Genomic DNA, 144,179 nt, shown 5'->3' with positions numbered 1-144,179 from the left:
AAGGAGCAAAGATTACTTTCCTGGGAGATAACAAGGAAAGAACCTCAAGACATTTTGGGGGACCTCGTGAACTTAAAGGGTTTACCCAAACTTATAGGTATTGCACGCAAAGCCTGATGGCAACTATGTGGCTTGACCTCTCTGCCCCGTGGGGCTAAAATTCAGACTGGAAATCCCTTGTGAGATTCCAGCAAAGTAGATTTAAGAGAGCCTATATGATCGATTGCTATTCTTGGGTTTATGCAAATAATCAGGCCAGATTGAAACTGAACTTAATGCAGTAAATGAATTGGTCTTGATTTGGCTCTTTAATATAAATGAGAATAATTTTAGATAAAAAAATATATTTCAATAAAATCTATAATACACAGTTATGAGTAACAGACTCCAGTTAATTGTCAGATTTTATTTTTCACCTATGAACTACATTGAATCCTGAATTTTTTCAGTTTTCTTAAATATTTTGGCTACAACACTGTACCTTCCATCGAAATGGAAGAAAAATTGACAGTGGGGAATTGTAACCCACCCCACCATTCTTTTGACATTGTTTTGGTAAATGCTGACTCTGACTAACATACAGCTTATAGATAAACAGCATGGTTGTATAAGAATCCTAGGAGCTAACTTCGAAAAATACAGTCTCCGACTTTCAGGCACTCCAGCTCCAGGAGATTTGTTGACCTTTAACTGTAAAACCAGGATGACGTACACCAGACCATCACTTGACCAGTTTCAACGTTTTTACCAGAATAGACTGTGCTGAGCTGCATGTAGAGAACTTTGCAACACCCTCCCTTGATTTCTCTGTTCTGTTTTCCCTCTCCTTCCTTACAAAAACCTCTGCCTGCCCTGAGATGTTAAGATGGGCTTTGGGATGAAAGTCCCCCATCTTCTCAGGTGGCTGTCCCTTGAATAAACCTCCTTCTCTCTCCTAGCACCTGTCTCATGAATTTGGCTCTTGTTGTGGCAGGCAGCTGGACCTGCATGTGGTAACGATCCCACCATTCAAAGAAATCCAGTTGTCATTTTGATATCTTTTCAGACATTTTTCTCCATTTTCCCTTATATCTTTATTTTTTAGATATAAATATAATTTTATTATTACATAAACAGCATTCTGTAGGTAAAACTAAAAAGTATAATTAAAACAGATTTTAAAATAAAATATAAAGCATAACATGACAGTGTAATAAACATGATAATCTATCAATATCTACAGACTCTAAAATTTTAAGCAAACTTAGAATGGCCTGTATACTTTGGTATCTTTGGTCTCAAAAATTTATATTCTAGTGGTGGTGGGGGTTGGAGGTGACAAACAGATAATCAATAAAATATATATGTTTTTCTAAACAAAACCGGGGTCCTTTTGCACATGCCATCTTATAGCTCTTTTCACACCACATAATAGCTTTCCCATATCCTTATTGACTCCTGAAATATGTTACTTAAAGCATTTCCTAAGACATGCCTGTGTTTTGCCACTGTGTGTTGGTGCCTGGAGGGGGATAACGGTGGGATACAATGTGTTTTTTCCTGCTCCGGGGCAATTGGCTGCTCCGTAGTATCCTGACTACCGCACGCTGAATCCGGTCTGCTGAATAGGCACTGAATTCAGTGTGGGTGTGGTCTCTCTGCCAGAGCCGAGTTTCGCAAAGTACCTTCTTCAGGACAGCGCTCCTCGATATGCCTCATCATACCAGGATTCCCCGGCGGACGGAAGAGGTCTGGAAAAGGTACCCCGTACCTTTTCCTCTTAGAGGTTCTCTGAACTTTGCTAAAGGCATGTTGAAGGCTCTGAGAAGTCCTGCAGTTAAGAAATTGGTTGAATCTTGTTTAATCCCGCTTTCTGATTTTTACATGACTGTTGAACACATAACATACCAAAATGTCATGATCAATCAACAGCATGGGTGTCAGTTTGTATGCAAAACAATGCTGGGGAACATGACTAAGGGGTAGAGCTAAAATGGGAAAAGGCTGCTTTTCTGTCTGGTGGGGTATATTTAGGAGGATGCCACTGGAAATGTTGAAAGCTATATGGTGTTTTTTGAAAATACAGGGGGAAAGCTTTAATAGTAGGGGAAGGGGTATCAAGGAGACATTACTTTTAGAAACCGGGGAGGAGAGAAAACACAAATAGTAAACACACCAACAGCAAACATTGTCTCAATGATTATCTTAACTATAATAAAAGATGATGCAAATTAAAGGAGACCTGCACTGTCAGACATTACTAAAAAAGGGGGGCGGGGAATTAGGAGGGAAATGCAAAACGGTAATCCCAGTGCTGGCGAAGTTGTGGTGTAACTGCTGTTCAGAGTTAACCAATGATACGGTGGGTTTATACAACCTATTAGAAGGCCATATGCAGCAAGAACCACAAAGATAAGTATCTCTGGCTAATAATCCCACTCCTGGCCATCTATCCTAAGGAAATACAAATAGAAAGCCTTATACTGAAGTACTAACAACAATAGCAAAACACCAGCTGTATCCTATGTGAAAGTGTCAAATGAAAGGTGCGCCTTGATGATTAAGTACCTATGGAATGGACACAAAGTCAGTATCAGTGTGTTTGCATTGCCTGAAGAATTTAAAAAACAGATTTCAAGGCTTTACCTCATCTGCGCAAAGTCTGACTCTGGCCCAGAACGCTCCACCTCAGCCACTGTCCTTGAGTCCTCCCCTCTCATCCCCCACCTGCCATTCCTCGTGTCAGATTCTTTCTGCTTCTGGTGTAGAGTCCAGAGAGAGCAAATCTGGTTGGAAAACATTCTTTTGGGCCAGGTCATAGGCCAGCCTAGGAAATTGGCTGCTCTGTAGTCAGTGCCCAGCCCTGATCCAACCAGCTGTAGGCAACTGAACAGACAAGTACAAACCCCGGCCCCCCTCTGCCTGCCTGCCTGCCTCTCTCTTCTCGGCAGGGTGTGCGCATGGGACTCTTTGCCTGGGTTGCAAAGGCAGTCATGAAAACATCCTGTGGATTATTTGAGGGAAAAGCAGCTTCCATGATTCCAAATCTCCAGTTGACAAGAGATCAGGCTGAATCTTTGGACTGGGTCACAGCAGAAAAAAACTCAGCAAATGAGCCTCCTTTCTGGGCCAAGTGCTCTGACAGAGAGAAAGAAATATTCCATAGCCATTTAATAAACAGCATGGAGACAACTAGCAAACCTTGCTGCCAATAGCATGGGTTTTGGCCTCCCACAAATTTCAGAAATGCTGCTTTCACTCATGTTGGAGTTTTTAAGTACCACTTTCCCAAATGATTTGAGCAAATGAGCAGTTCGGAATATCACGCTCAGCTTCAGCTGTCCTTGCCAACGTCATCCTGCTCAGAGAAAGCCATAATCACTCTTCTCAAAGCAGAGAGGGTAATGTTGCTTCTCACTGAAGTCCAGTCAGTGCAGGAGGGTTAACTGAGGAGAGGCCTCGGCAGCGGAGCTGCCAGAGACAGAGGAACAAGAAGGAGCTGAATTTCCAGGGAAGCGAGAGAAAGAGGAGACCAGGAGGACCTGGAGCGGCCCTCCCTCCCGCACCATCTCATGGACAACGAAATTCCCGCTGTGCCATCTAACGTGAGATCCACTGATCATGTGTGGCTATTCAAATTTAAGTTACTTTCGATCGAACAAACATGAAATGAACAAAACTAAAACGGAATGAAAAAAAATTCAGTTTCTCGGGGCACTAGCCACATTCGAGTGCTCAATAGCCATATGTGTCTAGTGGCTGCAGTATTTGTACAGACATGGACCACTTCCATTATTCTAGAAAGTTCTGTCGGATAGATCTGCAGAGTAAGCTGTGTTCCCTTTCCACTACCCCCTGCCAAATGTTGGTCACACTGTGCCCACGCAGTGGAGACAAATGTCACCAAGCCAGTAGACACCCAAAGCCATGTAATAAAGGTCCTCTGAGGAGGGTAAGTCACCATTTGGAGGCTCCCTGGATAGAGGACTCCCAGGGTTTCCTCTCACTTTGCAGAGAGGGGTGGTTCGTTGGTTCCTCTTTTTCCTTTTCTTCTGGAAACGCAGCCACAATGGTCATGTGTCCCTATAAAGGAGAGAGTCATGATGGGGGAAATAAACAAACAAACAAACAAACAAACAAACAAACAAAAAAGAGCAAAATCAGTCCAGGGTTCAAATGCCATGAAGGTTTGGGGAAAACATGAAAGGTCGTAGCTTAAAATAAACCAAACCAAACTTCCCTCTCCCACCAGGCTGACTGCCAGTACCAGGTTGCTCTGGGAAGCTCTGGGGTGGGGGTGGGGGGTCACCTTAACACCCTAACCGGGCCTGGCCATGCCCATCGGGGAAATCTTCAGGGGAGTTTCACCCTCAAGGACACTGTTTGGAAGATTGCAGGGACCTGCTGTGTGGCGCCTGAGCCCCACTTCCAGCTGCATCTTCCTGTAATCTAATGCCCAGCTTCTCCACTGCATAGGGCTTCAGGTGTTGCTCTGGGGATGGTGCAGGCCCCTACTGCTGGACAGTCCCCAGAAGAAGGGCTCCCTCTTCTGCCTTCCCAGCCCCTCCTCCCAGCTAGCCGGAACCTCAGACCTGCTGAGCAGCCACGCCGGGTTTGTCTGGAGCGATCCCACCGGCCCCATTGCAAAACACACTGACGGTATCCACCCAGGTTTCCCACCTGAAAGGTTTGACTTCTTTCCAACAGAAGCCTTAATAGATTAATTAAATCTTTGCCTCTCGAGGGTTTGGCAAATAAACAATGTTGCATTTATACCAACAATAGGTTTAAAGAACTAGTAGTGCTTTATCATCAACATTAGTCAACCTGGGTTTAACATGAGAGGCAATAGGGAGTTAAAGTGTGTGCAGGGGGTGGGTGGCAGCTATGAAGGCAAATCTATTGCATCTCTGACCCCCAGGCCCTTCCAATAAAATCTGGCAGAGTACAAATCTAAAGGCTCGTTACACTTTGCCTCAATGCCGGCCCACATGGCTTGCTCTTTTGGAAGCATAATGCTACCCTAGATGACTGAGAACACCCTTTTTCCTAAATGTCAGCCCTCTTTAGCATTTGATGATTGAAAATATTTATAAAATATATTTGTTTTTGATATCCTGAGGTCCCAGGAATGTTTTTTTCAATTTATTTTTTTAACAGTGATTTTCAAAGATCTGTTTTCTAGAACTAAGTGGGATATCAGACTTACCAGATAAACTTTCTTGTGATTGAAAAATAAAATTTCCTGTGTCTAAATCAAGTTTTGTTTCTGATGATGAAAAAATGAAGATAAATAGATGCTAGGTAGATTGATAAACATATTTAAAACTCAACCAGCAAGCGGCCCAACCAATACATGGGTCAAACATTCCTTGCCGTGTAGTAATGGATACGAACAAATGTGTAAAGTTTACAGGAAATGAGTTTTCTAATGAGACAGAAATCGTATCATAGGGTATTCAATGCATTTTTCCCAGTGATCCCTGAAGCGACATCGGCATGGGATGCTTCAAGGCCACCGCAATACAGCCCGAAGACCGTGCCAGCCTCCTGGTGCGCCCCCCGCCCCGCCCCCGCCTCTCTGTGTCCTCTTCCGCACACCACTTCCCTTGACACCCTCCCCCTGCCCTGCCTCCAGCCCGTTGCTCAGACTGCCTCCTCAGCCTGCTGTGCTCGCGTTCACCCAGCCCTATTTTCTGCCGGCTTAGCATACTCCTACATACTATTTAAAATGCAAACAACAAGTGGGTTCTTTCAAAGCACAAAGCAGACACACGCAACAAATCGCAGATCTATAGCAGAGCAAACCAGTTCTGCGGGTTCCAATTGATCTGAGAAGCCCAGCTTCTCTGAGGTCTGAACTGCCAAGTCCTAGATCAGGCAGCTCCCCTCCCCCCTCCCCGCTCCCTGGCCCTTGAGGAAGCCCTTCCGGTTGAACTTGAGCCCCTGTATCTCTGCAGACAGCTCCTAGAGATCCCAAAGTGGCTGCTTTACCCTCCCTGCCTCTCGAACCCAGGAACATCGGTCTGGCCAGGTCGCAGGACTGCACGGGGAAGACCCGGGTTTCGGAAAGTCCCCCGCACCACGAGGCTGCCCCGCCCTGGAGCCACTTCAGAGGAGGCCTGCGGCCTTCCTGGTTGGCCCGAGAGCCAAGCATTTATTTATTTATTTTTGGCCACGGTTAACGGAGGGATCTGGACTCAGCTCTCAAGCCTGGATCTGCGCCTCAGAGAAAAGGCCTGAGGGCCCATATGTCAACACAGCAGGAGGCTGCCCCCTGGGTCAGAAAAAGGGAGGAGGTGGTTCTACCTAGAAGAGGATTCTTCTCTCCAGCTGCAGGTTCTGGGTGACATTGATGAGCCCGGAAGGAAAAGAGAAGAATTCCTTCTAAGCACCCACTATGTACTCATGTGATTTTTTGCATTTAATCCTCACAGCAAACTGAAGGATAGTGTTAGTCTCCCCAGGCCTGCCTCTAACCTTGGCAGGGCCAGGAAGAGCATCGGAGGCTCACAGACCACATACTCCATGCATTAATGTTTCAAAGTTAAACATCAAGCTAAGAAGCTATTAAATAAAGTATGTGCTAACCTCCTAAATTGACGACTATCTTCATAATGATTTGGGAGGCCAAGTTCAAATACAGAATTCTTCGGCTTATCAGAGCTGAAACGTGGCAATGCAGTGAGAACAGCTGCTGCTTTTTTCAACCTTGACTCTGCCCTAGGCCGTCAAGAGAGTACGCCTGTGTGGAAACCAAATATTTCTGCTCCGTCCACCTCTGTCCCCATCATTCCCTCCCCGGCAGCTTCCCCTGGCCTCCCTCAGACCTCAGACAGGCCGTGTAGCACATCTTCAAGAGGATGGGTTTGGGAGCAGCCCCCTCTCTCCCCAGAAGTGGGTTCAGGCCCCTTTGGACAAAGAATTTCGGGTCCTGCTAGTGTAAAGTGGCCGACATAGGGAGCACGGGCTCTCAGGGGGCAGGTCCCTTTCCCCCCAGAAACCCCTCGTCCAGCAGCGAGAAATAGGAGCAAAGAAAATGTAGAACAGGACCTTGTAGATTAGGGGGACCAGAGCAGGGAACCTCTTGTCCAAGCCTACAGATTCTACTGATTTTATTTATCTCCTGCGCAAATGAGCAAGTCAAATATAGCTGGCTAGTCCCTGGGAAGATGAACCCAGGTGGAAGAGGCTAAGTCCTTAACCCAAGGGGAACAAGAGAATCCATGGACCATGAAGGGCTGACACAGTGGCACCCCATCCTGGGATCACCTGCTAAGCTCGTAGATGACAAACAGAACCCTGAGAGGTGAAAAAGCTTACACCTGTCACACGGCTAGCTAGTCCCCGATGGAGCGAGGCTGCGGACTCGCATCTGTCTGATCCCAAGGTCTTTTTGGTCCTTGAAAGACCAAAGAGGGGGGTGACTGAGATTGAAGAGAGAAGAGAATGCAGAAAACAGAGGGCTGAATTTTGAGGCTCTGGGGTTCGATGAATCTTGGCCTTCCTCCGTGCAAGGCAAACTGCAGTCCAGTTCGAGGGGTTGCTGAATGTCGGTGTGCCACCCAGGTAGGCCCCGACCCTGCGCCACTCTCTGGCCTCTGGAAGCTAAACGACTGGCCCTAAGACGCTCAATTCTTTGGTTGGGTGCTTATCTGACATTTCCCTAGGTTCTCAACCTGCCATCTTTATGTTTTTGCTTTAATAAACTGTGACCTTCCCTCTCATTCTTCCAAGCCACTTATCTGCCCACTCCATGAAAAAAAAAAAAAAAGGTGGCCTTGGGTGTACTGGTTAATGAAATTGTCCTCAGACGGGGGAAGCTCATGGAGCACAGTGACACGCGGTATTTTTTTCCTCATTAAATTTAATTATTACGATTATAACTTGTTTATAGATCTCTAATTGGCTTTGCCAGTAAAAGCCAGAATGCATTATTAAGCAAGATTTAGAGAAATAAAACACCTAAGAGCAGACTGGAAATATGACTAGTACGTTTATACGGTCATCAATCCATTAAAGCCTTGTCCTTCTTTCACAATCCTTTTAAGGCTAGTGGTTTTCAATCTTGGCTACACTTTGGAATTGCCTGGGGACCTTAAGGAACCACTGGAGAACGATCCCATCCCCAGAGTTTGTGATGTCCTTGTTCTGGAGCTGGGATTTTTTTTTAAACTCCGCAGGTGATTTTATGTAGTTAAGGCTGAGAAGCACAGTTGTTAAGGGAAGGACCTACCTTAGCCCTACCTGCTGTGCTTTTAGCCTATGAAAGTACATGCAGGTCCTTGAGCCCGCTCAGAGCCACCTTTCCCAAAGCTTACCCTTTCCACCAGCTGTGCAGACCCCACTGCCTTCCTAGGTCCTGGGATCTGGTGTAAACATGCTGGCATATGTTTAAAACTCTTCCTGTATTCACAGTTTTAAGAAAAGAGGATCTCAGTTTATCGCCTGCAACAATGAGCGAGTCAAGCTCATTTTTGAGCGAGGGGAGCCAGGTGGGGCCAATCCCTGGGAAGACAGAGCCTAGGGAAGAAGAGCTAAAGTCCTCGGTCCAAGGACAATAGGTGATGCCACCTTAATCCTGGGGGGAGAAGGGTTGATACTGCAGTACTCCATGTTCTCAGGTCAGCGGCACTTGCCCTGCCCCTCGTGGCTGCGTGCACTCCGGGCAGCCTCTCCTGCGTCACATTCTTGTGCTGTAAGAACCATGTAAGAAAGTTAGGAGGAGCCACAGAGGAGGCTCTCAAGGCTTCAGAGCGCAGGTCTCTGGCCCCACCTCCTTCCTCTGAGTCCGGCCAGGAGCCCTGGTCACATGGCTTGCCGCTGGCTCAGTTGCTGGTGACTTGAGGACAGTCACCCACCACAGTCTCTCAAGTTCAGCCACTGCAGCTGCACAGAAGTTGTACGACGAGTTCCATGGGAGACCTGGCCTGTGGCGCTGGGACTGCGCGTCCCTGGGACTGGGCTGGGGCCCTCTCACATCGCCTTTATTCTGAGACTCAGTGTGGCCTTTGCGGTCAGCCAGTGGTCAGCCACAGACCTAAAGTCTCCTGACCACACTTGTCGTCCGCCAAAATAACCACCTGAGCTCTGATCCTGACCCAAGCTGGGAAGAAAATGCCCACATTGTTTTATTATGAGATCAGGCATAGCTTGCCCAGTGGTGAAGGGAAGCCCTCAAATGCCTTTAATATTTTTGCCCGTCTTGGCAGGTTATTTTCCACCCTTTAACAGGGCAAAGAAAACCATTGTTCCCGAAAAACCCTCAAGCTCCCTCTAGTGTATACAACGTATTGGGCATTTACTTGAGCATCAAAATTTTGAAGGACCTAAGGAAAAAAATTGGAAAATTTGGACTGAGATTTACAAATTATGAGAGTCACAGCAATGACATTTATGGCAGCCAACAATAACCTACATTGGGAAGTAGAAAAATAATCATGATATATCATGGGGTAAAACGTAGAAATGTTATGTTTGTGAAAGACTCTGTAATGATGTGGGGAAATGCTCATGATACAATGTGTTACTGCAATTATACGTGTATACATTGAGAGAGAAGCAGTGTGAAAAACATGGAAGGCAGGGAGGGATGAAAAGGCAGGGAACAGAGGATGTTTAGGGCAGTGGAAATACTCTGTAAACAGCATAATGATGGATACATGCCTTTATACATTTGTCTAAACCCAGAGAATATAAAACAGGAAGAGTGAACCCTCATGGAACTAGGGACTTTGGGCGGTCATGATGTGTGTCAATGTAGGTTCATCATTTGTAACAGATGTGCCACTCTGGTGGGGGATGCTGATAGTGGGGGAGGCCATGTGTGTGTGGGCAAGGGGTTAAGTCTTTTTTTTTTAAGTTCTGGCAATAGATAGTTGTGATGGTTACACATTTGACTGTATTGAATGCCACTGAATTATATACTTAAAAGTGGTTAAAATGGTAAACTTTATGTTATTTATATTTTAACACACACACACACAAATCCCTTATGGAAAACATATGCAATGCGTGCTCTGAAAATGTTGGGAAGAAATGCCTCAAAATGTGAGTTATCTTTAGGGGTGAGATTATAGGTGATTTTTATGTTTTTCTTTAGTCTTATCTGAAAGGTCCACACTGAGCATATATAAAAATGTAATTAAAATATAGACTCTATAATCTGGAAAAAGTTGCTCTATCAGTCAGGGTCTCAACAGGAAACAGATGTGGCACATTCGGTTTAGAACTGTTTCAGGAAGGTGTATTGAAAAAAGGATTATTTACAGAGGTGCAGGGGTGTAGAGAGCTCTAGGACCTGGAGTATAGCAACTGCAGACCTGTTCAACCATCGCTGGGCTGAGAGAACAGGCAAGGGAAGAGTTAACAGGCCTGCTAGGAGCAAAAGCTGTGCAGAGCAGGCCCCACTGAGAGGAGCAGGGACCTTCAGCTGGGACAGCAGCCCCCAAAGGTGACCCCTCTGCGTCACTCCGGCCCCTTCTCTAACCTCCTGCTGGGGATCCCTGCTGGGCAGACCCCAGAGCGCAGGAAGCCAGAGCGCAGAGAGACAGCGCCCTGCACTGTGAGGCTCAGAGCAGAGAGCAGAGGGTCGAGTGTGATTTGGAGAAACCATATAGAAGTAGAGGTTTTCAAAGAATTTGTAAAAGCTTGAAGACTGTATTGATTCAAAGTTGAGACAATTCTTAGGGGGTTTCTAGTCCAACCATACCTCTCCCATTTTGAAGTGCCTCTTTATCAAGTCCTGGGAAGATAGCCATCTGACCTTTGCGGGAACATCCTACGGCATGGACAGCTCCTCTCTCCCGGGGAAGCCCCCCTCTCTGTGGACAGAAATGACTAACAGAGCGTTGTCTGCAAAGAAGCGGAATGATGCTGCGCAAAGAGAAGAGACAGAACACCTGGATTCAAATCCTTGCCTCTCAGTCAGTCTGTTGATGTATCTTGTTCTGTTTCTCACCTGTAAAATAGGAGCAATAAAATCTATCTGACATATTGGTGGTGAGGATTAAGAAAGGATGTATGGGAAGGAATTTAATAGCTGGCACATGGGAAGTACTCAGTGGATGCTGAAATCTGGACCTTAAATTCATTTCTGGGAAACCTGTAACCATTGGTCCCATAGTGACCTACAGCACCTCCTCCTAATTACTGCTCTTTAGACGTTTAAAGATCAGAGGAATATCCCGCCACCCCCAGCATTTTCTCTGCTTTGGGCTAAGCTTTTCTATTTCCTTTGACCATTTTTGTTTTTCAGACACTTTCTCCTCCTCCAAAGGAGGACTTGCCTTGTCCTTAGATGACCCATCTCCATGGCCAAGAGTGGATTGGTACAGAGAAGGTCCTGGACCCAGGCTGGCCTATTAAATTCCTGCCCTGGGATTTTCAAACTGGAACTGAAGCGAGTCAGATCCTCTCTCCTCATAGGAGCTGAGGGATGTGAGGTATGAGACAAGCTGGCAGTAGCCTTTTTCCTGCTGGGTGGTGGGAAGGCTGGGTGGTAGGAAGCCTTTTTCCTGCTCGGTGGTGTGTAAGAAAGAGACTGAAGGGGAGCGGAGGCATGGGGGGTCAGGGACCTCTGGCAGCATTCAGACATGTAGGTGCAGCTGCCCTGGAAGCCCAGTGCTCTCCCTGTCCCTCCAGAGGCTCCGTCTCTTAATCCTTCTTGAATTCTGTGAACAAATAAAGTCCCTTTGTCTAAACCAGTTTGCAATTCACAATGGGTTTCTGAGGGTTTTGAATAAAAGGATCACATGGGCCACATCTGAAAGCCCAGAGCATGGGCGTGAGAGTTCAAGAGGCCTGGGTTTGAATTCTGTGTCAACCATTTACTAGCTTTGTGGCCTGTAGCAAGTTTCACAATCACTCTGAACCCCTCTTTTTTTTTCCAACTGTAAAATCAGCATAGCATGAGGTACCTTGGAACTTTACGCTAAGGAATAAGACAGAAACATGTATCTAAAGTCCCGTTCTGACCCTGACACACGGTAAGAGTCACTCCGTTGACAATAGCAAAGCGAATTTTATCTTGATTATTACTGAGTTTGCAGTTAATGCAGACCTTCAGATAAGCTGTCACGAATTTTCTCTTGCCATTCCAAACCTGCACTGACTTTTTGAGCCTAATTGTGGGATTTTAAGAATTTCCTTACTCACTTTCCCCTTTGTCAATTCCAGAGAAATTGTTTAGCAGGAATGTCGAAATTTTTGAAAGGACAGACGCTCCTCTGTCCCCCTGGGAAGCTTCTGACTTGTGTTGTTTTCAGAGCTTCATGACCAGGGCAACAGAAGCAGGCAATGTTGAAAGAAGCCTTTCTCCTCTGCAGAGTGTAAATTCTTGGGCCCTTGCCCAGAAATGACTTTCCAGAATAATTGTCCTAGAAAGCTCCACACAGACTGCCTGTCTGCTGAATTGCCACACATTAGAGTCAATTCACAGTTCCTATCATCTCTCTACAATGATGCCCACTATCCACATAAAGCTCTTGGCTTAGAGTTAGAAGATCCTAGGCTCAATTTCCAGCTCTAGAAGTTTCTAGTAAGTATGTACTTGAGGTGTTGAAACATCAGGTGGAATGATTCATTCCCTTGTAATTCATTCAACAGGCATTTAATGAGCACATTTCATGTGCCAGGCCCTGTAGGGGCTGATGCTGGAGTTACAAGACAAACACCTGGAACTGATCTCAGATGGATCATATTCTAATGAAAGAGATCAGTAACATATTGCTATAATTTATGGATATAATACTATAATTAATGGTAGTGTCTGCAATAAACCCTCCAAATCTCAGTGGGTCATCAAGAAAAAAACTGTTTTTCTGCTTATGCAAAATCCAGTGCAAGTTAGGAAGCCCTCTTCCTCCTTATAGCCACACCCTGTGGGACACATTGATGTCACAGTGAGGAAAAGAGGAATGGAGGAGGTACCTTGGCTCCTAACTGCCTTGGCCCAGAAGTAACACATGTCACTTCCTCTCGTAGTCCATTGCCGAGGACTGGTCACCTGGCCACCCCATGGCTAACCTCCGTGGGAGCTGAGAAATGCAGGAATCTCATAGATGCTTGCTGTGCGTTCACTGTCTGTGTCCCCATAGTCGTGCTATGACACCAGTGAGCAAGGGGTGGCGCACTAGTGATGACTCTCTGCATGCAAGTAACAGAAACCAGCTGGAGGTAGCATGGACCAAAAAGGAAGTTTACTGTAAGAATGGAAAGGATTTGGGGGTCTTTTTGAGAACCAGTTGGCAGAAATGCAACCGGGCAGTGGGCAGGGATTACACTCAGGAAATACAAAGGTGCTGGGATGTGTCTCTGGATTGAGGAGCACTTGGTGGAAAGGAAAGGAAGCTTTGGAAGCTGTTGCCTTCGTAGACTATCCAGCAGGTGTGCTTTGCGGGGAGGCAAGGCATTCCTGCCGCGGGATATGTAATCCACCTGGGAGAGAGGGAGGGGAGGTGGAAATACATTCCCATGGAGTTGATGTCTGCCCTGTGATTAATCTATTTTTAAAATGTATATATTTTTTACTGTGGCAAAATTGCCCTGCAGTTTAAAGGTTCGGAAGGAGTCTGTTAGGCGAAGACAAATTACAAGGGCATTCCAGGCTTGTGTTCTTGGCTAAGCAGAAAACCATCTGGACTTGGAATGAAGGGTTCGGGGAGGCAGAGGGAAGACTGGGTATGTATGGAATGAGGCCACGTGGGTTGGCCTTGACCTGTTTCAAGGGAAGTGGAACTCCCAATGTTAGCCCCTGGGAAGAAAGCAGCTGGGGACCCAGGGTCAACTGCAAGAGAGAGAAGGGTGCTGGCAAGCAGCCAGGAGTCACTGGGACAGATTTAGAGGCCTAGTGTTCTCTGCAGCACAGGTGTGCCCCCAGGAGGCCTCCGCTGGCCCAGCGGCCCATGCGCCCCAACCACAGCAGCGCTGTTGAGTGTTTCCTTCCATCTCCCAGGCCCATGAAACAGCCTCTGGGGCTTAAAGGTCCAGACAGCTCAGTTTCCCCCTGCAGTTTGCTCTGAGGGAGGCACGACACAGCCTCACCTCTGGGGACGCGCACAGCTGTTTTGGCACTGCTTTGACCCTCCTGCAACATGTAGGACACAGGGTAAGAGGCATTATCTGCCCTTCTGATGCTATCCAATATGGTGGCCACTAGCCTCACGTGGCTTCTTGAATTTAATTACACTTACATAAAAAAGGCTGGCCCTCCATCACACTAGTCACGTTTCAAGTGCTCAGTAGTCCCGTGTGTCTGGTGGCTGCCACATTAGACAGTGGAGATAGGGAGTATTTCCATCATCGTAGGAAGTCCTATTGGACAGAGCTGCCTTAGAACGTGAAGTTCAAGTGTGTGTCTGTCTTGTTCTTTGCGGTAGCTCCAGGCCCTGCAACAGTGCCAAGCACATATAGCATGTGTTTAATAATGAAATGTGGAAGGAATGAATTGTTGGACGGATCTCCACTGACAGAGGAGGACAGGGAGATGGGGAGAGAGGCAACATCCACAGTCCAGCAAACATGTGGCAGAGCTGGGACTCCAACCCAGTCCCTCCTCCTCCCAGCACCGGCCTTGGTCAGCCCTTCCCTGCAGCTGCCTTGGCTTGCAACCAACCTCTGACAGCAGGGAGTGGTCCCCTGCTGTCACCTTAGTGACCACCTGCTAGCTGATTGGAAAGCCACTTGAAAAAAATGGCATATGAGTTCTTCTTGGCCTTTGCGCTATGATCAAGTGTAAAAAATGGCTTATAATTTCTTCCCTCCCACCCCAAGGTAAAGAGAATAGAAAATGTGGAAAATAAAGGAAAGTAAAAAGTTACTCATTTTTCTAACACTAAAACCAGCTCAGTTAGCATCTGGGGAGGTTTCCTCCCAATCTCTTTTCAACACAGAGGTGTTTGAGATGTTCCACAGGGCTGTGTCACTGGCTTTTGAAAATCTAAGCCATTACTTAGGCCAGAAGCTTTCTGCTTCCTTCTCCCAGACACATCTTGAAACTTCTGGGCCCATGTCTCTCTTTAGATATTAGCATCATCCTGAATTCATAGGCATTTCCCCCTCCATAAAGTGTGCTACACCTGCAATACAGTAAAGCTGAAGGCAAGGGCTGATAGGATATTAAAACTGGGTGATTGGAGCCCTGGCTGGTGGCTCAGTTGGCTGGAACATTGTCCCGTACATCAAAAGGTTATGGGTTTGAGTCCCAGTTAGGGCACATACCTAGGTTGCAGGATTGATCCCCAGTCAGGGTGCATACAGGAGGCTACCAATCGGTGTTTCTCTTTCTCCCTTCCTCTTTCTTTGAAATCAATAAACATATCCTTGGGTGAGAATTAAAAACAACAACACAAAACTGGGTGGTTGGGGTTGGAAATTTTCTACCTGCCCGTGAGGGGAGGCCAGCCATAGGCTCTGTGTTGTTGCTGTTTTTTTCCAGGGACACAGAATTGAGTTGCCTGCCTAAGATAAGCAGGGCGCCATAAAGGCTGCCTCACTGGGACACTCGCCTCCTGACTCTGGACCATGTGCCCACATGGGGTCTGAGCCCGTACCACTCGATGGATGGGTATTCCTGGTGATGAAATTAATGTTAAAATTTGCCCAGATCCGGTCAATCTCGGGTCACCTGAGGGCCCATGATACCACAGGATGGGGACACTTCCACAGCCAGGGTTCCTGGTGTCCACAGAAGCCTGATGAAGATGGGCTTGCAAAACATGTATAAACCGCGTGAGCAAAGAAACCCATGCAGTCGGCAACTGCAGCAAATAAAAGACTTTGCAGCCCAAGACCTAGAGGTTAATAAAACAATTTGAAAGAAACCTTAAAACAAGCAGGTTTACAATTTTTGAAGTGATAAACAAAGGAACCTATGCTTTCAGCCTTAAAGCCAGAGCAGAACAGTGTGAGAAAAGAACAGGTAAGTTTGAAAATTCTATGTAGAAAGAATGGGAGTGGTCTTTTAAAAAGTGTTTCTGTTAATAAAAATTGTTAACCTTCCGTAGTAACCAGGCACTGTTTCAGGGATTTCAAATATACTCACTCGTTTCAGATATAGAGGAGTAGGTGATACTGTCCACACTGGGGAGCAAGGACATCCTGATGAACCTGTGGACTGGCCATCATAATAATAAAATGTTATGCATTGGTATGTATAAAATAAAGCAGTTTACATTTACATCCAGGATTATCTTATCGAACCCTCATTTAATAATCTCATCGATCCTCAGAACAACACCTCAAGGCAAGTGTGATCATCACTTGCATTTTGTGACTGGGGGACTGAACATACAGCCACCAAGAAATTCCCTGATGTTCGGTCCCCAAGCACCGTGGTTGGGATTTAAATGGAGGTACAGTCCAAGCTCTGAACAACGCTAAGCAACCAGCGGTTGTTCATTTTGACTTTCATTTTATGTGTTATTTACTACGGAAGAGGCAATGCAGTCACTGATTCAAAAGGTACCAAAAGGTCTAGAGTGAAACACCTGTCTCCCACTTCTGTCCCTCCAACCAGTGTTCCAAGTCCCCGAGTAACGTCCCAGAGCAATTTTGTGCCTATAGCAGCAAGTGTCTATAGATAGAGTTACATACAAGTCTATCTATATAGATGGATATTCTTTTCTCCCTTTTTATCCAGTTGGAAGTTTTCTCTACACTTTGTTCTTATTTTGCGGTCTTCATGTAACACTCTATCTTGGAGAGCCTTCTAGATTAGGATAGAATAATAAAGAAAATTTACTGTTACTAACAATATATAGAATAATAATAAAATAATAAAGGTCTTCCTCATTCTTGTTTATGACAGCAGAATATTCCATTATAGGTCTGTGTTAAAATTTATTTAACTAGACCTCTATGCTGGGCATTTAAGTTGTTTCTAGTCTCCTGTCATTACAACACTATAATGAATAACTGGAGACATATGAGGAATCTGTTCCTGAAAGTGTGAATTGTTGGGTCAAAATCACATGCATTTGTGATGTTAGGTTGTACAATAAAGCAGTTGCTTCCTTAAGAACAGCAAGAATAGTATTTATTTTATGCATGAGGCAGTTTATATAACTGTAATTCATAAACTGAGAGATACTCACAGTTAACTTCTTGGTATAATCTTCGGAGCCCTTTTTTGTACCTGAACATACACACATACACACCTTGGAGAGCACACTGTTTCCTAGGTTTTTATTGAGTTTTTTACATTGACTATTACAACATAATCATTTTTTAATTGTATTTAAATATTCTTTACAAATGGCATTTTCATGACTGTATATTATTCCATATAACCATATCATAATTGACTTAAGCCATATCCTCAATATTGGACACTTAAGTTGTTTCCAATTTTTTCATATTTTACAAACCTCTACAGTGAATATTGCTGCATGTAACTCATCGTTCTCATTTCTGTTTGATTTCCTGGTCAGTTTTTATTCTAGTCATTAGACTCATTAGAAGTTTCTCCTAGCCATGTTTTATTCCAGTCATTGGAATCAATGACTAGACGTAGAAGTTAGGTTAAAGAATATCAACATTTTAAAAGCTCTCAATATGTACTGTTAATCTGCCCTTCACATGTACTACCCTCCTGGAAGGTTGTACCAACTATGCTCCAACACTCTCGTCTACCCACTCCTTTCCCAGCATGGAGCCTAATCTCAGAAAACAGGAGATTCAGCAAAGGTGGCTTCTGTTGCTTTGTTCTTATGATTATACATGCAATGCTTATTTATTATTAACAAAGAGCAAAACTTAAAACAACAACAACAACCCATAATCCCCCAAGTTTGGTCTAATCACTATTAAAATAATGTTGACTTTCTTCCCTGGCTTTTCTCTATTTAAATATTTCCCATAAAATTGTCATTAAATATTCTCCAAAAACATGACTTTTCACTTTGCCAAGTTTAAGCTAAAAATGTCATCTCAGTTTAGAATTTGTCATATTTGTTGCAAATATTTTTCTCAGTTTCTTGATTGCCTTCTTATTGTTTATGGTGGTCTGAATTTTTATGTGATCAGATCTAGAAATCTTTCTCTTTTATCTCCCCAGCCTCATTAAAAACTCTTGCCATGGGGATAAGGGTGTTTCGTAACATAAAAAGGAAGAGTTTCAGGGAGAACAGAGTACTAGCCGAGACTGTCGACATAAACAGTATTGGCCTGTATTCATCTAACGGCACTTATTGACATCTCCTTATCACTGTGTATGTGTGTATCTGTGGGGACGCAGAGATGAACCATGTATGATTCTCTCTCCAGAAGAGAGATAAGGTAGGCATAACCAGTGATTCTACCACAAGAGAGGCAAGGTATTCCAAGCCATCAGAGAGGGCCAGAGGAGGAAACGTTATTTCAGGTCAGGAAGGAGAAGGCAAGGGCGGCTTCTTGGAAGGGAGGGCATTTGGGCTGGACGCGGCAGCTCGGATGGCATGGGGCACGTGGCTATGAGGAAAGGAGAAGATACAGCTGTGGGGGTTGTTGAAGGTAGAAGCTGTTGTATTCCTGCCAGGAAGGGAGCGAGAAAACCCTGTGGGGGCACTGGGCAAACAAACAAAAACAGAAGAAAACCCCTCATCGTTAGAGTGACTGGCAAATACAGGCGACTGTCCCCAGCTCACAAAGAAAGCGTTGTATTAAAGCAGGTCATCATCATGGAAGGTTTGGAATTCCAAATTGACTTATCCATTTAATCCATACCACATTTGCAACCTTAACTAGTAGAATGCCTTTTGATGGTGATTTAAATCAAAGTGGAAACAGACTGAAAGGTTTTCTCTTTTTTAAAGACCGGTCCTTGAGATAATACACTTAAAAAATCTTTCTTTATTGTATTTTTTCTATTACCATTTAGCCTCCTTATACCCTACTCCACCCAGCAATCACCACACTGTTGTCCATGTCCATGAGCCCTTTTTCTTTTTCACTTGATCCCTCCATTCCCTAACCTCCTCCACCACAGCTGTCAGCCTGCTCTCTATCTACGAGTCTGTCTCTATTTTGCTTGTTAGTTCAGTTTGTTTGTTAGATTCCACATATGAGTGAAATCAGAGTTGGATGAATCATGCTACCTAATATCAAACCATACTATAAGGCCATAGTAATCAAAAGAGCATGGTACTGGCATGAGAACAGACACATAGATCAATGGAACAGAATAGAGACCCAGAAATAAACCCACACCTTTATAGTCAATTAATATTCAACAATTAATATTCAATGGGCTAAACATAGTTTATTCAATACATGGTGTTGGGAAAATTGCACAGACATGGGCAGAAAAATCAAACTAGACCACCTTCTTACACCACACACCATAATAAATTCAAAAAAGGATTAAAGACTTAAATATTAGACCCGAAACCAAAAAATCCTAGAATAAAACATAGGCAGTAAATTCTTGGACATTGCTCATGGCAATATTTTATCCACTATATCTTCCCAGGCAAGGGAAACAAAAGAAAAATAAACAAATGGGACTATATCAAACTAAAAAGTTTTTGTACAGCAAAGGAAACCATCAACAAAATAAAAAGACAAGCCACAGAATGGGAGAACATATTCGCCAATACATATGATAAGGGGTTAATATCCAAAATTTATAAACTCAACACCAATAAAACAAACAATCCAATTAAAAATGAGCAAAGGAGACAATACAGACCTAATTTAAGTAAGATGAGGCACAAACCGGGAGTCTTTTGCGACTCTGAGGGAGTCTTCTGGACACTCCCCAGGCATTTATGCAATGAGGCCAGCATGCCAAGTGCTTTGGCCAATAATAGGTTCATTATAGGGTGCAGCAAAATGTCAAGGCCCTTTAGGGTGTACTCAGAACAACTCTTCCTTTCTCTGGGAGCTGCTTCTGCCTCCCACTCTTTAGTCCATGGGTCAAATCCAAGGTGGGCCTGTGACTCATTGATCAACCCCTAGGACACAGTGATTGGTCCAAGCAGTGAGTATTTAAACCTGAGCTGGGCCAATCAGAATGCTCCCCTGAGCAGTGGAGAATGGGAATGGAGCGAGCCCTCTTTCTCCTTTCTGGCTTTGGAGCTGCGAGAGAGCAATCTATCTACCAAGTCCATGTGAAGACACCCAATATAATAAAGGACAAGAGAAGCTGAAACAAAAGGAGCCAAAGATCCAATCCCTCCATTGGGCTGTCTTACTTCTTGAGGTCATCCTTCCATTCTGGCAGCACCCCAGGGTCCTGCACAGGAGTCCCCTTTATGGGTCTAATCTAATCTGAGTTGGTTTCCTGTCACTTGCCATCAAAAGAATCCTGACCGACAACAGGAGAAGTAGGAGGCTCTGATTCTTACACCTAATTTCATTGCCAAGATTAATGTTTTTCACTCTTTCAATATGTGTGCATTAGTAGTAATATTCCAGCCTTTAAAAAGTATACAAGTAACATATGTTCAAGACAGCAACTTAGACTATACCAATAAGCAAAAAGAAAAGATATCCGCTGGCAACTTCATCCCTAGAGGCAGACACTCTTAACACACTGGCATTCCCCACCACCTTCCTGACTTTTTGCCATTATCTATGTATCTAACTTTGATCTCTTCTCTCTCTCTGCCTCTCTGTCTATCTACCTACCTACATATCTATCTGTCTGTCTGTCTGTCTGTCTGTCTCTCTCTCTATCTATCATGGTACAAACCAGCATAGCAATTATGCACCATGAATGGTCTAATTTTCCACATAATAACTCAGTCTTCAAAACAGCCCCGTGAGGTAGATAATATTATCCCCAGGTTATAGGTGAGAACACCGAAGCTCAGAAAGCACAGAAAGATTAGAGAACATAGGCTCAGAGAGGTTAGGTATCTTACCCAAGGACTTATAACTGGTATATGGTGAGGAGCTAAGGATTTCAATCTAGGCTGTGTGGCTCTATGATCTACATTCTTAGCCACCACAGTATACCGACTTTATCTCACATTAGAGTCACATAGGAGTACTGTTTTGTAACCTGAGTTTTTTACTCACAGAAACATCACGGATTCTGTGTATGGATGTCTACAGCCCCCAAATCAACGTTCAGAGCCACACAGTAACCTGGAACACAAATGCACCAAACTTCATTGAAACAGACTCAGACTGATGAGCATGGACATTGTTCCCTAGTGTTCACCATTACAGAAATACCTAGCTGTACAAGCATATGAAAACCCTGTCTTCATATCAAAACACAAAACCCTTCAATTATTTTTTCAGGTCAGATTCCCAGAAGTGGAGTAATTGGGTGGGTGGGTTTTCAGATGTTATGGCTTTGATGCCTGCAACCACCTTCCCCTCAGAACAACTGAAACTCTCCCTCCTAGGGACTGATGACCCTCTTACTTACTTCAGTTTGTTTGCCATTTAAAAAATTGAGATGAAATTCACATACCATAGAATTCACCAAATCAAAGTGTGCAGTTCAGTGGTGTTTAGTATAGTGACAACATTGTACAGCCATCACCGCTCTCTAAGTCCAGAACATTTTCAGCACCTCCAAAAGAAACCCCACGCTCCTTAGCAGTCAGTCCCCATCCCCCTCCCTCCAAGCCCCTGGCGACTTCTGAGCTACTTCCTGTCTCTATGGATTTGCCTTTTCTGGATGACTTATATGTATGGAATTATAAAATAGGTGACATTTTGTGTCTGGCTTTGTTCAGTTAGCATTCTTTCAAGGTTCATCCATGTTGTAACATGTATGAGTATTTCATTCCTTTTAATGGCCAAATAATATTCCATGGTATGGATGGACCACATTGCGTTTATGCGTTGATCAGCTGATGAACATTAGGTGGTTTCCACTTTGGGGCCATTATAAAGAATCTTGCTCTGACTACCTTTTTTAGTTCTTGATGGTAAGAATTCCTAGTAGCTTTTTTTTTGTTATGAAGGACAATCTGGATTTGATACAAGAAACGAGGGACTGCTGAAGGACTGTAACTTTCACATTTATTTTCTAATGTATTGTTCTAGGCATTTCTCACTTGTTTCTGTTTCGAGTTTCTGAGTTTTTGTGGTTAGTTTATAAATAGCATGCCTTTTGTTTGAAAACTTGACTTACTGGCTTTGATTACTATCAAGCCTGTTCTCATTTACAAACTTCCTGCCTTGCCAGGTAGGTCTCTCACAACCAAAACCCTGCATCTGGTCTCAGTGAAATCTAAGAGCTAAGTTCCTCACGGAAGCCTCAAAGGCCTAGGTCAGAACGGCCTCACACTCCGGACAGAGGCTGACCTCACTCCCCTTATGGGCAATGCCAGATACTCCTGTCGTGTCTTTTCTTGCCGTGTTCATGTATACTTAAAATAGTTGATCTAATTTTCGTTTCCTTTTTTTCCCCTTTACTGTTTTTTGAGTATGGTCACAGTTGTCACATATACTTTATTCCATAGACTTCAGGAAAAGGAGATAGGATCATGACTGAATTAAAAAAAAAAGAATTGATATCCAGGATTTGCTATGAGCTGTAACTGACAGGAGTTCTGGTTGACCCCTTTTGGGCAGGGTGAGCAGATTTCAGTTGTATAAGGGATGGTTGTTCTATGTCAGATGGCAGCACCTTTGTGGTTTAGAAGTGTGGGGAGGATATCAGCTAGCAAAGGGAATGGACCGCTGGGGACATTGGTTTTGGTCACTCAGTTTTTAAATGTGGACATGCTTCTACTGCATGAAGCAGAGATCACCTCCTACATTTCCTGTTGCAGACACTGAAAATGTCATGTGTTCGCTTTTCCAGTCTCCCTTGCAGCTTGGTGTGGGCACATGGGCTAGGCTCTACTAACGAGAAGCACCCGTCCCAGAGGTCAGAGCTGCCAGGCAGCAGGGACCGTGTAGATGTACTTTGACGAGGGTAGCCGCTGCAGGGCAAGCTCGATCCAGCGTGCGGGGCAGGATGGGCCGCAATGGTGCCAGCTGTTCACGTGCCATGCACCGTGCTTAGGGGCAATGGCAGTGGAGTCCACAGGGACCAGCTCTTAGACGTGATCTTGACATTGTTATCGATTGCACATGTCAGAGGCAACGCCATTCCTGCCTGAAGCGCTCCCATTGTTTTTGTGGCGCAGGGAATGATATTTCCTCCCTCTATTCACAATTGTCTGCTTGGCATTAGAGGGATGCAAGCTAAAGGCTCCAAGGCATGAAACTTATTTTCGGTGAATGTTGATTCAATCAGAACCTTGGGCTTTGCCACTGGGTGGCAAATGAGCAGTTCTGGAAGACAATAGAAACTATGAACCTGTTTCTCAAAGAACAGGTGAGAATTGGATGGAGTTTCAGATGGGGCCGAGGTTTTTATTCTAGGCCAGAAACCCATCAACCACTGATGAATTTTCTATGGGTCTGCTGGGCAGCGCAAAAGATAGCAATGATTTCCGTGGCCTGTGTGAGGAGGCATGGTCAGTACTACCACCGTGTGCAGGGAACACTGGGGATGTGTTTATGCCACAGATGACATAGATGTCATCTATGGAGGAACAGAGATGCTAAAAATGTGAGGCTGCCCATAAGCCACCGGGCTGAGGGATAGGATGCATAACTCAGGGACTGGGTTGGGGTGGGTGCTGTTGGTGGGGGCTAAAGGAGGGCATGTCCCCCACACTCCCAGGTAGGGAGGAGGAGCGCGGTCCCTCCATGCTGGAGGGGGCCAGCGTGAAGCTGAACCCTACTAAAGAAAATCACACAGTGCCTGTGCCAACACCAGCATCAGCAGAGGCCGACATTGGGACCAGAGCTGGGGACCTCTCCTCAGCCCCAGCATGCTGTCCTCTTGCCCGTGGGACTGTTGGGGACAGCTTAGCCCCTGAGAGCTCAGGCAGAGGAGGGTGGGGAAGGAAGTCCAGAGAGAACCAGCCCTCTCAACACAATGGTGATAAAATACGAATTTGCTGCCATGGATTGAAGCATACCGAAGCTCTAACCCCCCTGAGATGGTATTTCGAGGTGGAGCCTTGGTGAAGTACTTAAGTTAAATGAGGTCACAAGGTCGCAAGGGTAGGGCCGCCGTGATGGCTGTAGTGGCCTCAGAAGAGGAGGAAGAGACATTAGGAGTCACTTTCTCCACCACGTGAGGACACAGCAAGAAGGCAGCTGTCTACAAGCCAGGAAGAGAACTCTCATCAGGAAAGGAACCTGCCAGCACCTGATCTTGGACTTCCCAGCTTCTAGAACTGTGAGGAATAAAGGTCTGCTGTTTTTAAGCTCCAGACTATGGCATTTTGTTATTGCAGCATGAGCAGACTAAGACAATTTCATATTCACCCCAGTCAGGCTATTTTAATAACTAGGTTTGATTACAGAGATCATTTGAAATGGATTAAAATGAAAACAAGAATGGCACAAAAGGCATTGACTGTAGCCAGTCAGGGTGCTCAGGACCCAGAAATGTCTACTCCATTTCCAAGAATAAACTTACATGCTCAGACATAGCTGTGTGAGGCTCCTGAGGCTGGTTGCACGTGTGTTCCTAGACTTCAGACCCAAAGAACAATCACATCATCTTCCCCACATCTAGTTTTCCTAGTTTCCAACACCCGCCCCGTTGCCCAACCTAGAAACTGGCCCCACCCTGAGCGCCTCCCTCTGCACGTCCATCGGTTATCATCACTTCCTCCTCTTGAATATCTAGGCTGGGACAGTGCACTTGGTCCTCATTGCCACCATCGTCCCTCAGACCTCCACCGCCGCATCCCATCAGGTCTTCTTACCTGGCTCTGTGTTCGCCAATGAGGTTGGAAGCCCTGGGGAGGCCTCGGGAGAATTCCTGGAGCCTTTCTTGACCGGAGAGGAATCCAGAGGTTTAGGCACTAACCAGCCAAGGACACATAGGTGGCCATAGATGAAGGCTGGCCTGTAGAACTTGGGGTTGGGGAGTGGGTAGGCATCTGGGGTTTCTAGAAAAGGGAAAGCTTGTATTATCAGCCTACTCTTCTTCAAGTGGGTCGTGTAGGTAATGGACAGGTGCTCATCCTGTCAGGGCTGTTGGTGTTAGACTTTGAGATGGTGGTCCAGCCTTGTTTAAGTGGCACAATTGCATTTAATCCTGTGTTCTGGGTCTTGAGATGGGTACCTCCTCACAAATCAGCCCTTCAGCAGCCCTTTAGCAGATGAAGTCAAAGAATCTGAAGGGGAGGCTGCTGATTGTGCCCCAGTAATTATTTACCCTTGTACAATAACAAAACTCCTAAATGTTGGCTAGGTAGAGTGCCATCCAGAATAAAGACTGTATTTCCTAAACTCCCTTCCAGATAGGTGTACCCATATGAGTAAGTCCTGGCTAATTGTGTGCAAATCTATGCAACATTTAGGGATTATTCTTAAAGGGAAGGGGCATTCTTTCTCTCTCCCCTTTCCTCTTTCCAGCTGGAGTATGGATGTGATGGGTGGAGCTGGAGCAGTCATTTTAGACTACGTGGTTAGAAGGTATATATTGAGGACGGTGAAGACACCAGAGTGGAAAAACATGGATCCCAATGACCATGCAGCTACTGTGCCAGCTCTGGATTTCTGTGTTTATCTGAGAGAGAAATAAACTTTTTTTTTTTTTTTTGCTCCAGCCACCTTTACTTTGGTTTTTGGATTCAGAATTTGATACCTAAAAGTGGGACACTGCAATTAACATCATCTAAAATGTAGCACTGGCTTAGTGGAATTGGCAGGCCAGCAGATAGCAGGAATAGAATTGCCTTTTACATAATGTCTAAACATTTGATGAAATTGTCATCCGCAGTAACTTGGAGGACAGACTGCAGGCTGACTGAAGCCATGACAATAGAGAAAATGGTGGGAGGGTGCGAACCATCTGACTATCGCTCCTTTCGCATCCTCTAAAAGTGAGACAGGCAGGAGCTGGAGCCGACCAGGCTGCAGAGATGGGGTGGGGGCGGGGAGCCCTGCTTTGATAAGGGAAGCACTGTTTGCAGCCTGAACTCAAAATTAAGGTTTTGAAGTGTGAAATGCTTCTGTTCAACTGCTTTTGTTCTCCAAATGGCAGCTGTTGGGAGCAGTGGCCTTGAAGTGGCAGCCTTAGTAGGGATAAGGCCAGGGCAACAAGCCATTTCGATTTCTCTGCCAGAAAATGCAAACCAGGTAGCTCCAGAGATCAGATGAAGGGTGTTGCCTCACAGAGGAAAAACACCCAGAAGTGAAGGAGCACAGAGAGGAGCGGGGCTTTAGAGCAAACATCATTGACACAATGTTGGCCACTGAAAGTGGGTGGTTGCATAAGGGCTCATTATCCTAGTCTCTCTGATTTGGTGTATGTTTGAAATATTTCATAATACAAAATGTAAAAATAAAAGACACATATAAACAAACAGCTGTTGCCTTCCCACCGTTAATTCCTTCTCAGGTGCCTTTAAGGAAGAGGCATAAGCAGAGCATGGAATGCCAGTCTAGACCAATCTTCAGCTGTGGGTACTTGAGGGAAGTCTACTGGCATAGAAACCACAACCCTGGGGACCCCCAAAATTGTCCCAGGAGTAAGCAGGCTACTGAAGCTGTGATGTCCCCAAGAGATCTTCCCTTTGTAGGTCCTATTCGGATTGGCCGTGGAGGTCAATGAGCAAGGAGCTCCCCCCCAGAGCTGGGTGGCTGTCTGGTGGTCTCTCAGGGACTCGTGGGCCTGCCAGAGTTGTCTTCACTCTTCCTGTGCAGTGGCCTTTGGCAGCCACTTGGAGCGCTGTTCCCTGTTCTCTCCTCTTAGGAATTTTCAGTGCTGTGTGCCTGTTCCTACTTCACTACTGTTTAAGGGTTATGTTGGGAGAAGATAACTTCTTGAGTCTATAGGTCACTAGACCACAAGAAGCCACCCAGAGCTGATGGAGACTGCAATCGCCCAAAGGTGATTTTACCTTTAGCTCCATGCCCTACCTAGATGGGGTGTGGGTTTTTTCACTTTGGGGAGAGGAGTGGCTTCTGTAAGAGGCAAGAAAGCTGAACAAAGGGTTGAACTAGGGCAGGACCACTACTTGCCCCTCAAACACAGTCTTTCCTCCTTTCTCAGAAACAGAGCTCCTGCGTTTCCATTAGGCACATGGGTTTGTGGAATAAAAACTACCTTTCCCAGACTCCCCTGCAGTAGGTATGGCCCTGTGACTAAGATCTGACCAATGGCATGCACAACATCCAGCCGAAGGCGTCCTGCGTTTCTTCTCCCACTGCCCTCCGTCCTGCTGGCCGTAACGAGAACATGGCTGCCGCCACCACCGTGGGCCTCACTGCAGAAACGGCACGTGGCGGGTGGCAGGGCCACAAGTCGGAAGGAACCTGGGACCTGGGGATCATGGAGCCACCCAGGCAGCCCTGCATGAGAGAGGGTAAAGCACCTTCTACTTTGTGTAAGCTAGTGCTGTCTTGAGAGCTGAACCTAATTCTGATCTAGAACTGCCACAAAAGAGCGAGAGAGAGACAGGCGCTGTGCATGGTCATGCTCCTGACCCGGTGGAGGGGGAGGTGGGCGGAGAGCGCTGTTCTCCAAGACTCAGTTATGACTTAAAAGAAACCAAACACAGTAAGAAAACACAGAAATCGAGACAATTATTAGAATAAAGATGTCAACACACAATGCTAGTGTTGCATAGCTTAAATGTTTTTATATAATGATCAAATTGTTTTCAGTAGTCACTGGCAGAACAGATCTGAATGAAAAACATTCCAAATTTACAGAAAAAAAAATATTGCTGATCAGTTAGGACACCTTTCAAAACTACGTAACACAAATCCTTTGTTGCTCCAAGCAAAACGTGAGTTCTAAAGACGGCAGGCAGTCCGGCCATCGGAAGCCCACGCATTCGGGTCCTCAGGCTGAGGTCAGAGTTTTTGCCATCTCTCCCGAGTCTGTCCTCGGTTGAGGATGGCAAGGATGGCAAGAAGCAGAGGTGGCAATCCTCGTCTTTGCAGTCAACCATGCCAAGGTTCGAGGGACAATCTCTTGGGGACAAGTCACAGAAATGTGATACATCTCTCTCCAGAAGTTTTAATTTAGAATTAATTTCAAATCTCTGGAATACAGACTCCTAGGACGGTAAATGTTGAAAGAACCAAGAACTCATCTAGTCCAGCCCAACCTTGCCCTTTTGCATGAAGAAACGGAGGCTGAGGGCAACGCATCTTGCCTAAGCCTGGGTCTAAACCGAAGACCTTGCCTCTTACGACCTTTCCCCATTGATGCTGCCTCTTGGCCGCTTCTGGGGGATGAAGAGGCCTGCTGCTTGCACTCAAATGGTAACTTCTGAGCAACAAAAACAAAGTCCAGTAGCAACATAGCAGCAATACCATCTACACTAATCTACAAGCATAGACAGCTATAAACTACTGTGGCAGGAATTAAAGACCAGCACAAGTTTGTAATCCATGCTCCCCTACCACCCACATCACCCCTAACCGAATGGAGTTAAATATTTTTTTTCTGGAAGGTCAAAACACCAAGCGCAGGTTCTAACAGGAGATGCCAGAAGGGATCGCCCATCTCGATTAAGCCAGCACATAGATGCATCTAAATTAGATCTTCTGGAGAGCGCCAGAGTGCAGGATGCAAATGTCTTCTCCGTTCATTCCCAGCCAGATTTCCTAGGCAAAATATTTATCCTGATTTTGATGTTCTTCACTTAGAACTATAAAAAGGCTTCTTAAGTATAATTGCTTAAGTGTGTAAGGTGGTAAAGCAGAAATCTTGAGTTACAGAATTTAATCGGTGGTATCTGTAGTATTTACTTGCATATGTTTGCTCTTTGAGATAATTCTCTTGTCTTGTTCGTCCTCAATATTTCATGAATTTTATTCCTGGTAACATCTGCTGGGTCTGAACTACTGCCTTGAGCAGAGGCAGAAAAAGGCTAGTTGTAACCTTCGGTGAGCTTCTTGGAAATTTATGTCATAATAACAGCAACATCTCTGCAATCGTATTAAACAATTTTTAAAAAAACAATAAGTACAAATCTGCAAACACATTTAGACTTCTCAAGAACTTTGCAGACAGGGCAATGATGTGCTTTTACCAAATGGCAATGATTTGCTAAGTATCCTGGTGGCATATGAATTTACACCAGCTTTTCCGCCGTCCCCTCTCTTTTGGTGTTTCAAGGAGAAAATTTTTCTGAGTCCTGGTTGAACAAAGGTACTGGTATGATATTCCTTTGTGTTTCTGTTCTCTCCAGAAGAAAAGCAACTTTCTCTTATAAAAACCCATATGATTCTACTTCTGTTTCATGGGTTTCATGGGCTAATCACAGGTAAGCGAACTTTTCCAAGCGATTCATCCACAGCAGTGTCAGACTCCATCTGATGCAAAGTCACATCAATAGCACTGTAGTCAGTCCTCACATTCAACTTTAAGTCTTCGGTATTATTTCTCCTGTTGTGCAGATGAGGAAACAGAGAGAGTGCTCCTAAGTGACTAGGCTGAGGGCGCATTACTGACGAGTGGAACCAGGAACCAAACTTGCTGCTGCTTCTCTCTCCTCTCCTGCTTCCTTCTGCTGGCCTGGCACAAAGGCCAACAAGGATGGGGCTCAGGTGGCCACCGTCGCACAGTACAGGGGTATAGCACTACAGAACCCCTCCCTCCCACCCCTGACACTTAGCAGTTCGCCATTGGTGGGGAAAAGATGGGCAGTATGCAAGTAAATGGACTAGGCCTGGAGATAAAGGTCTTTACTCCTGTTGCAACCAGAAAACTACTCAATTGCTCTAGAGTTCGCTTAAACATCAAAATGGCTTCACTTCTGTGTGCTGTAATATGAAAGCATCCCTTTTCTACAAATCCTGTTAAGAAATTGCCTTAGCTTCCTCTTCTGGATATGTAAAAACTTTTATTTAAATATGCCACAATAAAGGGTTTTTTTGGTAATTTATTTTCCTTATATAATTTGCTACAATCCTGTCACAAATTTTTTAAAAATTTAACACAGTATTAACAAAGGCAGAATTCTTTAGGACAGTCAGAATCATGGTGTACTTAGAATAAATTAACATCAAATTGCGTTTATATTCAGATAGTCTGATCCTCTCCTTTGAAATGAAATGAAGACCACATAACCGAGGGCGAATACGCACATTTGTTCTTTCTATACACTCCACTGTTATTTAAATCAAGTTAGGAATCCTGAGAAACACTCACCCATGGGCACACACACATTGACCCACACCCACAGACAGCCCTCCAGAAGCTGGGTTTTCCATGGTTCAGTGGCTAGAAGACCTTTTCTCAGAAGGGCCAAAGATTCTGAATATTTAGATGATATCTCATCTCCCCCTCAGGAAAATCATAATGTTTCAAGTGTAAGAGCTTGAAGTAGCAGCAATCCATGTAGTAGATTCAGTAGTTGATGATTCCAGTCTTGGGTGCTGAGCGCACAGCGAGAGGCAGCGAGCGGTGGCCAGAGGCGGGCAGAGCTGAGCAGCACCTGCTCCTACAACTAGAGCACGCAAGTCAGGACAACAGCCGACGTCCTTGTTCTCAGGGTCTCGGCTCAAAACACACCTGACCCTTACCTGACCCTACCTTACTAACCTGGTTCAGGTGCTGCGTGTGAACCTGAAGAGGGCCACTAATGCAGCGGAAAGTGGGGTATTTGGGACACGACCCTCAGAAACGTGAATGTCGGGGGCGGAGATGGGACAAAGGAAGGGAGGACAGGAGAGGTGCTGCTCATCCTTCAGCCGGAAAGCCCGCCCCCCCTGCGTTGGGTACATTCATCAGGTTTCCTCAGCATCGGGGCAGGCGACTGCCACTGTTCCTGCTCGGTCTAGAAGCACACAGAAAGCTTGGCTCGTAGAGTCCTGTACACATGATACATACAAAGCATCCACGCAACTCGAAACTGCCATGCCGTCTTGCTTCTGGGAGGTCAACAGTGCTGCTGGTGCCCCCTCTCAATTGCCCAGGGATGGTTTACAAGATCACGGTGAAGTCTAGAGAGGAAGGCATTAGGACAGGCCCCACACTGGGATCCCCTTTTGCGTATTTCTCTCTGCAAGAGGAACAATGAGCCTAAACGATGCTCTCTTGCATGCGTATCTACACAGTTCCTATGTACACGATACCTTTTTAAAGAAGTTTAAAGTGCCTGGGTTCAAATGTGCCCCGTCCTTTCCCACACCACAGCCTACAGATTCCTCTTGCTGCTTCCAGAGAGAAGGTCTGTCCATAAGGAGGATGCCCTTGGAAAGAGGAATGAACGTTTTCACAGTTGTCCTAACTTGGATCCAGCATTTGGACTAAGCCTTCTTCATAAACACGAAGAATCGCTTCGCACACAAACTTGTACTGGCTCTGGAAAAGAAAAGCAAGCCGCTCTGTAACTATTACATCACACCACAGGCATAGCTGTTTGATAAGTACCCTCTGAACTCCAGCTCTGGGCCAGGCCAGGCCTTGTGCGACACACCGCGGAAATGGAGTGGAGGAGACACACCTGCGAGCCTGTTGGTGCTGTAAGGTGAGGGGCGGGAGCTGTTCCCAGAGAGGGACGGGTGAAGGTGCACGGAATCGTGGCAGAGGGAGGGACGGGATGTCTGCGGGAGTCAGGGACGGGGTGGTGGTTGTGTGGGGCGGCCACTCCCGTGGAGGCTCCAAAGGAGATGGCCCGTCCTGAGCAGCGTGGTCAGGGCGCACAGTCCTCGCCCAGAACGCCTGGGCGTGGGACGAGAGACTGCCCGGGGGGACCAGGGCTGGGTCACGTGGGGCCTCGCATTGGGGAAAGAATTCAGATTTGGTCTTAGAGAAGGGCCGCTGAGCCCGGACTGGCTAGCTCAGTTGGTGAGAGCGTCATCCTGATGTGCCAAGGTTGCCGAACAACAAATCAGTGTTTCTCTCTTCTCCTTCCTCTATCTCTCTCTCAACTCAATAAACAAATTTCTTTTTTTTAAAAAAAGAAGAGCCACTGAAAGGTGCTCTGCAGAATATGATTCTTTATGTTAACAAATACCTAAGAAATCACATTTTAGTGATGTGTACAGGCTGAAAAAAAGCACTGAGACTGAACTTCACTAGCTAGGAAAATCTACCAAGATGATGCAATTAAAAACTTTTAAGAGAGCAATGAGGTCTTTCATACCTCAAAACAGAGGAGAAAACAGCCTTAATAACTTTTTCTGGGTGCAAATGAATATGAAGCTACAAGAGCTCACAATTATTAGAGAAAGCTTACAAACTGTGCTCATGAGCCTGCGAGGATACGACACGGGATTCTACCCCTGCCTGTGCTCACGCCTCCTGCGGGTTCAGCACAGCGGCCGCTCCCCCAGGAAGCCCTCCCGGGCTTTCCAAAGGCGGCTTCTCATTCCCGCCCACTGAGTTCTCCGAGTCCCCTTGGCCTCCCCCGTTGCTGCTGAGATTTTTAATGGATTAATCCAGCTCTCCTACCACACATAGGAGCTCGGGTCTCTCCGTTTGTGCAATTATCCCATGAATTGAATAAATATGGAACGGTCCCCCTTTGCAGATGGGGAAACCGAGGCTGGGAGAGACGTTAAGGGATTATTCAAAGGTTGCCCAGTAGGTGGGGGACCCTGGGTCATGGTCCCTCCACCCCACCACCTTTCTTGTAGCTCTGGGGGAAAACCACAAGAGCCCCTCTACAGGACACGCGCAGTGCCAGGTATCCAGGTGTGACATGCAGGAAGGGGTGAGTAGGGCCTGCCAAACAGGTGGCTAGGGGGGAAGCCCTCGGGCGACCTTGCTTACTTTTCACAGACAAATGACAGGCCCGTGGTGGACAATGCAGAATGCGACCAGGGCTGCTCCCCAGCCGGGCGGCTGGCAGGAAACAAATCGTGGGGGCAGCAGAAGTGGAGGCAGCAGAAGGCAGAGGCCAGGAGCAGTGAGCTTTGGAGTAGCTCAGTCCGCCAAGCTCTGACTGTGGGCAAGTGACTCAGCCCCCTCAAGCCTCGGTCGCCTGACCTGCGAAGCCCTTTGCGCAGGCCTGGCCCAGGGCAAGCGCTCGGGAAGTGCTGGCCACTGCAATTATTTTTATTATTGGATTTCCACTCACTGATGTCTGCACCATCATGGCGCGCTGGTCTCGCATCTTTCGGACAATATCCAGCGGGTAAACGGGCAGGTTTCTCTCAATCAGGCACATGGCTGTTTCCATGGTGACCAAGACACCGGTTCGACCTATTCCAGCGCTGGGGGGAAGAGGAGCAGAGACTTGGGATTTGCTTGGCCAGCATTTCTGCACAGCCCAAAGCAAGTCCTCACCAGGTCCCACATTCATGCCGACAGAGCCTTCCTCCCCTGACCTTTAAGAGCAGGACACACACACGTAGGGTGCGCTCTAAAACGGGCTGAGGAATCCTCTCCTCAGACGGTCTGAGGCTGGGGCCTTAAAACTCTGAGAGAAACCCACCTTTAGTGCAAACTCCACCCCCTGTTTTATTTACATCGTTCGTGAAGGTCCGTTTCCTCAGAATGCCTCAGAAGAGGTGGAAGATGAGGGAGGGACTTTCCTCCTCAACTTGAGACTGCACTCAGAAGTTCACGCTTTCATAAAGCTCTAAACCTTTTGTCACAGGTAAAGAAATTGAGCTTTGCGAAAGCATTGTCTCTTCCTGTGGGATCCAGGCAGGTGTGACGTCTGCCAACTTTCTCCAGGCCTTTCCCAAGGAATGGGGATAAAACAAAGAAACACACGAACAACCCAACCCAGCAAGCCACAGTACCTGCAGTGCACCAAGACGGGCTCTGTGTCCACTCTCAGGGACCTCACGTAGTTTACAAATTCCAGAAAGTCTGAGGAGTCATCGGGCACGCCGTGGTCAGGCCACGCGACATACTGGAGGTGGGTCACAGTGTGCTCTTCTCCGGTCTGTGGGAGACGCAGACCGGACTCAGGCAATCCAGAGGGTGGGCAGGAAAACCCGGCCCCGCTCCAGCCTCCAGCCAGGATGCTTCTGTCGTCACTTGACCCTCTTCAGCCCACCGTGCACAGCCCTGCCGGGGCCCCTGCCAACCCCCACCCGCCCTCCGCGCTCCTCTCCCACACCTACTCTCTAAGCTCAGCGCAGGCCGCCTCCCGATGGGCTGCTTCTCCACTTCTGCCCACAGGGAGCTCCTTCCGTTTGCTGCTACAGTATTTGCCATTAGGGCCACACACTGTAACTCTTTTTCCTTTCTTTCCTTTTTTTTTTTTTTTTCTTTTTTTTTTGGTAATGGGCAAAATTTACATTACATGAAGTTTACCATAATTAAGTGTACATTTCAGTGGTTTTAAGCACGTTCACAATGTACATCCATCACCACTATTTACCTATTAAACATGAATTCCTCATTCTCTCCTCTCCAAGGCCCGGGCAACCACCATTCTTTTTGTCTCTATGAATTTGACTACTCCAGGTACTTCATGTAAGTGGAATCATACAGTATTTGTTTTTGTCCTTTAGTGTCTGGCTTATTTCACTTAGTATAATGTCCTCAAGGTACGCCCATGTTGTAGCAAGTGTCAGAATTTTCCTCCCTTTTAAGGCCAAATGTCATTCCATCGTAGGACTATATCCCATTTAGTTTATCCGTTCGTCCGTCCACAGACACGGGCCGTTTCCACCATGGCTACTGTGAATAGTGCTGTTGTGAACACGAGTTCTGCTTTTACTGAAATGCTCACCAAGTGAAAACATGGAGCAGACTGGGAACAACAGCTGCAGGGAACACAGAGGATGCTGACCGAGCGCCTCCCTCTAAACGGCACCCTTCCCAGACCACTCACCGCCAGGGCACCGCTTACCTCGGTGTTGGTGACCAGCATTTCGCGGAACACGTAGGCAATGGTGCAGTCCTCCGACTGACAGCGGATGTGAAAGCTGCCGTGTTCTGCGACATCAGGGGGATCGGGCCAGTACTGGTGACACTTGGTCTGCAAGGGAACCACCGGGCGTGAGTTAACCTTCGCTGTGGGTTGGGGCACACGAGCAGTTAACTGGACAGATGGGCCGGGCATTCGACCGGAGCCCTCTCGCTCACACCAGGTCCTCCTGCTGGGAGAAAAGACTCTCACGCAAGGCCGACTTGCTCTGTGTCTGTTCCGAGGGGACAGAGGAACACACCTTCCTCTTACAGAGAGTGGGCTGGGGGTCGGTCTCCCAGGAGCCGGGCCACGGCTCACAAACCAGTCTGGGGCCGGAAGCTAGAGGATCAGTACCAAGACTTACCTTCTTTATCGCCAGGGACTCAGACGTGAGGCCTTGACCTAGAAGGGACTGCTCCACCTCACACCCTCCACGCCCAGTCAAGCCACTCCAGTCCCTCAGGCCCCTTCCTCTGCTCTCAACACCCCCTTTCTGCCTCAACCCTCCTTCCCCACCCTCCCCCAGAGGTAAAGGCCTCAAGGCACAGTGGTTCAGAGCGCACGTTTGCGAGTCAGACAGAACTCTGTAGGAGTTAGCCGCATGACTTTGAACCTGCTACCTAACTGCTCTGAATTCCATATTCACCCAAAAGATGGGGACAGCGCCTGCCTCACAGACAGTGACAGAGGCCAGAGGTATCAGTGTGCAGGGCCAGGCTCACTATGGGGGAAGGGTGAAGTCAATGGTGCCCACTATTACCACTGGTATTATGGGCCCCACGTCAACCTGAGTAAGGATGGTGAGAGATTTCACACAAATCCAGATGACAGAAATTCCTAAGCTGAGACGAACATCCTTTTGCATTTGAGCAGCAGCTCCTAGGCCTGCAAATGCTTTCACAGAGGACTCTTGTGAAGCTGATACTCCCAGACAACAGACGAGAAAACCCCAGGCTCAGCAGGACTGCGGTCTCGGGCTTCTGTGGCTAACCCGCAGGCTGGCAGGTCCCACCGCCCTCCCCACTTTCTATTCCCCCCTCCAAACCCTGAAGCTTGTCCCACAGAGAGCATACTCTCACTTCCGGCTTTGAAGCTAAATTCAGGGCCAACCTGTCCATCTCCTCACAGTCCTGTCAAATTTTGATTCACTCAAAAAAAAAAAATTCTTTCTCTCCAAGCCTACAGTTGCATCAAATGTAAACATTACATTTGCATACAGCTGGAAAAGGGTATGTACCAATGACTGCACATAATTGGTCTGGAAACAGCTTTTCTATTCTCATTTTTAAATGTCACAGTTTGAATTTAATAATTTGAAATTAAAGCACGCTGCTGGAAAGTCAGAGCAAAGAGTTTACCTGTAAACCTGGGTACGAAGCCTGGGTATTTGGTCAGCAGCCATCTCCTGGCTTTGCTTAGACACGAAGGGGCTTCTGTGTGCAGAGCCCAAGGGCGAGCCAACACCCATCACCTACATACGCCTCCTCTTTGGCAAGGTGGGTGTAGGGCTCTGCTGCAGGCTCCCAAGGGTCCTGCCCACAGGAGAGCTGATGGGAAGCTGTCTTTTGAACTGATCGGCCCACGCAAGGCAGAGCCACAAACGTGTCTGTTTCTAGAGACTCCCAGTGAATCTGACCAGAACTGGCCTTTCCTTTTACCACTTGCATCAAAATTAGATCTTAGGTCTATTTGCATCTGAAAGCACTGGGGGTGTAATAGGAAGAGGGAGAAGTCTGTGGAAATCCTGGGCTTCAATCCTGGTTGACAAGTTCCAGTAACTAACTGTGGGATTATGACCGAGTTAACTTCACTTCTTTGCCTTGCAGTTTCCACATTAATGCAGTTGCTGTGGGGAGGGATGATGCTTAAGCCTACTATGTTTTGGGCAGTATACGTAACCACTAAACAGTGCTTTTTAAGGACATTTTTAAAAAGATTTTATTTAGTTGTTTTTAGAGAGAGGGGAAGGGAGGGAGAAAGAGAGGAAGAGAAACGCAGATGTGTGCCAGAAACACCGGCTGCCTCTCGCATGCCCCAACCAGGGAGCTGGCCCACAGCCCAGGCCTGTGCCCTGACCAGGAATCAAACCAGGACCTTTCGGTTCGCAGGCTGGCGCTCAACCCATGAGCCACACCAGCCAGAGCTCAAAACAACCCTATTACTGGCTCTATTTTGCATATGAGTACACTGAAGCTCAGAGATGGAATCAATTGGTATCAGATGATACATATAGATGTAAAAAAATCATTTTCCCCCTGTAAGAAATATCCTTGATGGAAGGTGAGGGAAAAATGACTTTTTCAGTTGAAAAACTATACTCTACAGTTCTACTTCCTTTATGAGGAAATCATGAACCTGAAGGAAGAACATGATAAAAAAAACATTTGGGGTAGAAAAGAAAAAAGGGAGAAGTCACAACAAGCCTGCAGTGGGAGCATCTCCCAGACCATGGTGGGAAGCCCGGCTTTGGAGGGGCCCTCCATACGGGCGGACGCGATGGGGGCCCCGGCCAGCCGCATGCCTGCGGGGGAGCTCCACGCTGCTAACTGCATAATGTGGAGAAAAATGGGACTTGCCGAAAATGTCACCTGTCCTGCAGCGACCGACTCCTGACACCAGGAAGAACCAACCGCTGGGTGCTGGCGAGGACCCGATGAGGGACCTCAGGGAGAAGGGCTCCGATCATCTGAGAGCTTGTAATGGGAGACGGAGGAAACACGCATCCTCGTTTTACAGGAACAGGTTTCTAACAATCGATAAACACGACCGGTACGGTCCCAGGGCCGGAGACTGGGAAGGGAATGTTATGACCCATGGGAGAAGCGGCCGGAATGGCTTCAGTTAGAAAGGGCTGGGAAACAAAGAAACCTGCTGGCTCACTAGGAGACCAGAGGAGCTCAGGTTCAGAATGGCCACTGACAAAAAGGGGGGGGGGGGCAGGGATGTAATCAGGACAGAGCAGGAGGGACAGGACCTGCGAGAGCTGCGGGAGGAAGTGAGGCCTCCTGGATGGAAGAAAGGGCCTTTTCTGCTGAGCTGGAACAGGCAGAACAGGGGAGAGGAGGAGGGAGTGTGATCCGGGGCAGATGTCTGCGGCTGGCCATGCCTGCCGGAGCTCCCGCTTTCTCTGCGGAGGATGGCCTTACAGCCAGGAAGGGAAGGCCAACTTCAAAAGGGAAAGAGAAGGCCGCCACAGCTGAGATGGCGCCCAGCGCTCTGCAGGGGCTCGGGTGTTGGCTCTGTGAAACTGCATCATGAACTGAAAGGCCTCATGAGATAGGAGAGTGGCACCTCCATGGACAGCTGCCGAGAAAACCTGGAGCATCTAGCCACCCAGAAGTAACGCAACAGGCAGGCAAATACAGCAGAGCGTTTCAGTGGGGAGACTGATAGACCTGGGAAAGGACAAGGCAATAAACTTGACGTCTGTCATCTATGAAATACCAGAGTGGCCCCGGATCAGGGCCTGCAAAGAACGGGATGCCTGGTGGTCCATCAGGAGGGGACCCGATCTGCGCTCAACACCCCAGAGCCACATGGCGGGATGACTTTTTTCACGTGTGCCATGGAGAGTCTCAGCTCAGGTCCGGGGGTGGCTTTAACATTACCTCCTTAAAACTTGACCTCTTTTTTAAAGAAGGAGGGAGGGAGAGATGCGTGTGCATGAGGGAGCAAACAAGCTGCCTCAGGTGCAGAGCCCGCAAGGCAAGAGTATCTACTTAGGACTTAATAGCACTGTTGCGTGATCTTTGTATTTTTAGACATACCTTTTACTTATGGCTAGTGATACTGACGTATCTTTTTTGCGAAGGGAAATATAGTCAATACTATTGTGGTAAGTTTACATGGTGACAGATAATTACTAGAATGAGTGGGGTGATCATGTTATAAAGGTTTAAAAATGTCAAATTACTATATTGTATACCTGAAACTAGTAATAACCCATATGAGACTGTAGACCAACTAGACTTAAATAAAAAAATTAAAAAACAATCTATCTTCCAAAGGAAAGTTATTAAAGCAAAAAAAAAAAAAAAAAAAAGTGAGTCAATTTAAAGAAAACTAATACTACAATAAAATATATGTAGTCTAGTCCCAGCAGTAACTGTTAAGGTGGTACTCCAAATACTACCGATGCTAACATTTCTGTGATATTTATTGTATACCAAGCACTCTCTCAAGAAGGCTAGCTGTATTAACTCATTCAGCTCCCCCACAATTCCACAAGCTGGGTGGAATCACTGTTCCATGTTACATGGAGGTTTTGCAGCTTTCCTCACTCACACAGGGAGGAGGAAGTGGAGCTGAGGTTTGAATTCAGGACGCATGGCCCTGAGTCTGCCTTCCTACCCCACACGCCATAGAACACGATGGCTGCACGTGCTCCAGACAAAAATATGTCCCTGGAACTTCACGTCCTAATCAAAACAAGATCGGAAAAAAATCACATAAAACAAAACATAAGCAAACATTAAAAAGAGACAAAAACGAGACTTCCAGACAAGCTCGGGGGGTGCCGTGGACCCATCGCCTTGTGATCTCTGCCAACTCTCCGGCAGTTACGGGCCGTGGGGAGGATGGAGCAATGGCGCCTCGAAGAGCGCCCTCCGCGCCGCTGACTCACAGCTCTCTACAGCCTCTTGAGGGCTTCCACAGCTTTTAACAGGGATTTACGTGAAGAGAAGGGACTCTAATCAAGACTGTGACAAGAAGCTAAGAGTGAGAGCCAACACAAAGAATGACAGAAGGAGAGCCCCAAAGAGCACTCTGAAGGCCAGATCGGATGGCTCCATCCTACCAGGGATGATGATAATGACAACGACGGTCGCACACACATGCACACACCGCCAATACTTTTGCTGGGCATTTGTGACATGCAGTTCTCTCAGCTTCTTATATATTGTCTCAGTCTTCACGAACCTTCCACAGTGAGCACTATTATCATCTCTGTTTCCCGCTCAGGGAGGCTGACGGTCAGAGAGGTTAGGCAGCTTGCTCAAGGGGAGGCACGTTTAGAACTCGGATGGTCCGTTGCTGAGCCTCGCCAGAGTGCTGCATGGAGGTTTCCAGGGTCCAGGGCATGAGCACCAAATGGGGAAACTGGCTCCATAGCAACACTGAGACAAAGACCAGCAAACGTCCACTGATGCAAGGCTAATGGACGCTGACCCTGTAACCTTTCACTGGTCTAAGATTATTTTCTTATTCCTGAAAGAGCACTGCACAGGAGGAGGGAGGGCGCGTTCTGGGTCCTCCAGGTGAGCAGAGCAGGTGGGGTAAGGTTCAAAGCAACATGGATTTCAGCTCGTTGTGAGGAGGAATTTTTAAAATATTGGAGCTGAACACCCACTTGAGTGTTTTACCAGGGGCAGGGCGCTCTGCCTGAGCCACCACATGCTAAGGCCCTTGGGAGCCTATGGGGCTCTATACTTTAGCAGGAGTTATTCTGCTCTTTCGGGTAAGAGGGCAGACTGGTCTCCTCAAATACACTCTCCATCCCAATCCTGTGTATTGACTTTCAGCGTGGATCAGTTTGGCATTCTGAGCTGGATACTGAGGAAAGGCCTAGGAGGAAGTGGCGTGAGGATCGTTCAAAGCAGGTGGCTCAAAATTAATTTATATTTGATTTTGGAATGTGTTACTGAATAAATGTTTCATAATGACGCTATCCAGATGCAGGCTTGAGGCAGAGTACTCATGATACAGGTATCCCTGGCATGCTGACTTCTGTTATATAATCAGTCGTCTGTTCCTGTGGAAAATGCATGGCATGCCCTGCTAAGCACAGTATGGTGCCCACCGCTCTCCTAACTAAGCCCCTCTTGCCCACTTTTGCAATGGGTTTTGCTGCAACACAAGCAGAGGTAGATAGAGGCTCTCATTTCTCCTACATTTTGGCACACTATGGACCTGGCACCCACACTATGGACCTGGCACCCACACTGTGGACCTGGCACCCACACTGCTCTCCTCAGGACCAGCACTTGCGCTGGGTGGGTGAGGCCACGGCCATGCAGGGGTTCTGGGCACGTCAGGTGAGGTGAGGGAGGGGGGCTGCTAACAATGGATAGGAACCAGGAGCGGGAGGGGCTGTCCAGTCACTCTCTGGCTTGGGGAAGGCCAGGGTGTTGGTAGACCGAGTGCTGAGCTCTCCATCATCAGAGAAGTCCCTCAGGAGCTCCTTACAGAAAGCTTACGGGTCCTGCAGAGGCCAGACTGGGCGATGTTTAAGACCCTTTTTCAGCTCCGAGATTCATGTTCCACAGAACACAGTGTGACACACACATATTTGAATTGGTAATCAAGCCACTTACCCGCCCTCGCTCCGTGAGAGTCGTCAACATGACGATGAGTGATAACTTCTGATCCCAGACAACTTGCCAGAACTGTGCACAGGTATGTGGCAGGGGTCCCTGAGTGGCAATGTACTTGTTCACAAGGTTAGCAGCAGGAATTTCCATCTGGCAAGAGATTGTTAAGCATTAGAATCTGTCACTGACACAAGGTGGACAGGGAGCTGGATCTTAAACCCTTCTAGCTGGTAGCTGACATCACACCAGGATAATGTCTCTATCAATTCACGGCCAGTAAGAAGAATTCTTAAAAAAGCTATTTTTAAAAATCCTTGAAAGATATTTGACAAAAGTGCTAGCATTAGATATTTAAGATAAAACTGTACTACCTGGTAGGCAATAATTAGAAATGTACCTACAAAGTATCAGAAGGATTTAAATAACCTTCACTGCTCTATCTAAAATACACTCGATGCTGGGTGTCTGTATTTTCAGACTGACGGCCACCAGATGGGAACGGGGGGTGGAGGACTGGGTGAAAGATGGGAAGGGGGATACAGACTGGGGTCACAGAGGGGTCACGAGGATGTAAAGCACAGCACAGGGGATACAGTCAATAATATTGCAGTAACTATGTATGGTGGCGGGCAGGTACTGCTGGAAATATCAGGGGAACACTTTACAAAGTCTATGATTGTCTTAACTACTATGTTGTATGCCTGAAACTAATATTGAATGTGAAAAAAAATAAACTAAAGCTCCCCAAAGTCCTAAACTACACAGGCTGATCCCACCACCCACTGTTGCACTTCGTTCTCTGAATGGCTGCCAATGCTTGTGTCATGATGTGATCAATTTCCCCTCACTCCTGCCCCTTGCTTTACAAATACAAGTGTATATATTTAAGATGAGTAACATGATGGTTTCGTACACATATACATTGTGAAATGATTACCACAATCAAGTTAATGAACGCATCCATCAGCTCCTAGTTACCACCTGAGCTGATGAATGTTAAAATCTTTCAGCTATTCCGTGTCTTTTTCCCATCCTGCTCTGCGTTCCTCTTCTATGAGAGAACACTCAGAACCCGCCGAGCGCAATTCAGTCATTCTTAAGTGGGAAGGGAAACGGAGGCACCTAATTCATGCTTCGGTTTGCTTCCCCAGCCCTGGGCTCAGGGCTCACCACCCCCACCCCCATCACTCAAAGAGATCGGGGCTGTGTGGTCTTACTGCCCCCACCATTTTTTTTCTTTTTAATTTTTTATTTGAATTTATTGGGGTGATGCTGGCTAATACAATTGTATAGGTTTCAGGCATGCAATTCTATAATACATCATCCATACATTGTGTGTTCACCACCCCTAGTCAAGTTGTCCCCACCCTTTCTGATGACCCTAAGCCATCAGGAATCTCAAAGTGAAGGTCAGTGAGTCCATGGAGCCCACAGACATTATGGAGTCAGTGGGCTCACTGATCAGACCCTTTTTTATTAGGGAAGTTCTTGATATTTTTCTATAAATTGAGAACTTAATTTGAGAAATCTGTTCATTTAGATCACAAGTTGGCAACCTATGGCCTGAGGACCAAATCTGTTACACACTTAGAGTGGTATTTTACATTTTTACATAGTTGCAGATTAAATGGTTGTGTAAGTACTTAAGTAATGTCCTCAATTTTGCCTCTTGGCTTACAAAGACCAAAATATTTACTATCTGTCCCTTGATAAAAAAACGTGTGCTTTGGAATAGATGAAGAAACTGAGGTTCAGAGAGGTCCACTAAGCTGCCCAAGATGTATTTTCAGAGTGAAACGAATGCTTTTCCCACTTATGAAATGTTTTACCTTTTCTTTCTGGGTTATATGCACAGAGGTGTTTTTATTTTTCTTATTTTAGATGGGAGATACAGTTAATAACACATGGGGAAACAAAGTTACAAACATGGCACTGGCAAAAATACCAAATCCAAACCAAAACACCTGAATGCCAGCAGGGGAGGATAGGAGCCATGTGGACGATGGAGTCAGAGACATAGAATCTGAGTTTTGGTCTCACCTTCCTTTGGCTTTGTGACTTTTCAAACTATTTACTCTCTCTGAACCTCAGTTTTGTCCTCTGTAAAATGAGACTATTCTTGCCTTCCCTCAATGGCTGCTGCGCTGAAATAAGGGAGCAAACAGGAAAGCACTCTGTCGACTGCAAAGCACCACACATGCCCACGACATGCTTGTTACAATGATTAATGTGCTCTTTCCTATTACCCAGAGTCCACACTTACGTTCACGTAACTTGCATTAATATAATCTTCATTTCCCTGCAATAATACCCGGGTGGTGTCATCTGTCGGGGAGAAGAAAAATTTTCCGATTATTCCGAGCGTTATTTTTATCATACCAAGTAAACAAGCGTTCAGTTCCCGGCCCCATCTGCAGCTCTCGCCTCATGAGCATAAACACTATTCCCCAACTGTTCTGAGTCTGCGGTGGCTGCAATAAAGACGGTGGTGTTTACAGACACACTGAAAGTCGTTCCAGAATACCAGACAATCTGTTTTAAAAAGGGAAACATTATCTCAGTGTGTGAGGGGGGAGGAGGCATTCATGCCGGATACTCACAAGGCAACACATCTTTATAGCGGTTTTTGTCCAAATTCTGAGGCAGCTTTGCAAACGTGATGGCCAAACCGGGCTTCTTTCTGTAGAGTTGCTATATGACAAATGGAGAAGTAAAAGGTCTTTGCAGAAAGATCAGCTATGAAGGGAGTGTGAAAACATACTTTAACAGGAAAAGTTTATCATTCATGGCACCAAAATATTAACATTTCAAAGTGATTTTGTGTTATATATTAAAAGGAAAATCTTCCCAATAAGAAATTCTACAATCCCATGCGAAGCTAAGTTTTTCAGTTATTTTTTTTTAGCATGCGGATCTTCGAGGGGAAAAAAGTCTTTTTTGTCTGAATCACACATAATGGATCACAGTAAGTAAAACCTCATCTTTATGACAATTATTTGACAAATGCTAAAAGCAAGTAAAGAAAAAAAATTATGACTCAAAAGTAAATGGAAATCATTTACATTAGTCTAAAATCATTTCCCTCCAATTCAGTGAAGTGAACCATGTATTTTTTTTTTTGCTTAAAACGAGCATTTCATTCATTATTTCACAAGTATATTTCCATAGTAAAAACATTTATTCCCATACAGTAAACTTCATATAAAGAGGTATTCCCCTGTGCATGCAATTGCCAGCAAAAAATTCAACTGAAACAGTCTCTGCCTGTCTACAAGCACATATTAGCACACTTGCACAGCACCTGATGTGATTTTGACAATAGCTCTGTGAGAGATATTAATAGTATCCTTATTTTGCAAGTGAAGAGGCAGAGATTAAATGCTTAGATCACAAACCAGAGGCTGAACTCAGATCCAACTTCAGTGCTTGAGCTTTTTTTTCTTCAGACCGCTTTATTGATATGATGGACATAAAAAGTGGCCCATACTGACTGTACAAAACTCAACGAGCTTGGGGATGAGCAAGCAGCGCCGCCAGGGAAACCGCCACCACCAAGGCCACAGACACGTCCCTCCCTCCCCGTTTCCTCCCCTCCCTTCCAGTTTTCTTTTCTACGCAACTGTTTCTCTCACTTTGAACTCAAAAATGAAACGCTACTCACTGGTGGTTTTTATTAACTTTATGGGAATTTAAAAAACAACACGAATCTTTTCAATGTTGGAAGCAGTGGGGTTTTTTCCCTCAGAAAATTGGGGAAATTCAGACTAGTGTAAAAAGGAAATTACCAGTAATTTCATAACCCCACGATGGCCCTTTTCATATATTTTCTCCAGTTTGTATTTTTCTGCATATATGCAGACATGTAATACATAGGTTTTTAAAAACAAAAACTGTAGACTGAACTATGTATTATCCATAGTACAGTGTGTGCCATACTATAGTATATTCCATACTATGTTCTAAGGAACCCAAGTATTCCAAAAGAAGCTAATAGGGACTCCTTAAAAAAAGTTTCAAGGTTAAAGAAGTTTGGGAAATATTATACCCATCTTATGTACTACCATCCTCCAAGACAAGTCCTGCAGTGCCTAAGCTTATTCAGTTAGGATTAGCTAAGCATTTCTCAAGCTAATGTGGCCATGGAGAATCTCTCATCTCATAAGAAGTGTTCTGGGAAATACTAGTATAATTTTGAAGCCTGCCATTATATAGTGTCTAGTTCCCTGTGTTGTTAAATAGTCTAAGTATTCTCTATATCCATGATGTTTACTCTATCAATAATGTACAGTTTCTCATAATTTATTTGAACTTTTATCCTATTTTTTTGATTAGGCTGTTTTCCATATTTTTTACTCTTATAAATTCCCCAAAACAGAATTATTGCATCAAAGCATATTTTGAAGGACTTTGATAAATACAACGAAGCTGCCCTAAAGGGGCATATGAGAATGGTTAGTTTACCAGATTGTGGCCAATATCATCAACTAAAAATGTGTTTGCAATTTGAACAGGGAAGCTGAACATTATTTTGCCCTTTATGTTTCTTCAAATTTTATTTTTTTTGTAAACTGGGCTCTGTTGGTTTTTGTCTTATTAGTTTTTAAAAAATTATTATTAAACAAACAAGTTGCAAAGAAAACACCAGGAGAGAATTAGCATAGAGATTTTGGGTAATGATAATTGTGTCATGTCTTATACGTTTACCAAATGTTTCGTATCCCATCTCTCCCACGAGCTCAGTTACTGATCTTTATCATTTCAGTTCATAATAATCAAGTAGCCACTGGACAACTTCTTAACTATCTGCAAATCTAATGGACTCTCTGGGCTCATTCTAGAAACGAAATCAGGATTTATTGGAAATTTTGGTTTGATTCTGAAAGGAGGAGATTATAGGAATCAAATTCCCCTAAATAACACTACTGTTCTGACTAGCTGCACAGAAGTGAAATCTAATTAAGCAAATATAATCAGTAAAGCTAAACTGGAGGTAAAAAGAATTTTTTTTCAAATAACAAATATGTAAATGTAATCAACTTGAGATGGTCTAGCAGAAAAGGCTTTAATCTAGCAAAAGGCTTTAATTACAGTAAGTATATAAATAAATATCTCAGGAGTATAATGATCTGTTGATAAGATTGTAGAATACTAAAAATAAAAAATTACTATAGCAGTGTTAAAAAACTTTTTACATGTGCACACCCTGGGCTTCATCTGATGGAAATGCATAAAGATATATATCAAAGAAATTTATCTGTAGCAAACTTTTTATTAGCAGAACAATGTGAATAGTCCCCAATAGAGAGGAGCATTGACTTACACTATGGTACAGTCATACCACAAAATTATATGCAAGTAATAAAAAAAGACTGAAAGCATACATTTGGAAGGATCTCCATGCATCCATTTTTAAGTAAAAAATTCAAATTACAGAATAATACATACATTAGTGACCCCATACTGGTATATAAATAGTGTGTATAATATAAATGTGTGCTCAGTTATATAAATATACATGTATAAAATATGTTTGCATGGGCATTGGAACAAGTATGGAAGGATACCTATCGAATTATTTGTAAATTGTAACAGAGAAAGAAGCTAATAGAAATAGGGGGAGAAGACTATTAATTTTACTTTGGCTATTTCTGAATTAGTTGAATTATTACAAGGCGAATTATTTTTTACATTTGAATGATTAAACTGAGAGAAAGAGCTACAGAAAAATCTATATATAAAATTGAAAAATAGCCCTGGCTGGTGTGGCTCAGTGGATTTTGAGTGCCCGCCTGTGAACCAAAAGGTCATCGGTTTGATTCCCCACCAGGGCATGTGCCTGGGTTGCAGGCCAGGTCCTCAGGTGGGGGCACATGAGAGGCAATTGATCGACGCATCTCTTGCACGTGGATGTTCCTCTTCCTCTCTCCCTACCTTCCCCCGCTCTAAAAATAAAATCTTTAAAAAAATTGAAAAATAAAACAATTTTACGAAAAGCTAGGTGAATAAAACTGGGCGAAGATTTTGGGGGGCCTTTAGATGTTCTGCAAATACACTCACAGTGATGTCTGCCTTAAAGCTAGCACTGAATCTCATTTCCACTGAACTGCTTCAGTCCTATCTGCACACTTCTGTCCTGAAGGAGTTAAGAGCTAGTTTTCAAGCGCCTTTACTTTGTCGATGCTTCTGTAGACCCCCGCTGGCCAGGCTGTATATGAAAACGATGCCCTGGGGCAGGGGTCCCGAGTGCAAAGCGACGTGTCAGAAACACAGATATGTCTTTCTGGAAGGGTCAGGGATGGAGGGAAATGAGTCAAAGGCTATTACAGTAGTCAGAACCCGAGGCAAGGCAGAACTACTCATTGGAAAAACACAGTTTTCTTCGCTTAATCCCAGGATGAATGTGAGGCAGGCAGAGTAGGTGCCCCGTACACTCTGCCCGAGGACGAGAGCCATCGGAAGGCTGGAGACGGAGGCACAGCCACAGGGGCTGGAAGACCACTTAGTTTCATTAAGAACTATTAATTTTTATGTCTGAAAAGGTTTTGTTCTCATCAGAGTGCAGTTCAGAGCGGTGACACTAAGGTACATTATTTAAAAGCTGTGATGGGTGTCTGTGTCACCATCTCTGGCCTCCGAAGACAGGAAACTGCCGGGAGCTGGAGTGGCGCATGCGGCCCAGGCGGGATGGGCAGGACGGCACAGCTGTTTTGGGGGTTGTTTTTTTTTTCCTAAACGTCGTGTAATATGAGAGAGGGGGCATCAGGAGATGATTCTGATCTCCTCAGACTCCTGGCCCAAGCAAAGATGTGAAATCTAGCCCCGTCCCTTGGATGAGGGCTCGGCACACCCAACCGGCCCCCATCCGGGGCCCGCAGAGCGGAAGCCAGCACTACGTCAGCCGTACGCTGAGATGACGGTGACTTCCCACTGGGATTCTTGGAGGCTGAGAACCCGAGGAGGAGGCAGAAAGAGGGAAAAGAAAGAAATAAAGAGGGGGAGGGACTCGAAGGGACAATGGGGATGGAGAGAGAGCAAACAGTAGAAATGGATTCCCTTTCCTGCCCTCAGCAATGACCCAGAGCCTACCGTAGGGCAAAGACTTTTAAAACACCCATTTATAGTCTGCTTCTCGGATCAAGGGCTATAGTCTCCACGAGGGCAGGCATCTTGTTTTGATCACCACCATAAACCCAAGGCCAGCACTGTGCCCGGCACATAGTAGGTGCTAATGAAAATTCATAGCATTAAGGAATAATGATACTTGGCTGCTTTAAACAAAGGGTGGAAACCACTTAACTTGATTAAAACATGACAAGACATGGCATGGAGTCATGTAATTAAGCAAAGGACAACTCATTTTTCATGAAGGCCCCAAGTGCCATTTGCAGACACTGTAATTCACTACCCACAAGCAGCTCTCCACACTGGGGACTTCCCCTCCCCTAGAGGGGACAGCCTGGGTAGAGGGGACTTGGAGCCTCTCCCTACCTTCCCATAAAGGTTTGCTGAAATGAACTGACATTGCCGCTAGTAATTTTGGGACCTTCAATAGTACCGCTTTAAGTGCACGGTCCTAGACGTGGCTGCCATTGCTGGCACACAAAGGTCGTCTTGCAGGGTCCCTTTCACAGATAAACAATGACAACCTGGGGCGGCACCTGCAATGTAAAGCCCTCACAGTTTGCTCCCTGTAATCCACACACATTATATAACACTTTAGTTTCTTTAAAAAAGAAAAAGAAAAAAGAAAAAACATTTTGGAATATTTTTTAAATGGCTTTTTTTATAGGTATGAGTTCTAATTGCAAAGGTACAATTGCCTTAACTAATGTCTACATGTGTCGATTTAAACCCCTCATTAAGGCTTCAACTACCTCTGTCCTTCCAAACCAACTTTCATAATGATCAGAGGAGCCAGTGAGTCACCTGCTTTGACACAGACGGATGTTTCCTATAATGGGTGATGTAGGAGTGAGTTAAGGAAAAAGGTGAGAAGGAGACGGCTCGGGTCTGGGTGAGAGGGGAAGACGCGGAGGGGGAAGGCAGGGCCGTCTGGGCCTGGCCTGACCTCTGGTGGGTGGAGTCGTGCCGCCCCTGCTCTAACTCCTCAGCCGGGAAGGGAGCAGAGATGTCCCTCATTTTCTATCAGCCACATCCCACAAGTCTCCAAAGAGGCCTTAATTGGGCAGGGAAGCTGCAAGTCACCTGGTCCTCAGATGAGGATGGGCACAGGGTCCTTGCCGGGAAGCTGGTGCCTAGATGACAAGTCAGCACCATCACTTAGCTTTTACCCAGGGAGGCGTGTGCTGAGCAAGAGCCTCCTTCTGGCTTAAATAGAATGTGCAACGCAGAGAAAGGATGGATGGAGCCACAAGTCATTCTCAGGAAGGAATGAAGTTGGGACTGAAAGGATGAGTTCCTTAAAGGGAGAGAGTGTCCTGGAGGTGATAATGAACTTGCAGCTGTGCGAACCCCGGATCTTTTCCTTCACCTGAGACCAGAGGAACGCCCTGCCGTGGCGGAACAGAGCATCCAAGCAGTCTGAGGCCAGTCACAAATGCTGCCGCACCGCTCACACCGAGCAGGTAAACACAGTGGCTGTCGGAGCGGAGGCCTCTGCTGGAGGTCAGGTGAGAGCTGGTCCTGCCCGGCAACAGTGAGTTCTGACAATGGATTAGATTTCTACTCCCAGATTCTAAACCGCGCTCCCCCCACTCCAGTGTGGCCCGGGCGGGCCCCTTCGCCTCTGAGCCTCATTTTCCCCATCTGTGAAGGAGTGACCCTGATAAGCCTGGCCGTTATTCTCGTTTCCACAGAACTGTTGTGACAATCAACCGAGACAACAGATGTGAAACACGCTTGGCAGATTCCAAGTGCTACAGAAATGCTAATTATTAAGTGTGATTTTGTTACAGCTGGGGCCAAATGCTTTCTAGAACACATTCGTAATTGTTTATTGAAAGCCACGGGAGGAACAGGGAAATCCCCTGAATGAAAATGAGCTTCAAAGCGAGCTGTGCTGCAAACCAGCTTGTCACCGCGGGAGGAGGTCCACCGTGACCCAACTACCCCAGGGCAGGCCCTCCGTGTGGTGCAGTGGGTGGGGTGCGGGGTGCGGGCCCTGCTCGGAACCAGCCACCTCTTCCTGCCCCTGCGCAGGGCACAGCCCCATCGGCCAAGTCGCCCACCTGCCGACAGCACTGGAGGAGCGTGGAGAACCGAAACCTCGGCGAGCCCCTGGGTTCCAACCCCAACGCAACGTGCCCACTTTCTGCTGGCGACTGGGCCTGTTCTTTAGACTCTTGGAGCCTCTGTTTATAAATAATGATAGTTGTTGCCCTTTATTGTGCTCTTCCCACGTGCCAGACAATGTGTTAAGTATTTATCTCATCTCACCTGTACAACCAACCCATGAGACGCCCAGCTGACCGATGAGGAAGAGGCCGCAGAGGTTCAGGGACAAGCCTGAGGCCATGTAGGAAGCGAGTGGTAGAGCCGGGATTTAAAGTCTGTTTGGCGCCATATGGCTACATAGTCTCTCAGATCTTTTCTAGCTCTCATGTTGTCCTAGTCTAATGGCAATTCTCACATATACACACATTTTATTGTTTGCCAATGTTAGAGACTTGTTAAGGGAGCAAGCTCTGGAGTTGGCCTGCCTGGGTCCCAAGGAGGCCGTGCCATTTACTGTACGGTCACCTCCCTGGCTCTGGCCCTGCATCTGTACAATGGGCTTCTGTGAGGTGATGCACACAAAGCCTTTGGCACAAAGGAAGTGCTCATTAAAGGTTTCCCTTTGTCTTGGTTTCTGCTTTGATCTGGCTTCCTTTGGAATTCTCCTCTAGCAGTTGTGTAGGACATTCTTCTCCTGTCTGTAAGTGGTTGTTAAAATTGTTTCATAGTCTAGGGTTCCTTGGGACAGTGTGGGGAAACCGAGGCAGGGCTCCATGTACCCTACCTGCTCCATCACGGAGCAGCTCTGCTGTTATCTGCTCTGCATTCTGCAACTCTGCAACTGTTACTTATAAAGAGGGTTGCCCTACTTAATTTCTAGGAAATACATTGACTAAATGAAAAAAAAGTAAATGTGTACCCAAGTGAAATTTAACCCTAAAATCTCTATGTTGTCCATTTCTTATGCTATAGTCCAACTATAAGCTCTAAATAATTATAGGACTTGGGATAAGCAGCAGTGGAATGATTCCAGTCTGATCTTTACCCCGCCCCCCCCCGCCCCCGCCCCCCTTATCCTCTGGGTCAGCTGGGGCATCAAAACCTGCCGGTGACCTGGTGAAGAGCATGAACACCTAGGCCCCTCCTAGCGTGGCTGATTCCAGAGCTGCGGTCTGGGCCCAGTGTAACAAGCTCTTCCGGTAATATCCATACGGTTGAGTGTCACCCTTTGAGAAATACTACTCAAAAACATGGGGGACAGGTGAGTACTTCTCTTTAAAGTATTTTTAAACTTCTTAAAGAAATCCAGTGAGTGTTGTTCAAGGAAACCTTATGTGGGATTCCCATATGGAAATCCTGAGTGCAGGGGATTTTCTGGGGCACAGGTTAAGGCCAAGCTCGATCTTATTCCTCACTGAGGGCTCACAGCGCCTCCTTGTGGACAGTGTGTTCAAAGACAGCCAGTTCCCTCTGGGCTGGAGGACTTCCATCACCTGGAGACAGCTCCCAGGACCCCTTGCTGTACTCCTCACCACAGGTAGCCCCGTTTCCCTTTGCTACCTGACGCCTTATGAGCATAGTCTGCATTTAGGTCATGACCTTCCTAGAATACCCTCTGCCCCCTCCACACTTAGTCCCATCCATCCTCTAGTAATGGAACATCTCACCCCAGACTGCCTCCTGGGACCCTCCCACCTCCAGCTTCTACAGAACAGACATTCCGTGTAATGGAAACTTGCCCTATCTTGGTCTTCAGCTTTTTCTGGGATTCATGATACATCCTCTCAAATATCCCAAAATTAGACTGTCAATTTCTTGGAGCCAAAAGTCCACCTTCTCCCTCCTTCACTGTGTTCCAGATTCAGGGTGTGGCACCCGATGAACACCTATTACACAGCCCCTGAATAAAGGAACGACTGCACAGTGCCTTCCCCCTTCGACATTCCTTCTAACACCAAAAACAGAAGAAAATGAATATACTCTGTACCTGTTTCGATTGTCTTGGAGAGTGTTTAAAACTATGCCGTTTTAGTGTTTAAAATGCATATTTCAGTTCTGAACTTTTCGCAACGCAAGGCCAGAAAACACAACGGCTATATTTTCTTCTTTTAAAATCCTAAGCCTACATAGCCTCCTGCAGGTTACTAGAAAGAAGGGCTTTCTCTTTTTATAGGAATTTAGTATATGTCTATCCAATTCTACCTAAGTAATTATATTATTCCCACTCTTTAATCCTGATTTCATTTCCACAAGATATGAACCTACTTTTTCTATTATCTGCCATGGCTGTGAAGTTTAAAATTTCCTATTGATTTTCTGGGGAGTGAAACCAATTATCTTCACCTTTCACTTGTGAGTTTTAACTTTCCACTGTTGTTCAACACACATTGCTCTAATAATGTAGTCTGTTTACATCCTATTCCTTACACCATTATAAAATAAACCCTTTTTCACTCAAGGCTCTATGCTTTGCATTCCTTCCTGTTTAATATTCATACTTCTCATACTTTTCTGAATGACTATGCAGTCACGTACACTTGATAGACTGCCTAGTTTTCCTTCTGTGACTTTTTCCTTTATATAAACAAACAGTGGATTGCTGATTTACGCTCTTGAACTTGATCTGAAACCATCCTTCCTAATTTATGAATCTAAACTGTGTATGTTGGTGTTAATTGTGATCTGTTTTCTTTTATCAACCTGTTCCATGCTTCTTTGTGCTCCTTTATCTCTTATTGCAAGAACTGCTCTGCTTTCTCCTACCTTGAAAAAAATTTGGAGATTAAACACATTCTATTTTCATTCTGTTAGTGATCAGATCAGTAAAACTGACTGAAAAACTGAGCCTTCTTTGGTTCCGCTTTGTCTTGTCAAGTCTGTGTGTGCTTTTTGTCAACAGTTGCCATCCTGTGATTGGGGTCCCTCCCGGGGAAGGAAGACAGTGTCTGCTTTGGTTATTATTTGTGTTCACATGGTTCTGGGGGGGACTTGAGAAGGGAAGTCACTATACCCTCATGGGATGACACTAACTGCTGCAAATGACACAGCATGCCTGGTGGGGTCAGGGACAGGGCTCCTTCATCATCCTGTGGGTGCTCACCCACGCTGCCTCTCCACTACTCGACTGCTGAGCGTCTGGAGCTTTTGTGTTGGCAGCTACAGCGCTCCAGGGTCCCTCCTCCCTGATTTCTGATGCGTTTCTCCATGACTACCGAACGTTACCAGAGTAAGAGGGTGAGGCAGAGTGCAGGGATGGGCCAGGGTCGGCGTCCCCTGCCTTCCGGCCCGCCCCCCCGCGCCGATGCTCAGAGCGCATCCAGAGCTCCTCAGGGCTCCTGAGGGCCCCGCGAGGAGCGCAGGCCCCCACGCCAGGGCTGATCTGGCGCACCTGAGCAGCCCACCGAGGCCCCGGGGCCCAGGAGACGGGTGGGCCCTGGGGCTCTCTTACCTCGAACTGGATCAGCACCGTCCCACTTTCAAGGCCCTTCCTGAGCTGTTCCATGGAGCCCTCCAATGTGTCCGCACCCTCTGGACACACGGGGAAAATGGCCTCTGGGAAAAGCTGGTTCAGTTCATCTTCAGATTTGATATCAGCAAAGGCGTGGACGGCTGTAGTGAGCAAGAAAGGGTGCGTCTGGCTGTGTGGCAAAGCTCTGGTGATCGGTTTCCTCCCCCCAAATTACACTTGTGACACCTGAATGCGGGTGGTTTAAAACATCTTATTAAGTGATTAAGCACACAGTAATCATGTTCACCAAAGATACTACTTCTCGTTGAATGATACAATGTGTGTTGATTACACAAAATGACATACAATTCTGGTTAGTTGGTGATGGTGTTTAGCACTCAGAGGCTTTTGCCGAAGGTAAAAAGTAAGGGAAAGGACGTTCTGAAAGAAAACGTATCTTCGCTCTTTGCTCTCTCTGACCTGGTTCCTGCACCCCATGCCCTCACCCCTTTCTCGGATCCCTCTCACCTGCTCCCTCAGAGTGGGCCTTTCCTGGTCCCTGGAGTGAGGTCCGGCATGCTGCCCATGCCGGCCCCCCAGCACTCGGTCGAGCTCTCACTCAGGGCCGTCTCTTAGGTGGGGGGCTCCCAAGTAAACATCTGTAGTCCTAACGTTTCTTCGGTGCTTCAGCCCTTCCTCTCAGTACAAACCCCTATTCACGTCAGACTTCATGTGAATAAAAATAACCTCGGAGCCCCGCTTCCCCGCCACCGCACAGCACTTCTCCCCAGCCTCCCGTGCCCCTTTCTATCCACTGTTACTTTCTTCTCCAATCTCCCAAACTGGAAACACTAGGGTCCCCCAGAGGGGGGCGCCGCCCCCCCACTCAGAAGCCTTCACTGGCTCCTACTGTCTTCACGAGAACAGGAAAGGAGAGGAAAGCAACAACGTGGACATTTCTCCAGAGGTGGACTGAATCCTCACAATGCTGAACGAGAGTCATTATTCTCATTACACAGATGCAGAGACTGACTCTCAGGGCAAAGAAGTTGTGCAAAGTTGTCAGGGTGTGGGACACGGGAATTTGGTCCACGCCGGCCTGACTCTGAAGGCCACATTCTCCCCTCTGATCAGAGAAGTTCAGCTCTTTTGCTATTTTTGTGATTCCTGTCATATCAGCTACTCCCTATGCTGTTTACTTATTTTTCTTTCAATCAGCTCCTATTTTTTAGTTAAATGTTTATTTAAAAAGTAAACTTATTATCCTTACAGTTACAGAAGGGCAGTGGCACTGACCCTGTGGCTTCAATAGTCTACGGACATCCCTTTTGCCACCTCAGACAGGCCGAGTGCTCTCCCGTGGGCTCCCGGGGGGCTGCGCACCACAGGCGCGTGGTGCGGCCCGGGACCGGCTCCCAGTCGCTGGACTCCTCCATTCCCTATAGTCCTGCGGCCTTACCAGCCACACAGCAGCTGCAGGGCAGCTTACTGAACCCGTCTGTGACTTCGTTTCCCCACCTCCTCACTTGAGGATAATAACACTAATATTACAAGAGTGTTATGAGAACCGAAGAGGATAATTATTAAAGTAATTAGCACAGTGCAAGGGCACTTGACTGGCGTTCCACAGACATCAGCCTTTACCACAACTGAATACCTACTGAGTGCTGAGCAGGGTGCTGGGATTTGGTGGGGGCGGGGCAGGGGAAGGGGGGATCCCGGCAGGGGACTGGAGGATCAGTAAAGCCTCACGAGGAGTGGGGAGGATTGTTGACACCGGATAGTTGTAGACTGTAGGTTTTAGTGTGAACAGAAAGAGGCAGGTGTGCGTGTGTGAAGGGGGGCTGGGGGCGGGGTGGAAAGCTGTGCATTCACCTGTGAAGGCCAGATAGAGTGGTAAGGTCAGGGCTTGCAGTCACACACTGACTGCATTTTCCTTCAGTGTTTTAAAGCTGGGCAGAGGCATTCAAGGACCCGGCTTATTGTTTTACAACAACAATAGTGACGGTGTTCAACAGAAGCCATCCTTCAAACGCCTACCATGTCCCAGGCAGTATTCTAGGTGCTTTCCAGTATAAGGATCATTTCATCTTCATCAGGACCCCGTGAGGTGGGGACTGTTGTTATCCTCGCCGTACATTAGAGGAAACCAAAATACAAACTGAGCCAGAGACTTGCTCAAGGTCCACCGGCAGGAGGCGGAGTGAAACCCCCTGGGAGGCAGCCAGGCCCCCTGCCCCCTCCTCTCACTGCCTCTCCAACAAAGCCAAAAGCGCATGAATAAAATATAACCTGATCCTTCCAGAAAGGGTTGGAAATGCAAACGCCTGCAGGGCCAGGCAGCTAAGAGAGATAGGGGCTTGCAGTGGGCGAGCTGGGTCTGGGGGGACTTGGGGGTCACGCCCTGTACCTTCAGAGAGTGATGGGTGCTGCCTACCTCCCGAGGATTGGCTGTGAGGGGCTGTGCGCTCGGTGGGCAGAACTTCAAATTTTTCAAGTGAGAAGCCAGGTTGTTATGTGGACGTTCTTGGTTTTTCAAACGCGGGCCCCGCCTGGCTGTCGCGGCGCCCCTGTGTCTCCTCCCGCGGGGCCTTACCTTTCCTCCGGATCACCAGGGCCAGCTCCCTGGTGTGGGACTCCCGGCTGGCTTTGATGAACATCACCACTTGGTCATGGGTGTGTTCTGAGATGTCCCGGCCGTTGATTAACACGATTTGATCCCCTTCGTTCAGCTTAGGAATGCAGGTGTCCGCCTGCACGGAGGGAGAAGCGGTTTCGTCGGTTACCATAGCGCAGCCCTCCAGGGGAGAGCGCTGGTGCTCTCTGAGCCCAGGCACCTGAGACCGTGATCGAGTTCTCCTGGTCTCCCTCCGGTATGATCGCCATTGTTTTTCCATTCTCTGCTATAATGACATGGCGGCTGGTTGTAGGATTCTAACAAAGTGCTGCTCAGAAGGTGAGTTATGAAACATTGCCGAATAAGGCTAAGGAAATCACAGGAGCCATTTCTCTACGACAGCCAATCTTCCCTTATTAATGTCACCCAATGACTAGGAAGCTTCTGATCTTTTGTTTTCTGGATGGGCTGTTAGAAAGTGGAGCCCCACAATGAGAGGGTGTCAGCTAAAGGAGAGTATTTATCCACCTTGCAAGGGAGGAAGGCTTTGCAAGCACAACAAAGGCAGAAACCATTATGGAGAGAAACAGCGCACAGAAACAGAACAGGGTGAAATGAAAGCCCCCTTATTGGAAAGGGGCCACAAGCAGAAAGAAAAAGTCAACTGCCAGCTTAAGGGCCACTTAAAGAGCAAAGCCCTAAACTGGTACCTCCTTAGGAGGCACAGTGACCCTTTGGTGCTCATTGCTTTCAAAAAGCACAGTGGAGGAGGCTTCGACAGAGGGCTGCAGGCGGGGCGGTAGGAGGGGACACAGGGTCCACGTGCCTACTCAGCGCGAGGAGAGCAGCAAACTGTTCTGCCTCAGTTTCCTTCTCTTGAGTAGCACTATTTTTTTTTAAGACTTTATTTATTTATTTTTAGAGAACGGGGAAGGGAGGGAGAAAGAGAGGGAGGGAAACATCAATGTGCGGTTGCCTCTCGCGCATCCCCCACTGGGGACCTGGCCCGCAACCCAGGCCTGTGCCCTGACTGGGAATCGAACTGGTGACCCTTTGGTTCGCAGGCTGGTGCTCAATCCACTGAGCCACACCAGCCAGGGCTTAAGCAGCACTTCTAAATTTTAATGTGCACACCAATCACCTGGGGAGCTTGTTAAAAATGCAGATTCTGGTTCAGGAGGTCTGGGGTGGGGCCCGAGATTCTGCATTTCTAATGAGCTCCCCGGTGCCGCGGGAGCTGCAGCTGGGGGCACAACACTGAGCAGCGAGGTTCCGGAAAACATGGACTCTGTTCTCCCCCCCGCCTCCCCGAATCCATGTGCACGCATGTACACACACTCTGTGCTACTGGATGGACAGAAACAGGACACAGAAATAGAAATCTGTTCAGTTTCGGGGGAAGCAAACGTGGTTACTTACAGGCGACTCTGGGTTTATCCTCGATACCACGAGAGGCATCTTTTGATCTACTCCTCCCTGTGAATATGTGAGATTAAAAAAAAATAAATCACCACTTGAGTAGCTCACAGCAATGAAGACATGCAGCTGTCTCTGGCACAGGGAGGGGTACGACTTCACTTCATCTGTTCTAACCCCAGGAAGGCACCCCTCGGAGTTACAAGGCTCCTGGGCCCTCTGGGTCTAGTGGGCTCATCAGAGGGCTGCTCCAAGCTCCTACTGCCATCCCCACATGCCATGAGTTTAAGCTGCACTCAGCAGAAGCAAGCTCATTTTAAAAAAATGCCATCCGCTCCAGGAAAAGGACCCCCAAGGCACAGCCTCTAAGTGCTGCTGGACAGTGGAGGAGACAAAAGCCACAGGCAAGGTCATGTGCTGTGAGGGCTTTGACCCTGGAGAGCAGGTAGGTCATCAGCTGGGCTCCTGGGGCACAGGGAAAAAAGTGCACAGCAGCAGCTCTGGGCGTGCAGCAAAGACCACCTGCCCTCACTCAGCTCTAGCACAGGGACTGAGAAACCTTTCCTGTGAAGGACTAGAGGGTGCGTATTTTTGGCTTTTTGGGACAGAGGGCTCTACTCTGTTGCAAATGTTCCACTCTGCCACCTTAGTGCCCAAGGAGTCATAAACCGTTTGTCAATGAATGGGTGTAGCTATGTTCCAATAAAACTTTATTTGCAAAAATAGCTGGGTCGGCCCCTAGGCCGTAATTTGCACACCCTGCCTGGAGGCTGAGAAAGGAGGGCGAAGGCCCTGCAATGCAAACTGCTGCTCTCTCTCATTGGCTTAGCAATGCTGAGAGGCTCTCTCCGAAACTCTTCTTCGAAAGGCGTATCTGCTTGCCAACTGTGGGCCCTCATCGCTCTGAGCTTAGTATGCACCTATAAAATGGGGTTAAAAATGCTAATTTCACTGCTTAGAACTCAGTAAGGTGATGCAAATAAGCAAGCGCAGAGCAAACACCAAGCACAAAACAGGCTCTTGGTACGAAGCAGCTGGTATGGCCACATGAAAACACTCCCAGTTCCGGGGGCTGAGCCAGTTTCGCTACGAAGCTCAGGTGTGTGGCATGCGTCCAGTGGAAACGGGAAAGTCATCCACAGACAGCTTCAGAGCAGAAAACTCCTTATAAATACATACAACATACCTTTAGATTAAATCCAAACTTCCCATCTTCATCTGGCGTGATACGGATCAAGACTAAGTAGCCATCCCCATTATCGTTCTGGAAAATGTTGGAGAGTGGTCAGTTATGTAACTTCCCTCTCCAGGGGCTGATGAGAATACATTTTCTTTTAGTCCTAACTACTTAAACGAGGTGCCTCTGCACCAGGAAGCCTGGGTAGGTCGCCTGGCTACCTAAGCACCCCGCCAGGCTCTGAGCTCCCTCACCTTGTCACAGTAGTACTGGCTGGAGTCCTCGGTGGAGCCCCCTTTGGTCACCCTGTTGAAGTCCTCTAAGAACTGCTGATCCACGCCATCGGGCGAGCAGGAGCCTGGAGCGTTGGAGGACGGAGACACAGAACTGGATGACGTCCGGGTCAGGCAGCTTTGTGCTGGATTGTTCTCGGACACACTCCTTCATCGTGGGGAAGGAAGAGATATTTTAATAACTGGATTAATAGTTTATCAGAGCAAACATTACTGACTGTTGAGGCCTGGTGTCCCATGGGTGTCACAAGCCCTTGGAACTTCAGGAGAACTCCAAAGGTCAACCTCGGGGCTCTGGTACACCCAAGTCCACGGGCCACCCTGTCCCCATCTGGCCTAAATGCCACCGCCATTAGTTCTGGGGGGGAAGGGGCAGAAGGAAGGGCAGACCCAGGAGCTGCTGAGCGCTTGGTTCCCTTCCCAGCCTCATTAGAAGGTGTCTGGTCACTGAAGCTCACTCAGGGGCACGTCTCCATCCCTTCTGCAAGCTTTTTCCTTCCATCTAAATCCTGGCAACAGCTCTGCTTCACAGAACTCTTCGCTATCCAAAGGAAATGGAACTAATGCTGCACATTCAGGGCGATTTATATTAACCCTAGTTTGCATCATTTGCCTGTGACATCCATTCACTGCCCATGCTGAGGACGTACGCCTTATTTTTCTCTAATATGGGTTCTTCAGGATCTTAGAGCTGCACTGTCCAATGTAGTGAGCCACCAGTCCATTTGTTTAAATCTAAAGATTAGAAAGTTCTTGAGTGGTACCAGTCCATTTCAGAAATGACCAACAGCCACGTGTGGCTAGTGGCGCCTGTGTGGGATGGTTATAAAACACTTCCTTCATTGCAGGAAGTTCTGTTGGACGGCACTGTCTTAGAGAATTACAGGCTGTGAAAACTGAACTATGGTCATCTGGTCCAACGCCCCTTTCACAGATGAAGAAACTCGTCGACGGACGCTGGGTGACTTGCCCAAGGCCCCACAGCTTGCCCCGCACTTAACCGACAGGAGTCCCCCAAGCGTCTCTTTCCTCTCCAGGCCACACCGAGTCTGCCCCTAAGATAGTCCCCACATCCTCCCCTCCTTGCCTCTCTAACCGCGCAGGGAGGGACCCTCTCAGCCGGCACTGCAGGGGACACCCAACTTCTCTACGTCACACACACCCACGCCGGACCCCCTCCAGAAGCCCACAGGCCTGGCAAAAGGTGCCTTGAAAAGCCTACAGAATATGGGACTTTTCTCATGTTCTACGTACAAGGTTAAGTGATGGGAGAGGTGAGTAAGATGAAGACATTCAGGGAAAGAGACAAAAGACGGCTGCTGCTGCCTCTTACTAAAGCTTTATTTCAAGCCCTTGTTCATGAATTTTTCATTAAGTTAGGGCTTCTCTGTTTCCTAGAAAGTTGAAATGAGCTTACTTTAAATGTAAAGTCTGCATCATATTCACACAGAATGAGTCAGAATTCCCATTTATTTGAATATAAAGATTCAGTTCAGACCAGTGTAGGAATACAGATATATGCAAGAGAAGTTTGGCCTTATGGTTTGCAAGTTGAGGGAAGGGTGTTATGGATGGGAAGGCATTTCAGAGACAGGATATTTTGGAATTGAAGCTGTCTGCTAGTGGTAAGTTTTCAGACTAAAAATTAATGAGACTGTAATTCAAAATTTTAAAAGCTAAAAAAAAAAAATTCCCCCAAGTAGGGCAACTTTGCTAAATTTTAATGTTTACAAGAGCACCACCTAGTGGCAGAATCAAGCCAAACAGGGTTTAGAAAATGCTGTGTCCAGTTTTGGGGCGGACCTGAACATTTAATACGAAGAAGTTACAAGTATCAGCAGCCTACACGCTTCAAAAGTTTGGAAGCCTCCGGAAGGTGACAGCGATGGAAATGGTGAAAAGCATGCGAACAAAGGAGCAGAAGAGCAAGGCGGCAAAGCAGAGGAAAACAAATTTCAGTAAAATCCTAATGTGTTTTATAGTCATTATTTTTCTAAATTTTTAATGTGTGAATTACATAATTCAAGGTTTTAACGTATTTTTATTTTCAGTATAGAACACAACAATCTATCTAAAACAGCCCACAGAACTAGTGAGAATATATTCAAAGTCACTATGTGCCCAGTACTCTTTTCTAAGTAGGGTCAGGGAAGTTACTTGTTGACAGTAATTTATTAAACATATGACCGTATCTTTTTGGCTGATCCACTGTGCACAGACGTTCCCTGTAGGCTGCAGGAACATTCTCCTCTGTGTGGAGAATGGACAGACAGATGGTGAGGAGGACATCGAATGATGAGATGCAGTGAGAAGGTGGCAGCTGGACACAGCATGATGCCAGGAATGAAGCTGCCAAACCAAGTGGGCTTTCTCTCTCCTTAGGGCAGGACGAGGTGCTAATGAGAGAGAGCCGGGTGGGTGGGGAGGGAGGGATGAGGGGCACTGGGGGTGGAGCTGGGGTCCCTGGAGGAAGGAGTGGGGTGAGGGAAGAAGGAAGACAGCACCGTGGCTGGGGAGGAGGGGGCAGAAGCAAGGGGTTTGTCCCTGAGGCAGGGAGGGGCCTAGGAGGAAGAGGCACAAGGAAGGCGGACTGTCACTGCCGACTGGACGGAAGGGGACCTGTCACTGCAGTCCTGGGATGCAGAGAGCAGCCAGGGAGGAAGCGACCACCCCCTCCCCCGGCTCCCTGGGAAAAGGTGCAGAGAAGGGCTGACAGGCAGACAAATAGGTGTTTGCTCTCAGGAAACATGCTTCAGAACTGTAAATGTGACAGGTTTCAGAAACAAAAGCCGTGACAGAATTGTTTCCTCTGAAGGAAAGCAATGTGAAAGAAAGTAATGGCAGGACTGCCCCTGAAAAAAGAGATTCCTGTGTGATGCTTCCATTACCCCTGATGGAACAATTACAAGGACCTCTGTCGAACCTGTTAAAGGCAGGGAAGCTGTGTGCCCCCTGGCGGAGGCGGGTCCACGGCTCTAACAGGGCCATGTGACAGAACAGAGGCCATTTCCAGTCCCATTTCTCTCTGGAGCCTCTGCACTTCCCAAGGTCGGAGAGCCCCCAGTCCTCTCTCTGTTCCTCTCCTAGGACACTTAATGCTCAGCCAGGCACACAGTGAGCACTCAGTAAAGATGCTGAGCGAATGAAGAAAACACACCTTCCCGCGTCCCTGGGATGTGTGGAGTTCCTCTAAAAGAGCATGGCATTCACTGGGTTACCTGGACGCACAGGTGAGAAGAGAAGGTGCTTCAACTGTTCTCAGCAGATGCTGAGACCAGATGTTAGGACCAGAGCGCCTGAGAATAGGACGAGGACCTCGCTGGAACGCAGGCTCTGACTCGCCGGCCAGCAGAGGGCCCGGGAGTCTGCATTCCCGACCAGCTCTCAGGGGAGACTGGCATCCCTGGGCCGCTGCCGCAACTGCGGCGGTCAGGGGCCGGAAGGCGGGGTGCCGGCTCCCTCAGAATGCTACATTTCTTCGGAATAAACTTCCTGGAGAAACGTTTCACACGGATCCTCACATAAGGCTCACTGAGTAACAGAAAGAAGTGTCTTAAGTATGGGTTCTTAGGATACGGAGACATTCTTCACATGATGCTCTTATCTTTGCAGTAAATGCCAAGGGCCAAGACCAAAACTTAACTCAAGCAGTTGCTGAAGTGGCTGCAGGAATATGTGGTTCGGGTATGTTGCTTTCTGAGCTCTGTATTTCTTCACTAATGGAATCATGGCTTACGCATTTATCCTCTCGTTACCCCTCTCTGACCCCTCAGATATTAAGACACCTCAATGGCAAGAAAGCACTGGTTAAATTGCAGTCTCTTCTTGCTTCAGTTCTGTGGTGAGAATTTCTCAGCAACATACGACCTGCAGCAGCACCTACCCACATGGCCGTGCTCACAGATGACAGGCAACCAAAACTCAGCAAAGTAATCTGTTTGATTCCTTGGGGTACGCACAGATACCATGTGATGCTGCTCATGTGATATGGGTACCTGACGTGGAAGAGGCAGGGGGCATCCCACTGTGAAACCCTGGGAGCTTATTTGTACTTTATCCGAGGGCCCCATCTGTCTTCACGTAACTGTCTGTCTGTCCCTCCAACCAATGAGTCACTGAATATCTGTTATGTGCTGGAAGGAGAGGTGAATAGGACACTGGCCCTCCAACAGCTCACTGTCTAGTTTAAGAGAAGATACACAAACAATAACGATGCCTTGCTCTAACGGAGATGCTCAGATGCCAGGGGTTCCGTGGGGGGCAAGGAGGGGCTTCACAGAGGAGGTGGAAAGATGACTTGGTAGGGAGTTTGAACAGGTAGTAAAGAGGGAAGAAGGTATTTTAGGCAAAATACAAATATAAAAATAACAAAAAAAATTTAAAAAGCCAAAGCAGCAATATATGCAGAGGCAGGAAACTTTGAAAAAGCACAGAAAAAGTATTTGAGCAGGGAAGTGACACACTTGGGTGTGGATTTCAGAAAGAGAAGCCTGTTAGCCTTGATGAGGATGGTTTGGAAGGAGGAGAGTCTACGAACGGGAGGACAGGGAGACACTATCGCAACAGTCCCGGCCGAGAGGATGGTGGATAAACAGCGCTGTGCAGCGGGGATGTGGGAGGGTCTAATTCAAGAGGTGTCAGGGAGTAAGAATCAACAAGGTGAGGAAGGGAAGAAAAGGAGTCAAGGGTGACGGAAGGTTCCAGTAGGTGCAGCTGGGGAGACCTGCAATGCAGCCCCACGCACCAAGATGTAGCAGGAGCTGCGGTGGGACGTGACGAGGGGGCGTGGAGCCGGGGCCTGCTGGGTGCAAGCTATCCGTCGCACATCTCCACCCAAGCGGCCCAAACCAAGTGAAAGGCAGGCAGGGTGCAGGGGAAAGGAGCGCAGAACACTTAATGAAACGCTGTTGCTGGCTGGTCTCTGCGGGAGACACGTAGACGGCATACAGACCCTGCCACCGCGTTGAAATCCGGGTGCCACCCTCTAGTAAAACCAATATGCACGTGGAGAATGGTGACTAGGAGGGGGAAGAGTGGCCGTAGAGAGCGGCCGGTTGTTTAATTTAAAGGACAGCGGGTGGGCTGTCAGGCAGAACTGGGAACAGACCCCCTCTGTGGTGTCCTAGGAGCTCGAGACAAGGACCCGGGGACGGCAGGGCTCATGCCCAGTCACGGCCAAGGAGGAGGCTTCCCACACAGTTTGGACAACTAAGCTGCGCGACCGCGGAACAGGCCGCCACACTGAAGCAGAGCTCCCGCCACCTGGGGGCGGGGTGACCAGGTGACGGGGCCTAAAAATTCCTGCATGGCCGAGGGGCGGAAGAGGGTATTCCCAAAGTCCCTTCCAATGCACAGAAACTGTTTAAATTTTTTTTTTCTGCCTGCCATTATAAAAGCAAATTAAAAAAAAATTTTAACAGTGGTAAAATTCACACATAAAATCTATCATTGTAACCATTTCTAAGGGTAGTAGCATGAAGGGCATTCTCATTGTGTGCAGAGAAGTTCTGGAATAAAAAGTGCCAGTTGCCCCATGTCCAATGGAACAGGGCAGCTCTAAAGGAACTGACAGGCAAAGGGCACAGGCATGATGACAACACGAAGCCCGCCTCCCTCTGAGTGAGCGGTGTCTCCTCTGGTGACCCGTCAAAACAACTGTGACAAAACAACAACAAAGTTCTTCACATACAACCCTAATCTGCCTGTCCGTTCTGCCAAGTCATTTTTCCTTTAGGCTACTTCCCCTCCCATTTTTCTGGGGTGTGCTGGTTGGTTTAGGTTTTTCTGTCATGAAGGAATCTTCCTTTTCTGCAGATTTTGGCCTGCGCTCTGAAACGAGGAAAGGGAGACGGAAAGGGAACCTTCTGAGTAGCGAGTAGAGCCCACCTGGGCAAAGCAAACTGTCAAGGATTCAGAGCTACAGGGTCCGGCACAAATAACGCCCCCTTTTATTACACAATCATAAGCATGTAATTCTGTAACATAACAATATTACACTCAAGCACACCATATGACACTTTTAGGTGAAACGTTCTAATTGCTGTCCATCTTGTGCAAGACATTCATGCATCCTACCAACAACACTCAAGCAGGCCTTACCTCTGCCAGACCCTGCATAATCCCAAACTTTGCTGTGCCGCTATGAACATGGGACAAACCGGTGGGTGACTCATGACTCGTCCACCCAGATATGGTTCACAGACCCTGAGCTGAGCCGCTTTGGGGTAAGAGCTAGTGTCTAACTGCTCTTTTTTCCCTTTTTCCTCTTCTGGCTGAAATGGGTACAGAACATTATATTTGATTCTTCCTTCTAAAAGGAACCCCCGTTGCTGTCTGTGATATAATTCATCAGATTTCACTGACAGAATCCGCTTTCCTCTTACTGCAAATCTGCTGTATAAAACATGTCAAACATTTCTTAAACATTTTGCAAATACTCACTGAAGTAACCACACAGTTTTTTTTCACCAAGTACAGATCAGCCTTTCCTTCTTGCCTCGGGCAATGGAGAGCTCCCATCCCCGATTCTCAGGGAGGCCAGCTGCCTCTGATGACCCAGAAGAGGGTGGCTTTGCGTCAGCAAGAAGGGATCCCCTATCTGAGGTGGAGGCACTGCAGTTTTTCAAAGGTTCACCCCGCTTGCAAAGCACAGCCACTAACATGACTTGTGAGACATCTATTGTCAGTGCACCTGGCAAGGCCCTGACAAGGAAGGCTCTCTTTGAGTCACCATTTTGTGCTACTTTTAACATTGAGCTGTAAAATAAAAAGTGCCCCAGGGTGACACATCTTACAAGATCTCATGGAGGAGTTTCAGAAAGAACTGAAGCGCCACGCATAGGGGTGAGCAGGGCCAGGAATGCATGATATCCAACAGAGCATGAGGAAGCAAGTTTGAACCTTAATTTGAATGAACTTCAGTTCAAACCGCCCTATGTGGCTAGTGGTTCCTCCTGAGCAGCTGACGGTCTAGACGCTCTCCACCCCGTGGTGTGATGGCAGACCACAGCAGGAAAATCTGATGTAGGGCATGGAACTGGGCTCCTCAGAACTTCCAGACAATGGCCCACACTCTCCTCTTTTACCAAAGTGCCTAGTGCAACATGGAGGTTGATCACGTGCCATCTGCCTAGCTGGCCCAGAGCCCCTGAAGCAAAGACTTGTCTAACTCCTCTCGACGTTCCTTCACTGAGCTGCAAAGGCTGCACAGAGTCTGCTGCAGGACTTAAGACATCCGCTCGGCACTGCACAGAATCCCGCTCTCCTCCACCTGACCCCGATGGGCGCTGTCAACAGCACCTTCTGTGATGAAGGAAATATACTGCAGCTCTGCTGTCCAATGTGGTAGCCACTGCCTACACACGCACCCTGAGCACTTGACATGAGGCTTGTGTGACTGAGGAACTGAGTTTAAATTTCATTTCACTATAAATAATTTAAATCTGAACAGCCGCATGCGACTAGTGGCTACTGTACCAGCCAGTGAAGGTTCAGATATTCTCCGGTTCCATGAGGAGCCTGCAAACCACAACAGGAAGGTCTGACATGGGGCTGTGACTGGGCTTCCCAGAGCCCCTGGTCGGTTCCCGAAACCCTCCTCCCCCTTTCAGCAAAGCGACAGAACCCCACTGCGGACTCAAACTGGTTCCAGATACACACGCCTGCCCTCGGCCCTTGTTCCTTCTAGCCTTGCAAAGCCAGGGTCACGCAAAGGCACACACACCCTTCCACTCTGCCTTCATCAGGGCTACAGCTGGAACAAGAGACAGCGATCATTTCAACAAAAGCATCATCCAAGCTCAGGTCACAAGGAAATAAGGACAAGAAGGATTATTTAACTAGACGTGTTAGGAACTCAGATAAGCTGGAAACCTTGTCTGCTGAGAGGCAGCAACCACACATATGTGGGAAACAAGATATGCAATTCACCTGTGAGGCCTAAAGTACAATCAGGTTGCATTTACTGTTGTAAGCCAGTAGCTAGAATGGTAAAAATTTACAGATTAACTCAAGTGCCTCGTTATTAATCCTACACTGTTGGGGGAGGCATTATGTTTATATTTTTGGTTTAGTATGGAACTTCACAGAATGGATACCAATGACTATGGCTGACTACAGTTGCTCCTATCTCACTTAAGCTTAAATGTCATTCTATTTACTTATAATCTATTATCTTTTCAACTTCAAAAAATGATTTGATAAGCTTACTCTAAAATGTACAGATATGGTAGAACTGTGAACTCATTAAAATGAAGAAAATTAAGACCCATTAATAAGGTAAGGAACAGTAGGGACTCTATCAGAAATCTGGGCTACGGGAAGTCAATTCAACTGAGTATAACATGTAGCTCTGAGCTCCCTGGTAATCAAGTCAAAAAGGGAACAAGTGTATTAGATACATCTTATTGTATAATAATAGGACTCAAACCAGTATTTTAGGAAAGATCTTTTTTCCTGGCCTTGAGAAGAGTTGGTAAATTTTTAAAAAGACAGTGGGGGCATGAAACAATTTAACACAAACCGTTCTTGACAAAAATCTAACCAAAAAAATCAGAGATGTTGTATGCATGTTTTTTTTAAAATAATTTTTTAAAAGATATATTTATTTTTAGAGAGGGGAAGGCAGGGAGAAAGGGACAGAAACATCAATGTGCGGTTGCCTCTTGTGTGCCCCCTACTGGGCACCTGGCCCACAACCCAGGCATGTGCCCTGACTGGGAATCGAACTGGCAACCCTTTGGTTTGCAGGCCAGCATTCCATCCACTGAGCCACACCAGCCAGGGCTGCATGTTTTTTCTTTATACTAACTACTTACTAAAGACAAAATGAAAACAAAAACCCTGAGGGCATACTGTGGTTCTGAGAAGGCTTTCTGTGGAGAGCTAGAAATAGGCATATTTCTTTTTTTAATATTTACTCATTTAGAGAGAGAGGAAGGGAGGGAGAAAGAAAGGGAAAGAAACATAGATGTGAGAGAGAAACATTGATTGGCTGCCTCCTTCCAGTATGCATTGCGACTGGGGACTTGGCCCGCATCCCAGGTATATGTCCTGACTGGGAATCGAACCAGCAACCTTTTACTTTGTGGAATGATGCCCAACCCACTGAGCCACGGTGGTGAGAGCAGCATATTTTCAGTGATCTGGAACCCAAGAGTGGTAAAACTTTGACAATCCAGAGAAATACTACTGTGGTTGACATTTGTCTATATCTCTGGAATACAGAATGACTTAAACTGGGCTTTGTTCATGGTGAGGAGACTATTCAAGACAGATAACACATACTGGGAAGGCAGGAGGTCTTGGAAGTCAAGCCTTAGACCCCAGGCATCCGTCTTGTCTTCCCGTCGGGGAAGGGAGAGTCTGATCCTGTCCTCAGCCCAGCGGAAGCACCCTAGGGAGCTGGCTGCAGGCTCCAGCCCTCCATCCACTCCTCTTAACCAGTCACCTGGGCCTGAGCAAATGCCTCAACAGCCAGAACAAGCAGGTAAAAAGAGAGAATAACACAATTTCTTACTCTTGGTGTGGGCTTTGGTTCTGAGAAACCTCGGAATCGCTGTCTTTTGGGGAGAGGGAGCCCTTGTAGGTATAAAACACATCCTCGGTTTCGGTAATGTATGTCATTTCGTTGGCGAGGTTGTCCGCGGAAGAGTGCCGTGGCTTTCGGATTTCATGCCGGAGCCGAGGACTTCGCCTGGGTGGGGAAGAGGGGCGAGAAGCGCTGAAAGCAAATTCCACTTAAAATTTTTAATCAAACACCAGTGATCAAACTTTGTGCCCTGACTGGATGCCTGGGCTGATGCTGTTGGAAATTAAGAGCCAGTTAATCCATTACTACCCCAGAATCAACCACAGGCCGCATGGATCCCCGAACTCTCAGCCCAGTGGTGCAGCCCCTAGACAAGCAGGCTCAGCTTTATCCATAGGAGGAGGAGACTGGCCGATGCCATTTGGGAAGGCACTGAATATTGACTTTGGGTGAGTCATTCTCCAAGGAGAAGTCAAGCTCTCAATGCATAAATAACAGGCCCTATCGGGGCCTGATCAGATCATTTTTCTGACTCACTTCAACAGAATAAATAAAGGGTTTTAAAAGTCAAGGTACAGTTTTGGCAAAACTCAAACCTTATTTCAATTACATCCCTTCATGCGAATTTCACTTAATCCAAGAAGAAATGCTTGCTTTGTAAAAAAAAATACATCCCTCATGTGATATTAGACAGACAGAACAGTACCATCCTTTTCCTCCAAGAGCAGCAGTAGCTGTGTGACCTTAGGTAAGTCACATCACCTCTCCGGGCCTTAGCTGTAACTCCCTACCTGCTCCTGAGAAGGAGTCAGGGGAGGCAGTGTTCTCAGGACACCCGGTGCAGCACCTGGGCATTGGCTCTTGCAGTGGGCGATTGCAGGCTGCTGAGCTACGTTCTATTTTCCCTCAGTGTTTCCCCTTTCCCCTTCTTTGTTAGCCATTTCTCCTTAGGACTGTCAGGGCCCCCACTACTTGCAATCCCCTGGGCCTGGATAATCGATATCACTGTGTCCAAAATAGGGAAGAAAGGCTCATAAATCCCCAGGAGAGGACCTATAAATAGCAGTAAGAGCTCCCGGCCAAGGGTGTGGCAACGTCAAACCCCACGGTTCTGGATGCTGTCCTGGGCTCTGGCTGTCCCTGGCATTGCTGCCTAAGAGGCTTTCAGACAAATGAAGCTGCTACTTTACAGCATAAATTTTCCACTTAAGGATGTGGTGCCTATATCTTGGAAACCAAGAAACAAATCTTCTCAGTTGTGATATGATTGCTAACATTAAATACCATCGTCATCCCTGCCCAGAGCATGTGGCCCCTACCCAGTGGAGGGTCCCTACCCAGAGGCCTGTGAGAATTTCCCTTAGCCCTAGCAGATCCCAGCTCGGGAGTTCACAGGTTCACCTGTCCTTCATGAAATGGACAGGGAGCCATACTTGCAGTCCAGCGTGGAGCCGGGGCAACGTTTCCAGATTGGTTTCCCCTTCTGCTGCTGATGCCGGGTTGTTTGGGAGGCATCCGCAAGAATCTCCTGGTGTCTTTGGGGGAACATTATAATAAAATAACAACAATAATAATAATTCTACCTCATCCTATTTTTATAGCTTACAAAGCACTTGTACATGATTTCATTTGTGGTGATTTTTTTTTAGAATTCTTTCGCAGTTGGGGCGACTGAGACCAGAGAGGTAAAGAAACTTGTTAATTAACAGAAAAGCCAAAATCTGAGTTCGGATTTTTCAGCTACAAACCCAGTGCCCTTCCCATTTGCCAAACTGCCACTTCTTTCCTTTCAGCCAAGTCCATCACCTTAAAAGCTGACAGGCTACCCTGCCACAGGCATTTGCTACTTGTTGCTGAGGATCACACATCGTTACATCAGTTACAACATGCACCTTTATCAAGTTTCCACAAAACTTATTCTGTGTGATGTTAATGGGAAACATGAGATTAAATAAAACTAAACATGCTCTTTATTACAGGACTTGTTAGAGCATTAATATGCTCATGCGCACTATCATTGCAAGAGGGGTGTTTCACTAGGCTGCAGTTCTCAAATGTATTTAGACGAAGTAACTTTTTTATGAAAGAACAAACATCCCAGCATTGAACATAAGGGAAAATGCTTGGCTAGACTTGAGCATTGCAGGAAAACAGTTCAAGAGCCAAACCTGCCCATGTAAACTCTGATGGTAGGCCATCTCTATTTTAGGAATTTACTGAGTTTTTTATTTTTGAAAGAGATAAAGAGTTTACTGGGGGGTAATTTAAAAAAAAAAAAGGAGGACATACCAGTTGGGAGTAATAGGAGGGGACCGAGAAGGCAGGCTCTTGGTTTCTAAATGCTCCACGGATATGGATCTCCGCATGGCTGGGTTCCAGACCATCCCTCCAATCACCTTTTTGCAATACTGGTTATTTACAGACCTGAAAAACCAGACGTAGGTTCACCTTCTACACTGCCATTTTTGATAAGAAAGAAATAACAACATAAATGGAATAGTCTACAAACAGTCCCTCCCGGACCTTAAGGACACCAGCAAAAGTTAGGAGGAGAAGAGGTGCATGGGACAAAAGCGATTCTTTTCTGTCCTGGTTTTTCCTGATGTTATTTCTTCTCTTCTGGTGATGATATTTTCTTGTCCTTACTACTGCAAGCAACCAAGTTGCTCCCAGAAGATAACCAGGCCTTACCAGAGGAGAAGGAATTTCAGGGTGACACAGAAAAACAGTTCAAGTAATTTCAAGGAGTTCTCACTCGACTCATGCAGGTGTGAGTACAAACGTGAACCGTCTCTCTAGCTGCTTCTGGTCATCTTATTGGCAGAGGCCCTCTCTGTCCCCTACTGGTGACTCTTTTGAGAGAAGACCTGAGATCATGCTTAGACAGTAGAATTTCAGGTCTTGTTCTTTGGGCCACCCTGAAGGCTACTTTTGAAATTTATTTGTATCAAGAATTTAAATCTTAGCTAACTAGACCCCTCAGAAAATGAATTATTTCAGAGGATGAAGTTTGAAGCCAGTTTAGGGGAAACTTGGTTCTGGGATTTCTAAATTTTTAACGATATTTCAATATCTTATTAAAACATTCCACAGTTGCTGCAGTCTAAAATCAACAACAACAACAAAAAAACAAAAACCAAAAAGATACAAACAATGCAAAATGCCCCCTAGAATATCAATGCACTAATTTACAGTAAGAAATACTGTTGTCGCCCTCAGCAAAATGCTCACAGCAGCACTGCTAGGAGAATCTACATCAGAAACCAAATTACCATTGACTGAGAGCACAGCATCAGGAGGAGGAAAGCAAGCTAGACGATTCAAAGGTTTAATGTAGCCATTCCCTAAAGAATATGTCATAGGTTATTAATAGGTACTCTTTGCCGGGGGGGTGGGGGCAGGGAGGGATTGTTCCATTGTCCCATAAGCTTGGAAAACACAAAGCCAAGTCTTTTACATGGACCCTTTCAGGGTGACCTAACGTGCAAATGTGTTGATGCATCTCTAGGGGCTGACCAAGTCACGGAATCTAAGACTCAGCTTCCTCCTCTGTAAGATGGAGAGAATGAGGACTGAGATTTCCCAGCCCACTGAAGCTGATATTTGTAGTCAAGAATTGCTGACCTTTGCCCCTAAACCACCCCCAACATCCCAGGTGACATCCCCTCCCGTGACAGATGAAAGATGGCTACACGGTCTTTGACTCCTAAACCTGAGCTGGCTTGTGACTTCTGTGACCAAGAATAGCTGTGCCAGTTTCGGGCCTCGCCTTCCAGACAATCTGCCCCCTCTGTCTTAGACTCTGGGAGTCCTGAGCCTCTGTGTGTGAAATGCAACTACCCTGCTGGGGAGTCCACATGAGGATGCCCTGGGAACTCAGAGAGGGGGCGAGGGGCCAGGCGAGTCCAGCCCTCCAATTGTTTCATCAAGGCCCAGGTAGGCGAGGGAAGTCATCTTGGACCCTCAGACCACCAGCTACATGTCTCTGAGAAGCTCCAGGCTACACTACACAGAACAAAGGCCTTCCCAAACTCCTGACCCACAAAACCTTGAGATGTAGTAGAATGGTCATTGCTTTAAGTTACCAAAATAAGGGTAGTTTTTTTATGCACAATGGATAACCAGATCTCCCCGCCCACTCCCCATTCCATGTGGGTTGCATTTTACAGATGAGGAAATTGAAGAAGCAAAGGAAATTGAAAAACTGAAGTGACACTGGCAGGATTTGAACTCAGGGTGCTTGGCACTAGAATTCATGCTTTCCATTGCTCACTATGCCACTTCTCAGCCGGCCTGAAGGATCGGGCCCAGTGGAAGTAAACACTACATTCCAATAAGTTGTGTTTGTGACTTGTCCAGTAATAGAACAATCGGATGTATAAAAATGCTAGACAGTGTTACAGGAGCTAAAACCTTTGAAAATATATTTTGTTCCTGGTTTATGTGAAGTTGAGAGAACATTTAGCACCATAAATACTATCATTAAGAGGGATTTCCTACTTACTGAATCTAGAGATACTTAATGATTATCAACATAACAGTAAAGTCACTGGAATAGTCTGATATAGTCCCACATATCAGATACTGGCTCACACAGGAACATTATTTAGTTAGTAATAGCCACATCAACAATGCAAAAATCACAAACACAATTTTTTCAAACCAAAAATCAATCTAGAAATTATAAGAGTGACTGATAAACAATTTATGCTATATCCTGTACTTAGAAGCCAGTCTTAGTACAAATAAATACACAAAAACATAAACTGCGTACTTAGTTTATTTAGAGAATGAATTTTAATCTATATTAAACAGGTAAAAATTTATAGTATAATTTCTCTTACTGTACTACTTACTAAATACTTTAAATATGCTTGTAGATACTACACATGGGATTGTTCGAAGAATGAAATATAATTAAGTATGTGCCTGGTACAAGGTAAGTACTAAATAATTATCAGTTATAATCAGTACTGTTATGTCATGATTGTTCTATATAACATAAGTTACTTGACTCCCAAAATCTTTAACGCTGCTCCTTCGTTCATTATTACAGAGCCCCTCAGGGAATTAACGACCGTGGGAGAGGCGGTCTCAGTGGCAACAGGCCAGGGAAACCCGTATGCCAGGCACCGCGGTGACCCTGCGTCACGGCCACGGGCTTCCTTGTGACAGGGTGTGAGAACATCTGTAATTCCGGCTGCCTGGGAGCTCAGAGGACAGCAGAGTTGAGAAGGCAGAAACGAACAATGGGAAAATGAGCCGGTATCTGTGTGTGTGTGGAAGAGACACCGCTATCCCCGGGAGTCCTTCCGCCGCGGTCCCAGAGCCAGCAGCAGCTCCGGCTCCAGGGCCTGGGGCCCCGGGCGACGGCGTCTCTCCCCCTGACCGAGGACGTTCACGACCCGGGGCCCCAGGACACATCTACATCTTAGTCTAGTGTGGAGACCGAAGTGTACTCACTTTTTGGGGTTCCTAGAGCCCAGCGTCCAGTACTGAGTCAGAGCATTCTTCTCCTGAGGTAGTAGCTTCTTTGCCTGAAAGAATGTATGGTGCTCGACACAGGATTTCCACAAGTTTTTGCAAGATCGGTAATTTAACATGTTGAAGGCCACAATATGATCCCTGGATTCAGCCTGGGAGGAAAAACAGTAGAGATTTCATCCGCGCAGGTGTAGTAAGTGAGGTCTCAGCATTGTACACCACGTCGGCGGCGGCTGGGGCGGGCGCAACGGACAGCAGAAAACTGGCTCCACGAGGCCTCGGGCCACAGCCCCCGGTTCCAGGAGTGTCCGAGAACTGCTCCGTTAGCTGTCTTATAAGTGGCACAGGTGACCAGAGTCTACTCTTCCTCGGTGTCTGTGGTCCTTCATGAACAACTTCATTTCAAGTGTACTTATATTTCTAGGTTGGATATATTTGGAGCAACCAGATAAGGGTTGTCTGATACATTCCTTTGAAAATTTTGCTCTGGAGAAACCTCTCCCCTGGAGAGATAATCTTTCACCTCTCAGACAACAGGAATTATTATATAACGCTTTGGATTTCTCTCTTTGCTGTCCACAAAGCAGAGCTAAATCTAGCACTCATACAGAAAAATCACTTTAGTTATTTGCTTTGCCTTCAGTCTGCCTGAGTTTCAGATTTCTGTTTTCCTGTTAAATCACCATGCTGTGCAATTCTGGGCCACCTAAAATCTTAGTCTGGGGGAGTCAGGAGACCCAGAATCTAGTCCTAGTTTCCTCTGCGCTTTGGTGTTCTCGTTTCTAACCGTTCACTGTGGTAGGGAGCCATGTTAGGTACATATTATCTTTGAAACTGGGAAATGGACATGGTGACAGGAAGTGAAAAGTGTGCAGCGTAACAAGACAGAGTGCAGCGCTGTGGAAGGAACAGGTGGCCCTGATTTGAATTCCAGCCCCTCCACTTTGTAGCGGCGGAAGCCTCAGCTTCGCCACTGCTACATCGTTCTTCCTTGTGGATAAGCCGACTGAGTCACCTGGAGAGCCGAAGCCTCTTAGGGGACACATGCAATGGCCAGCGTGCATTTGAAACACATCAAGGGAAGGAACTGACTGCTACTCTCCTGTGCCAGGCACTCTGACCAGCACTTCAATTTAATCCTCGCAATTCCCTGAGAGGCGGGCATTCTGCGGTTCTGTAATGGAGGTAACTCGGGCTAGGGCAGGTGAGATGGCCTGCCCAGCTGGTAAGTGGTGGAGCTGGCCTGAATCCATTGTCTGACTCCAAAGCAAGTTATTTCTCCAACCAGACGAACAGAGCGAGTTACACAGAGAACTGCTGGGTCCTCCGGGCTCCGGGTTCCGCCTTCTTTCTGTCATACGCCCTCCCTGTTATGCGCGTGGCAAGCGGCCTCCACCCGCAGAAGGAGCTGATGTGGCTCAAAAGCAAGCATAGACAGAACTCACCTGTTTTTGGCGCTGATGTATAAAGAACTTTTTCCGTTTGAAAGAAATCTTTAGGATGTTCACCCTGCAAAAAGGGGGAAGAATAAAAGCACACAGGAGAGCTCATCAGGGATCGGCTGGGCCGTAGCTGATGCCTCCCGACGAGCATCCTCTAGCCCGCGATGGGGGCAACCGGAGTTTACTTCACTGTGGAAAAGACCGTGGCCCCATTGCCTCGGCCAAACACCAACCAGCTGACTGAAGCCGAGTGTCACATAAGGGCCCCTGGATTATGATGCAGCTTTTAAATAACAAGAACTATGGGCAGAGTGCTCTTTGCTGTCAGCTGCTTTTGTGACACAGCAGCTCTGCCTGAGCTGGTGTGGACCTGGGGAAGACAGGTGAGGGCAGTGTGGAGCAGCAGGAGAAAGAGGACAGACAGAGCAGCCAGGCCCCGACCCACAACCCAGCTGGGCTGCTTAACTGCGTTACTTAGCAGCTGTGTGCCCGGCAGCCTCTCAATTGTTTGCATAGCAGCACAATCACAGCCACCATTAACTGAGCATTTTTTATATATACGGCTCCTACTAAACGTTTTCCAAGCAGTCCTCCAATAAGCCCTGCAACAGTCCTGAAAATTACATTTTATGATGCCCAGTTTTCACACGCGGAAACTGAGGCTCAGAGATGGCACCTAAGAGCTTAACAAGGAATGCTCAAAGCCGGGATCCGAGCCCGTGTCCCTAACTCCTCTACTATGAAGTCGCTGCCTTTCCCAAGCACTTGTCTTGGGAGATTTCAATTCTTGGGTCCCCTGAGTTTTCAGACCAAATCTGAACCCTTGGTAAAAGTTCAATTAATAACTAAGCAACCACACTGAAAATATAGTTCCTGCCCAGAGAAAGTTCTCTGAATTCTGGCCAATGCGCTGCCTAGGATTCCTTAACTCCAAAACCCGCCTAGTGCCATTTTATCCGTATTTCCACGGAGCATCCCAAGCCACAGGCTGCCTGTGGTGGGGAGGGGATGCCGATGGAAACCAAACTAACGTTCCCAGGTTCTGCATCTGGACCCAACCCAGAGGTCAGGGGTGAACACTTGGGAGAACGTCTCTATCCCTACATTTAAAATTAGAGGTGACATTACTTTTGTTCAGCATATTTTTAAAGCATGATGCAGACATAGTTAGAACAAGTTTGTACTTACCAAGGATAGAAACTTGTGCAAATATATTTTCGGTAGACAGCAATGCCCCCGGAAGCAATTCCAATCATTAAATCTAAATTGTGCAGATCCTGTCAAAAGGGAAATCTCAGATTCACAGCATGTCACTGTTTGGCTCGTGTCCTCTGGTAACTCGTGCACCCACGCTTTCATAACCAGCAACATGTAGAAGCTCCAAAGGGAGAATGTTGCGGTAAACAGGCAAAAATCCCATCTCAACAGATACTTAAGATCTAGGTACTTGGCACCAGATTCTTCTAAAGTGAACACGCACTGCCTGACAGTAACACCTGCTCTACCAGTTTCTAAAGTTACCAGGCAAGCCCACTCATTCTGCAGAATCACTGAAACGAAATACGATTTTACATTTTCAACAATTGGTATTAGGTATCACATTAAAATCAGAAAGGCCTTGCACCCTGCACAGCTTTAGAGAAACCTCAGATCCCACCACTGAAAGGGCTTCAGCTATTATCATGAAGTATACATCTGCTAGCTTTAAATCCAGTGAAGATATAAACATTGCTTATAAATCCAATAAAGTCAACATTTACGAAGAACCTATGGGCTAGGCACTGCCGTAGACAACAAAGACACAGAAGGAAGGTGCAGCAACTATAATCTGTTTAAGTCTGTTTGGGAACAAGGTGAGTGTAAGTAAATAAAATTTTTAAGTAAAACAGTTCTTTCCCTTGAGTCATCTACATGCCTATTTACCCAATCAGATACTTGAAATTACAAAGAAAGAGCAGAGTTCGACTCCGTTGGCTGTGTTATTTTGGACTCCTGAGCCTTAATTTTTCCTTTTCTGCAATAAGGATTACTGAACCCCCTTCCAGGGGCTTTTATCAGGCTGAAATCAGAGAATATAAGGAATGTAGGACAGGGCTTGCAACAACTCACTTTTGAAAAACAATGTGAACATGAGGAATTAGAGATACTGGCCAAAGAAAACAGTGCCGATACATTGAAGAATCCAGAGAGTAAACACTATCAGGCCCCCAACTGAAATCACATGCGTAAGCAAAACCAAATTCGCTTGGTGAAAACTAGGGATGCATTTAAACATGACACCTGGGATCAAAATATAGGGAAAAATACTACGCAGATGGGACAAAGTAGCAAATGAAACCAAAACTGAGTGCAGAATAAGGAAACAAATGAATGGCCTGGGTGGGCAGTGATCTGGGTCTCAAGCCTCCTGGTTCTGTGGCCTCTCCACCTGCACTTCCCCTGGCAGCACGGACAGTTACTGACCACTTAATTCCCACGCGCGTCCCCACACCTCGCAGCTCCACTTGTCCAAGGCAGGGCCATAGGACTAGTTCTGGCCAGTGTGCTAAGGTCAGAAGTGATAGTGCATCTTCTCTGAGCCAGATCGTGTAGGAGCTGGTGCACAGCCCTCCAGCCTCCTCTTCCCTTGAGCCAAGCACGAGGCTGTGTGCTAAGATGCTGAAGCCACAAGCCAGGAGCAGCTTAGACTGCTGAGTCACACCTGCAGGAGGGCTGTCCTGGAGAGTCCTCAGCACCCGCTGCAGACTCTGAACTACTGAGAAAGTTTGTGGTATCAAGTCTCTGGAATTTAGGGGGTTTGGGTTGATGCAGCAGAGCCGGGGGTAACCCAACTGCCTCTGATACCTTGGAGGTGTCAGCTAGACAAGTAATCATTTGGCCTCAGGACCCTTGTGGGGCGCTGGGGGCGGGGAGAACATGGATCTAGTCAGGCAGATATAACGCCTACTTCGCCACTGAAGACAGTTCTCCACAGCATTCCATGAGAGGCAAAATATAATTTGCAACTGGGACTTAATGGTCAAGTCCCAAAGGTGATTATTTTGTAAGACCCAGTGTCTTTTTCCTACTTTATTACCTATGTTGTAACCTGCCTGTGACAGTTTTGAGACTGAAGAACGTGTTTCTATGAATTGCAAAAATTTTATATAAATTTTGGTCATTTACTCAACTTCCCTGAGCCTCAGTTTTCTCATCTGCAAAATGAGATAAATAGAATACTAACTTCACAAGGTTATTATAATCTTTAAAGAAGACCTCGCGGTCTCATACGAGAGCACCTGGCACAATGGCCAGTACATACTAGGTGTTCAACCAATATCTGCTTGCTCTTGGACACGGTGTGGGACAAACACAGGCAGAGACAGTAACGGTCAGATCTCAATCAGACAGTGCCGGGGCCATGCACTGAAGCCGCCACCTGGGGGCTGGAAGTCCCTTTGAAAGCCCATGAGTATCGGTTTCTCCATCTGTAAAATGGGAATAACGATAATACCTCATGGGAAGGAAGCTGCCATGTGGCGGGCAGAAATTGCTCAGGGAACAACAGCTATTAGGCCATTTTATTGAAAAAGCCACAACCAATTTAAAAGACTGATTTTCATAATCATATCAAGGTAATTTTTAAAAAACAATCATATTTGAGTAATCAGCTCTAAATTGAGGAGCACTAAGATTAAATAGTAGAAACCTTAGTTCATTAAAGTGTTACTTAGAAAATCGAGTTTTTTCCTTCTTCAACCATAATATAAAATGGCTATACAAAAATTACCTGTTACTAATCCTCTGACCACCCCCTCCCCCAAATAAAGTCTTCAAAGGCAAATATGAAACAAGCAACTGAGGAAATAAGCAGCAAAACTCATTATTACTTTATAAACTTCCAAACATCTGAAAAAAAGGTGTTGGGGTTTTTTGGGGGTTTTGTTGTTTTTTTTTTGCAAAAGAAAAAATTTCAAGAAGGTGTTTTCAAACTCTCAGAAATTAAAATAATCTTTTGAAGCAAAATGTGCCGAGAGCACCTACCCGGCCGCCGTGCAGTTCCACTCCATAGAAGTCGAGGGTCCGTGCTATGTTGATGAAGCAAGACTCAGCTTCCGATTGCTTCAGCCCACTAGAGAGGACAGAAGGTACAGGGTTCACCCAACAGAGGGAATTAGCTCCAATTTTAAAAATTAATACAAATCTAAAAAATTGATAGCATTACTCTAAAGTTACTGAATCCCTTATATTATTCATCTTAATCTAAATCTAAATTCTACAAAACCTGACGGGCCGTCTTGTCCACCGAAGACGACTTCGCCTGGCCCACTCATTTCTTCGTTAAATAATACTTCTCATTTAGCAGGCTTGCAGCGTTCAGACACAGAAGACTGGCACCTTTCGGAATTTCCACCCTCCTTATTCCCAGCTGCTTAATAGCTGCTCTTTAGGTCTTTCTGCCTTCATCCACCCTTTTAGCAGCAGCCTCAAACTTCCAAACGTCACTGTACTATTTTAGGACGCTGGCTTCTGCCTGGGGAGCAATTCTGGGAGAGAGGATTGGCAGTGCCTTTAGAAGGGACTGGGTGGTTGGCCTTTGCTTTTATGGCCTTCCCAAGAACATGAGTCCCTTGAGACTCGGCCTTCCCCTTGGGGGTGGGGGTACCGTAACTGAGGCAAGAGAAGAGGAGGCCAGATGGGGCATGTTTGTTGCAGTAAAGGCTTGGCCCAAGACAGCACAGAAGCCAGGGGTATGCTTCTGGGAGTGAGGCAACTTCACGAGCTGAAGGTAGAGAGGGCTTCGGATGGACCCAGCCTGTCAGCTTTTTGTCCGTCTGCCTGTGTCTTCAATCCTACCTGAAGGGACGGCCCATTTTATTAAACGGGGTAGCCCATTAAAAAGGTTTGCCTGGTGGGGCCAATTTGTGGGGCAGTCACTTAAAAATGGGCCTTTCCTCCAGGGGTTAACTGATTTCAACAAGATCCTGAAAGAGAACACTGCAAATCACCCTAAATGCTTGCTGCATTTTTACACTTCACAGCACGCCATTTATGCCAAATATACATGCCCTCATAAAGCTCAAAGGTTCACAAACCCCCAACATCTTGAAAGAGGATTCATGAACAAAAGAGAGAGGAGAACACAGCAATACAAGGGGACACGGAGCTGACAGTACCCAACCGACGGTCCCAAAGTAGGCCACCCCAACTCTCCTCTCACCTGTGCTGCTCATGGAGAGATTCCACCTTCGTTAAAAAGTCATCGTTCTGATCTGGTATGAACTGACTATCCGAGAGATAGCCTGGATGATGAATGGAAGAATCATAGTCTCCAAAATGAGCTATCAAGACAGAATGAGGAGGAAATTGCCTTTTCAACATGGTCTGTATTTATAAGCATCTATTGAATCATAAGAAAAACCTCAATTGGAAATATTCTCTCCAAAAGTTCTGCCACCACATGAGCCCAAGCTTCCCATTAGCTCCAGAATCCACATTCATTACTCAAACTCTCCCAGCGGGCGAAGTACTGCCACATGTGCTCCAACCAAACCCTCCTTGTCCCTGAGGCTGCGCCAGGGGGAAAGGGGAGACTGCTCAAAGCTAGGTCCTTCCTATTCTCACCCCACAGCTGTTCCTCACTCTGGTCAGCACAGTGCTTGGTGCGCACCCCTGGGCAAAGAAAACAAGAGAACCCACTCAGAAAAATGCCACTCTCTGTACGCCAGGCGCTGTGCAGGTTCCTGGAGTCCCCAAGGTTATTTAACACTGAACCAACCTGCTCTAAAAAAACGGGCGAGGCCAGAGGGAGGCCATGCTGACTCACTCCCCGGAAATCAGGAAGCACAGGCAGAAGGGAACCAGGATGTGTTCAGAGGCCCTGGGGTGGGAGAAGACGGGGAGCATGAGGAGTGGCAGTGGGTGGGACTGAAGGGCCTAGGTCCCTGCAAGGCTCATGTAAGAGTTTTGAGGGGAAGGAAATAGGGGAGTCAGAAGGAAGGAAGACAGATGTTGGGGCTGTCAGAGCAATAGGGAAATACTGTTGGGGACCTGCAACCAGAGAGGCAAGAGAAAAGGGGGTTCTTTTGCAGGAACTCCCAGACTGGCCCCTGGTCCAGACGGCACTTCTCCCTCCGGATGCTTGACTGTCCTCCGCAGACGCGACCCACTGAGGCCCATGGTGTGGTACGTATTCCTGAGAGCTGGGCGGTGCTCAACCTACGCAAGTGCACACGGCTGCCCTGGGGACTCAAGCCGCCTGGGTGCCTGGACTGCGGAGGAGACTGGGGGAAAGAATCCTGGGCGGGGAGCCAAGGATCTGGTGTGAGGGACCCAAGGACACCTACTTCCCTCCCCCAAGATTCAGTTTTTCCATCGGTATAAAAACAGGAGTGAGAAAGACACCTTCTGGCTCTGATGGGCAAGTGCTCTACTATTTCCTTTTCTTGACAAAACAAAAAAGACTATTTCATCTTTTTCTTATAAACATGAGCCTAGATCTATCTTTCCAAAGGTTTTAATGAATTCCTCCTGCAGCTGGCTTCAATGTCGGGGGCTTCTGAGGACTCACGGTGTTTTCAGGGCACCCGCTCAACAACAGAAGGCTTCTAAATCAAACACAACTCTATCACAAGAACGTGGACTGGGGAGGACTGAGGATGCACCATGGCCGATCCCAGAAGGAAAGGATGTGAGCCAGGTGGCCACTTAGGAGAATTTCAAACACAAAACTGAAAGGTCAGGTGCAAGGGTATCTTTCTTTACATCCACTCAGCCTTGTGGACCCTCCACTGCCATCACACACAAGCGCTGCTCTTTGAGGTCACACTGCAAGGACGGGAGCCATTTCCTCCATATGCTGTTCTTCGTGGGCTGGGAGTGGGTCCGAAGCATCTCCCGGGCCTCGCCCCTAGGCATGGCATGTAGTAGGCACTCAGGGATGTGGTGCCTAGAACTGACTTGTATAGAGGCTACTGCCAAGTTCAATTTTGGAAGGGGAAGAGAGCAGTCAAGTCTATGCCTGCAGACTTGGTCAAGGGCACACCACGGGCCGTGAAGGCCAGCCAAACGAGGCTAAGCCGTGGGCAGAGGTGTCAAGGCTATATGATGTCAGCACAGAGTGGCTTACATGTGATTTTGCGCACTGCGAAGTACACAACAGTGCATTTACAGGAAGTAACTTAGATACCCTGACACAGGGTCCACAATGAGGAAAGCTTGAGAAAGCCCTAGAATCCCCTCATCCAAACTCCTCACATGAAAGGGGGAGAACCTAAGGTCTGGACAGGGAAGGAGACTTGCCCTCATCACAGAGCCATTGTTCAGCGTTCCAGATCGGAACCCAGGTGACCCACACCCCCGCTAGCGCTCCTGCCAGTCCACCACCTGCCTGCCAGGCCCAAGCCGCTGCTGGACATTTGGTGATGACAGTGGTCACATCCTCAGGTGGTAACCAAATGCTGCAAATGATTTTCCTAAGACTCAGCGCAAAGTCCTCCTAAATTTTACTGTTTGTTTCATTAGCTCAGAAGATCCTCTTGGATCTTGATTTGGGCACCCATCGTATAACTAATAGTCCCAATCCCAAGATGAACAGCATCTTTCTCTTTAGTCAAGTCACCAGCAAACATCTGAACTTAACACAGGACCGATGAACCTCCCTGTACGGGTGGTTTTCCCTTGAAATCTTAGTCAGCTTCTCTGTGCACAGTCCTGTGCTAACCACTAGGGGGAAACAAAGATAACAGGTCACACAAACATTTGCAAGGCACAGAACTGTTCCCACTTTGGTTTCAAGGACATCATCGCAGGAGATGCTCCTGATAACCCACCGGAAGGTGATAATTTCATCCCCATTAAACAGGTAATGGGACTGGGACTCAGGGAAGGGACCTGCTCACTGTTGCTCAGCTGGTAACTTGGAGCCTAGACTTTGACCACAGTCCATACTCTATGTATTTACTATACCACACGCCCAGGCAATACATGCAAACGCTAATTAGGGCAGAAAGAAAAGGAGATAGGGCTTATACATGGGAAATACCTTGTCTTTTAAGTTCCAAGTATTCTTTTGGCTGATATTTTATATTTTGTAAAAAAGAAAGGGTATGTTGCAGGAACTCAGATGTGTGGCATTTCAAGCTATTTATCCAACTTCCCCTCGAGCTTCGAGGCTCTTCTCAGGGGTCCTCACCAGGAAGCTTTTCCGGACTCCCCGCGCCCCCCGCCTCTGTGCTCATCCTCACTGCCAGCCTCATCTGGCCCACCTCTGCCTTCCCTCTGGGCTGCGGGCCTTGCGCTGGGCAGCCGTGCTGCCTGTCTGTGCGTATGGAGCCTGGTGCGGCACCCACACGGGCCAGCGGCTCCCAGGGCGTTGTGGAGTAAATACGTGTTTCTGAAAACGTTATTCTTTGAGCCACATAAACCCTTGGCAGCATTCCAGCAATCTTCCACTATCAAGAATTTTCAGGCATTTCACCCACAGATCACTTTAACTTATCCAGTGAAAAAAACGTGCCTTTGATTCTCTGATTCACTGATCATTGGTAGGTAGGGCTTGTCTTCAAGTTAGACAAAGGGTATACCCTTTGATCCAGCAATTTTTTATCTAAAAATTAATGTTATAGAAATGTACATACAGAATATGGAGAAATGTATTTACTGAAGGTGGAGGAATAAAGAACTTGTACTTAAAACTGCTTGCATGACAACCTGCAATGTCACTTAGCATGATAGTCAAGCTAGCATTTCCACTGATGCTAGTTTGCACTTTTTAGAGGCCAGTAACTTTCTTTAGCCCCAATCTATTGGTCTTTTGCAGAGTGAAACATGACTACTGAAGCTTAAAATAAGATTTTTTTTCCATTCTTAAATTTTACTGTAAATAGAATTTGTTTCTAACAGGCAGTACTTTCTAAAAAGCTTTCTACTGGGCAGACATGAACACACAGTAATAGTTAACACTTGCCATGTGCCAGGCACTATTCTAAGAACTATACACATATTGACTCATATCATCTTCACTACAACCCTATGAAGTTGACACTGTTAGCATCCCCACTTGACAGATGAAGAAGCTGAGGCCTGGAGAGGCTCAAGGTCAGGCAGGTGTTAAATGGAAGAAGCAAGACCCAGGTAATCCAGTTTGTCTGTGCTCTCACTGACTCAGTTAATAGCAATGGTCCAACTATAAAAAGTTCATAGCTATAGAGCACCTTCATGTATATTATTTGACCAAGTAGTCATATTGCAAGTTGCCATAATCACCAACATCACCTCCATCTTACAGGTGAGAAAACTGAGATTCACGTATGTGACAAATGCAGAAGTCAGGATTTAAATCAAGCCTGTGTCCTGCATCCTTTCGAGTGTTCCTGTCCCTCAAACCTAAAGTTCCAGTGATGAACCCCAAATGAGCTCTGAGGTGTAGGAAAGCCTGGTCTCCTCAGCTGATCAGCCTGGCAGACACAGAGGCCCCAAGGTCTACAGAGCAATACGAATGGAGCTGACGGGTGATGTGCCATTTCCCACACGGACGTGACGTGGCCAGGTCTGTTCCAGACGTGCTGCAGGGAAAGGCGAACTTTCCAACCCGCCCTGTCCCCCGCCAGGCCTACCTCTGCAACCTCTTCTCAGCTTCCCATCGGGGAGAAGGAGATGCAGGCTATTGAGGGGGAGGGGGAGGCTACCACTGGGTCTTGTCTCACTTGTAAGTAGGGTCAGTGTTAAAAGTCTCTCTTCCACCTCCTGGTATTAGGCAGGTTGGCAGGTAAGCTGCAGGCCCAGCCACCTTGCTATTCGGCTCTCCCATTTCTGTTCTTTGCTGCTAGGGAAGTAGGCAGACCTAAGGCCACCTCAGGGGTCTCTATCAGACTTCTCTTGCTACTTTGTCTCTTCTGAGACCAGAGTAGGGTGAGTAGTTCAGTCAGCACCTGCTCTATGCCTGGACCATCCTGCCCTCTCAACTCGCTACCATGCAGTCAGCTAAGAGGGTGGCAGGCCTGCATGGTGTGGGGAGAAGGGAGAGGGGCTTTCTTAAGTCTTAAGCTGCCACGCGGCTCTGCATGAGCTTTCTGTCGGTGTCCCGTGCTGGCACCATACAACGAGCTAACCACAAAGCAAATACCTCGCCGTCCATCTGGTTGGTCACCCTTTCCACCACACATACCCATGTCTGCCACGGGGCCATTGTAACACACAGTCCCAACAGAGTTTTGCTGATTGAATGAGTAGATTCATACTCCAGCTTAAACAGGCCTTGTTGGAAAGGTCCATCTGGACTTCCTATCCAGTCTGGCAGCCACTGGCCACATGTGGCTACCGAGCACTGGAAATATGGCTAGTCCACAATGAGATGTGCTGTCAGTGTAAAATCTGACTGGCTTCCAAAGACTTAGTACAAAAAAAGTAAAATACCTCGTTGATAATTTTTTACATTGATTACATATTAAAATGATAATATTTTGGAAATACTGGGCTAAAGTATATTAAAACTGAGCTCACCTGTTTCATTTTACTTTTTTAATATGGCTACTAAAACATTTAAAATTACGTAGGCAACTCACATACATTTCTATTGGACGGCACTGCTATTCAATAAAATATATATAGCCCATTAGCTCTATGGAAACTCTAAAAATAAATTCCTAAGATCCCAGCAGTATTTAGAGCGGCACCAAACAAGTAGCAGGAATGTCCTCCAGCAAATTCCATAACTTAGGTGGGTCTCGGTTTCCAAGTCTGTAAGAGGTGACTGGTATAAATATCTGCCCCACTGGGATTTGTTATGGAGAGCATAATGTCCAAAATGTGAGCAAAGCCTCCTCTGGAAACGTAACGTGTGATAGGTGTCTTCTGTTTCACGCATTCTCCTGGGAGAAAACCTTACACTACAGCTCATCCACTCTTTTTCCTTTAACCCCCTTCCTTAATCAACTGAGCCGAAGAATAGTGTGAGTCAGGGTGTGAGTGGAACTCTTTGGACAACCGGAGGTGCTTTCCCAACAGGACCCCTGGGGAAGAGGAGCAGGGACGTGGTCAAGCCAGGGAAGCCCGCGACCTGTTCACTCGTGAGGCGCCCCTGTGGCGACTTACATTGTACTGCATAGGAGGCTAGGACCACCGCTGAGTTAAGAGGGCAGGTCAACCTGTCAGGAGAAAAACACGTTAGGAAAAAGGCACTGGGGCCCAAAACACTCCTTGATCACCTGTCTTTTCTTTCTTGAGTTAACCATTAGAATGCACCATGAATCATAATAAAGATAATTTTATGATACAACTAATATTAAGCAGTCAAGATAAATGTAACACTGAAGATTTCTAAAAATTAAAAGAAAACCTTTCCATGTTTAAAATAATACACATTAATACATATACCATGAAAGTCATAGTGGGCCAGGATTCTGGCTGGTCAAGAAAGGCCAGGCTCACATCACTAAGAGGTCAATGTGAGAAAATTGTACTCTTAGATCAAGAGGCAACCTTTGTATCTTTCTAGTAAAGACCTGAGACTTTTATGGGCTCTCTAACTAAATCCCAGAGGTATACTGATGCTGTGGATTACACACTTTCTGGGAGGGCGACATCCTCTTAAAGCGGAAAAATAGAAAAGTATGATGAATTTTAAAACTCCAGTGAGTTTTAAATTACATAGTTCAATTAGTTATAGGTCTTTACCATCCCCCAATTCTATTTACTCTCCTGAAGCTTCGACCCTATGGGGAATGGTTTGCCCACCTCTCAGTTTTTCTACTACCCACCAGGAACCCCCAGACTCCAGGCTGGACTTGTTCTTCCGCCTTCTTAAGCTCTCTCCCTCCCACACACTCCTTCTCTGCCAGTGATTTCCTCTCGGTCTTGGTCCTATTTCAAACCCTCTGAGCGCTCCCTTTTCCCCGTTCGGCCTGGGGCTCCGCGGCCTTCCTAGGAGCCCGGCCAGCAGACCCAGGGCAGGGATCACTGCCCAGTGGAGGAAGGCAAGGGGGAGGGGCTGAGCGCAGGAGCAGGGCCGAGGGCTTGCAGCCTGGGGAGACAGATTTTAAAAGCATTCTTCCCAGCAACCCCATGGGAAGTTGAGAAAACATGCAGTTTCCATGGCAGCCCTTGAAGATGTGAGTCACCGCCACCTCTCCACCTCTCCGACTAAGCCGGCTGGCCCGCCAGGGGTCCCCTTCCGGTCCCTGTGCTGTGTACTGGCCTTGCAGTCACATGGGAAGGTGGGCTTCCCACTCTGGCCCCGACTGGAACTTCTAAGTGATCTCTCCAAGGCTGGGGATACATCCAAGGACACCCACTGTCTCTTTGTTCATCTGGGGACCCAGAGTCCGTGGGGAGAGCAAACAACAGCCGTTCACTCTCCTACCAAGATGGGCTTTGGTGAAATCCAAGCCAGGGTCCTTGCGACAGGAAGAGCAGCTGAATGGGATTTGGTGAACAACTCAGGAGGGAGGCTAAGGGGGTTCGGTCTAGATGGAAGAAGCAATCCTATGGTTAAGTCAGAAAGAAAAACACCTCCAAAGAATAGTGTACATCCCAAGTAAAGAACACTGCAAGCCTGCATTCTGCTCTCAGCTCAGCCCTGACAGGCGACATCCTCCTCACAGACGTCAGCCCACACCCGCAACTCCTTCTCCTGGGACCTATGAAAACCCGTGGTCTCCACGGCCCCTATTGGCCCTAACTGCTTTGTGGGCTCTTGTTTCACTTCCCTGACCAGCCTGCAAACACAGGGGAGGCTTCTGAAGACCCACCTCGAAGAGCTAAACTGACAGGAGGAAAGGGGATGAGAAGGGGAATAAGATGTGGCTGTCCCCACCAGTTTACCTGCCGTGCTTTCTCCCATAAGTCAAGAAAAGACTCAGGATTTGGAGGAGGTAGCTCAGGGACCACTGGCTTGGCATCTCCTCTCCCTTTCTGTGTTATTTGCAGATTGCTTTCCAGCCACGGAGATGGTCCTGATACACAAGAAGTGATGAATCATGGGCAGGTGCTCACGTCTTTGAGCGAAAAAGTGTCCCAGGGAGGAAATGAATCATCCACAGGTACTGAGGGGCTCTGAAGTGGACCTAAATTAGGCCTGATGGGCCTCCCTGAGGGAAATCCATTTTCCATTTGGGCTCCTTCCCTCCCTTTAAAATTTTTCAGGTCTATACCAGAAAGATAACTGTACCTTTTGTAACAGAATTAAAACAACATAAAACGAATTTTATTGATCCTTAGCCTCTCTTCACCAGGACTGAGTTGAACACGGATGTCCAAGGCATAATGTCGTACAGGATGCTGCTTTAACATCCATTCTTTGTTTACATTTAGTGTTGTTACCAGGAATGCATGCTCATTCGATTAGAACCAGCAACTACGCAAGGCTGGCAACTGACAGGGAAAGAAGAATGCAAAATTCTCTTTACCTTCCTTCACAAATATCCATCTTCAGTTGTAAGAAATACAAATGCCTATGAAACAATTATTTTCATTAATTCATCATACTCAAATTGAAATATGACTTGTACATTTGGTAAACAAAATACATAAAGGCACATTTTTATCTCAAGCATTGGGAACCGTTTTGCACATTTCAAAGCCGCCCCTTCACTAATAACGGCTCGGGTGGCTGCCTCGGTCTTGACCGGCAGGGGCAGTTTCCCGCCCGCCTCATGCCAGCACATGCTGTCCTCGGGCTGGCTGAGCAGGGATGGATGGGGTAGAAGTAGCCCGTCAAGGATCAGCCGGTCAGTGGGGGCCCTACCCTTGGCCTGGACCTCCCCCATCAAACTCGGGGTATCTGAGAGCACCAGCACCGGTGACGCTCTGCTCAGGCAGCCCCCGCACACGTGAGGGGCTGCTGCTCTGAACGTGGCATTTGCACACCCACGTACCCTCTGCATGAAGCCGCTGAGGGGAGGGGGGGTCTGTGAAAACATCTCCTTGGCTGGGGAGCGAACACCCAGCTGGGTTTTTTCCTGTGTCCCGGGAACTGTGGGTGTTCCAGCACAAGTGAAACAGTAGACGGGAGGCTGCCAAGACCTCCCAGCTGGATTCTGCACTTCTTTGTGAGCAATGTCACTTCAAAACCCGGGACCTGACTCAGGGACAGAGCTCAGTAAGTCGTCACAGGCACCACCTCGTCCTGTGAGTCTGCCCTCCACCCAGGTACCGGGGCACAGAGGCATCCGCGGTGCTGGGCGGGCTAGGAAGGGCCCTGGAGAGCATTATATTTAGGGATGCAGCATACCCGTGACACTTGGCCGCTAGCTCCCACTCTTTTTTAAAGCCCGGACTCAAGTGGGATAGACATTCCAGTGTCTGGCCAAGATAGCAAAAGCGAAACTTCTTAAAATACAATTTAGGGGTAGGAGAGAGAGAATTTTGGCCATTTAAACAGAGCATTCTCATTATTCCTTCAAATTTATGTTTAAAGGTCAAGGTGCTGGTGTTTTGAGACGTGAATGCTCCCCATGGTATTACAACTTCCTATCTGCATAGCTCTGGGCTGTGCACGTGGTATTGTGTAACTTGCTGCCTCATTTTAGCCTTATAATAGCTCTGTGAGGGAGGTACCACTATCTCCGTTCTTCACAGATGAAGGAACAGATACTCACATGGGTTACGTAGGATCAGTTATGTCTCATTTTAACGTGGACACTTATGCTATGGAAAGATATCTGACTATGCTACAAATTTCTTATGGGTCCAATGACAAAAAGCTTAGGGTCCGTTTCCTAACTCTGGTATTATTACTTTGACCATAATGACCATCAGCTACCCTCAGTGGGTTGAAGACGAGCATTGAAGAGACAGCGTGACACAGATTTGCTGGTTCATGTTTATTCCATATTGGAATCTCTACCTTTTCCACCTACGAGAACCTAATCAGTCGTTTCTAGTTTGTTGCTATGTTTAACCAAGCTGACATTCAACCAGAATTAAGTGTTCTCTCCTCCCACAATACTACTGAGAGAAAAAAGAGAAGGGAGAGAATTAGGGATAATCCAATGGCAAAGCTGGGCTTTCGCGGACGAGCCCAGCTAATCGGGGCGTCTTCCCAGGGATACAAATGAGAACATTAGCATGGACGTCGCCATCCATCAAATGCTACCTTGTCATATGTTCAGCAAAGCTTTTTTCTTTTGTTTGACTGATTTTGTAATTTTAATTTTTTCACTGTAGTAAAATATACCTAACATACAAGGTACCATTGTAACTGTTTTAAAGTGTACCATTCGGTGGCATTAAGTACATTCTCATTGTCGTGCAGTTTCAGCAAAGCTCCTGCGTAAAATTTGTGACATCATCACGAACACATCAGGACAGTGGGGTGGGACCCAGACCTAGCAGACCCCCAGGCATCTCAAAGGAGCCCAATCTGAGTCTTCCAGTAAAGGAAATTGTTTACAATGATCTAAATTTATCAGAAACAGCAGTCGGGAAGGCTCACCATCCAGGAGGCATTTATTTGGCAGTTAGAATAAAGGAAAGACATTTAGAAGAGATGCTTGGCGAGCCTGTTCTCAGAAATGCAATGGTCACTCCTAGACTGTACCCCCTCCAGGAGCTCAACTTCCGAAAAAAGCAACAAATGCCTCCCTCCCTGGATCCTTAGCAAACAACAAATACTGCCACCGTACCCCTTCTTGGACCCTTAACAGCTCAATTTCTAACAGGGAACTTAACTTCTGGGCAAGCTGTAGAGCTGGGGCTTCATAAAATGCTATGTGCCAGAGCACAAGTAAAACTCTTCATTTAGTCAAAACAAAACATACACATAAATTAATGAAATCAATTAATGGTGGAAGCCTGGCCCAGCTCCACAGGAGCCACAGGGGTGGCTGCTGCCATGGCACCTTGCTGCATTAAAGAGAAATCTGGTGCCCAACTCCTAGGAGGTGACGGCTATACTCTGCATCACCCTGGGGACACCACCTATTCTGAGACGGGAGGCAGGGGCCGGGGTGGGGTTGGTGGTTGGCTCTCAGCCCTGAAGAACTGAATTTTAGGAGGAACACACAGACAAACCAAATTTTATATGGGGCTTGGGTAAAAATAAAAATCAGTCTACTACTTGTCTTGAGCCAAAACCTGCCCTTCTGCAGCCTCCACCCACTGGCCGTAATTCTACCACCAAACACGTCTAATGCCTCCTCTCCCACAACTGCCACCTGCCGTTTGCAGATCTGAAGGCAGCCTTTGCCTCTCCGCAAGTCCTCTCCCTACATTTCCCTCTAAAGTCAGGGAGGCTGAGTGGGACGATTCTGACAGCTCCCAAAGGGAGTGAGCTTCCTTCCCCTGGGGAATGGAAGTGAGCACCCCGTGCCCAAGGGTGCTGGAGGGTCGCGTGCATCGGGATGGTCCCGGCAACCCCCGCACTCCAGTTCGCTCCGTGGAGAGCATCACAGGGAAGGGACAGGGCGATGGGGGACAATCACAAATGCAGGCAGCACAGTTCACACTTGGGGTTGGAACCCATCAGTTGGTAGTAAAATCAATTTAATGGTCTGCAACTGGCATTTTAAAAGGAAAAAGAACAGCAGCAAACTTTAGGGTACTTTTGCATTTACTATTGTTTTATGAAATGTTTGCTTCAGCAATTTATGTATACCTGTGTAATGAATCAAAATACATTTTTACTGTGTGGTTGTGACTAAAAAGCTCACTGCACACATGTATATACATAGAATATATATATATATATATACTCCATCATGCTATCTTTAAAGCATTCCTTGGACCGAATTTGATATTTAGTAATGGCTTGTGGTTGTTTCAAGCACATATTCTTATAGATGATGTCACCACTTTGTGTCTGTGGGCTTCTGGGCTGACCTGTGAGGTCTAGCGTTACTACACTTCGCTTAATCCACCAGAATACCGGCCACTAAGGGGGAAAACGCAAACCTCCGTGTGCACTGCCCACGGTTACCCACTGAGTCGTGACGGGCGTCTCCTGCACTGGCTTACAGTTTAACTTCCCGGTACACAGAGCCAAATCTCCACTGTCTGCTCCTGTAGAGGGGAGAGGTGTGCGAAGAAGGCAAAACAGAGTAACAGACTAATATTTGGCCTTTAAACATATTAAAAGTTAAAATATGTGATCATGTGACTGCCATTAAAAAAAGAAAGGAAGGAAAACAAGGCAGCATTCTCTGTCTGGTGGTGGGCAGACGGCCACAATGTGCACAGAACAGATTCAATATTTCTGAACATCCATTCACTGCTTTTCCTAGTGGCAGAGTCCCCCTACCCAAGAAAAATAAAAGTATCAACAATAAAAGGGCTTAACGTTGCCATGGGGGAGAGTAGAGGCATGGCTGAGTTTGCATTGTACCTGTTCAAACAGCAACAACTCTCCTGTGCCCGCCCCCTCCATTCCAAGCACTGTTCCCCACCTGGGCAACCCACGTGCACCAGCACAAAGCTTCCGCCAAACACCAAGCCCTGAGGGGTAAACAACTTCTACCGCAGCCCTCTTTCCCTTATCTGGTTCACACCTTGCCTGCACTGGCTGATTCACTGAGGAGAGAAGCTGGCCCAGCTTGTTCTCCTTTCCAGCTCCTACCAGCTGGGGATCTGATAGAGAATCCTTAGCTTAGAGACCTCCTGTTATCCGGAAGAGACTCAGTTCTAGCCCTGCAGAGATACCATGCTACTTGGTCAGTAGGTGACTGTTTACAAGCTCTTCTTCCAAACCCTGCCTGCATTAGGAGAAAGGAACTTGTTCTTTGAATACAGGAGCTCAACAGGCACCAGAGGCGGGGGTGGGGGTGGGGGTGGGGGTGGGGGTGGGGGGAGGCTTGGGATGCCCTTTGGGCTCCCCTCCCCACCTCTGAAGAAGGCGGCAGATGGGAGTGTGCTGGGAATTTCAGCCAATCAGGAGGCGATGGAAGCAGGCCCAAGACTGAAAATGAATTAGCCGATTAAAATTTCAATCTGTGTACCCCAACTTTTACTTGGATCATGATTGTTGTGCAGTTACACCCAAATGAAGGATTTGGCCACAGTGATAAAATAAAGAGTACAGTTTCAGTGATTACTCATTTTTATAGACTAAAGAGAAAACTTTAATAAAATGTATTACCTGGTTTGTTCTTGCTGCAGTGTGTTGGGATCAGGTATAAAAAATCTTACTCGAAAATGCAGGGTACAGGGGAAACCTCCTACAACATTTTTTAAAAACAAATTAAATTTTCCCTTTAAAAAAGTCAATGTATGTAAGCTACTCTCCCGTAAGCGATGCATTTTTCACTAGATCACAGCTTTTCCATCAATAAAAGCATTAATTTCATAGCTTTTCCATCAATAAAAGCATTAATTTCAAAAAAAAGAGTACATAAGTTAACTGTTCAGAAATCTCCATGTCTACAAGCAGTAAAATATTTTTGCAACATCAGCACTGAACGAGGCATTACCTACTTCCCATTACAGGCTTAACTTGGGGCTGCTCAAGCAGTGCACCCCATTATCTGCTTCAGGAATTTAAAAAATCCTTAAATCTGCAGATTATACAGAATTCACAAAGAAATATTATCTCCCATATATAGTGATTTTATACTTTTCAAACACTTTCATGTACGTCCTTGATGTTCACACCACCACGACTGTGAGCAAGCAGGACAGCAGCCTTCTACACAGACGCCAGCGAACAGGCTTAGAGATGTGACTTGCCTGAGGTCACACAGCTGATCCCTAAGCCAGAGCTGGAGCACTGGGGTTTCTGATTCTGCTATGTCACGTTTCAAAAAACATTTTTATACTGGAAAACATGCCATGCTTTGAATGCAAGTGAATTCCAAAAGTGATTAATACACTAGCAAATATCACATAATTAACATACTTAACTATGGCTTTACGCAAGGATACCAAAAGTCATTCTGCTTGCACGAATAAAATGAGCCCATTTCTTGTGTTAGGTAGAGCAACAGGAGAGGATCAGATTGTGTTGCTAAGATCTGTGCTCTACCGAAGGTCAATCTCATCCCTCTCCACTACTCAGTAAGTAACTGCCCAGTGGCCCTATCTAAGTGCTCAGCACTTACTTGCTCTCTGAAAGCCCGCCTCCTCCTCTCACGCGTCTCCTCTACCTTACTTCATTCTTGCTCCACCCTTCCCTCTCTTCAGTGTCATCTCTCTGTATCTCTGGCCTGTGTCATAGACTGTAACTGGTGTGTGTGCACCTATTAACACGCTTCTGCACCGGTGCCTGAGTGCCAGCGTGGGTGGTGCTGTCACTGGGTGCCAGCTGACCACCTGCACATCAGGGCATCGCTAAGTGCCCCCCGCCTCGGGATGCCCTGTAGGCCCCCCCCCCCACCTCTGTAAGTTGTCGCTGTGTGTCTCGGGCATGCGTCCAAGTCCTTCTCACCCTCTGCGCACCCGGAGCACCCTAGCATGTGCTCAAAACTATCCTACAACTGTCTTTGCCGTTGTCAAGAGTCCCCACGCTTGGCTGTGAGCACCTTAAGAGTAGGGTCCAAATCTGACTGGGACCAGATTCCCAGAGCTGAGCCCAGTGCCTCTCCAAGGTCTGAGTTTCGGACCCATCAGCTGAATGAATGCGTCAGTAAGAGAAAGGATGACAATACCTCCCCATGCCTGTGTGCACTCGCCCCTCTGTGAATTCAGCAGGCAGCGATTTGCACAAAGGCTCTGTGGCTCCCTATGGGTGCTTCTGAATGGCCAAGGACACAGCTCATCGGAGATAAGGACTTGGAAGGCCTGGCTCCCAGGTGAGAGCAGCAGGGGGATCAGGGCCAGGGCGGCTTGTTTCTCCTCCCTCCCATCTGGGGCCGGGGCTGCGGCATAGGTGGGCGCACACTTGTGTGCGCAAACGCACCCGCCATCACCCCCAGCCGCTCACTGGCCACCTCCTGTGTGGGGATGATGCAAGGAGTGCAGAGAGGACGTGAGCTGGCCCTCACCTTGCAACCCTGCGAGCTCCTTGAGAAAGATGAAGGCAGAAAACTACGAGACGACAGACAGAGTGCTGGAGGCACAAAGCAGATGATGACAAGCGTAAGGGAGGGTGGAGGGAGTCATGACCTGCAGTAGGGGAAGCCATGGGATCCGAGCCGCTCTGAAGAATGGCAAGATCTGGATGCAGGGAAAGGCATTCCCAACAGAGAGAAGAGAATGAGGAAAGGTACAGAGCAGCGCGTGCAGCCCAGCACATCAGCCAGGTTCATCTGGGGCACAAGGTGCACAAAGAGCACTAGAGTGTGATGTTGAAAGCCCGCTTGCCAGGGAGTTAACCTGCACTGGGACCCGCTCATGGTTGCTGAGCTGTGTGTTACATGTGTGACATCACCTGCCTATGCCTTGGGCTCCAGTGGTTGGAAATATGCTGTTGGAAAGGACTAGAGGTGTGTGTGCCTGACCTCACTTTCCCACCCTGCCCCTCACAGCTGGGCTAAGAAAGGCCATCCTCTTTCCCTTGTGAAAAGAACATTGGTTCCCTGGCTCTTGGCTGCCTTCTTTCTCCTTTCCCTGTGCTGTTCACAGGTGGTGGGGACGCTTGGGGGTTGGTCTGGGAGCATCTCTGCTCACTCAGAAGTCAGACAGGGAGAAGTCAGCTCACTCATGTCACCTGGACCCTGTGGAATCCAGGCACCAGACGTCACAGGCAGACCTTTGATTGGAGGAGAGAACTGGGCCATGATACACTAAAACCGAGTGTTCAGGTAAAATGAGAGGGTTACACTCACCTTTTAACTGCTTCCTGATGGGTTTGCTTGATTCCAGCCATCTCTGCTGGGTAAGAAAACATAAGCTATAAAACCCAACGGTGCAGAAGTCCAGCACACCCTAAAGCGATGGTACTCACGGGGGAGTCCACGGATTCATTGCCATGCTGCAAACCAAAATACTCCTTTTCGCTCACGCACAAGTGGTTGTATGCCATATCCAGAAGAATTTGTCCGGTATCTTGTTTCTAGGGGAAAAAAAGACGAGTGGGCAAAATTCTAAAACAACTTAAGAACTGGTGGTTAAAATTTTTTATTGTAAGGAAAAAGGAGTTAAAATTTAGAGGGATTTTATGTGCATACATATCGCACAATAAGAAGTGCTTCAATAAACTTCAAGTTAAGAAGCCACGCAGTACCTATGGGAAGCAGGGCTAAGAAAAACGACATAAAAACGACTTAAGACTGTAGAGTTTAATTTTGTAAGACTTCTTGCTTCCCCGTAGCTGAGAGTCCCCAGCGATGATGACTAAACCGGAAAACTCAGCAATCACAGGGAGAGCAACCGCTCCAGACCCACCCGTGGATTATCCCCAGCACAATGCTAATCCCACCAGGGTTTCCCGTAGGCTCCTCGGGAGGCAGAGGCCTGTGCGCAGGGAAGAGAAAGCTCTCTACTCAACACGTGAACAAAGAGGGCTAAGAATACGCAAATGCCACCCAAAATACCCTCCAAGTGATTTGGCATGTGACACCCCGGGGGATTATCTGCTTCCCTGCTCCTCGTCATCTGAAGTGAGAAGCCAGTGGGGACATTCAACTGCACCGCACGTCCAGCGCAGTGCGCATCCACCTTCAGCGCTCAGGGTTGATGGAGCAGGCTGGGCACGGGGACAGAGCCATGGCAAGTGTCCTCTTGTTGCCCTCCCAGAGAGGTCAGCCGTGGAAGCGGCAACTGTCACACGGTGTGTCAAACGCTCTCGAGTACCATGAAACACTCAGGGCACAGGGAACGAGAGGACAACACAAACACTCAACTCAACCTGGGGTCAAGCGAAAACCACCCCCCGACCCGGGACTGGGAGGGTGATGGGGCTGGGTGACACCCGTTCCCTCCAGGTACAGGAGCCAAGAGAAGCTATTTCAGGCAGGGAGCGCGGCACAAAGGCACAGGAGTGGGAAACAGCGTGGGGCATTTGGGAAATTGCAAATTCTACTTTAACGGGCTGACTTCTCAGGAATCCTTTGAAGCAAACCATTTAACTTCAGGACAGTATGAGTCAGAAATAGACCATATACAGAAGCAAAGGCAGCTCTTTTGAGTGCAGATAATGTACCTGAAAATAGGTCGCAGTGACCAGGAGGAGGACATTAGGTAATTGTCAGGCCCCCTCCTGCAGCCTCTCCTTTGGCCTGTTCTCACATGATTTGACCTAAAGTGTGGGGACAGGAGACACGCCCATTTCCTGAACGCATCCCCTTTCCCTGCCGGAGGGCCCTGTCCCTGCCCCTCCTCTGCCCCGGACATCTCCATCACAAGGGGATCATGACGCTGTGGAAAAGATGACCTGGGCCCATGTTCCGAATTATGAGATATTCTCTCCCCCTAAATTATGAGATGCCCTCTCAAATGCGTCCGAGAGCTACCTGCTCCCCTGGTTGAAACGATTATTCCTCTATGACTTTATATTTTACATTATTAACAATGATAATCTATTGAACATCTCCAAGGAGGAAGACATGCTACTACTACAAGCACTTTTTATGCATCATGTCTCATCTTTGCAGCACCTCCACAAGTCGTCATCGGCAACCCCTCTGCCGATAAGCAGAGGCCCTGGGAAATGCCGTGCCTTGTGCCCTGAGCCGATGGACAAATGGCCTGACTGCCTGACTCAGGGCCGTTTAATGCCAAAGCCCACGTGTTCCCAGGACACTGCCTCTCTCCCCCCCTGGAGCGTACAACTCATCCATTCCAGTACCTATTTTGTACAACTTGCCCAGTTCTCAAAAGAAATTGAAATATAATAAGGGACGCATTTGTAATGAGAACAAGCCTCCCAGCCCAGTCCCCATCCCATGACAGGTCATCTTTGCTATACCAGGTCACTGACAGGGACGGGCTTGCTCCTTGGGCTGGGCAAAGGACAACTGGTGCCCAGGTCAGCTTCCCCAAACGTGTCCGTTCCTGGTCCAAAGACGTTCTGGACTGAAGAGTCTCAATGAGGCAGTACAAACAATCCCCGTTGAGTAGAAAAATATAAAGCACTGGAGATTCTAAGCTGCCGCCAAGCCAAATTCAAGTTCAAGGTGAGTAAGCTTTGACCAGCCTGCTGGAAACTTGGGGAGGCGGCACTGGCAGCAGAGTGACGGTAATAAAGACGTTCAAAACTCAGGATGACTGGGCACCCGCGGGAGGCAGGCCCTGCTCTAAGGCGTGTGTGATGACCACCCGGGGTGGGTGCTTTCCTCGTCCTCGTTTACAGGGCTCGTCCCTCCTTCTTAAACACGTTGTTACTTGGGATGCAGAGGCTCTTGCTCTGGCCGCCTCCTCCCCGCCTGGAGAGCCCTGTTTCCTTTAGCGCTCCTTCCTCATCTCTCCCACCTGCACACACGGAGCCTCCTCCGTACCTCCTGTCGACTCGCTTCTCAGGGGATCCCATCCGGTTTCATGGCTTCAGATACCATCTCTCCCCTGGTAACACCCACCTACGTATCCCAGCCTAGACCCTGCTCTTAACACTCCTGACTCGTGTGTCTGCTACGACCACATCTTTACAGTTCCTCGTAGATGAGCAGCAGGCATCCCCGACGCAGCAGTTCTGGTGGCAACAGAACTGGTTACGTCAACTGCTCTCACAGCCTTTCTCATCGCTGTCAGCTGCAGCTCCATCCTGCCGATTGCCAAGGCCAAACTCCTTGGAGTCGCCTTGGGGTTTTCCCTACATGCCAAATCCCAGCTACCAGCAAGTCCCGCTGGCTTCACCTTCAAAATATCTCTGGACTTTGTTCACTCCGCCCCCTCCATACTACCACACTGTCCAATTATCATCTCTCCCCTGGACCGCCCGGGCAGCCTCTCAGCCCTTGGACCCAACGTGCTGTCGTCAGAGCACCCAGAGCGACCCCTGTGTCAGACCATGTCGGGTCTCTGCCCAAACGGACCAATGCTTTCTGCCTCACTCCGAACAAACTCAGTGCCCTCGGGACGGCCTACAAGGCTCCGCGCAAGCCTCCGCACCCCTACCCCTGTTATCTCCCTGACCTCTCTTGCCTCTCTCCTCTTTGCTCATCCCACTTCGGACGTACTGGCTTCCACACACTGTTCTGTGACCACACTGACCGGGATCCTGCCGCGAGGCCTTTGCACTGCTGCCCCTTTCACCTGGAATGCACCCCCTCCGGGAATGCCGGGACTCTTTCCCTCCCTTCCTTTAGGCGAGACCTTTCCCGACCACCTTTATAAAATGACAACCCCACCCCCTTGTCCTCCCTGGGCACTCCCCACCCTCTTATCCTGCTTTATGTTTCTTCTAAGCACATAATACTAGTTACATAGAATACATTTGGTTTTGGTCCATTTCCTTTCTGGGATTTTGCTCTATTTTGTTCACTGCCTTATCCTTTGGAGCCAAAATAAAGCCTGGCACATAGGTGCTCAGAAGCATCTGTTAAATAAGCATCCCTGTTCTGGTCGGGAAGAAGGAAGATACACGGCTGAGGGACAGCTCCAGACTGACAACATAAATTTTAACACAGGAGTCAGAGAGAAATTAAGCTGTCAGTATTCAGCAACGGGAAGAGATCCGCGTGACCTTTGCAGAGCTGGTTCAATCACCAAATTCTACAGATGACAAGGTTAAAAGGAACCAGAACGTAGGACAAAGTTCAGTGAACTAAAGTAGTTGCTTTTGGAGGCAGTACGCATGACCTAGACAAAAGGCCCCTGAATCAGTGGGTTCTCCAGACTGCAATGTGCATCAAGATTGCTTGAAGGGCAGTTAAGATGCAGAGTCTCAGCCTCCACAACCAGAGGGTGTTTCCAAATACCCAGGCAGGACAAGGGGCTTCTATTCTAACACACATCTGAGGGGGTCTGCTGTACTCTAAGAAACAGTGACAAGGGCCGCACTACCCAAAGTACGAAAAAACTATCCACGTTTTAGTTTACTCAAATGGACTTAGTCCATCAGGTACTCCGGCCACACTTCCCGTGTTGACTAGCCACGCGTGGCTAGCGGCCCCTGTGTGGGCCCGCGTGGACACAGCCCGTGTCCCGGCACCACAGAAGTTCTTTTGGACAGTGCTGCCCTGGAGGATGGTTTTTCTACAAACTGGCTTAAGAAACAGGTCATGGGCGTGTGTCCTAAGCCCCTAATTATATCCTAGAGACACCTAATTAGACAATGACGTGTCCTTGCTGGGGTGCGTCCTTCTACCACAGTAATGCCCCCCACCTGCAAGAGAATGGGGCCCTGGGCCTGGGCGCCTGTGGGAGCGGATGGGGGAGGCGGGCAGAAAGTTGGGGACTATCTTGTCTTTCTTGTCCATTTCCACTTTGCCAGGGGAGGGGCCCCAATTCCCACGTCCTAAGTCATTGGCCTGTGTCTTGTCCCCTCACGGGGGACAAGGCAACTTTCCTAACCCTGGGCTAGGAAGGAGAAACCAGCACCCACTGTACTGTGGCTTCACAGAAACTGCCCTCTCCCTTCTCCTGCTCAGCTATCAAGGTCCATAGTGACGGCTCAGCAGAAAGCAAACTTATGGCGGGGGCAGGGTGGGGCGGGGCACAGGAGACACAGGGTCAGTGTTTGTCACCCTTTAAGGTCTTGTGGCCTTTTATCCCCCTCCTGTTATTCTCATCCCCCACCGTCTCTTTCTGATACCTTTCCTTACACAGTGAACTCGCTGGGCTCGGGAAGATGCTGGCAGCCAGCCCAGGGCTGGGGTTGGGCCCTTTAGGACTGGCCAGAGGGTAGGAGAGACAGGCAAAGGTCACGAGCCTACGTGGCGAGCAGGGCAGGGCGGGGCAGCAGGGACGGCTACCGTGCTCGCATCTTACTGCTGGCCTGGGACACTGGAATCCTCCTTCTTAACCCTGCTCTGCCACAGGCTTGCAGGGGGCAGCACCCAGGCCTTCCTGTGAGGCTAACCATGCAGCTACCCTCCACAGAGAACCCACCCGTCTGCACGTTTAACGAGCACCTGCTGTGTGCCCAGCCCTGTGCTAGGTACTGGGGAAAGGACACTGTTCTTGTCCTCCAGGAGCTCACGCCTTAAAGAGCAACACGTACCCTAATAAATACAACTATCGTTCATGCACTGTGACATGAGCTCTGATAAGGCACATGCAGGGCACCAGGACTGGAGAGCTAGCTCAGGAAGCTGACAAAGACTTCACAGAAGTAACATCTAAGAATCATACAAGTTCATGTCACAAGAGAGAAGGGGAAAGATAATCCTGGTGGAGGTGAGAGTGTGGGCAGTTTTTTAAGGGTATTTCGAGTCCAGTCTCAACATACAAGACCTGAGACCTCAAACTTCCATTCTGAAATAGTTTCCATCTCTTGTTTTATAAGATGGATTTATAAGATGAAGAAAAAATGATTTGTTAGGGGCATTAACTCATAAAAAATTAAATTTGGAGAACTTACATTAACTTTAAAGGTCTGGACCGAGCCATCTAAAAAGCGGATGCTGCAGACAACTTCGGATCGAGTTTTCTCTTTGGGTAATTCTGAGGTGCGTATATTATTAATTCTTCCACCCAACGCACGTAATCGGGAGGTCATAACTATCGTTGAATAACCTGTAACAGAAGATACACCTGTTAGCTCTGGTATGCAAATTAGCAGTTCTGTATGAATGCACCTCACAGCCTCCCTACCCCATACCTGTCGCTTTGATTTTCACAATATGAGGACCTCACGAATAATGAGAACTATATAATAGGCCATGTTTCTGTTTGAGTTTTCTATGAAGCTCTAAGCAAAACTTATTGTTAAATTATAACATGTTCGTTCATAGGATTACATGGCTTGTTTGTGTGTTTTATTATCTCCCTGGTTTAAATCTTCTCAAGCTTTTAATTTTTTGTTTTACTATTTTATATATTTGCGTATCCCTCCCCTAAGGTTTTACAGAACTAAATGTGGTGTAAAAATGATTTAAAATATAAAGACATTTACTGACAAATTAGATCACACTGAAATTAAGAACTTCTATTCATTAAAAGAAACTAAAACGATAAAAAGGCAACCCACAGAAGTATTTGCAATATATATTTACAAATAAATATAAAGCACCTATGAATCAATAAGAGAAAGAAAACAGGCTGTTAGAATATAGGAGCCACATTAGTTGCCAGGGAAATGCAGCTTACAACCACAAAGCAATAGTATGGCACGCCCAGCAGGACGGCTGCCATGACGTCAGACAAGACTAAGTGCTGACCAGGGGGCGGGGCGCCAGGAACGCGCATGCACTGTGGGTGGGCACACACCGTCTGGCGGCATCTACTGAACTGGACATATGTATGTCCTGTGACGTAACAAGTCCCCTTCTAGACATATTCCCAGCAGAAGAAATGGGCCATCTATTTCACTAAAATATGTCCACAAGAATCTTCTTAATAGCCCCAACTGGAAAAGACCGAAATGCCCACCAACAGAACGGGTCAGTCGCGGTGGGGGCGTACGGTGCATGACTGGGCGGCAAAGGAAATAAAGGGACTCCAGTGACACACGACGTGAATGAGGTCCTCTAACGTTATGTGGAGCAAAAGCAGGCAGACACAACAGGTTACCTACAGCATGAACACAGGTACACGAAACTTTCAAACAGGCCAAAGTAATCAGTGCTTATAGAAAACAGGATAGTGGTTACTTTTGGGCGTAGGGACTGAGGGGAACACGGGGTCTTCTGGGAGACTGATACTATTCTATTTCTTGATCTGGGTGCTAAGGAGACTGGTGTATCCACTTTATGAAAATTTATCGGGCTATTTATGATTTGTGCACACCTTTATGTATGTATTGTGTATTTCAATATCAAGTTTACCTAAGAATGCACGTATGAAGAGGGGATTAGTGGGAAGGTTAGAATCTGACCACGGTATATTCAGGGAACAATAAGGAAAGTGGTTTTACCAGTGAGTGCAGTTGTGGAGGGGTAGGCTAATAACCCGAAAAAGTGTGCATCTGAGCCCATGGTCCCACTGCGCAGGTAGGAAGCCAAGGGCCAAGGCCATCTTACGGAATAAAGAGAGTGTAAATCTGACAAGGTTGGACAGAAGAGCACATAAAGATGAATGACTTAAGAGCAGTTCAGTGTTCCTTTTTATGAATTCTCTGCAAGGCTTCCTTAATGAACCGGGCCTCTGCACATGCTGTTCCTTCTGCCTGGAAAGCTGTTCCTGCTTTTCACTCAACTAACTCCCACTCACACCTCAGTTCTCGGCACAGCATCCTTCCTCGGGGAGGCCTTCCTGGTGCCCGTAACCACCCATCTGTGTTCTAGGCTCTCCTCTGAAGTGCTCATCATAATTTCACAGTTATGAATAATGATGTGGTTAGTTAACATTTGCTTCTCCCACTTAGAGTCTAAGTTTCATGAGGGTAGGAGCAGGTCTGGTTTTGCTCCCTGCGGCCCCAACTCTTAGCTCTGGGAGGCAGTGCATGAATTTCTGAATGAATCAGTGAATGAAGGGCAAAATGAAATGAAACCTGAAGCCAAGACTTACAGTGTGGAAAAACAGGAGCGCAACGTGACAGAGAGGCTTGCACTGGTGAGAACAGGCAGGAAGGAGGGGGAGACAGGACGTCCTGAGGCCAGTGCTCCTCGCACTGCAACGTGCACACAGATGGCTTGGCTTGGGGGATCTTAAGATGTGCACTTAGATTTAAGTAGGTTGGGGGTGGGGGGCGGCTAACGCCTGCCTTTCTTGGTCTCCCAGGTGATGCTGTAGCTGCTAATCTGGGGTCCACACTGTGAGGGCAGGTCACAGATAACTGGACAAGCGGTGCCGCAGGCCAGGGCAGGGCCAGACTGGGGAATTGACAGCAAGCGAGGGATGGAGGGCAAGGCAGAATCAAGCCTCAGGAAGCCACAGAGGCACAGCAAGGCAGCAGGAAGTGAAAACACAGGGGAGGAAAGCTGTGGAGAAGATACATCCAAGAGAGAAGGGAGCAGCGATCCCTCATCCTGTTTAAGGAGCTCCAGGTGCAACGTCATCCTCCTGAAGATCGGAATAGGAAATCTCACCATCATCATCATCACCACAGAAATTCCTGGGACCGGCAGTGGAAGGAAACTTGTTCTGAAACTTGTAAAATTCCACCCACCCCGCCACCTCCACCTTGCCATTTCCAATGCAAATGTCATCAGAAGCAGGAACGCATTTTCTGAGTAATACCCAAAGTTACCAAAAGACAACAAATGTGTTCGTTCCATAATGCCTTAACCACACTGAATTTAAAATGTCAAATTCATTATCATTTAGTCCTTGGTGGGTTACGACTTTTTCATAAAGATACACTAGAACTATTAGTGAGAGGTGCACATCGAGAGTCACCTGGGGAGCCTTTCAAAAATACGCCTGTCCTGGCCCCACCTAGAGATGGGGATTCAGCGTCCTGGCATGTGGCACACAACGGCATTCCCTTTGGGAAGCTCTCAGTGCAAGGGCGGGCAGTCGAGGGCTCGAGGAGTCGGTTTTCAGGGCACCTTGGGGTGTGCTTCGGATGGTCGCACTTAGAATATAGGGTCTGCAGAACCTGAGCCATTCTCTGGGGACACTTGTGGGAGTCAGGCAGGTCCTCCGCACAGCTAGAACAGAGAGCTAATCACGCCATGACTCTGGACAGAAAACAGAACAAAACAAAACAAAGGTGATTTCAAACAGGAGCCCTGGCACCAGCACAGGTACCAGTGGGTCTTCTGAACTCAGCCACAGTTCACGGTGCTCCCCAGCATAATCACACAGCCAGCTGACAAAATACTGTAGACCAGCAACCCAGAAGAGACATTATTTTTTCCTCCTCACATCAATCTCTATTATATAAAGGGCTTGGAACTTAATGATAATGTCACAGGTAGGTATTTCAGGATAGTTGCAGAGCTGTTCTTCCCACAATTGTTTCTAAAGCAAATTTTGATAAGAGGAAGCCTGATAATAACCACGTAATCAAGCCATGAAGCATTTTCAGGCTGTCTTGAAATTCTATCTTAAACAATCCAGTCAGGACAATGGTGCTGACTAACTGCTCTGTTTCCTGTACCACAGCAATCGGGGAACTCAGGGTTTCTATGGCTTCCTTTATAAGCCTCTTAATTCTAGACAAAGCCACAACCCAACCAGGAACGCTCCGGCCTCTCCAACCACAAATGATTACAGCTGCAGCTGATCCATTTCACAACATGGCTGCCAAGCTTGTTCTTTGCATATTTTTTAAAAAATCATATGGTTTTAGAATCTGTTCTGTACTGTAACAGCAGAGGTTCTACTGTGACTCTAGTTTTTACCAAAGATTCTACTTGCAAAACATAGAAATAGGCCACCTCTCGCTGTGTGCACAGTAGAAGCCCAACAGTACAGTGAGCATTAGGGTTAGCACATGTGAAGTGCCCACACAATGTGCGACATATTTTAGGTACTTAATAAAAGGCATTTTATTAATAATACCAAGCTGTTTTAATGCCGTCAGGTGCTGACTGTAGATTCTGTATTTTGGAGGCAAGCCTGACTTCAAATACCTTACAAATGTGTCAATATTCTGTTTCTTAAAATTCTGCTTGTTTTAATAAAGACAACTTGATGAATCAAGAGACTTGTTATAGAAATGAGCTGTATCTTTGAGCTTCTCTACGAACTCAGTGGACCCAGAGGCAGCAGGAGCACATTGCCACAGACTGCCACGCCCCGGGCACATGAGACACCAGAGCCCTCGTGCTCAGGGCTGGGTAACAAGGCTTAACCACGGTCCCCTCTGGCCGTCTCCTTCGCCCTGGAGCCAAGAGCAGGAAGAGGTGATGCTTTATTTCCTAAGGGCCTACATGCTAATCTGGGAAACTATGTTCTTTCACAAGCCCATGACCGAAGACAGGAGGGAGTGCATACTCTTCTCCTTTAGAGAAAGAAAGCAACTCAACTCCATTTTGATCCTTTTAAAAGAAAGTGTTATGGTTATTTCATACGCTTAAAAAAGAAAAAAAGAAAAAGAACGTAGACCCCTTTGTTCAAGTGCAAGTGCCAGTTAAAAAGGAATGAAAGAAAGCAAACAGTCCTAATTTATAAACACCTAATTTGTGAGTAACCACGAGAGCCGTAGATAACTCTACCTGAATCATCAAGCTGACCTGGGCCAATGCTACCACCTAGTGGCCACAAGAGGAAAACACGCCAACTCCCACCCCGACTTCCTTGTTCAAGGGAAACAGGGACAGCTTATCACAATCCAGCTTCTTTTCCCAAAAACAAAAAACATAAAACAAAAAAACCTCTCTCACAATATATAAGGCCTTCTCCATAACTCAATTTCCTCCGCCGTTTCCCTAGTGAACTCAAAAGAGCTCTCTTTTTCTTTGGCTACTTGTGGGCCCCAGCAGATACCTGATCAACTGGAGAGGGGCATGTCTGGCACAGAAAACAAAAAAACACTCGTGTGCAACCAGCCACACTAGACAGATGAGTCATCAAATTAAGTGTGCTTCTCGTCAGGCACCAATATGTAATAATAACTGTTTTATTTGTCTAGCCGCTAACATAATACCAACACTGCTTCTTCCTTTTCACTGTAAACACACAGCAGTTGGGCCGCTTCATGGGTTAACCACATCTTCGGGGGGCAGACCAGGGCCCTAGTCATCACTCACGACCTGACCGCACACAGACAGAAAAACAAACCACACTTCCGGACTGTTGCCTACATTTCACATAGGACAGCTTCTACTTCTGGTCTGTTTTAAGGCCAGGCCGGAGTGTTCCTTACACTTCCCGAAGTAAGTAGGGTATTATTCCCTTCTAAAGATAAAATTTACAAACACCTGGATGGGGATGGATCACTTATCGAGCACTAGATTAAGATTAGATCCAAGTGTAAGAATGTATGCTTTATTAAGTTGCTAAAAGAAAGAGTGATTTAAATGAGACTTTCTTTTTAACCAGAGACCTAAATAAAACTTTAATGTGCATAAGAATCACCTGGGGAGCTTGTTAAACTACAGATTTTTGGCACCACCCACAGAGATTCTGGTTTAGTCAAGAACGAGGAAATTGCATTTTCAAACTTAAAACATTTTTGGAGCTTATAAAAAAGCTGCAAGAAAAACACAACTCCCTCCCTGCCTTGGCCCGGATTCAGCTGTTAACATTTTGCCACCTACACTTTTCTCTCTCTCCTGCACCCCTACCCCAGACTTCTAATTGAACACTTGAAAACTAAATATCATGTCCCTTTACTGCTAAGTATTTTAGCATGTATCTGCCAGGAACAAGGACGTGTCGTAACCACAGTACAGTCATTGCACTGAAGCAATATAACACTGATAAAGTGCTTATGTAATATATGTCCATATTAAATGCTTACACATGGTTCTGATGATGTCTTTTACTTCTTGATCCAGAACTTTGATCCTGACGCCAAACCAGGACCTTGCCTTGCTTTCGCTGTCACACAGAAGCTGCATTTTTAATAAGCATCTCCAGGGGACACGGAGGCAGAGGGTCTAGGCACCCCGCAGTGGAAACCAGTCAGCCGGATGATCTCCAGGGTTCCTCTCGATTTTGACCGTCTAAGCCTACAGCCAGGGGCTTGGTGAGGTCAGCCCTCTCTGTCAGTTTTCCTGTCTGTATTACGAGTCGATCCCAGAGCTAAACAGAGTTTCTACAGCTTAGCACTTGGTCCTGGCGAAGCACTTCCTACAGCGCTGCCGCAGCAGCCTTTCCAGTCTATATGTCAGTGCCTGGATTAGCACTGCTGTCATACCAGAGGGGAAGAAAGCAACTTGAAAATAACATCAGTTCAGAAAGGATTCTCTCACTTGATATTATACAACTGGAACGTCTTGGCTTGTTCCTTCAGATCAGTCTGTATCTTTCACAGGCAGCAGTTCTTAAAGATTCCTAATATCCAAGTTATAAAAAAAGACCACAGTGCCCCGTTACGCATACTTCCTCAGAAATGGGTGAGAGACAACTGCAGTTGTCATAAGGAAAGACACCAAACGAAGAGATGTATGCATTTTGTGTGATTTATAGGCTCTGCAAATGTTATTAATGAAACTCAAGCCCCCCAAAATTAAAAATTAGTGATTTTAGCTTTCACTTGTAAAATGCCCCTATATCATAGAAGATACTTCCATAAATGCTATTTTACTTTATTAATTTTAAATTATGTGCAGCTGATAAGCAAATTACCATACAACTGGTACACGAAATTTAATTTTCCTCATGACTATAATTTTCATAAATTTATAAATACTTCCTTTTGCCATTTTCCCCCACTTATTTGGCTTTTTTAATTTCCAAAGTACAATACTGCATACCAAAGATAAATATACTTATTTTAAAAACTAGCTTATAATGCAAGCATCATTACTGAATACTTCCTAAATTAGAAAAAAATCATTTATTAAGACAGGTGTTTTCACACTTCTAATTCAACATTAAAGCCAATAAACTAATTTGTCCTGAGTCTACGAACCAAAAAATGAATTTTTAAATAACATCTTTAAAGGTTAAAGCTTGCTAGTGAATACTATAATCCCAGCCAACAACGGAACTATTGATGCACAAGACTTATTTTTATTTTGGGTATGTGCACATAAAAGTATTTAATACCTTTCATTTATAAAAATGCTTCTGTGAATGCATTTATGAAAGGTTTTAACTCTGACTTCATATTATCCTTCACCAAAGGGGAGAAAATGCTCGCTCACACAGTCATTTTAATAGCACAGCTCCATACTCAAATTATCTTGCAATTATTAATCCTAATACGCCAGAAGTACAATCTTGGCATCAAACCGTTTGTTCCACAGATCCTGTAATTTGTTCGGGGAGTAGATCTCCAACTGGAGCCCCCAGGAAGCAGGGTGGAGTGACTTGTAGGACTAGTTTATTCAAACAGAGACCCGTAATTAACGTCCTTGGTCTCATACAACTTCAAAATGTCAAATAGTTTTCTTATTATGGAGTCGGGTTTATTTATAGGTTGGACACCATGACACTTGCAAAACGAACAAAATAAAAGTTATACTTGATACTGGGAGGATAACAAGAAGTAGCTTTACGCTCCCTGAAGGGCAAGATAAAGAATGCTGTGGGAGTCGCAGGCAGTTTGGGGAAAGAGGTAATGTTGCTATAAAGAGAAACTAACCTCTTATGTTCCATGAGCTGAGTTTTCAGGGTTGGGATGAGCAGCTAGCTGACTTAAACACACAGTCTGCTCCAAAGTGATCAGAAAACTCCCATTAAACTTGTGAGTATATGAAGCTGTCACCTCCCTGTCCCCCTTTTCTTGAAGTACCACGTACAGGGAAAAAGCAGAAATTCTAAGGGCACAGCTGTCAAGAAGCCTGGCAGGACCCCTCACTCCCCTTCCCAAACACCAACTCTTCTCCCTAGAGGTGACCATTCTCCTAACTTTTAGCATCGTTTTCATGAGATGTTTTTTTTAATGATTTTTAGAAGGTTTTGTTTGTTTACTTTAACATTTAAGGAACGGTTATCATGTTGCGGAGCTAAGCCCTCCACGTCCCCCTCGACAGCCTTCGGTCTGCACGTGCGCGCTCTGGTGGCTTGTGTTGCGTGGGCTGCAGAGAAACGACAAAGGCTGTGACTCGCCTCGCCCCAAGTCTCTTTTGAACGGTGCCTGGTAACCTCCCACTGCCTGCCAACTCGGTGAACCCAGAAACTTTAGAGGCCAGCGAGCTTGCCTCCTGGGAGAAAGAGACCCATGCCAGGCCAAGGAGGAATGGAACCCAACCGGGCCGAGGAAAACGACTTCCAGGACTCGGCAGCCGGCAAGCTCCCCCGGCAGCCTCTCAGCAACCAGCCAAATTCCCACCCCCACTGAAGGACTACAGTTTCACAGACTCATCGATCTTGTTTGTATTATTTTAGTCTTTGTTAGCACATTTACTAGGCACCTGCTCTGTGCCAGGTCAGAGGGGGGTGGGGGTAGGGCAGAGGTGCCTGGAGTTTCAAGTCCTGAGGGGATGAAAGGGCAGGAGAAGCATCCCGGGTGGGGTGAGGTGGAATGGGGACCAGTTCACAAAGGCTTTGCGGGGAACCTTGCAGGATAAAGAGAACGAGCCAGGTGGAAGCAGCAGGCCAGAAACGGCACTGCGTATGCAAAGGTGTGCAAGGGCCAAGAGGAGAAACGCATGGGCACATTTGGAAACTCCATGGAAACAGATTTGGTAGGAGTGCCTGAGGAATAATTAAAACCCTGGGGAAATCTCAGGGAAGAGATTAAGGTCTTCAAAAATCCCAGGGGCTGTGACACAGAAGGGGAATTAGGGTACGCGGTCTGAGGCTGCCGGCAGCAGCGATGGAATGTGGCAGAGGCATTAAGTCAGAAGCCCAGCTTAGCCACCTATTAGCTGTGTGGGCTTAGAGAGGTCACTCACCGTCTCTGAGACTCAGTTTCCTTATCTATAAATAGGAGAAATTGTCCTCTGTTTTCCAAGCTTGTTTTAAGCACTCAAGAGAATACCTATGCAAATTAGCTGGCACTTAGCAGGACCCAATCAATGGTATTTATTCTTACTACTATCGTTAGACTGATTATCTGAGACCCCAAAGTTTCAAGGGGAGGAAGAGGAAGTGAAACAGAAGGAACAGTTTTTGAACAGTCAAGGCTGCACAAATATGGAAGGGGCAGCCTTGGTAGAGAGGGAGCTCCCCGTCACTAGAGGTAACGAAGCAGAGAAGCTCGATAACACAGGAAGGGTCTGAGAGATGAACTCTGAGCTTCCAGGACCAAGATTCTATTATGACTTGTTTCAGTAGCGCCAAAGTTAAATTTCTGCGCATGTAAGTCCTACTCAGTACAGCACTATTTAAAATTAGATTTTCTTACATGGTCTTCTCGTGGGAAATCTAAACAGATACCTCATATCTCAATATTGGGCGGGGGGGGGGGGGGAGAACGGGACTAAAATGGCCCAGTTAACTATGGAATAGGGGATAAAATAACATGAACTCACAAAAAGCAATGCACAAAGCTCAAAATATAGACAATGGAATGCGTTTTATATTGAGCAGTTTCTACCTAAAATGAAGCTACTAAACTCTTTTTATTCTCCCTCTGAATAGTTCTACTCGGCCCAAACAGACTGGAAAACAGGATGGAATAAATTTACTCTACACAGGGACATGAATCAAGTTGCATAAACTTTACAAAAATACTGTGCTAATATTTGCCCTCGGGACAGAGACACGCCCATTTGGGTGTCAGTCCCTGATATTTCTATCTTAGGCTCCAGGCCCCACCCCTGTGCCGCTCAGAGCAGCAGAAGCCTTCAGAAAACAGCTAAAGTCACTTTGAAAGATATGAGATGTGCTAATCGCAGCGCATCCCGGCCAAGAGACTGGAATCTCACAACTGGACCGTCCCGCCAGCTCTGTCCCTGCCAAGGAGCCTGCAGCCAGCGGCAGCCTGGCCAGGGAAACCCAATCCTCACCACCAGCAGCCCTCGCCATAATTTTATCTCAAGGAAACACAGAAAAATACCTTCTCACTTCCCACTACTCCCCCCACAGAGCATCACCCTCTTTGTCAAAATCAGCCGAGTGACATGGGAAGTCACAGCTCCATTATTTTTCAACTGGGTTCCTCAGCTTAGAGCCTCGAAGGCTCCTCCCAGCTTTAAAATCCTCTGCCTCTAAGGGTTTAATCTGAGGGGCCGTCTCAGGGTATACAGAAGCCCGGCCAGCGCCTCTAGAAACCCAGATAAAATGTATTTTTATGCCGCGTAGTCAGATTTCCAGGGCTTTAGGTCTTGGTGAGATGAGGTCAGGAAATTAATGAAAGGAAACTGCATTAACCCTAAGAAAGATTTATAAAGGCATGCCAAAATGCTAATCAGGATAACAGCATTTAGGAATCATCAAACGAAAATATCTCTTGTTGCTGCTCTGGGTCCATTTATGTGTAGAGGTCTTCCATGTGTTGGGGGCTGGGAATACATACACAGCTATTTCTTGACTTCCAGGGCCACGCACAACCCAGACCAGGTGCCCTGCTGCCCGGGAGCTCCCGGCAGCCCGGAGCCTCAGTAAGTCAGGACCAATCAAAGGCCCAAAGGAGCAAAGCAGCCCAGGGTTTTAGTCCCTGCTCTGTCACTCCCAAGCTGATGTGACTATGGACATATTCACTTTCTTTTTTAATCTTCATCCAAGGACATGCTTATTGATTTTAGAGAGAGGGGGAAGGTGGGTAGAGAAAGAGAGGGAGGGAAACACCGATATGAGAAACACTGACTGGTTGCCTCTTGTAAGTGCCCCAACTGAGGGCCGAACTTGCAACCTAGGTATGTGCCTTGACTGGGAATCGAACACGCAACTGAACACATGATCGTTTGGTTTATAAGATGATGCTCCAACCAACTGAGCCACACCGTCCATGGCAACAAATTCACTTCCTAAGCCTCCGTTTACTCATCTGTAAGTCGTTTTAAGGAGCGGTGGTGATCCTTTACCTAACCCAGTAAAGGGCCTGGCGCACTGCAGACGCTTCCCCTACACCAGCTGCTGTGAGTACTGACTCCGTATTACCCCCTGCTCCACCCACCTCGCCCCTAGCCTTTGGCCTGTTCCCATTCCCAGGCTTCCTGTCATGAGGAGCATCCAAGGCTCCTACCAAGGGAAGCATTGTTGTTCCCATTTCACAGACGGGTAGAGTAGACTCGGAGAACCATGCTCAAGTCACACAGTCAGCCTCCAAATAAGGCGGTGATCCTCAGCTAAGTGCAGGGTATCACATACCTGCCCAGTGAGTCCACCGGCCCACGTGACTGGGAGGGAGGTGAATTACAGGTGATTCATGAGGGGGAAAGGCCTCGCTCAATCACTATTATCTCTAATTCACTGACTAAAAGTATGTCCTTACCCTTTGAGATAATCTTCATAAACACTCCCCACAGCTCACTGTGCTGGTAAATCTCCTCTTAGGGAAGAAATGGTCCAGGAAGCCCTTTTCCCCCCCCTAATTGATTCTGCAACTTCAGAAACCTGAGTAATGACTTGGGTATTTATTACCATATTCCTTCCAGTCTAAGATGACAATTGATTTAACAGGTATTTCAGTTTGCAGAAGACCATGCCAATTTCAGAAAAGTTACAATGTGGAAACATTTCAGAATTGCGAAAACACAATGACTTCCTCTCACCATTGCAAAAGGTGTGGGCCCGAGTGAGGGCACAGACTGTGTAAAGGCCCTTCCGACTGCACAGCCTGCTACCGCTGGGTTAATTATTAGCAGCAGGAGAGCAGGAGTGGGCCACCTCACTTCCTGAGGCCTCTCCCGCCCCGTCACCAGCTCAGAGCTCTCTGTCCAGCACCAGCCCCCTTCCTCTGCACCAGCCTCAGGGATCTCAGAGCTGCAAGGGCTCCTGGTGAAGACCTAGGTGCACCCTGCCCCCTGGGGGGCCAGGTTTCTCAATGAACCTGAGTTCAACCAGACCCTCGCCCGCTCACCTTCAGGGCAGATGTGCTGGCTCTAAGCCAAGGATCACAGGCCAGCCAGGGGCTCAGGGAACTGGGCGGAGGTGGGGGTGGGGGGCGGATCCTGGGTATGGCAGGAGCCGGGGGCTCCAGGAGGACCCAGGACAGCCTCACAGCATCGAGACCTTGAGGATCTTTCAACCTGCTCTGGGAGGTGTGGCGCAGGCTCTTCTTCCACGGCAGGGAGAAAGCTAGTTGGCTCTGCCCCCGGAAGGTGACTAGCCCTGCAGGGGAGAGAGGAGAGGGCAGTCCCGCAGACCAGCTGCTACACAGGGCCCGCTGTGCTGCTCTCCCGCCACCCAGCAGCAGCCACGCTGTCCTGTTTGTGTGGGGTGTTTTTAAAAGTTGTATTTGCAATGTCTCTACCATCACACGGCCCACTCTTTCTCACTATCCCACCATCAAACATTTGTCCAGGTAGTTCAAACACTTCACTGGCCTTTGTTGTCATGGTTTTATAATACCCTACCCAGTGGAATCGCAGCTATGGAGGGACGTTCGGATGGTTTCTAATGAGTAGGGCTTAGACTTCCAAAAGAACCCACAGGAAGCCCAGAGAGGGAAGGAGCATGTGACCAAGGGCAGGCGCAGACGTCAGTGAAGTGAGTGAGGCCCGGCGGAACCCGACCTTGGGGCAAAAGCACCAAAGATGGGGCTAGACCACCGCCTGGCGGAAAATGGCAAAACAGGTGAGTGGGTAACTGACCATGTGGGTAAAACCACCAGATTTACTTTTTCTGTCTTTTCTACCAGGCAGAATAATCTTTTTATACTGGGAAGGATGAACTTAAAGGGGATGGGGAAGCATCTCTGAGCGTCTCCCATGACCCATGACACTCTACACCTGCCACCTCACTGACTCCCACCCCAGGAGGGAACAGGCTGAAGACCGCAAGAGCCTGAGGCGGCCTGGCTCTGAGCAGACCCGCACCCAGCGGCTCCTGACAAAGTCAGCCTCCTTCCGGACACTGCACGGCCTGCTCTGGTCTTTTCCATTGTGGTAAGACACACACAACACAAATGTTGCCATTTTAACCATGTTTCAGGATACAATTCATTGGCTTCAATTACATTCACAGTGTTGTGCAACCGTGACCACTATCTACATCCAAAACCCTTTTATCACTCCAAATAGGAACTCTGTACCCATTAAGCAATACCTCCTCATTCCCTCCCTCCCCCAGCCTCCGGCAACTTCTACTTTCTGTGCCTGTGAATTTGCCTATTCTAGGTATTTCTTATAAGTGGAGTGATACAGTATTTGTCCTTTTGTGTCTGGCTTATGTCACTTAGCGTAATGTCTTCAAGGTTCACCCATGTTGCAGCAAGTGTCAGAACTTCCGTTTTAAGGACAACATAGAGGTAAGAATAACATACCATTGGATGGATAGATAACATCGTGTTACCTGTCCGTTGGACACTTGGATTGGTTCCACCACTGGCTACAGTGAACGGTGCTGCAATGAACATCACCGGACAAGCATCTGTTTGAGCCTGTTTTCAGTTCTTTTGGGTGCATGTCCAGGAGAACTGCTGAATCATACGGTAATTCCATGTTAAACGTTTTGAGGAACCACTTTTCTACAGAAGCGGCACCCTTTTGTACTCCTCCCAGCACGGTAAGAGGGTGCCCTTTCTCCACGTCTTCACCAGTACTTTTTTCCTTTTTTTGACAGCCATCCTAGTATGTAAGAAGTGATTCATCACTGTGGTTTCAATGTGCATTTCTCTAATGACTAGGGATGTTGAGCTGCTTTTCAGGTGCTTATTGGCCATTTGTGGATCTTCAAAGAAAAATCTCTACAGGTCCTTGGCCCATTTTTTAAATTGGGTTGTTTATTTTAATTTAGGTTGTTGAATTGTAGGAGTACTTTATATATTCTGAATGTTAAGCCATTATCAGACACATGATTTGCAAATATTTCCTCCCATTCTGTAGGTTGTCTTTTCACTTTCTTGATAATGCCCTTTGATGCACGGAATTTTTTAATTTTGATGAAGTCTAATTTTAATTTATCAATTTTTGTTTTGCTGCTCATACTTCTGGTATCATGTCCAAGAATCCATTGCTAAACCTCGGTCATAGGGACTGACTTCCATCTTTTAAAATCAGCGTTTTATGGCTCTAGTGCTTGTCTTTAGGTCATGGATCCATTTTGCGTTCATTTTTGTTTATGGTGTGAGGTAGGGGCTGCCCTGTTTTTTTCTGACCAGGGACCCTACCCCCCGCCCCATGATTCTCTGCTACAGCCAGCAAGACTGCACTAGATCGTGAACATCATGAAGACAGGGCCTCGGTCTTTCAAAAATCGCCACTATGGTGTAGGCAGCCAGCCCAGGGCCCGCCCAGCAAGTGCTCAATCATTGAGATAAATGGATGGTTGAGTGGATAAAGCACCAAGTGGATAAACTCTACCCCTCAGCTACAAGACCACCCACAATTGGCTCTTGTGTGCAACAAAGTAGTAAATAGGATACCTAAACACATTAAACATATAGCAACGACTGTACTCACACACTGTTATCAATTAAACTAAAATGGTTCAAGATCCAACAAGCGTACTTAACTGACAGGGCAGAGGGCTCGGCCCTGAAAAGCTCAGCACAGCCTTACCAGTGTCCTGGTTCAAGTCCCTCACTGCACAGAGGAGGACCCTGAAGGGCCGATGGAGGCAGGGACTTCCCAGACCCTGGGCTTCAACTCCGAGGGCTTTCCCCACCAAAGCAGGCCTGAGTGGCCACCCACTGCAGATAAGCCATAGAAAGGTATGAGATTAGCCTGAATTCCTCCAAAAGGGTAGGAATGGCCCTCTGGCTCCAAAACCTCCCTACGACAACAACAAAAAGATGCCTAGGGCCTAGATCTTACCCTGCCCTCCTCCCCTAGCAGCTCACCTGCTCTCCCTGCAGCGGCCACGCTGCCCTTTTCCTGTTCCTGGGTTGCACCCAGCTGGCTCCCTCCCCCTTTCTTCATGAGCCTGCCCGATTTTACCTCAGTGAGATCTTCCCCTCGTTCCTTGTCTCCCCTACTCTATTTTTCTCCTTAGCATCTGTCACCACCGGGCATGTCACGTATTAGTTTACGGCCTGCCTCCTCCCAATTCCCTTGACCCTACCTCCCACTAGAGTGAAATTCCTTGAAGGTGGGGACATCTATGACCTAACTGCTGTATCGCTAGCGACTGGAACAGTGCCTAGAGCACGTGCGGTGTTCGGTATCCGTGGAACACATAGATTGAAAGGACAAAATGGGGGACACCACTCAGTATTTACCCTGTCACTAAGCGTTGCAGAGGGGAAGGCAGGCAGCTCCAAACTCATAGGTCAGCGCTGCCTGGATCCTGCTGCCAGAGAGGCCCACAGGGGTCCCGGGCCAGGGACATCCTGGGTAATTAAACACTCCTCCCCGTCTCAGTCTGGCCCGGAGGCTGGCAGCTGTGCTGACCTGGCCTCAGAGAATGGAGTCTCCCCCAACAGGCACTTAATAAAGGCCTGTGAACTGCATACACAAATGAGTGAACAGACAGTACACTTACACTAGCACTTCTAGAAGGCTGTGTCCGCGCTCCTACCAGCATATCACTCCAACAGTGCTGGAAGGTGGTTTGACCGCGTCATTCCATTTCCAGGAACCTACTGTCAGTTTTGTTTGCAAAGGTTTTCCTCCAGAGACATTTATAACATTGAAAATTACACCCAAAAAAGCAGATTTCCAACTTTAGAGAGCCAGTTATGTAAGTTAAAAATAGCCACAGGATGTCCATGAAGACATCATAATGACGTGAAAAGTGATTAGAATAGTAAATAAAAAAGGCTGGTTATAAAACTGTATCTACAGTATGTCCATACCTGTAACATAAGGATAAGGGAACTCACAAGACCATAAAAGTGTAATTGTCCATTTTTCTATTCTTTCCACCTTTCTGTATTTTCTAAATTATCTGAGTAATAATGAGTTGAGAAAATCAAACTGGTAGAACTTTTTAAAGTGAGGTTCTGCTTCACTGGTACCCAGGACACCTGAGGCTTTACTGTTGCCCAGGGTGTGAAACTGCTTACACCTCTGACCCCAACGCTGCAGCCTCCCCTCGCGTTTCTGCCTTCCCACGGCCTGGCTCCTCTCCCTCCAGCCTGCCCCCAGCACCTGACGCCAGTGGTTGGCCCCGCCCTGCCACAGTGCTGACCACATTACCACGCCTGCAACCACCTCTCTGGGAGACCCTGCTCCAAGGCTGGGAGGCCCCACCCGGCCCCTCCTGGCCCACAGAGCCCGGGCCAGGCCCGGCTCCTCCGCTTCCCAGCTCTGTGGCTCCAGGCAAGTTACTGGGCCTCTCCAATATGCCACCACCTCCTCCTCAGGAAGATGAGGTTGACCCCGCCTCCCCGGGCAGCTGAGGCCGAGGGTCACCATGCTAACTAACGGCCATGAGTGTGCTCTAGACACTGCTATGCTCTGGGCCCCAGTCGGCAGGCCCCACCCGGCCTCATGATGCTGCAATTCTTTATCCTCAGTCTGCCTAAATGAGGGCACCTGTCCTCTGTCCTCTCCTGAAAGCTTTGCCCTTGGATCTTGGCCTACCACAGTGGCTCCCCATTGACTGATATCCCCATTCCCCTGATGAACCCTCCGCTCCTTCGGAGAACTCACAGCCCTTCTCTCGCTCCTCAAAGCTGATGCCCCTGCCCCATCCCAGCCCTCACCCCTCCGTAGCTCCCACTCCACCTCCTGAGGCCTTTCTCAGCATTTTCACTTGAGGTCCCACTGACTCTTGCAAGCGTCTTCCCCCACCCACACCAGCACCCTCCCAGGTACCCCAGCTCAGTGCTTGGCCCTTGGTGCTGTCTTTTAGTCACAGGGTTTTACACATTCTTCCTTCGTGAACATTCTGTATTCCTCTGTCTGACTCCTCAGGCATTTAATGAGCACCAGCTGCAGCCCGGCTCCATGGCAGGTGCCGAGGTTCCGAGGTAAGAGGCCATCTCAGGTCCCTGTCCTCCGGGAGCTCACAGGCTTGTCGCCGAGATACAAGGATACTCACCTTTCAGTGTGGTAAGTGCTATCCCAGGGTGAATGCTATCTTGCTGTCCCAGGCTGAAGCCCGAAGCCTCCACAGCAAGACAAGGGTGTGCCACTGGCTGCTGGGGCCTTGTCTGGGGTGTGCCCACTGCTCAGCCTGAGACAGCTTCTAGGGGGACTGTAATGGCAAAGCTAGACCTTGCAGGCTGGAGTATCAAACGGCAAAATCAAATCACCCAATACTTATCCCAAAGCCCGCAGGCATCCCTCTGGCCCCCACCTGTCATTATCCATCGTCTGATTCCAATCTAACCGGCCAGACTCGACACCTGGGTGCACCAGCCACTTCAAGGCACCTCCTTGGAGCTGGGAGGGAGGCTATGCAGCTGGGCTCCTGCTGCTTTTTCTGTGCTCTTCCCCACAAGCCTGCTGAGGAAAAGTCACGTTCTGGGCCGATGCCACCTAGAGTGGGTCTCTGGACCAGTGGCATCAGCGTCGACCTGGTGCAGGTTAAAAATGCAAAATCTGAGGCCTCACCCCAGACCTATGGAATTTAATCATCTCAGAGGCACATTGAAGTGGGAGAGGCTCTGCTCCGCACCCCGAACCAACTCCCCCAGGCCTTCGCTTCCCCCTCGTCCGCTCCCTCTCCTGACCTTCCCCTCCCAACCACCGCCGCCTCCACCTGCCTGGGGCAGCATGCACAGCACAGCTCTCTCTGTCTCAGGGGCCCCGGGCTTCCCCTGTGGACACGTGCACACGATGGTCCTCCTGTCAAGCTTACAGAGGGCGGCAGATGGCAGGCAGGTATACTTGGCTCCTTCTTGCTGTCCCTGGCTGAAGTCCGAAACCTCCACAGCAAAACCTCACTACGAGCCACAAGAGGGGCCTTATGTGGCCCTCGGCAAAGTCCAGCTGCCAGGAACCCTTTCCTTCCTCTCCTATGATTGGAAGCACCTTCCCCGGGGAGGCAGGGCACGGGTTCCCCTGCAAACCAGTGCTCCACACCAAATCGCTCCCACACTCATCTCCCAGAGGAAGTCCAGAGACTCACCCTCCCCTTCAGCCAGTGGCCAGTGGCGGCCCAGCTGTGCTCTGGGGGATGGCACAGAATAGCAGACACCTCTGCCCTGGAGAAGCTCACAAGAAGGAGCCCTGGCTCTGAGTACGGACCCCTTTGAAAGGAAACCATTCTCACGATCGCCTCACCCCCATACATCTGTGCACTGGGACCTATGTGGAAATTGCAAAGACGTCGAAGCCTTTCTTAGCCTTGGAAAAATGTGTTAGTAGCAAATAATCACTGCAACAGTGAATCTGCCTTTATGATTGAAAATTTCAAGACACATAAAAGAAGTTAGCATTATAACACAAACATTTGTAAATTCTTGGGTTATCTATAGACTGAAAATATGTTGGTAGAACTTTACTTGTGAAACCCAGATCTAAAGACTGGCTAAGCAACATGTGGGCTGTGGACCAGAGTTTCAACGTCACTGGGTACTGGTTAGGCCCCTGGAATCAGAGCCTGCATTTTCACACCAAACTAGGGAAGCCCTGGCGGAGACTACACGGTGTGTGCAGTTTGGGTGGAGATGGAGGAAAACAAGGCCCACTGGAGCCAGGTTACATGAAATCGGCAGAGAATGAAGTGATCTTATGTATTTTTGTAGGGGACACTATCTGGTAGCACAGTGAAGGAGGAAGAGGTGCGAGAGGCTTGTTGCGAACATGAAGCAAAGGCGGAAATGGATGGGAGAAGCTTAGGAACTAAGCCAGTTTGAGGCAGAGTGGGAAGGAGGGCAGGCTAGAGGAGGGACTTCCCAGGCACATCTGTCCTGTGCAGCTGTGGGCGCAAGTGAAGTGTGGCCCTGGGTTTCACAGTGAAGACTTATGGAGAGGCTGTTTTTAAGGAAGAAGGTGCTGAGCTGTTTGGGATGTGCAGAGGGGGCTGGGGAGGTGTTCGGGTGTGGTATACACAGGACCGGAACTGCCCAGAGGTGACCAGGCTAGAGAGACAGGTCCGTGAGCCCCTGACGAGGAGATCAGGGGAATTCGCCCAGGAAAGCCTGCAGGACAGTGAGAGCAGAGGATAAAGGGAATGGACAGCAGAGGACGAGCCAGGTGGGCGGGGAAGCAGGAGGAAGGCTGCGTCACAGAGGCCCTGGCATGAGCAAGGGGCCACCAGCCTTGGTCTTGCCAAGTGAGCGGTCCCTGGCCCTCGCCGCGAGGCGATGCTGACCACGGGGCACGTGGGGAAGCCTGGGGATGGCAGGCTGGCGGCTGCAGAGGCGGACGAGGCCGAGGCTGCTACACAAACACCTAAACGTCCCACCTGACGTTGCAGGTCCCCTTTAATCAAAATTGTCCTTCTGGCCCTGGCTGGGGTGGCTCAATGAATTGAGCGCTGCCTTGCAAACCAAAAGGTCACCAGTTCGATTCGCAGGCAGGGCACATGCCTGAGTTGCAGGCCTGGTCCCTGTTTGGGTGGCGTGTGAGAGGCAACCAATGGATCAATGTCTCTCTTCCTCTCTTTCTTTCCCTTCCCCTCTTTCTAAAAATATTTTTTTTAATTGTCTTTCTGTACACCCACGTTCACGGCAGCACTATTTGTAATAGCCAAAAGGCAAAGGCAACCCAAGTATCCATAGGCACATAAATAAGTAAAATGTGGTATATACATTCAAGAGAATATTATTCAGCCTTAAAAAGGAAGGAAATGCTGGCTCATGCTACAGCACAGATGAACGTGAAGGACATATCGTGCTAAGTGAAATATGACAGTCACAACAAGACAAATCCTGTGTGATTCTACTTACATGAGGTACCTACAGTAGTCAAATTCAGAGACAGAAAGTAGAAGGGTGGCTGCCAGAGACTCGGGGGAGAGGCGAATGGGGAGCGTTAGTGTCTCATGGGTACAGGGTTTCAGTTTTGCAAGATAAAAACAGGTCAGCAGCTAATGGGGATGCAGCACTGCGCTTGACTGTGCTTAATGCCATTGAACTGTACATTCAAAAATGGTTGAGAGTAAATTTTACATTATGTGTGTGTTGCCACAATTTTTAAAAATTATGTCTTTCATTATAACCATAGAACATTTAAATACCTGGAACTGGACAGTATGTCTGTGTCAAGAGAGGTAAGAGCAAATCTTTTTCAGCGACTGTAGACTAGTTCTCAGCAGGCTTGGCAGTGAAAGGGGAGGAAGTAGGCTTGGAGAAGTGGTTTCTTTTTGGTTCCTCTAGTGAAGGGACAACCATCTTTAACAGTAAGTGGAGAGGTCAGCTTGAGCCAGAGACACTCATTTTCTCAGACAGGAGGAAAGGAAGAAGAAGAGCCAGAAAATGGAGAAGGAGGGGTGAAGGGGAGGAGGCTCCCGCCAGCCGGGCTTGAGCATCTCGGGGCCGCAGGTGGTATGGTCACCTGGAGAGGCGAGGACAAGAGACAGGAGATCTGGAAAGAGCGAAATGGTTAGGTGGGTGGGGGGGTAACAAGGGAGGACGGAGTGTAGGGAGGGCCCGGTGGGCTGCAAAGCACAACACGCTGCCCGAACCTGTCACTGGTCTCGGAGCAGCGGTCCTCGAAGCACGGCCCTGGGCTCCAGACCAGCAGCGTCCCCCAGGAGCCTGATAGAAATGCCCGTTTTCAGGTCTGAATCGGACACTCTGGGGGTGGGGCCTAGCAACCTGTGTTTTAACCGGGTGATTCTGATGTGCCAGAGTTTGAGAAACACTCGTATAGGACATAGAAATCCAACAGAAAGGACATATCACCTTCTTTATGTGAAAAAACAATCAACCTAGCAGCTTCTACATAAAAGAGCACGAAGTTCCAGACTGCTACAATGCCAATGCAGTCTATTTCTACAGTCAGAGAAAAGCCAAAGCATGTTATTAATGAAATTATAGAAATATATAATCTAATAAACTTCCTTAAATGAGATCTAGAAAAAACACACGAGGTCTCGCAGCTTGACACTGGACAACGTGGGTACCAGTTCCTGCTCTGGGATTACCTGTGTGCCCTGGAGTGTGCCACAGCCTTTTCAGGGCCTCAGTTTCCCCACCTGTAAAAAGACAGAGCTGGAAAAAGTTCGGAGGTCGCTTCCAGTTCTGACGCTGTGTGATTCTGTCTGTCCTGTAAAAACTGACCTCAAACTAAAATCTTTTACATAGCTGAGCCTGACGGTGGAAAAGAACATTTTTAACCAGTGAAACAGAATATAACAGTTAACTAGAAAACCTTTCCAATGTTCAGGATGTGGTAGTATCTTGCGTTCTAAGAACTGGAACTCTCCTTTGCTAACTGGCTTTTCCATTAAAGCCACTGATGCGTAGAGTTATAAAAATACTGGACTGCGCTGGACTGTGTTTGTAAGTCCACATGACTGGGCTGCCCTAGAAAAATATACCTTCGCATTTTAATCCTACAATAGTTTTTAACCCAGGAAGTCAGGGTTTGTATTTTCTGCCAGGCAGAGAACGGGTTAAAGTAGCAGACGACAGGACCCTGGTGCTTGTCACTTCCAACCAGAGAGTCTGGGCATTCAACACCGCAAATCTAGGCTTCCTGATAAATGGCTCCTTATTGACCTTGTTACCGGGATTCCTAGAGTCTGGTTTTCTGCCTGGTTTCTCTGTATCCAAGTCCCTGTCTGCACCTACTGTGCTCATCTAATGCTCATCCTCTTGTGCCTGGGTCCCAAATAACACCTGCTTCCCTGCCTCTGCCAACGGCCAGTGACTTGTTTCTGATCTCAGAACGAGGGCTGGGGGAGGGCCGTGGGTGCTTGTGCAGGAAGGGCAGGGTGCAAGGGTGAGCAGGAGGAGGAACGGAAGATAAGGTCTGGGGAGACTCTGCTCTCCCGCCCCACCTCACTCTGACACCCTGGCTCTTACGTTCTATTCTTGGAACTTTTCTATGTCTGAATGAGGATTTGGTCAGCGAGCAGCTCAGCTGGCTTGCTTGTCCCCTTTGTGCATCTGTCACAGACCCTGTCCTTCCTTCTCCATCCAGCCTAGATACACAAGTGACATCTCAGGCTCTCGCAGTCCCGGGGTAGGAAGGAGCAGGTGAGGGGAGAGCTGAAAGGCTGGGGTACCAGGAGCAAAGCGCGCCAAGGGAGGTGCGACCGCAGAGGGGCCCGGCAGGCAGCGCCAAGGAGATGAGTTTTGTCTCTATCCAGGTAGAGAACTCATAGCGCTACAGGGTTTTCCAGGCGGATTCCCCTGCCCTGACTTCCAATGTCAGAGACGCGCAGGGTGGGATGACCACACACCCTCGTTTGCCTAGGGCAGTCGCAGTCAAGGCCAGCGGGTTAGATGCAATTATGAAGAGCTGCCCCTTTTCGTCTCGAAATGTTCGGGTTCGGAGAGGGAATCCTAGCCATCCCATTCTTGGGCCCTTGGGCCCGCAACGTTAGAGGTGCAGTCAGAGAAGGCTGCTTAGCCCTGAGAGGGACACCCAGGCGGGGCCTCGCCCCCCCTCACAGGTTCCATTCTCCCCTCCGGCCTCCCCGCCAAGCCGTCACCCAGCGTCTGCCTGGAGACCTGCAGGGGCAGCAGGCTCACTATCCCCTGAGGAAGTCTCTCTTTTTTCGGAAAAGCTATGTTATAAAAACAGCAGGACTCAAATCTATGTACAGTATGACTGCCACTAAATAACAACATCCTTCAGCAAGGAAAAGAATGGGAATGGGGGAAACTAGAAAACCTGCTGGCTTTTTGCCTTCCAGCTCCTTCCATCTTATGCTCTTTGCATCCAACAAATACTGAGTGCATTTGCTGTGTCAGTGGCACTGGGGATACAATGGTGAGTTAAAACAAATAGGCACCAATTGAGGGGCACGCTATAAAATAACTGGCCTGCATTCTCCAAAAATGTCAAGGTCACAAAGGACAAAGAAAGGCTGAGGAACTGTTCCAGTTTAAAGGAGACTAAAGAGACATTACAACCATATGCAACCCGTATCTGGGCTTTTCTTTGCTACAAAGGATACTATGAAGACAGCTGGCAAAACTAAACAAGGTCTATAGATAGTATTGTGTCAACACTGATTTCTTGATTCTAAATATTGTATTATAGCTATATGGGAGAATGTCATCGTTTTTAGGAAATGCACTCAAGTGTTTGGGGGGCGGGGGAGGAAGAGTCTATTCCTAACCCTTAAATGGCTCAGGTAAAATACATAGAGAGATGGCTAAGATAAATGTGATTAAATGGTACCATTTGGGGCATGAAGGATGAAGGGTATATGGGAGTTCTTGTTCTATTCTTGGAACTTTTCTATGTCTGAATTAGGTCAAAGTAAAAAAATTAAAAGAAAACAGTAAGTCTCAGAGACTTTTTTTTTTTTAAAGAAAGACAGACTTCACAGAGTTCACAGTGTAGCTGGGGAAGACAGGTACGAATACAAATAATGACACTAATTAACTGCAAAATTGCAACTGTGAAAAGCTCTTCAAAAAAGAGGCAGAGCTGGTGGAGACAGAGCTGGTGGCGCGAGCGTTTACAGCAGGATCAGGAAGGTGAGGGAAGGTATCTGCAGCCATGGAGCGAAGCCCCAAAGCCCGAGTTAACTGGGAAGCGGGGAAGAAGGTTCTGTGCTCTCATGGCCTGATTTTAACTTTGCTCCCTGATATTTTAATTTCAATTTTCTACAACACCCCATGTATAAGTTTGATCACAAGATAGGCAGGGGAAGGGGGCAGGGGGGACACAGCGGGCAAGACCTGGGTTCAGGCTGTCGTTGTCCTCTCTCCAGGCTCACCAGTGGTTAGGGTCAAGGCACGGATGCCAGAGCTGGTTGCTGCCCCTCTCACTAAGAACCTCGGGTCTACACTGAGGTTGACTCACCTGAACAAAGCGGGGTACAGGGCCCGGTCTTCACACCCCGCTCCCAAAGTCAGACCAAGGCCTTCCACCCACACAGCACTGACCTGGCCCTGGCCCCTTTCTGGTCCTGGATCCTGCCCCCTTGGAACATGGCTTTAGTGCTAAGAGCTCGGACCTGCAGCCCTGCCCTGGGACTGGGCCATGACTCGCCCACAGGGACTCTCAGCACTGAGCTCCAAACAAAGTGCTTGCCTGTGGGGCCAGGGGCCTGACCACAGAGGGAGCAGAAGCTTTTCTGCGTCACATTCTGCCTTAGTAGGTTTTTGGTCATTAGCTTATTTAAAATGGACAATTTAAAAGACACAGATCCTGCCCTGGCTGGTGTCGCTCAGTGGATTGAGCGCCCGCCTGTGAACCAAAAGGTCGCCGGACTGATTCCCAGTCAGGGCACAGGCCTGGGTTGCCGGCCAGGTAGCTAGTCGGGGGCGCGCAAGAAACAACCAACTGATGTTTCTCTCCCTCTCTTTCTCCCTCCCTTCCCCTCTCTCTGAAAATACAATCTTCTTTTTTTTTTTTTAAAGACAGGTTCTATTATTAGTTTCATTTTATAGCTAAGTGACTTGTCTGGGGACAAGACTTGAGTTCAAATCTTCGCTGTCCTACTTATGAGCAATGTGTCCTTCGCGTAGTGACTTCCTCTCTCTGAGCCTCTGTCTTCTCACCCCATCTGTAAACTGAGGCTTGTAGGAATTTGCAAAACTCTGGGACTAGAAGGTACTGTTTATTCCCTCTGAAGGCTCCAATAGGCTCCAGTACAGAAAATTCACTCCAAACAACACACTGCTGAAATGTTTACTAAAAGTGTGTGTATCCTGACAGTAAATCATAGGACCTGAATTTTCCAGGACTATCCCAATTGCAAATCCTCTCTCCCAACTTTCCACATAAACCATCAAAATGTCTCAAAAATTCCACTCTCTCAGTATCCAAACAACACCTCCCAGGCCTCCTCTTTCACAAAAACGCAGCACAAACATTCTTTTTCAGACTACAGTTCCCAATCTCTGGTACAAAAAAATGCAGTCAGGGAGCCCTGCGGGCCCCCTGAAGGAAGTGGGGTCGGGGTAAAAATCTGCGGCAGTCAGCACCCGGCCAGAACTCTCAGACTTGGCCGTTCTGTGGCACCACAGTGTGATGCAAGCCAGGAGAAGGCAGAGCACAATCAGAGCATCACCCACCGCGCGGCACACACTGGGGAGATGAGCTCTGCCCCCACCGACCTGCCCACCAAGCGGCCGCTACCCGTGGAGGCAGCACGGTCCAAGGGTTGCTATGCAGATTAAATGAATGAGTTAATATTTGGAAAGCACTCAGGAATATAGTGCCTGGAAGCCAGCAAGTGCTTTATCAGTGCTGAATAACTGAAACCAGAGGCATCCTGGGCAGAAGGTGCTCATACCTCGAAGGCAAAGTGTTGCTCCTATCCGAGGAAAAGAAGAACAGGCACCTACCCCTGGGTTGAGTGAGGCCAGGCCCCTTGTGCAGAGGGGAGTGTACCTAACTCCAGGAGGCAGGTCCTGCATTAACCAAGCTCAGACGACTGGACCTGGGGAAGAGTCAGCACTCCTGAAATACACAAGGTCTCTTCATGCCTCTGAGCCTTTGCACCCGCTATCCTGTCTGCCCTCTGAATACCACGTTTTTCTACCTTCAAGGCTGAAATCAAATGCCAGCTACTCCCCCATGATGTTCCCTGACGCTCATCAGACCACTGGTTTCTCTGCATCTGGCTTTATCCTCTTTTAAAGAAGTTATCAGATAGATAGATAGATGAGGTCACATACACACGTCAGTCTTCTCGGCTCTGCCATGAATCCTTCCAGGACAGGGGTTCAAATTTCATCTCTAACCCAAATGCCTGACATATAGTATAGGCTCAATAAATGTCTGAATTTGCTGTTAAATCTGTGCTCACAGCTGGTCTTCACTGAAGGCTCAACCAGAAGCTACGTGATGCAAGATCACTCGGTTTGGAACCCATGACCAGATCAGATTTCAGCCAGGCGCCTACCAAGCACTCCCTTTAGTTCCCCCTCAGGCAGATGAAAGGAGATACCTGTGAGAATAGAGGCTGCAGTTGCCGGGACCCAGACAAGAGCAGCGTGGACGCTGACCAGGTCCTGTGCTGTCTCTATTAGAGTTGGTAAGCAGAGCGGAGGCTTGGGAAGAACACCAGCAGGCTGCCCTGCCCCCACCAGCCTGTCAACACCAGGGCAAGTGTGAGTGCCTCAGGCATTCCAGCCCCTGCAACAGACCCTGAGAAGAGGTGAAGAGGGACTGGCCCTGCTGTCCAGGAACCACCGTCTGGTGGAAGCAAGGTGAGCACTGGGATTATGGTCAATAGGCAACCTTCCAGGTAGAGACGGAGGGACAGCAAATTGCTGGTCCCCTCCCAACTTGCCACAAACACTGAGGGTCTTCCTGTTCCCTCCAGTCCCCCCAAATGAGCCCCTCTTGTGGGCTGTCCATCTTAGAAAATGAGATCCCTCCTGGGCCTGGACCTGAGGTTCAAAAGGTCAAAATTTGTCCCTCTTGCTCCTGGACAAAATTTGTACCTTTACAAGCACAGTTTCCTTATCTGCAAAATGGGGAGAGGGAGGACACTGAAATTAAACAACATATGTCAAATCTCCCAGTTCATAGTCAACAATCAATTCGCTGAAACCAGACAGGAGTGGCAATGCAGTGTGGGACCCCGAATTTGGTTCTCTCTCCTGCCCCAAGCTGTCCTTGTGGGCCTGTGTGTCTGGCCTGGCCAGGACCTACCCTCCCAGTACAAAGAAGTCTCCCCTTGCTCCCTGCATCTGCTGGGGTCTGTTGGCCAACTCTGCATCCGCCCGCCCCAGCACTGCATCTGCCATATAGAAGCAGCTTAATTAATAAATGCTGGTTGAACGGAATGCTTCAAGCACTCAGAAATGCCTTCAGTAACCTGACCTTTTACATTCCCCAGCTAATGTCTAATTTGCATATAGGAATCCGTTTTAGGAGATGGCAAATCACCAGAGACAACTCAGGATCAATACAGAGTATTAGGCACGTTTTATTCTACTCTATTTCACTGCAAATTGGTATTCCATTAACTGTACGTGGGATTTATGGGAGCGCACTATAAACTAGAATATTTAACTAGAACGACCTACTCTGTCAGATAATAGCCTACCATTGTTAATGTTCAACTAGTCAATCGCAGAAAGGTTTCCAGCTTCTAAACTATATCTTGATTTAATCATCAGGAAAGTCATCTATTTAAAAGTCTCCATACAATACAGGGCTGCTTGATACAGAACAAAAAGACCTGCCTATGGAACCAAAAGACCTGAGTTATAACCCAACTACACCACGTAATGTGTAATCAGCTGCTCAAAGCCTCAATTTCCCCATCTGTAAAATGGGAATAACACCAGCCTCAAGGGGGAGTTGTAAAAATTAAATGAGTTGATGCATGTGGATGTACTCTGTGCAGTTCTACAAGGCTACATACAAAGGTTATTATTAGAGTAAACATGGAAGATGAAATTCTCAAAGTCTGATAAGCTAATAACAGAAAGCAGGAGTGGATCTACAAGGCGAGACAGGATATTTGGCCCTCAGGGGACATCTGGCCATGTCTGGAGGTATTTTTGGTTGGCACAAATGACAGAGAGCGATTGCTACTGAAATCTAGTGGCTAGAGACTGGGGATGCTGCTCAATATCCTACAATGCATAGGACAGGCTCCGCAACAAAAAATTTACAAACCCGAGCCACAAGGTTAAGAAGCCCTGATCTAGGCCCTGGCCAGGTAGCTCAGTTGTTAGAGCACCACCCCGTACACCAAGGTTGTGGGTTTGATCCCTGGTCAGGGCACAACAAGGATCAACCAATGAATGCATAAATAAGTGGAACAACAAATTAATGTTTCTTTCTCTCTCTCAAAATCAATCAATAAAATTTTTTTTAAAAAGAAACCCTTATCTAAATAATCACTAAAAGTTGGGTTTAGAAGCTTTTTAGAATGGAAATCTTCCTAACTAGGCTTTATTTTCAAGCATCATCTGCTTAAACATTTGCAGGATGGATCATCTCGCAAAACAGCTCTTTGGTAAGTACAGCTGAACTGCCAACTTCTGGAGTCTCTGAATGTATAAAACTGCTTTTAAAAAAGATGCTCTCCGATTACAATTCAGCTAAATTCTTTTTCCAAAGCCCTTGACTTCAGTAGAAGTTCTCCAAGGCACAAAGACAGGGACTGTCATTGTCGCTAGGCCCTTAAGATGCTTTCGTAATTCTAATTTCCTGGTGAAATGGGAGCCACGAGGGTCTCTAAACGAATTAAATTCACATCACGCCAACTGCTTGCTTGCTCTGTGCCGGGCACAGTGCCAAACACCTCCACATAATTTATCCCACTTAATCCACCCAACAACCCAAAGAGGTGCGCATTATTACCGGCTGTTTGCAGGGGAGAAAACTGAGGATCAGAGAGGTTAAACTCCTCGCTCAAGGTCACCAGCTGGCCAAGGGTGAGGGGGACCAACTTGACCGGAGGTCTCCAGTTTCCGAGTCACAAGTTCTTTCCACCACCTCGGACAACCCAGGTGTCAAGTTGTCTCAACTTCCCATGAATTTTTAAGGCAACCACAACTTCTCAGTAAGTTTAGGCTGCTGAAAATAGGAATTTTCAGGGGCCTGGGCGATCACACACACTCTCCCACTGCAGCTGTCTCCTCGCAGGTACCTGATAAACCATTCCATATTGCCCGCGGAACAGGATAGATTTATTGGCGCTGGAGTTCGTGCCAGGCCCAGGAAATGCCATCTTTGAAAGCCGAGAGGCGAATTCGCTGTGGGAGCTAAGAAGGTCTGGCTGCCGGGCTTGGCTTCCTTCACCATGAGCTATGCCCTCCTCGGCGTCCGGGGCCAGGGTCTCGGTGCTCCCGGGCCCTCCGGCACCGCCGGCCGCACGGGTTCCGCCAGTCGAGTCCGCCCAAGCCCGGGTCAGAGCGCACGCCCACGCCCCGCCGCGGCCGTGTCCTGGCGCCCGCCTGAGAGCGAGCCCCACCCGGCCCGGCCCGGCCTGTCCCTCCCGCCCAGCCCCGCCAGGTGAGCGCAGCGGGGGCGCCCCCTCCTCTCCCCGACGTGGCGCCGAGACCCCAGGGCTGCCGCGTCCGCCAGCCCGCCCGCGCGTTCGCCGCGCGCCTGGGAACGGGTGGAGGCGGGGCGAGGCGAGCGCGACCCCGGCCCCTGGTCCGCCCGCGCCCTGCTCCGGGCCCGCTGGGGTCGCGCCGGGCCGTACCTGCAGCATCCGGGGGCGCGGAGCGCCCAGGTAGGTCGCGCTTGCGGGCGGCGCGGAAGCTCGCTCGCTCACGGCGCGACCTGGACGCCGTCTGAGCATGCCCAGTGCCGCCCGCGGGCGGCTCCCGCCGGCCCGGCTGGCCGCGACGGGCCCGCGCGCGGGGCGGGGGGCGGGCGCCCGGGTTGCCCTGCAGGGCTTCCCCGCCCGGAGCTGTCTTCACCGGGACGCTCCTCCCAGAGCCACTGGCGCTCCTCTGTAGGGCTCTGTGCAGCCCTGAGTCCCCTCGCGCGTGCACGCACATATTCGTCCCATAACCATTTATTGGACACCTACTATGTACCCGGCCCTCAATGATTTCATACCTAGGAACGTCAAGCAGTCGGCTTAACAAATCTGCGAAATAAGGAGGAGTCTTTGCCCCGAGGGCCCTGCTGACTCCCAGTCCAGTGCTCATGCTTTCCATTAGTAAGCTTCCGGGCTTAAACCTTCTTCCCAAGATTTATGGCCCCCCTACCTCATCTCTTCTACATCAGCTCACACTTGCCTTACTGCAGCCCCACGAGCATCTTTCTGTCCAACAAACGCTCAGAATTTGACCAGTCTCCACACGCCTTTCCCTCCTTGTGGGACGACTTTGCTCAGCTTTTTAAGTGGCTGCCACCTTCTCATTGTACAAATGAGCTCTTGGGAGAGGACTTCCCTGACCATTTTACTAACCTAGCTCCCTTCTCCTGCTCTACTCTCCATGTGCTCGCATTATTTTTTCACATTTATCACTATTTGTCCATTAATTCATTCAACAAATAATTATTGATCAGCTACTCCGGTTCTTCATGCGTGGTGACGAAATAGACAAAAATCCTGTCCCCTGGTGGAGTTTGGGGGTAGAGACAGGCGACAGACAATAACATACAAGTAAGCAGCTCTATCATGTGTTGGAAGGTGATAAGTTCTACGAGGGAAATAGAACAGGGTAAGGAGAATTGGGGTGGAGGGAGTGCAATTTTCATAAGGCGGTCAGATCTGGTAACATCGGGAAGGTGACATTTCAACCACGCAGATAAATTGGAAAGAGCATTTCCTGCAGAGGAGACAGCCAGTGCATAGGCTCTAAGGCGCAGGGCTGATTAAGCAATGTCAAGGAGCGCAGAAGAGCAGGAGATGAGGTCGATACTGACTTCCCCTAATTTGCTTACTTCTTATTGTATATTTTTCGCCTCCGGAATTTCAGCTCTGCGACTGCAGTGTTACCTGTCTTGGCTGCAGTGTCCCAGACACGACAACAGCGCCTGGCACACAGTAGGTGCTCAAAAACTATTTGTTGTATGAATATGTGAATGAAAAGATGTGGAGATGGCTGGAAATATCTTGTTTGGACTCGATGTCGGAGGTCCACGGGCCTGGTAGGCCTAAGGCCGTAAGACGGGCACCTGCAGCACCTGGTACCCCACTTCGATCTTTGTCCCCGCGTTGCTTGTCCGGGATAGTGCCCCTGCAGCGGGCGCCGCCGGAGAGTGGTGTCCGGGGAATTCCGGCTGAGCCAGGGAGACCCAGGAAGAGGACCCGCCCCGCGCCCCGCCCCGCACCAACCTCCGGTCGTCTGAAAAACCTGGAGCTGTGGCGCCCGGCCGGCACCGTGGGGGCGGACGGGGAGCGCACTGGGCATGCTCTAAGCTGGGCTGGGTCGGAGCGTCCTCCAGGAGGAGCCACCTAGCCTGGCAGGTGACCGCCGCAGTGGAACCCCCGGACCCTCAGCCCCTCTCTGCTCCTACCTATTTTTAGGCGAGGGGTGGTGGTGGCTGGGGGCATTTTTTTTTTTCTTTTTATCAAAGCTCAGTGAAAAAACTGGGAATTCAGAGTCTGCGAAAGGCATTCTCTGTCCTCTCCCAACTGCTGTGTGATCTGGGTCATGCACCTTGACCTCTCTGTGCCTCAAATAATACGAATACCTACCTCTTGGATCTGGCCTGTGTGTTGGGGATTGAATGAAATCAAGAACGGGAACATGTTCCACTCCTGCATATTCACAGGAGTGAATTTCATTCAATCCCCCGCCAACCCGAACGGATGGGTGAAACAACAAATCGATGTTTCTCTTCCTCTCTCTCTCTCAAAATCAATCAATCAATCAATCAATCAATAAAAAGAACGTGAACATGTTTAGTCTACTTTACAGATCCGTTTCTTGAGTGCCTACCTCAGTTATCCCTCATCCTCATACCAGCTGGTCAAAGTGCTGAGCTGAGGAAAAACTGCAGTTAGTGGACACAGGTTTCTTGGAGTCGTCTTAATTTGTCTTCAGTAAGAACTTAGATTGAAACTACCTTTTCTTTCCCCAGAGTCGACAGCCATGAGTCTATAAACAGTGTTCTCAAATTGGAGCCAAAAAATGTCTATAACTCTCAAGAAAAAAGTCCTAAATATTTGTAAAATTGTGCATTTCAAATGACCATAACAGAAACAGGAACAACAGGAAAGAATATCCCTCACACTGGAAACAAATAAATGCCTAAAAATAGAGGAATGATTAATTAGGTTATGGTACATTGGTTGAAATAATAACTTTTGCGCACAATTAGACCATGTTGCAACAGGGGGATAACTTACAGAACAATGCTAAGTGAAAAAAAAGCTGAAAACACACATGCGCTGTGTAAAGATTATGTCTACACATTCACCAGGACTTAGACGGAAATATGGTAATAGTCTGACTTTGGGGGTAGCGGGGTTGGTTCTTTTTAAGTTTATCTATTAATGTTACGATGGTGTGTTTGCAATAATAGCGATTTAAAAGATCAAGTTAAAAGTTCTTAAAGTTTAATGTAAGCCAAATAATAATAACAACAACAATAAATTACCGAGCTCAAGTGTGAGCAATACTTTACTTGTATGCTGTCTTTAATCCTTATAGTCGCGCTGCAGAGTGGGTATTTTTAGCTCAGTTTTACAGGAGAGGAACAATCAGGAGTTGTTCACACCTGGTAAGTAACAGCGCTAGGATCTGAACACAAGTTGATCAGGCCTCAATGCCCCCATGTTAGGTTTTAAAATAATGCTGCCTCTCTGCGTAGTAGCTTGCCATCTATTGATCATAAAAGAAATCACATATTATTTCTTTTTTGTGCTTTTTTGCCTTATTATCTCTACCCTTTGATGTGTTTGCAGGCGATGAATTACTTTTAAATGTTCTAGTCTCCTGTTACTGTTTTATTCTTGGGGCCAAAACAGTAAAGTCCATCCTTTTAAGCTGCTGCACCTAGAATGACAGTTGATCTTATATCATAAGCTCCCAAACCTTATGCAAGTGGGTTTTGTTTTGTTTTTTTTGGGGGGGGGGGGGGGGGGGGTGGGCACATAATCTTATTGTATGTGGTTGAACCCACACATATCTCCAGCAAATAGATCGCCAGTTGGGAATAGGGCCCTACCAAGCCTCAAATAATGAGACCAGTCCAGAGAGGACCGACATCTATTTATGTCCCTGGCAATCATTTTGGAGGCAGAATCACAGCACAATGGAATCACATGGTCTATGGACTCCTCAGGACTTTGCTATGATGGAAAAAGAAAACCTACAGAGCTGATGATGTTTGCAGAGAGAACGCCAGAGCCCTAAGAGCAGCCTTCCTACTGCTGAAAAGCTTAAAAAAAAAAAAAGCCAGCTCTCTCTTTTAAATAATGCCGGTAGACTGTACCTGGTCCAGAAATCACTAAACAGTAACAAATGCACACAAAGACGACTAGGGTCTTTTCATTGGAAAGGAAGAAATTCCACGAACCCAATGTGCATTACTAGTAATGGAGCAGATTCATACAAGTTAAGAGGAACGACAGATGAGCAACTGAACACAGTTATTAGCAGCATTCCCAGAAGCTGCCATTTGGGCAGAGATCTGGTGCCAAGTGCGGCGCACAGGCAATTGGCTGGGGGCATTTACAGGAAGAGTTTCCTGGAAGGATCACTGAGGATTGTCATGCACATCAAGACTCAGGAAGTCTGGTCACTGGGAGGGCTGTTTGAATGATTTACAGGGCAGGGCTCCCAGCTGAGATGCTAATGCTCATCAATTATTTGTGCTGTTAATGCAAGCTCACGAAAGGCCCCAAAATCTGTAAATACGTGGGCAAGTGGTGCTGTTATAATGACAAATGAAAAGAATACTTTCACAGTATGGCTTCCATTATATGGATTACTAGGTTAAACCAAATAAAATTGCCATTTTGTAGGTCTACAATGGGTGAACATTGGTAGCTTCCTGTATTTGAACTTAATACACACTCATAGAAAAAAACTAGAAAGAACTTCACCAAAGTACTAATGGTGACTTTGCAGTATTGCCTTTACAGAGAGAGGAAAAAAGATACAGAAGGTACCTTTTTACAAATCAGGAGAATTTCAAGTCTCTTTCTATGTTTTTGTTAGTCTCCTAGATCATTTGTGGTGTGTTTCTTTTGTTATCAGGAAAAATGAAACAAACTTAAAAGTTGATGAACCACAGAAAATGATGTAAAGAGGGGGTAAAATAGCTACCCTGGAATTGTACAAACACGGAGCAGTTCTTATGCCAGAGGGTGAAGTTCACCCTGCCTGTCCAGTGGTGGCAGATGGTGACAGGACGTCTGTTCCTGGCCCAGGAGAGAGGCAGAGGAAGAAACGGTCAGTGGTCACACCGGGAGCCTGTAGAAAAGCAGTAGTCCTGCTTGGGACTCCTCAGCCCCTCAACCTGCGTTCCCGGGAATCCAGGACTTCATGGATCTCACTGTGAGAAACACCAATTTTTAAGCCTAATGTTTTATCCATTAAAAAAAAAAAAAGAAAAGAAAAAGGTGTTTCTGTTGCAAATCATCACTGCCAAAGAGTTTTTTCTGTAAAATGAACAAATTTAACATGAGCACAAAAGCAGTGGTGAGGTGATTGCTGTCGATTCAGTCATTCATCAGCTATTCATTAAGCACCTACTGTGGGTCAGGCAGTGCTCTAAGTGCTTGGGTGACAACAGCGAACAAAAGAAACAACAGTCTCTGCTCTTGTGGGAATGCGTTCTAACGGAGCAAGCCAGACTGAACAACAAACATTATAAATAAGTGAATCATATTTTATGTTAAGGGACTAGGGTTAAGGGTGATAGGGAGAATGATGAAGGGGGGGTTGGGAGTTGCAATTTTAAATAGGATTGAGAAATGTAATCACTTAAGCAAACACTGAAAGAAAGACCTGAAGGAGACGATGGAGTTATTCATGCGGATATCTGGGGCAAGGATCCGGGCAGAGGAAATAGCCAGTTCCAAGGCCCTTAGGGGAGCATGTCTAGAGTAAGGGGACTGATGGAGTGAGGGGGAAAGCTGTAGGGTGGGGCCAGAGCTCAAGATCTCCCAGCCTCCCCTTTGCCAGCCCTGGGAAGGATTCAGCCTTTCACTCTGAGCTGGACGGAAGTCAAGCCAATGTAATGGCTGCCAAATGTGCTTGACAACACATCAAAAGTTAAAATGCTGTTCCTTTGGATGGTCACTTGATGCCAACTTGACAGTGAGCACAGATTTCAATAAGGGAACTGAAATCATGTAGCAGCCCTTCGTTATAAGGGAGTCAGCCAAATGATCCAGACTCTAGATTTATTTTTAATATTATCATAGAACTAGAAAGATAATATGAAGCAATGATCTGAGAGGGCTCTCAGACATTCAGGAACATTTGAGTGAACCCTCAGGGATGTGCAGACCTGAGTTTCAAAGACTTTCTCCTGGCACAGGACCAAAGGGACCGTGATAGACCCACAGACTACCACCTAGATATGCTGAAAAACAGAAGCGTAATTCTAGGAACTTTGAGATCCTGCTCTGGAAACTCAATGCATTGAGGATGTTCACACCAATAGATGACTGTGGCTTTAGATGTGAAGAGAAATGACAAGAAATGCCAAGAAAGAAAGCTGGCATCCTCTATTGTGGCAGACCCTTCTCCGGCACTGGCCTACCCTGAAAGAGGTGGGGCCATTTTGCAAAACCCAGGGCAAAGGGGTTTGCTGAGCCTCCCAACTACAACTTCAACATAAGGAGAAGGAGAACAACAACAGGCAATGTAGTGTAGTTATACAGAAGGCATGGCTTTGAAAAATCAGCAGTGATAAAGGAAACCCTCAACAGTCCTTAACAGAAGGTTCCAGGGGGAGAGTCAGGAACAACACTGAGGTGACCACATGTCTTAAAGTTTGACCGAGGAACCACATATCAAGATCGCTTTGGGGGAGAGAGTCCTTGTGAAAAACGGCCTCTGGGCTGCAGTGCGGACCTTCAGAATCTCTGATTAGGGGACCCAGGAACCTGCATTTTATAATCTGTAAGAATCTTAGGCACACTGATGTTGTATAATTTCTGTCCTACCGTTTCCAATGTATGGTCACCAAGAACACAGGTAGAGTTTTCAACTAAGAGGATAGGGAATTTTACCAAGAGAAAAATCATGGTCTTAAAGGTATCAGTGATACTTGGAATGGATGGGATTAAGCACCAAAGCATCAGCTTCTTAAAGAAAGTGCACATATAAAAGGGTTGAAGGGGAGGAGAGGAGGAGATGGAGAGACGGCATATCCTACAGAAAAATGAGCCCCCCTAATAGAGAGCTGTCAGGCCCTCTGCTCTTGACTTTGAACCTCTGACTCCATCCATCACCCTAAGCTTTCCTGGGGCCCAAAACAATCTAAGCATGTGACTGGAGGGGAGGTGGTAATGGTGGCAGTCACAGTGGTGGTGATGTTTGCTAAGAGGGGCAGACCTTAAAGTAAACACATTGAGGTTCATGGAGGGCACACAAAACTGAAACTGAAAAGGTCATTACCTCCTAAAGAAGAACTGAATAAGTCGGGGCAGGGAAGGGTTATACATCTACTCCGTGATATATAACCTATTTAAAAGTAAAACCTCTCTGGAAAAAAAATAATGATGTACATATTTTGTAAAGTTTATTTTGTTTTATATTTTGGCTCCCTCTAAATTTTGCTGACCAAGTATGAAGCCCAGGTTATTTGACAAGTCAAGGTTGTCACTATGACCAGTGCACAACAGATGTAGAACATGTTGTGAAGAAACAGCCACAGGTCGAGAACTCTTACTTCTATTGGAAATGCGCATGGCTGAGGGATGGAACAGGAAAAAGAGCTTTGGATGGTGATAAAAGAGAAAGAAAAACTGCTTCAGTGACCTCAGGATCAAGCATGATGCTTTCCTGACACAGCTGGTAACAAAACGACCAGAGCAGTAAGATGGAGAACTTTATCTACCTGGACCTCGACCGGAAGTCCCATCTGTGAAAAGACGAACATCTGAAACTTGTTCTTGCTTGGCTGACCATTCCATCCCTGAGATGCTGGAAACTTGACCTAGTCCCAGGAGAAAACTTGTGTTTCCAGCCCCGGTGACATTTCAAGAACAGGAGACACTGCTCAGCCAGCCCAATGCTCTGGTGACCTTCTAGTGTTGCATGCATGACACACCACAGGATTTCCTCAACTGCGCCCTGGCGTCCTGCTGGGATGTCCTTTTCATTTTTTCCATGGTACACATCGTCACCGCATCACAGTCCAAACAGAGTGTCCCCCGATGCCTCTGTAAACATGAGTCACATGTGAAGCTACGGGAATCTGTATTCAGCCAGAAACAGCATATCATCTTCACAGAGGGGGTTCGGGTTGATGAGAGTCCCGGGGTTTCCTGCCAGGACACCCGAGCAGATGACTTCATGCAGCAACCGCCAAGGCCTACACAGATACTCCTCTTCTTCACCCCAAATGCCTTCTTCCAGGGGGAAGTTCTCCAGCTATTGCATCAAAACATATTACCCTCTCCCCATTTCTTCACCTTCTTAGGCATCTCTCAGATTGGCCTTTCATGCCACCAGCAAGCCCAGCCTTGCTCATCCCAGCCTAAGCACCAGTACAAACCTCTTTTTTCCTTTCCCTTGAAGAATGAAAGCCACACATATCAACCTCCTGAAACAACTCATTCAACCATCTCTGCCTGCTGAAATCCTAGCCATCCTTTAAGGTTTATTGTACAAGCTACCTCTTCCTGGATTATCCCAACTAGATATGAGCTCTCTAATCCCAACACCGCAGGATATTTGGCCTGTTTTTTCTGCTTTCCACCTCATGTGACTTGCATTTAGTTATTAATATACTTGTCCCTTTTGGTAGGGCCTTGGAAAATCCCCTGAGTGGGGCCAGAGATCTTCCTGATGCCGTATGGGCTGCCACTATTTTTTCTATGCAAGGTATGCAAAGGGCTCTGAGCCCCTTCTGAAAAATGCCTGGCCTTTCTGCAGTGAGCACGCAGAGTTGTGTTGTGTCTAAAGTCCCTCTGGAATTCCTTCTGGAATTTTGTTTTTGAGCTTGGTGATTAACCCACAAATAGGTACATAGAAAAGAGATGCAGACAGATGTAGGTAGACAGATAAGAGAGAAATGTGATTGCTGGTGTCGCAAATAAAGTATAATGAATTCTTTGACTAGCTATTATGCACTCTCAATTTCTATGTGAAACAATTAAAGGAATTAGGACATCTCCTCTGCCCTTCCACACCTGGGAGTCACCCCGCTGTGCTGGAAGAAGGTCTGCAGGTCAAGGACACACCCCTTTGTTATCTACCTGCATTGCTGAGTGAGCTAATTCCCAGCCAACTCTGGGGCCCATGATGTCCATTTTTTGACATCAGGACCAAGAATAACAGGGCGAGTATAATCCATCGGAGACATGACCAGAGAACAGAGCAAGGCTAAACCCTCTCTTGGTGTCTCATGGTTTCAATTTCATTGCAATTTATCACATGCAGCCTCCACCATGGGAAGCTGGCCCAGTTTTGTCAGCACCCATGACAATATCTTATCCTCACGCTACAGGATAAATGCATTGAGGGCAGCTTTCAGATCTCTCCCAGTCTTGTGCAGTACGAGTAACCACTGTTCTCTGACTGCCTAGGCAGGCTCAGAGGCCCGTCCTTCCGCATTTAGATTCCACTAGAGTCACAGTTAATACACTATACACAATTGAGCAAGTCTGCTATCTCAACTGTGAAATTTCTCACATTGTTTCTTCTTATGCTGGGAGCCTAGACAGAACCTGGTACTTACTAAGAGTGTGATGAGTGAGAAAATTAGTTGAAATTGGATTGCCTTATTGATATACCCAATTCAGGCCAAGTCCCTTAACTTGCTAAGGGCAATGTATTATTTTCCATTGCACTTGGTTCAGCAGCATAAAAAATGTACATAATATTTGTACATTTTTCAAATGCCAATTTACATGAGGGAACAATTTCCCAACAGTGTTATCTGCTTTCTTCTCAAGTTCCCTGGGTTGAGGTCAGTCTTTGTCGTTAATGTTGGGTTCCTGACCCAAACATAGTCTGCGCCAGTTATGAAAACAAAGCCAGTTTTCCATGGTTTGGATAAAGAGGTGACCGTGGGAACATGAAGTCACTGAAAAGTCAGCCCAGCCCGGCTGTCCTGTGAGCGCACACGAAAGTGGGGACAGACAAGGACCATCAAGCAAGAGGAAAGAGACCCATTCTACAAAGCCAGCCTAGGCAAAGGGAGCAGAGAAAAACATCCATCCCATCCAGGAGGGAAAATACTTCTTTAGCTCTTTGTTAAGAAACACTGAAATAATCTTAAAAACTGTGTTGTATAAGAAAAAAATGTGGATCTAATTTACAGGAAAAATCCAAATGTAGGCAAAGACGTTTGAACTGAAATTGGGTATTTTAGCATGTTGATAATTGCTAAAAATGTGAAATAAGGGGCTGAATAAATATATAATGTGTATATACCATCGATTTTATATAACTCCAAAATGATTTTACGAAGAGTTTGTAATGATGTGGGGCAATGCTGATGATGTAGTTTGGATGAAAAGTATACGACATAAAGCTGTTTTCATAGCACAACTTTATAAAGAAAAACACACTTAGGCACATTCAAAAGCCTGACAGAAAGTACAATAAAATGTAAAGAGCAGTGCTTCTAGGATGATATGACTGGTATCTTAGTTTGTTTGGCTCTTATAGAAAAATACCACCGACTGGATGGTTTACAAACAACATTTATTTCTTATAGTTGTGGAGGCTGGGAAGTCCAAGATCAAGGTGCTAGAAGATTCAGTGTCAGGTGAGGATGTGCTTCCAAGTTCATAAATGGTCATCTCACAGTCCTCATGAGCTGGAATGGGTAAGGGAGCTTTCTTTGGGTCTGTTTTATAAGGGCTCTAGTCTCATTCATGAGGGCTCCATTCTCATGACCTACCACCTCCCAAAGGCCCTACCTCCAAATGCCATCACATTAGGGATTAGGTTTCAGCATAAACTTGGGGGGCGGGGGGCACAACCATTCAGTTTATTGCAACGAGTGATTTTAATTTTCTTCTTCGTATTTTTCAAAGCTGCGACAACATCCATACAACACTTTGAAAATAAGAAGGAAATATTGTTTTCAATCTATGTAATCAACAGTAAATACAAAACTCCACCTTTCCTCCCAGGTAACAGGGGTATGTCTCTAACAGCGTGGCTGCAGCACTGACCACAGCGATTTCGTGACTTTCCCACAGAGGGTTTACCTACGTACGGCACCTAACATACCCACGGCCTCTTCGTCTTCTTTACACCAGCCCTAGCGGTCCTGCCGAACCCAAGAATCGCAGGAGTCAGGAAGCCCAAGAGCCATGAAATGCTTAGCAAGGTCAAATGGATTTCCTTGCTTGGGAATTTAAACTGGGGAACATGAGGGAAAAGGTGAGCAGGCACACAAAAATCATCCCAAGATCAATAGACCACCAGAGGAACTGTGATCTAATGTGACGCTAATCATGCTCAGAGAAGTGACTTTCTGGGGTCCACACCTGAAGGCACATGCACATTGGGGGCCGGCCCTCTTAGAACCCTGAGCCTGCCGTGCTGTTAAGAAGCCTGGATGAAGAACTCCATGGAGAGAGGTCCAGATTTGTCTCAGTTGAACCCAGAGGAGACCAGCAGAAGAACCACAAGCCAACGGGTTGACTCAGGAGGAATTTAAAAACAACAACAACAACAAAAAAACCCACAATGTCCTTTTCAGCCACTAAGCCTTGGGAGTGGTTTGTTACCAGCAGTGGTAACTAGGGACTCACAACAGGAATTCCTGTTCCTGAGTCCTCTGCCTTGCATCCTCCCATTTCCCCGCTGCTTTTAGTCCCGGCTAGCCCAGGCCCAGCTGAGTGCTCTGGGATTCTTTGACATTTCCACCTTTCCTATTGATCCTTATTGCCTTCATTCAACCCTGCGTTATTTTAAGGCGGGAGTTGTCAGACTCCAGCATTTCAAGGGCTGAACCAAAATGCGAGTAACCTTAGGGAAGTGCGAGGGAGTGCCTTTAGGGGAGAGCTGTTGTGGGTCTTGTTCACCATTACACATCCGTGCCCTGCCATGGTGTCTCTCACACAGCAAGAACTTAGGAGATATTCGTAAATAAATGAACAAGTAGATCTTGGGAGCTGGTATAAAATACAGGTTCCAGGGCCCACCTCTGGAGACTGACTTGGTAAGTCTGGGTTAAGCTCAGGAAACCGCACCACTGTGAAGCCACCTGCATGATGTCAAGGCACGCAGCGTAGGGAACACATTTTCACCGTCAGGGCCTCAGGTTATTCCTGTGACCGAAAAAGGCCAGTTGACCAATTTTCAGTAGGCTGTGCGTCAGAATCACCTCGAGGCTTGCACATATTTGTTCCTTGTCCTCACCCTTGACCTACTGAATCTGCAAAGCCCTGGGGGTGGAGACTTACAATCTGTATTATTAAGAAACTCCTGGGTGCAGCTGGTTCGCAGACTGAAGGGCATTAGGAAATCACTGGCCCAGCCAGCAGAATTCTGTGAGCATCTCTGGGAGCCAAGCACACACTTTTCTCATTCCTGAGAACAGAGAGCACACGCCTCCTTAGTCAGACATTCTCGTGCTAATCGTTAAGGCTTTCTGAAGAAAGGCTTTCATAACTATTTGTTAGGTACTCCTGCTAAGTCAAAATGTCTCGTCTGTCAATCAGATGTCGGTCACATCTGCCTCTCACATGCTGTGAGGGCTAAAGGAAGTGAGGTGTGTGCTGGCGCTTTGAAACTGAAAACAGCGTGCGCATGATTTGTCATCCTTTGATCATAACTATGTCATGCAAAGGATTAAAATATTTTATCTATTTTTAGACAGTCCATTGAGATTCATTAGGAGGTTATCTTATTTTCTTAAGGAAGGGTGGGCCAGACCTATGAGACCCCCTATGTAAATATTTCAAGGACAGGAAATCCTGGCCACATTTCTAGTTTCTTTACACGGTGCTCAGGGCTGTGCATGACCTGCGCCCTGCATCACCTTGGTCTCTCCTTCCCCGCTTCTCTCTCCTCCTCCTGCCCTCAAGTGTCAGCTTTTCCAGAACACAAATGCCTGTTTGCCTCTGTCACCAGCCCTGGCTCAAGCTGGGCACTATATCTGGAATGTTCTTCCTTGTTGTCCATTCCCATCCACATGGACGTTTCCCAAATGGTTAGTGTCTGTTACTGCCTTCCACCCTCTAGCCAGATAGAACTGACAAGCCTCTGTTTTTGTTTTTATTTTTTAAAAGATTTTATTTATTTTTATCTTTAGAGAGAGGGGAAGGGTGGGAGAAGGAGAGGGAGAGAAACATCAATGTGCGAGAGATACAGCGACTGGTTGCCTCTTGCACACCCCCAACTGGGGACCTGGCCTGCAACCCAGGCATGTGCCCTGATCAGGAATCAAACTGGCAACTTCTCAGTTCACAGGCTGGCGCTCAGTCCACTGAGCCACACCAGCCAGGGCAAGCCCACTAAACATTTATCGACACCCTTCTATTACTTGCTTGCAGTTATCTAAGTCCATAAGTTTCCACCCCTTCCCTGACCTGAAGGG

At 47.3% G+C, this 144,179-nt stretch overlaps 1 protein-coding gene across 6 annotated transcripts; it reads right to left on the bottom strand.

Moving 5' to 3' along the window:
• Positions 1-27,568: 27,568 nt before the first annotated feature.
• Positions 27,569-131,309, bottom strand: PTPN3 (protein tyrosine phosphatase non-receptor type 3). Of its 6 annotated transcripts, XM_054584546.1 has the most exons (27): positions 130,678-130,830; positions 123,079-123,129; positions 101,969-102,123; positions 96,455-96,562; positions 96,336-96,378; positions 93,713-93,791; positions 89,049-89,093; positions 86,737-86,789; positions 80,864-80,984; positions 79,687-79,774; positions 76,852-76,940; positions 75,667-75,730; positions 74,201-74,373; positions 71,027-71,161; positions 68,726-68,902; positions 59,170-59,356; positions 58,925-59,002; positions 57,742-57,798; positions 56,302-56,458; positions 53,706-53,866; positions 43,684-43,774; positions 43,347-43,408; positions 41,087-41,233; positions 34,713-34,841; positions 33,652-33,797; positions 32,982-33,117; positions 27,569-31,261 (listed from the first exon to the last, which is right to left on the bottom strand). In XM_054584546.1, the coding sequence occupies exons 3-27, from the start codon at positions 102,104-102,106 to the stop codon at positions 31,184-31,186; spliced, it is 2,742 nt and encodes a 913-aa protein (XP_054440521.1). In that variant the 5' UTR covers positions 102,107-102,123; positions 123,079-123,129; positions 130,678-130,830; the 3' UTR covers positions 27,569-31,183. The 6 variants fall into 6 exon arrangements, with proteins under 6 accessions (XP_054440521.1, XP_054440522.1, XP_054440523.1 ...); XM_054584547.1 differs by lacking the exons at positions 123,079-123,129; positions 130,678-130,830 and adding an exon at positions 131,236-131,309; XM_054584548.1 differs by lacking the exon at positions 71,027-71,161.
• Positions 131,310-144,179: the final 12,870 nt, after the last annotated feature.

The sequence above is a fragment of the Pteronotus mesoamericanus genome, unplaced genomic scaffold (assembly GCF_021234165.1).
Source record: "Pteronotus mesoamericanus isolate MK-2021 breed Mesoamerican mustached bat unplaced genomic scaffold, CSHL_Meso_final contig_78, whole genome shotgun sequence".
In the NCBI taxonomy this organism is placed as follows: domain Eukaryota; kingdom Metazoa; phylum Chordata; class Mammalia; order Chiroptera; family Mormoopidae; genus Pteronotus; species Pteronotus mesoamericanus.
This window is presented reverse-complemented; position numbering and strand designations above follow the sequence as displayed.

Excerpts from the sequence above, each read along its gene's own strand:
- PTPN3 (XM_054584547.1), bottom strand. The coding sequence starts at position 102,106 with ATGACCTCCCGATTACGTGCGTTGGGTGGAAGAATTAATAATATACGC. Across the intron at positions 71,162-74,200 it reads GGCTCTAGGAACCCCAAAAA|GTCTGTAAATAACCAGTATT; the intron begins GTGAGTACACTT and ends CTGGTTTTTCAG. Across the intron at positions 68,903-71,026 it reads CCTCCTATTACTCCCAACTG|GCGAAGTCCTCGGCTCCGGC; the intron begins GTATGTCCTCCT and ends TTCCCCACCCAG.